The sequence below is a fragment of the Ursus arctos genome, unplaced genomic scaffold, assembly GCF_023065955.2.
Source record: "Ursus arctos isolate Adak ecotype North America unplaced genomic scaffold, UrsArc2.0 scaffold_32, whole genome shotgun sequence".
Classification (NCBI taxonomy): domain Eukaryota; kingdom Metazoa; phylum Chordata; class Mammalia; order Carnivora; family Ursidae; genus Ursus; species Ursus arctos.
The window spans coordinates 29,806,552-29,948,485 of record NW_026623008.1 but is presented as its reverse complement, the minus strand read 5'-3'; the positions used below and the strand labels follow the sequence as shown (position 1 = coordinate 29,948,485).

Below are 141,934 nucleotides of genomic sequence, written 5' to 3'. Positions count from 1 at the left end.
ATCTGACTATCCAAAGAACCATCTCGAAGCCCAGCCTGTCTACCCACCCTCAGGGCCCCACACACACCATGATGGCCAGGAGCAGATTCTGGAATTCGTTTCGGAAGCCCAAGGTGTAAGTGCAAAACAAGGCGAAGTTCCCCTCCACCAGCTGGGGGATGGGCAGGGTAGGGGGAAGGAAATGCAAGGAAAGAAGTGATGTCAGGGCCCAGGCTTCCCCCTGCTCCCAGGACCTCTGCTCACCCCGCCCCCTCCCATCTGTCCCTCAGGCTTCGTCACATCCCGAGTCCTTGTTTTACCCCACCCCTCTTGCACCCACCCTGCTCCCAAGGCTGAGCGTGTCAGGCCTGCCACTCACCATAAAAGCCAGGGAGGTGAAGAGGAAGCCAGCAATAAGCTTGACGTATGGGCCATGACTCATGACCAGCCGGAGGCCCCGAAAAAAGGACATCGGCTCAGCCTGCTGAGTCTCATAGGGTTCTGGGGGCCAGAGGAGACAGTGAGGAAGGAGCAGAGGCCCCTCCCAAAGCCTGAGGCCCAGACAGAGGGACAAAGTCAAGCGGTGCTGGGGCCTAGACCGCTCCCCAGGGACCCCTCACCTCTCTGCTCCCTCACACCCAGGGTCAGGATGACAGCGCAGATGACATAGATGGAGGCAATGACCCCAGCCGCCAGCAGGTATGCATTTTGCTACAAAGGAGATAAAGGCGACAGAGAGACAGTCAGTCTGACCTCATCCCAACCCTCAGCAGCTCCACTCCATGACCAGTCCCTTCTCTGGGGCCTCATTGCCTCCACCTGTGAAATGGGAGCATCATCCCGGGCCGGCTGCTGCTTCCCACGGCTAGGCAAAGTCTAGACGAAAGGAATGTGAAGAAGCCAGCTATGGAGGGTGAGAGCCCACAGTTCAAATCTCCCCAAATCTAGTTTCTGTAAATCACTAGTTCTGGGACCCTGGCCAAATTATTTAGCCTCTCTGTGTGTCAGTTTTCCTATCTGAAAAGTGGGCATATTAACAGTTTCTAGGTCAAATGCCCAACACTTAATCAACATTGATGATGTTGAGGATGAGTGCAAACCACCCCCATTGTGCTTCGTCTCCCCAAATCTCTGCACGGCCAAGGGCCTCACCGTTTCTCTGAGTGAGGTGGTGCTCTGTGTCCGATTGGCACCTTCCATGGCCCGCGCAGAGTCACTGGGGTCCTGAAGGCAAGGCGTATCTGCTTGGCCCACGATTTGCCCCTGGATCGCTGTGCCCAGCACTGTGCCCAGCACCTCCACGGTCATCCCTGAACAGTAAAAAGGTCCTTTGGAGGGGCCTCGTGGCTTGCCGGCCTCCAGGGAGGTCAGGTGGATAGAGGCCCAGTTCTAGCCCCAGGTAATGGCAGTTGCTCCAGAAGGGTAGATATACGGTGGTGGGGCAGATGGCACCTTGGCCTACACTTATGGCCTTGCTCTGTGTGACCTCTGGCTCATCCCTGCACCTCTCCGTTCCCACCAGAGCACTAAGGGGATCAAGTTATTTTTGAGATGGTTTTACACCCACTCCCAGCAAGGGAAGAAATGTGGCAGGAGGGTCAGGGAACAATTGCCCCATGGTTGCGGGTGGAGGGATCAGTGGGCCGGAGAGAGACTTACGATACGCAGTGGCAGAATCCCGCTCACTCTGCTCTGTGCTGATGAACATCGTGAGAGCTGAGTAGGGAACGTGGAAACACTGGCATGGAAGAGAGGCCCTCGGCCAGTCAGACGATGGACAAACAGATGTGGCTTCTGGCACCAACCCTACGGGCCCCGGGGACTGCCCTCATTCCTCCCCCCAGACACCCAGGGGAGGTGCCCACACTCACCGTGACCAGTGTTTCAAACAGGCAATAGAAAAGCAGGTACCACAGGGCCTGGCCCTGTGGGAAGTCAGGCACGAACCAGATGAGGAAGTAAGCAATGATGGCCAGGGGTGTGGAGAAGATGATCCTGGGGAAGGGGAGGGTCTGAGTAGGGGCTGGATGCCAAAACCCCAGCATCTGGGGTCAGCCAGGACTGCTCTGTAGTCCCACAGGGTGCCTGCCGGGAAGGAAATTCCTCCCCCTGAATCCACCCACCCCAGGGTCTCTGGGAAGAGGCTGATGGCCAAGCCCGGAAGCACAGACAGCAACAGGGCCCCTGGACTGGAATCCTGAGCACGGAGCATGAGGTCAAAATGCGGAGTCTTGCCTAGTCTCCCCAGTGGAAAGGGCTCTAGAGGCAGGGGCTTCCTATGGGCTGGGGGAACTGCAAATGGCAGCGAAACCTCGGGTGGAAGGGCAGGGAGGCAGGAAGAAGGAGCAACCCCAGCACTGGTGCTCTTACATGTGCACACACGCCCCTCATGAGCGCACAACTACACACACCGTGGCCACATGCACACATGGGTGGAGGGGGCCAACTCCAGGCCTAGTGAAATCACTCTAAGGGAGGGTAAATGTCTGCCTTCCCGCTGGTGCATCCCACACCATTGCAAAAGTGGTTAGACCTCAGGATGGACTGACCTCATGTTATCAGTACAAAAAGGCAACAGAGAGCAGGGACTAAGAGAAAGGCTTTTGGAGCCATTCTTCAGGAATCCAATTCTGGCTCTGCCAATAACTATAAATAACTTGGTCTTGAGCAAGTGATTTAACTTCTCTGAGGCTCGTTTTCTCATCCGTAAAAAGAGAATGGTAATAGACCTAATGACATTCAGCATTTACTCAAGAAATAGTCAAGTGCTGACCACGGGCTAAGCACTATTCTTATGACTTAGGATGGGTCAGTGAATGAAACAGACGAAAGTTATTACCCCAGTGGAACTTGTATTCTAGTTGGCAAATGAAAAAGAAACATAATGTAAAAGTTATATATGTATTATTCAGCCTTAAAAAGGAACGAAAGTCTGACACATGCTACAACCCAGATGAAGCTTGAAGGCGTGACGCTAAGTGAAATAAGCCAGTCACAAAAGGACAAGTATTGTCCGATCCCGCCTACAATAGTAGTCAAATTCCGAGACAGAAAGTAGAATGGTGGTTGCCGGGCGCTGTGGGGAGGGAGGTATGGGGAGTTATTTTTTCTGCGTACAGAGTTTCAGTTCGGGGAGATGAAAAAGGTCTGGAGATGAATGGTGGCGATGGTTGCACAGCGAGAGTATATTTGATGACGCTAAATTGTACAGTTAAAAATGGTTAAAATTGGGGGTGGAGGGCGTCTGGGTGGCTCAGTCAGTTAAGTGTCTGCTTTTGGCTCAGGTCATGATCCTGGGGTCCTGGGATTGAGCCCTGCGTTGGGCTCCCTGCTCAGTGGGGAGCCTGCTTCTTTCTCTCCCTCTGCTGCTCCCCACCCCCACTCATGCTCTCTCTCTCTCTCTTTTTGGCTCTATCTCAAGTAAGATCTTTTTTAAAAATAAAAATAAAAAAATAAATAGTTAAAATGACAAAATTTATATCATGTATATTTTACCACAGTTTAAAAAAATTCTATAACATTAGAAGGTGATTAAGGGCTACAGAAAAAAGAAAGCAGGCTAAAGGGATTAGGAGAAGGGGGCTGCAACTGCTGGCAGAGTAGACAGGGGAGCCCTCACTGAGAGGCTCACATCTGTGCCGAGACTTGACTGAGAGGAGCCAGTTGGCCTTGCAGCTGTCTGAGGCAAAAGTGTGCCGGGCAAGAACGGCCAGCACGGAGGTGCTCAGGCAGGTCTGAGGAGTAGCAAGGAGGCCACTGGGGCTGGAGTGGAGGGAGCAGAGGAGATGGGATTCGGAGACGCGGTTGGAGGACACGGAGTACCAGGTCAGGTAAGGCCTTGCAGGCCACTGGCAGGACTTGGGTTCTACTTCATAGAGTGGAAGTAGTTTTGAGACTTTAATAGGTTGATATTAAAATGTAGAGCAGTGCTTGGGACATAGTAAGTGCTTGCTGTGACTATCACACCAGGAAAGCTCAGCAGGAGAGCACAGGTCCACGGCCAGGGAATCAGACCTCAGGCTCAGCCCTGCTGCATTCCCCCCCACCACGTGACCCTGTGGATACCCGGCCTCTCACCAGGTGGCCTTGGGAACTCCAGGGAAAGTGTCTGGCAAAGTCTTCCTGGTCTGAAGGGTGTATTTAAATGCTGGCTGAGGGCAGGGGCTGCTCTAAGGCTTGGAAGGATAGTGGGCCACGGGGCTGATAAACCTGAAAGGCCCAGCCTCTTCCCCCACTAAAAGAAGGTGCCAGGTCCCAGGCCGGAGGGACCTAGGTCCTTACTGTGGTAAGGACAGGAAGGGGGTCCCGTACCCTACACGGCAGCCCCTCAGCCCGTGAGTGATCCAGTGTGCACCCAGACACAGGGGTGGAGGTACCATTCAGGAGGAAGCACCAGGAATTACCACCCAGACAGGTGAGGACATGTACGCAGACACCGTGTTAAGTCAAAAAGCAGCCTGAAGGGCCCTGAGCAACTTCACCAAGCGGGCTGCCACACCTGCCCAGCGTGAGGCCCTCAGATCCTACTTCCCACAGGGAGGGCCTCCTCTGCTCTCCCTCTCTGCCCTCCTCCCTCCCGCCCGAATCCACGGAATCCACGTGTCTCCTCAAAGAACAAGGGCTTCCTTCCGTCAGCCTTCGTCAAACACTCCTCTCCTCTCCGCTGAGAAACCGAATGTGACTGGAAGTAACCCGGCTGCTGCCGCCACCGCAAAGGGCTGTCCAGGGTAGCTGCCTCCCATTGGCTGTGCCTCATGAGGCGATGTGGCAGCAAAGCCCCACCTCCCACCGGCTGCCAGGGCCTCAGGTCCGGGGCCCAGCCTTGGGGCTGGCTCCTACCTGGGCAGCCTGTCCAGGTAAGGCAGGTTCTCCTGCCTTCCTGCTGCCGGCCCCCTCCCCCTCTTCCCTACGTCCCCCCCCCCCCCCCCCCGCGTGAAGCCTGGATCAAAGGCCCCAATTTGGGCCTCAGCCAGAGGCTGGCGTGACTGTGATGGGAGGGGGGCCTCGTGGGAAAGGAAGTTGTGGGGGTGGGGTGGGGGCTGTGGGAAGAGCTTTGAAGGCCGGAGACCAGGTATGGGCACCCCTGGGGCAGGAAGGCGCCCACTTGAGCCTGGATGGGCTGGAGATGAAAGGGGTATGTCCACCGCCTCCCCCCACCAAGCAGGATGTCCTGGAGGGAACCAGAGCTCCAGCCTGTCAGCCTGTCCCATGTGTCTCCCGTTGCCGTCTGATCTATGGTGCTACCTCCCCCAGCCTTGCCCTATAGCCTGAGGCTGAGTGGTGTAGGCTCTGTATCAAGGGAAAATGTAGTTGACATCATCCAAGCGGCCAGAGGTTATGGGTCTGCTATCCCATTCTGGGTAGTGCCCTCCACCCTTACCCCACCAGGAGCTACTCCGAAGGGTGCCAAATTATATATTACTTCATATGTGCCAAGCACTGTTCTAAGTACTTCACATACAAAAAATAGGTGAAAAAACCCAAGTGATAGGCATAAATATTATCTCTGTTTTGCAGATGAAGAAACTTGAGGCTCAGAGATGTTAAGCGACTTGCCCAAGGTTGCACAGCTGGGGGTGGTGAAACTGAGGCAGAATGGTTTCAGAGTGTAACCTCTCAACCGCTATGCAGCACCATCTCGGCCACTATGGTAAATGACTGAGTGGGAGAAGTTAGAATTCCAGTCTCACCGAAGGGAATGGACCTCAGGGGGCAAGGGCGCCTGGAGGAAAGGAAGCTGCTCAGTCTAGCAATTTGGCCAGCCCGGGAATGAACTGGCAGGGCATCCCAGCGCCCACGCCTGGGGCAGCTGAGGCCTCATCCAGGGTTTTGGCACTTGGGGTTTTTTCGTCATTTCTTCTCCTCACCCCACAGTCTGTGACAAGCCAGATGGAAGGATCGAGGGTTAGTAGACGTGCCGGATGCCCTGCCTTCTGCCACCTCGAAGGAGTCTCTTCTACTCACCAGGGCATGAGGCGGCCCAGGCGGGTCCAGGAAGATTTGCTAATGCAGAAGCCCACCAGGGGGTCTGTGAAGGCATCCCAAGCTCGGCCCACAAACAGGATGATGGAGGCAGAGAAAGGGTTCACCTGGAATGGGACACAGGTAGAAGATGACCCCTTCGTCCTTCTACTCACCTCAACCCTCACTGGTAGGCCAAAGCAGGGGCTCCCTCCCCATCTCAGCCAGACCCTTGGCATTGTGCACTGCTCTCACCCGGGCCTTAAGCATCTTCACTTGCCTGTTAATGGCCATAGTAACAGTTCTCTGAGAGCAGTCAGTAGCAGCATGTGCCTTAGAAATTTTCCCAGATCTGCTCCCTTATGTCCTCCCTTCCACTGCCCTTGAAAACACTCCCACCCATTAGAATGAATCCAGAATCCTTTCCTTGCTTCACTCTCGCAGCCCTGAGCTCCAGCCACCTGTCAGAATGAGCATTTGCTGGGTGACCACGATGGACCTCAATTTCCCCATCTGTATAATGGGAGTTATGACCCCTGTCTTATAGAACCAGAGTTAAAATCCCTGTCTTGTAGGTCAAGTTCTATCTTGGATGTGGAAAAAGGAATCTTTAGATGCTTTTAGAAAGTGGCCTGTCACTATCCAGTCAAGCTATTCCCTTCTCCACAAACCTTTTAGACCGGAAGAGAGAGCTTCTCTGAAAGAGAAGACTCTTCCTTATATCCATCAAAGCTCTACTATTGCTCCAGGGAGCAGGGAAGCTAGTGGTCTCTCCCACACTGTAGCTTCCCCAGTCTGACTTTCCCTACCCTCCCACTCCTGACAATAGTTCTACACCTGGATTGCACATTCCTCATATTTACACCCCACTTAGGACCCAGGCCATGGGATTTGCTCCAAAACTAGCTGCTTGAATGAAGTTATTTGTCCTTTCTGGGGCTCAGTGTTCCCCACCTAGAAATGGATACAACTAAGATGCTTTGCTTGCAGAGTCAGATGCTACGTAGAAAAGATAGCCGGTGCAGTGTGTGGGCCCCAAGAGCCATGGTTGCTGAGTTTCCCATTCTCCCATCCAGGCAAGGTGAATTCTCAGGATGCCAGGCTCCTGGCCAAAGCTTCTTAAAACAGAGCGGAGCCCTGCTTCACCCCCTAAGTATCTCTCCCAAAGACCCTGTGCACTTGCTTCACCCCCTAATATCTCTCCCAAACACCCTGTGCACTGGGCACCTTACCTGAGCCCAGCCCTTGGGGGCCCCTCTGCCCACTGACATGCCTCTGCTTCTTAGGTGAAGGTGAGATAGGCCTTATCTATAAGCCTGGCAACATCTAGCAACCCCTGAGCTGTGCCAGCTGACTGTTGTCCAAATGGGGACATCGTGTGCCATTCTCTTCTTAGAAGAGCGTCACTAGCAGGTTTCATTCTCCCTCATGCCATCGCCTACCCCTCCAGGCTCTGTTGCTCTTGCCAGGCAAGGAGAAGTTGCCTGACCTTGTCAGCTGAGACTCCTGGAGCGGATAGATTCCCCTGCTGGATACTTTCCAAAGCCTTCTTATTTCTCATCCACTGCTGACTCTGAGAGGCAGCAAAATAAGGATTCCAGTCCCATTTCACAGATGGGACAGTCCCTAGTCCTTCCCACCTCAGGATGCTGGAGGAGCCCTGGAAGGCTCAGCCCACTTACCTGAGCCACATCCAACAGGTAGATCTGCAGGAAGAACCCCAGGGCACAGCCTGTCACCTGGTAGGGGGCACCCCCAACTGCATAGCAAAGCTTGTTGCAAATGGACAACTGTTGTTTCTTCTTGGGTTCCTTCTGGGAAGAAGAAGAAAGGATGAAAAAAAGACCCAAGATCCTGGCCTCCATCCTAGAACGTTCCAGAGGCAGGACCATCCTTCCAGCCAACTCTGCCAGGAGGAACAAGTCGGCCTTGCCCTGTTCCCACCCAGGGAGAGCTCACTTCCCACAAGAAAAAAAAAAAAAAAAAAAGTATTCTCTATCTTAGGAACCTGGAAAAGGGGAATCCATACTGTGGAAGTTGTCCCTAAGCCATCCCATCCCCAGATTCTGAGTTAATTTAGCAGCCCACTATCACTAAAAGACTCGCCCTAAGGTCTCAGCCATGCTCTTTTCAAGTCAGAAGGGGAGCATGCTCCAGCAGTGGACCTGTCCCCACCCAGCACCAACCGCCACAACCTGAAAATCCTCTTGCTGCCAAGAGCCACCTAAGCCCAGCCCCTGCTCCCGCCCTAGTTCAGAGGCCAGGACCCACCTGCCTACTGGATGAGGACTCTAGAGAGCTGTGGGGGCCCAGCCCAGCTGGCTATGGGCACAGCTGTTCCTTCATCTGTCCCCGAGCCACCCTGTAGGCAGCTAGAGCTTCAGGCCAGCCCAGGAGCTGTCCTACTCTCCCTCTTGCTATCCCCCATCTCCAGCTCCTAGGGAACCTTGGAGAGGGGGAGGAAAGGCGTCTCCTCTCGGTGCCAGGGCCCTATCTGGGTGGGGCACTAGGAAGATTGAGGTTGCCCGGGGAAAGTGGAGATTACTCAGATGGAGTAGCAGCGTAACCGCTCACCCTGGCTCCTTGCAGGGACTGGTTAATAAAACTTAAAGGAAAAGGCAGTCACCTCCCAGGCAGATATCTGTTGCCTGGGATCCACTCCCCCTGGAGCCTCCCGATTTCTTTCGGTTCTTCAGTCAGGTCCAAGAGCTCTGGGGATGGGGTCGAAGGTCAAGAGGCGCAAAGCACCGCGAGCGCCGACGCCCACACTCAAACAAACGCCTCGGAAGTAGCTCGTTCTTATGAATGAACTTGAGCGGCCCTCACCGTAGAGCTGAGGCGCAAGCGTGGGCCTATGGGGGTGGGGAGTAGGGGGCTGAGAGTTGGGGAACTAACGGGGTTTCCCCCAGATCTCTGGGGTCAGCCTGGCTTCCCACGCGGCAAACCTAAGCCACTCGTCACAGAAAAAACGGGAACCCGCACAGCAGAGCCGGGCACCACGTGAAGCTCTAGTAGCGCCGCTCCGCGGAGATGCGGGGCGGGAGGTGAGCAAAAGGGGGCGCCGGTGCCTACTTCTCCATCGGCCCCCGTCCCCGGGGCGCCCCCGGCCCTCCCCTGCAGCGGGGCCCTCCTGTCCCCGGCTAGCCCAGGACGTCCCGGAACCAAGCGTCTCCCTCGACGTCACCATCTCAGCTCTCCCTCACACCCCCTCCCCAGCCCTCCGCCCGGGGGGAGCCGGGCCCTCACCTTCACCTGGGCCGGCCGTTCGGCGGCTGGGAGGATGCCGGCGGGCAGCAGCCCCGCCGCGGAGCCGCTCTCGGCGCCCTCTCCTTTGGCCATGACCCGCGGGCCACGCCGCCTGGGACCGGGGCGCCGGGACGCTCCTCTGCTGCGCGGGCCTCCGCTCCCGCCCGGGCTCCCGTCGTGACCGCCGCCGCCACGGCCGCCGCGCGCGCTCCGAAACCCGGCCGGCGGGCGAGGCTCACAGTGCCCAGCACGCCCCCTCGCGCCTCTTAAAGGCTCGGCCCCGCCCTCTCGGGTCCAATCCCGGAGCCGGCTGCCCGGGCCTCAGCCAATCCCCGCGCCCGCCGGGCCGCCCTCCCGCCAGTCGAGGCCGCCCCGCAGCTCCGCCACAGAGAGCCACGTTCTCAAAAGCCGGCATCCGGCTGGCTGCGCGTGCTCTTCGTAACCCCGGGGGAAGACCGGGCACCCACCTGACACGCACGAGGAAACTGAGGCCTGAGGCTGGAAGGGAGCTGCCCGAGGTCCCCCAGAGTGAGTTCTCCCTGGGTCTGGCCTGCAGCCCACGACTTCTGACCCCCACGCCTGGGAGACGCCGGCGGCTGGGAAGCCCAGCGCCGGGTTGAAATAGGGAGTCAGGTCGAGTCTCCCTCGCCCCCAAACCTGGATGGAGGAGGTAGTGCTGCCACTTTCAGGATCGATGTCCCTCTTTCATCCCGCAAGACTGACCATTCCCTCTTTCCAACGTTGGTTTCTCTGGGGCTCTGTGCCATGGGGGGAAAGATGAGGCCGCGACGCAGCCGCTGCGCCTGCTGGCTGGGGGCTCGCGAGTCGTGGGGGAGGGGACAGGACCACAACCACTAGTCCACAGTGATAATAACAGTGGCCTTTTATGGAGAGCTTCCTCCATGCTTGACATGATCTCCTTCAGTCCGCTCGGCAACGATGTGAGCGTGGGACATCATCCCCATCTTATAGCTGAGGAAATAAATGCAAACGCAGAGGAGTGAACCAGCTGTTATGTGGCAGAGCCAGGCCTGGCAGGTTTTGCCCCTTTCCAGAGCCTTCTCTCTTAACAGCCCTGCTCTGTTCCTCTCAGCAAAAATTACCAGAAGGCTAACTGGGATATGTGTGTCTCCCCAACAAAAAGCCCTGGGAGATACAGAGTTGCGGTGGCACTCTGGGTTGAAACAATCAAGGAAAGATTTGAAAAAGAGAGGACTGAGTAATCTGGTCCTTGAAAGAAGATGGACATTTGCCTGGAACAGACCCCGGACACAGATCCAGAAAACATGCTTTTCTGCCACCTTGGGGTCCCTTTGGCCCACATTGCCCCAGGCTTCCCAGACACTCCAGAGGCCAGGTGGGGGCCCATTTGCTTTCCTTAGTGAAGGGGCTGCTGGGATTCTCCAAGGCCACTCACCCGTTCCTGTGATTGCTGAGCTCCCGGCTCCTTGTTTCTTTCTTTGTTAAGACCCCTGATTGCAGGAGAGATGAGGTCTGGCTACCCCACGATGGCCACAGCAAGCTTCCTCATATGCCGTAGCAGCTCCCACCGTGGCACACAGCTCGTGGTCACTGCTGAGCAGAGAGAGCCAAAACGAGGCAGCTGAATACTGTGAAGAGGGCACAGACTGGCCCCCATGGCTCCACCACATGCTGTGTGACCCTCTTCTGTCCCTTCCCTTCTCTGGGCCTGAGTCAGCTGCGGTGGGCTCTGTGATCCCTCCAGCCCTAAACTCTTCACTCCTGTAGCGTCACGCCGTATCACAAGTGATTTCGATCCCCCCACCCCCGACCGTGAACACCAGGATGACAAGAACCATGTCTCTTTCACTGCTGTCCGCATGAACTAGCTGGGACCTGACTCACAGTAGGAACTTCATAAATGTGTGTTCAGTGATGCGTGCTCTGTCTTCCTCCGGTACAAGCACAGGAGGGGCCCATTTGGAAAAGCCCCAGGCTCCTCCATTTACTAGCTGTGTGGCTGGTCCTGAGCAGCTCACTTACCCTCCCCATATGTAAAGTGGAGATATTAACGGTGACTACCTGGTAGGGTTGCTTTGGGTACGAAACAAGAAAACACACAGGAAGTGTTTAGCACAAGTACCTGGGAGCTGAAGCTGGGCTGGTCCCCCTCCTGGCCTGATTCCAGCCTGTCAGTGTAGCAATGCAAGATTCCAGATATGGCCTGACCACGCCAGCACAATAGGCCTATTATTTCCCCCAGTCTGGACGCGACACACTGTTAATGCAGGCTAAGACTGCTGGGCTCCAGAGCCTTTCTCTCCCATGATTAGTTCCCATCAGGTTGTGAGCAACTAAATCATTCAGATCCTTTTCACCAGAGCTGGGGTCAAGTGAGGTCTCTCCCCATCCTCTGCTTTGTGTGAATGTCTTGAAGCTCACAGAAGGACAATGTCATCTTGCTTATTCCAGCCTGGAGAAATTGTTTTGAATGCTGTTCTGTTGCTCACTGTTTTCTTTCCCTAAGTTTAGATCCAGGCTGCTCCTTGCAACTTCGACTCCACCATCCCTACTGTCGATGGGAACAGAGCCCCATAACATACCTCCAGAGACACTCATTCACCAGCAATAGAAGCAGAGCACTGCTAATACAAAAACTCCCAATTATTGAGCACCCACAGTATGCCAGGCAAGCACAGGGCTAAGTGCTTTGTACATGCCATCTCATTTACTCCTCACAATGCCACTGGGGAGGGTAGTTTATATTCACCCCCCCCCCATTTTAGAGGTGATGCAGCCGAGGCTTAGAGAGGGGAAGCAGTGACTAATTTTATAAACCCAGAGTGAGGCCCCTTTTTCTGACGATGAGTGTGGTTATAGACTTGTCACTGAGAGATGTCTTCCAGTTCTGACCACGTGTCTCCATTGGCCCTCTTGGCCACTCTCCTTCCTTCCCCTTTACCCCCACACCACCAGGCCTGGAGTCCAAGGGGCTGTGCTGAGGCCCTAGTCCACGATGGACAGAGGGCTCTGTTAGCCTCAGGAGCCTGGAGCAGAGACCTGGGCCATGCTTCATAGCAACATTCTTTCCCTCTAGGACAGCAGTGAAGACAGGGGCTTCTCCCTGCAGGGCAGACAGACAGCTCCCCCCTCTGGTAGGACTACCCTCCCAGCCATCCTTGACCCCTTCTGAGTCTAACCCGACCTCACAGCCTAGAGCAAATGAACTTCAGAGCACACGCCCCCCCTTGTTGCCCTCCAACTGTCTGTCCCCTCATGGGCACCATGTCCAGCCTGGGAGCCTTCTTCATATGCTCTAGCATAGTCCCCTGAGGGGGAGGCAAGCAGGTCCCCAGAGCTTTTTGGGAGGCAGAGCAACAGAGTTAAGTGCAAAGATCCCAGAGACAGGTTACCTGGCTTCATATTTCTACCATTACGGTCTACTCTTGGGTAAATTACTAAATCTCTGAGCCTCACTTTCCCCAACTGTCTGAAGGGGATAATAATTGTACCTATCTTATAGGGTTGGCATGAAGATTAAGTGGGGTGCTTAAAAGAGTGCTTGGCACAGAGTGAGCACTTGAAAAGGATGGTGATGATGATGGTGATTAACCTTATTAATACCCTTGGCAAAACCTCACCAAGTAAGGCCACTTAAGTCAGAGGGGGGAAATTTTGATGTTAATAGACACGGGCTAGATTTATGGCTGGTTACATAAGGTGGTATTTCTAGCACAACTGGATGCTGTCAGGGCATGATTTCCAGGCAGAGCGGTTGAAGTGTTGGTGCTAAGTGAAGGAGTTGTCAAGTGTGATAACTTGTAGTTTGTTATCCAATGGAAGCTCTCTTCCATGCCTAACTGGCAGACTCACCACCCTGACTTTTGGAAAAAAGAAATCAGCCCATACTTTAAAATATACTTAGCTCAGAAGCCACTAGTAAGTTTACCTTCTGGGTGGTGGGTGCTCTGAGGCCAGGGAATGGTTAGAGGTAAGGACTGGGCAGGCCCTGGAGCAAGCATTTCCTGGAACAGCTGCTGTGATGGGGATGCCCCAGCCTGCTCACCATGTAGCCCCTATTGTTTGTCCTGTGGGGAGGAGGCAGGGCAGAAAGTAGGAAGGAGGGACTCTTGATGGTCCCAAGAGAGGCTCTTTGGGGAGGAAGTATCTGAGGGCCCTTGAAGTCACCAGGGAGGCTGCTAGTTCCTGCCTGGAGGTGGGTTGGGCAATTGTAGGACAGGAGAGGCCCCAAGACTGATCCATCTGACCATAAGAGGCTACAGACCACTCCACAAGGAGGCCCCCTATCCCCTATCCTGGGCTTTGGGATTAGGCTAGGTGATGGCTCTGACTTCTGAGCCTCAGCTGTCAGGACGTGAGGGGCATGAAGAGTGCCCAGAGATTCCCTGAGACACCTGCTGTCTCCCCAAACCAACCAGCCAGTATCCCTGTATCTTCCCATCCTGGACTCCCCCACGTTCAAGATTCTTCCCAGAAGAGAGAGAACTCCCTACTCTCTAGGAAGACTCTGCTGAGGAGAGGTAAGAATGATGATAGAATAGAAGAAGCTGAGTAGGCCAGAGAGCCCTTCTGAGCTGGGTGGCTCAGAGAGCTACACCATCTGAGGCCATGGTGTAGTTCAGAGTCAGCCCCAATGGTTGGACCAACCTACCAGGTAGCCTCAGAATCCACAAGGTCAGGCAAAGCGCTCTCTGAGCAGGAGCTTAGAGTCTGGCCTCAGAAGAAGGGGTCAGGGCTGAAGCCTGAGCAATGCGTCTCCCTTCGTACGCTGGCCAGCCCTCTGCCCTGGCTCTCCATATGCTCACACCACGTCCCTGCACAGAGGCCCTGCCTTGGTTTGCTGGCCTTGACCCTCTCCGAGTAAGATTTTCAGAGTAAGTGTCTTGCTGGGCTAAGGCCAGCACGGCAGGAGCAGAGCCTGCCTTGGGAAGCCTGAAGTCCCTGCCCTCTAGACTTCCTTTTACCCATCTGCCCAAAAAAAGCAGGTTGGACAACCTAGCACCAAGTAATGGCTGCTTCTGCTTCCTCTGTGGCATGTGGAGAACTGGCTGGAGAACTGGTAACCCATGATCCCATGCTGATAAGGAGCAAGAGAACAGCATAGTTGGGGCCCTTCAAGAGTGTGGCCTGGAGTCAGTCTTGTCAGGGTTTGAATATAGTTCTGTCTCTAGCTAGTTCCATGACTCTAGGCAGGTCACTTCTCTGAACTTCATTCATTTGATCTGTAATAATAGCTCACAGAGTTATCCTGAGGATCAGGTGAGATGATGTGTGTATGCAAAACAAACCTTACCGTTGGCTCTTAGCATATGCTCATTTCTTTCCTTGGTCCATTCCCTCTGATTGGCAGGATATCTTTGCTTAAGAGGCAGTGGGAAAACATTTCTGTTCTGGGTTTAAAAACTTAAAATATGGTCCGGTTTCCGCTAGCGGCGCTGGGATCCCGGGCAGCGTGCTGCTCCAGCTCCTGTTCCCGCGCTGCAGCGCAGCATCTCTGGGCGCCTCCGTTGGAAGGGTATTTGTAGAGAAATGCCGGTCACTAGGATGCTGCAGCAGGTCGCGGGCCAGATGCTGGGGAGACCGGCCTGTGGCTGCTGGACAGCTGGCCCTCCGCTCCGGTTTCTGGGCACCTCTCCTCGGCAGATTCCAGCAGATGCCAACTTCCACTCTGCCTCTTTCTCTGGAACAGACCAGCCACGCGTCCTAATTACAGGGGGTCTTGGCCAGCTTGGAGTGGGGCTTGCTAACTTTTTGAGGAAACGATTTGGGAAGGACAACGTGATTTTGTCTGACATAAGGAAACCCCCCGATCACATCTTCCACAGTGGTCCGTTTATTTATTCGGACATTCTGGATTACAAGAATCTTCGGGAGATCGTGGTAAACAACCGCGTCACCTGGTTGTTTCATTATAGTGCTTTGCTCAGTGCGGTTGGGGAGGCAAACGTGTCCTTGGCCAGAGCCGTAAATATCACCGGATTGCATAACGTCTTGGATGTTGCAGCAGAACACAGTTTGCGATTGTTTGTGCCTAGCACGATCGGAGCTTTTGGACCTACTTCTCCCCGGAATCCAACTCCTGATCTCTGTGTTCAGAGGCCCAGGACGATCTACGGGGTGTCCAAGGTCCATGCGGAGCTCATGGGAGAATATTATCATTACCGGTACGGGTTGGATTTCCGATGCTTGAGATATCCTGGAATCATTTCAGCGGACTCCCAGCCTGGAGGAGGAACAACTGACTATGCGGTCCAGATCTTCCACGATGCCCTAAAGAATGGGAAATTTGAGTGCAACCTGAAACCCAGCACGAGGCTCCCAATGATGTATATCGATGACTGCCTCAGGGCCACTCTGGAAGTCATGGAGGCCCCAGCAGATTCCCTCTCCATGAGGACCTATAACGTCAATGCCATGAGCTTCACCCCTGAGGACCTGGCCCAGGAGGTTCTCAAGCACGTACCAGAATTCCAGATCATGTACAACGTGGATTCTGTTCGACAGGCCATAGCGGATAGTTGGCCGATGAACTTTGATGACAGCAATGCTCGGAAGGACTGGGGGTGGAAACACGATTTTGATCTTCCAGAGTTGGTGACAACCATGTTGAACTTCCACGGTTCTGATACTAGAGTTGCCCAAGCTAACTGAGGGAGTCGGAAGGGAGAGCTCATGTATCCTGGACCACTGTCAAGGGAAAACCGTAATGACCCCAAGGTTATAGACCCCAAGGAACCTAGATTATCTGGAATGGAAGGACGAATTGGATGAGATTTTGGCAGCTTATATTGAACTGCCAGATTGGGGAATCAAGTTGGCTTTTGCATTTCCAAAATGCTGTAGGTTTGGTGGTAGGACTTCTAAACCTTTGCTGTTTGCCTAAACTTGCCCAAACACACATACCACAGAATGAAGACTTCCAGTCAGAATAGTTGCCATTTCCTTAATTCAGATGAATTGACCATTTTGGGGAAGGTGGATGTATGTGATGTTTGTCTTCAATTAAATTTAATTTAAATATCAAAAAAAAAAAACTTAAAATATGAGGTAAAAAAATGTTTAAATGTTTATTATACTAGAATTAAAAATATAAATAAATAAAAAATTTTTAAAAACTTAAAGGGCTGCCTGGTTGGCTCAGTCAGTGGAGTGTGCAACTCTTGATCTCAGGGTTGTAAGTTCCAGCCCCACCTTGGGTGCAGAGATTGCTTAAAAACAAAATCTTAGGGGCGCCTGGGTGGCGCAGTCGTTAAGCGTCTGCCTTTGGCTCAGGGCGTGATCCCAGGGTCCTGGGATCAAGCCCCACATCAGGCTCCTCTGCTGGGAGCCTGCTTCTCCCTCTCCCACTCCCCTGTTTGTGTTCCCTCTCTCACTGGCTGTCTCTCTCTCTCTCTCTCTCTCTGTCAAATAAATAAATAAAATCTTAAAAAAAAAAAAACCAAAATCTTAAACATAATAATAAATAGGGGCACCTGGGTAGGCTCCGTAGGTTAAGCATCTGACTTCAACTTGGGTGGTGATCTCGGGGTTCTGGGATCGAGGCCTGGGTCAGTTGGGCTCTCCACTTATTGGGGGAGGGGGAGGTCTGCTTATCCCTTTCCTTCTGGTCCTCCTCCCAGTCATGCACTCTCTTTCTCTAATAAATAAATAAAGTCTTTTTAAAAATTAGAATTTAAAAATTTTTTAAAAACAAAAATAAATAAAATCTTAAAACATGAGGGCCTTAAATTTTTTTTAAAGACTTATTTATTTGAGAGATAGAAAGAGAGTAAACGGGGGGAGGAGCAGAGGGAGAGGGAAAAAGAATCTCCAGCAGACTCTTTGCTGAGTGCAGAGCCAATCTCAGGACTCGATCCCAGGACCCTGAGATCATGACCTGAACAGAAACCAAAAGTCAGACGCTTAACCAACCTAGCCACCCAGGTACCCCCAATTTTTTTTAAAGATTTTATTTATTTATTTATTTATTTATTTATTTATTTAGAGAGCATGCTCACACACGATCAAGGGGAGGAGCAGAGGGAGAGGGACAAGCAGACTCTGTGCTAGCATGGAGCCCAACACGGGGCTTGATCCCGTGACCCCGAGGTCATGACCCAAGCCAAAATCAAGAGTTGGTCACTCAACTGACTGAGACTGCCAGGTGCTCCAGGGCCTTAAATTTTTTTTTTTTTAATTTAGGAGCACCTGGCTGGGTCAGTTGGTAGACTTGGTCTCTCAGTCGTGAGTTCAAGCCCCATGTGTGGTGTAGTGTTTACTTAAAATTTAAAAAAAATAATTTTTTTAAAAAATAAAAGCTACTTGGAGGAGGCATAAAGGTAGCCTTGTCAGTGGTTCACTGAGCCTACTCCGGGCGCACCCAGCAACACATGGATGATCTTGTCCTTTGAGGTAATCACAACTAATCACGAAAACAAACATACACAGACTAAGTTGCGCAATGTGGCAAAGGCCTAATGGACATCTCTCAGAGTGCACAGACTTGAGAATACCAGATTCTGTTTGAGAGATGGAAGTCTGGGAAGGCTTCACAGAGGACGTAATGATGGAGACAAACCCTGAAGGATGAGTAAGAGTTCCTGAGATAGGAAAGGGCACGCTAGGCAAAGGGAACAGCACAGATGGAAGAGTGATGGAGGGTGATGGGTGTAGAAACAATGCGCTGGGGCTGCGCATTTGCTGGATGGGAAATTGAAAAGCCCTGAAGCTGAGAACATGGAAAGAGGCTTTGCGTCCTCGTCCTGAAGGCAGTGGGGAGCCATTACAAGGATTCTGAGCAAAGGAGTATATCTGTACTTTACAGAGATGGCACTGTCACTTGCCCTCTCCTGGACTGTTGTAATGGTGCCCTAACCGGCCTCCTCTAATCCAGGCTTCAATGACAGACAAAAACAAATCCAACCATTTCATCCCCCTGTTTAAAGTTTATTTATTATACGTGTTCAACAAGTATTTGATGAATGAAAGATTGAATGAAGGGGTTAACTGTAATAGGCCCTTCTTCTATGTTTCTAGGTCTGTGGGTCTAAATAAAACACTTTCTGATTTCCATTCTGGAAGAGTAAGACCAGAGAAGGGAAGAGACTTGCTCAAAGTCACCCAGTGAGTCAACAGCAGTGGGACTGCTTCCCATCCCACTGGGATTCCGAGGGGTAGTCCTTGCAGAGAAAGCCCCAGGCCCTGTTTTGCCTGGTATCTGAGTCCCCAGGATGGACCTTCCAGACCAGGGCCTCCTAGCCCACAGAACACTCCCCCATCACCACACAAACACCAGCTCTTTTTCCCCTCCTGCCAGGAGTAGCGTTGAAATCTGGAATTCCTCGTCCTCACCTTGCAGCCTCGATCTCTCCCTTTGGGACTGCTGCTAGGAGGAACATCAGTGGTCTGCTAGGTTGGGTGTGGGGTTCTAGGCCCCCTGTAACTATTAGGCTGGGCTCTGCATCCTAGAGCTAATGGGTCTGTGTTAGTTCTAGGCTTTGGGTGCTTCTGAGCTGGACTCTGGGCTGCTCTGTGCTCTAGACTTTGGGCTTAGCTTTAGTCTGAATTCTGTGCTCTGAGCTTCAGACCCTCTGGATCTGGGTTCTAGGCTGTGAACTGGTTACAGGCCCAGGACTTCGTTCTAAATTCTGAGATCTGGTCTTTGGCTCTGGCTGGGCTTTGGGTCTGAACTGAGGAACTGAATTATGTTGTGGGCTCTGTGGTCTGAGTTCTGGGTTCTGGGCATTAGTGCTGCGTTTGGAGCTGGACTTTGGATCTGGGCTGGGCTTGTTTGGGCTCTGGGTTCCAGGCTTTGAGCTGGACTTTGGGGCTGGGCTGGGCTGTATTCTAAACCCTAGGCAGTAAACTATGATCTCTCCTCTGAACTCCAGGCTCTGAGCTTATGCTGGGTGGGAGCAAGAGGCCACCGAAGGGAAAGTAGCAAATTCTTAAGCCTCTCTGCTCGCCCCACTCCTTTCTGGAGACTTCCAGCTTTGCTCCCTCCTCCTAATAGACAGGGCCAAGGTGAAGGTGGTAGTAGCCTTCCTTGAGCTTTCCAAGGACTTCCCCGGCCATCAGTAAGAAATGAGGTGAAGGGTAGGGCCGGTGGCATGTGGAAGTGTCCTCACCTGGCCACGAGGCATCCTTCTTGCTATCAAGGACCTTCCCACAGAGCAAAGAGCAGTGATGATACAGAGGCACAGCTCACAGCCTGGCTTCCCGTGGGAAAGCAGGCCAACACAGACCCTGGGACTGACGGAGGGGCTCCCACCGCCCACCTTTCCTACCTCATTCCCGAGACCTCACCGCACCCTCTGTTCCAGCCAGGAGTCAGTCCCCAGAAGAGGTCATTCCCAGGGCTCACCCTAAACCACTACTCAAAGCCCTGACCCTTACCGTGACTGCGTTGTCCCTCACAATGGACTGCTCTACGTTTTATCCCCCTTCAGGGAAGGTCCTCTTCCTCCCATGTCTGCTCCAGAGCCTTCCACCCTGCGGGACTCCTCCCTAGCCCCTCTGCTGGATATGCTCTCTCCATGAGGCTGCCATGAAGGCAAAGCCTGCCTCCATGTGACAGACTTCACTGAAGGGGCAGGAATTCCTGTGGGTAGAAGAAATCATTTTAAATTATGCATGTTGTATGACTGCCCAAGGGAAAAACAACCAAAACCTGTTAACAGGATGTCCCCTTGTGAGTACACTCCGTTCCTAACTTTATTCTCTTGTCTCAGGTCTTCCTTCCCTTACACCCACTGAAAGAGACCGACCACCTTTTCGGTTCTCCCCTGGGCAAAATCTCCATCAGGCTCTGTTCAGGAAACCTCACCCCCTAAGCCACATGGGATAGGATCAACAGGATAAGAAACACTTAACAGAACACTTCCCAGAGTCTGAGTTATTCGGTCTAAAAGAATATTACAGCAGGAACATGGAGGGGCACAGGCAAATAGCCTTCACTAACCAGCCCAGGATGGGCTTGGAAATTTTGACTTTCGGTGTCCTGTCTCTTTGACATTTTCCCGCCAGTGAGAAGTGACGAGCTATGCCTCCTCCTCGTTGTTCAGATTTGGCCTTTTGGGGTGAGTGGGAATGGCAGGAGAGTGGTTAAATCAAGTGGTTAGATCAAATACTTTCACACTCCTACAAAACGCCTACAAGTGTTTATTCTCAGCAACAACGTGGTCTAAATCCATGTTGAGGAGGAGAGACACTTTCCTACGAGCCCCACGATCTGGTCCCTGCCCACGTGGAGGTGACTCAGATTATGTTTTAGAGCAGCCTCAGACCCTCTGGGCACCTTATCTTGCTTCAGGCCGTGAGCCGGCATCACACTGGGCCTGGCAAGGAGCGTCAACGTATGCTGGGCCCTCTTAGATAACGTAACGCCCTTGTAAGAGCTTTGAAAAGATTACTTTCTTTGGTTTGGGCCAGATAAAAGTCGTGGGAGGTGGAGGGCTAGAATTCTCCCCACACCTGAGAGGAGCAATCCAGAAGTGTGGGGCATTGGGTTTCCCAGTATATGCTCACTCTTTACCTCTCAGACCCAGTCCCCCACACTGACCACTGCACCCTCCCTTAGAGCTCTGTTTGTCCAGCCTGGGAAAGCCTCTATCTGAAACACACAGGGCATGCTCAGTTCATGACACATTTCATGTCTGTTCATTCTGTCTCCCCAGCCAGCTTGGAAACCCCAGGGTACAGGGATGAGGACCGGATACCTTCATTCAAATGACCAGTCTCTGAAACCTGATTTGGTGTCAGGCAGAGTCCTTGAGGAGTTCAGAGTCTAGAGAGAGATCAACAGATAAATAATTCAGTACAGTAAAAGACTGATAAAAAAAAAAAAAGAAACCCAACTATGTGACAGGTAAGCAGAGGAGTGATAGGGCCACGGCTGCCACGTTGCACAACTCCAGGGGTCTGTATGACGGGTCCCCTGCCGGACTTATGCAACGAGACAGCTCTGGTCATGTGCAAGCCCAGAGGAGGCATCTGACCCAGCGTAGGAGGTCTCAGCAGGTCCCTTAAGGAGAGGAGCTATTAGCTGAGGCTTGAAGGGCAAGTTTGCCAGGCAGATGGGGAGTAAAGAGCACTTCAGGCAGAGCAAACAGCATGTGTGACGCCAAACGGGGTGAAGGCACACGGTAAGTGTTAGGAAATTTCAGGAACTACATTTTGGCCGCAGCACTGGGCACATGTGGAGGGATGCCTAGAGCTTGTTTGTTGAGTGAGTTAATGAATCAAGAAAGACTATAATTACAAAAATCGTAATCACCCCATTTGTTAACCGCTCGCTCTATGGCAAGCACTGTGCTCGGCGGTTTGCATGAGTTCTCTAATTTTAACTTCACAACAACCCCACGAGGTAAGTTCCTTCTTAACCTGCCATCTGCGAATAAGGAGACTGAGGCCCAGAGAAGTTAGTGAACTAGCTCAAGGTCAGAGAGCTAGTGAATGGCAGAGCCGGGATGGAAACCCAGATGTCCTGGACTCTAGAACCCTGAGCCCTCAACCACTGCTTCCCACCACACTAGCGCCCTTAACTTTGGGTGGACGTGGCCTCGCCACAGGCCCAGGTGGGCTTTTCTCAGCCTCATTCTAGGGCTTCTCCTCCTCAAGGTGACCTTCGATGTTAGTGCTCTGAGGACCTCTTCCTTTAACGCTCTCTTCTCTTTATCCCCCCCCACCCTGTCAGTGACCACGTTTATGCTTGTAACTCCCAGATCTGTAGCTTCACACAATCCGGATGCCTGCATGTGTATTTCACACAGTTGGTAATACAACTGACAGTTTTTGGTTTATTACGCACCATGCTTGATCGATGACATGGACCCTGCCCTCGTGAGCTCACAGTCAGGTGAGCAGATAAAACTAGGCAATTGGAAGGGAGTGTGTTGGCAGAGAGAGTCGATACCAGGAAAGTGTATCAGTTAGGCCTGGGTTTGGCTGTGGGTGACGAGAATCGCAAATCACAGCCACATCACCTGGAAATAACCAGTCCGGAGCTGGTACGGTGGCTCCATGATCATCAGAGCCCGGTGCTTTCTGTTTTATTGCTCAGTCGTCTTCTGCCATCCTTACCACGATGCTTCTTTCTCATTGGCCGGCATAGCTGCTCAAGCAGTAGTCATCACGTCTGCATTCCAGTCGGCTGGAAGGAGGAAGGTGTGAAGAACAGCACACTCTCCCTTTAACAAACAATTCCTGTAAGTCGCCCAAAATACTTCGGCTCCTAAGCTGTTGACGAGCACTTAGTCACAGAGTCACACCTAGCTGTAAGGAATTCCGCGAAACGTGATTTTTTACTCCAGGCCAGCTGTGTGCCCAGCTGAAAATCAGGGTTTTATGACTAAGGGCAAGCAGAATAATGGAAAGTAGTTACAGCCTCAGAAAGTACCCCGAGGAGCTGACACTCAACTTGAATTTTGAGGGATCAATCTGAGTTAGCCTGGTGGAGTAGCACGGTTTAGGCAGTGGGCTGCGGAGTGCACTCTTGGAAATGCAAATGGTTCAAGGTGTCCCGCATGGAGGGCATCTTGGGGCGTAATGGAAGAGACAGACAAGATCACGTTATCTAAGGAGTCATTTTGAGGGGGGAGTCATGGCCCATTCTGAGGAAAGAGACACATCTGGAGGTGGGGCAGGGAGAAGCCAACCTGTGTTAAAATTAGGTTTCTCCAGAGAGTAACAGCCTAGGCGTGGCTTGGCTTTGGAAGTCCCTTAACTTTCCTCCCGGGGCCTGGAGTTCCAAGACACCTTGACTTGCAACTGCAACACACCACGCCACAAGCACATCCATCCCTACACCTTCACTCACCTACACGTCACACCCAGACCCCCCACTGATGTTGGTTCCTGTGTTTGGGGAGGGTGGGGGGCAGGGTTCTCTTATCCTTAGGAACCTGCACCTTGTGAACTTTGAAGGACAGAGATTCGGCAGGAAGGCTCCGGAAGTACTGGAGTGAGGCTACAGTACTGAGGTAATCATTTCGGAGCTGTTAGTGGCCACAAGGCCATTGGCCTCACGAGCCTCCACTGCTGGTCAAAGGCAGGACATTGCCCACATGAACTACCAGCTGCGGCGTCCTCCCCAGACACATCACCAGGACTTCCAAAGGTTGTGTTTATTTCCCTGGTTTTTTTTTCCCCCCAGACATCAGGGCAAGATAGTGGGGTGTGGAACATCTGGCTCTCTAGAGAATAGACCCAACCCCCTTGACTCTGCCCCTACCGCCCTTCTCTGCTCTTACAGCAAGTAGACAATGACCTTCCGGGCCACCTCAGAGAGTTCAGCAGGGCATTCTAAGTACGCGAACACCTCCCCTAACAGAGCTCTCCAGTTCCCACTCTGCCCCTGTTCCCATTCACACAAGACACACACGGCAAATACAGACACACCAACACACACTGCTCAGACCACGGACCCAGATCTGCGTCCGCCGCTCCGCGTAGTTATTCACACACAAAAGTCACACACACACACTACATATGTGCTGCATGTAGACACAGCCCTCCAGCTGCCTGCATCACTTACAGCGCACGCCCACTGCACACAGATGTATACCTGTGACGTAGGCATTCGAACACGCCCACACACCACGCCACAAACACACCCACCCTACACCTTCACTCACCTATCTACACATCACACCCAGACCCCCACTGATGCTGGGTCCTGTGTTTGAGGTACAGGGCCCCCCAGGTTCCCTTATCCATAGGAACCTTGATGGACAGAACTCAGGAGGCAGTCAGAGGGGAGATGGAAGCACCCCTACCTCCGCAACCCAAATACATATACTCAGTCCACAGCGAAGAAGGAAGACCAGCCTTTCCCCCAGTACCCTATGGACCCATGTTTACCCCTGACGTCAGAGACACGGAGTTCTGGACAGGGAATCCAGTATGGTGCCCTGGCTCTGCCCCCACTGCCCAAGATGCCCTGGGGACAGCAGTCCCAGCCAGAAGCCTGGAAGCAAGGCTGTGCCAGGCCTACCAATGTCATAGTGGCAGGACAGCCCTTATGCAATGGGCACCATGGAATGTGCAAGACGCCTACAGGAGCTGACCCAGTGGACCTGGGGAAACAGTGGAGAGGAAAGGCCCTGGGGGTTATTGACATCCACTCGGTGTCAGGCGCCCTGTCCAGACCTCCACGACGTTGTCTCTTATCATTCGCCCATCATCTGTTGTCCCACTTTATAGACAAGAGAATCAGGGCCCATGTTGGTACTCGAAGGCTCACAGCCAGTAAGTGCTAGGGTCTGGCCTCGAACCTGAGATTGTATGTCCCTACAGCACCAGGGCCCCAAGGTGGGGCTGGGACACCACAGCCAGGCAGCTCTAGGGCAGGAGTAATCCCAGAAGCAGATGGGCCACACGGGGCTCTGTTCCGGTCTTTTCCCAGTCTCTCTCCCTCCTTCTCACTGGAGGTACAGATACCCCTGCTTTACAAAAGTTTGCATTAAACACAGTTTTGTGGGGCACCCGGGTGGCTCAGTTGTTCGGTGTCTGCCTTCAGCTCAGGTCATGATCCCAGGGTCCTGGGATCGAGCCCCGCATCGGGCTCCCTGCTCAGGGGGGAGCCTGCTTCTCCCTCTCCCTCTGCCCCTGCTTGTGTTCCCTCTCTTGCTGTCCCTCTCTCTGTGTCAAATAAATAAATAAAAATCTTTAAAAATAAATAAATAAATAAATAAATAAACAAACACCATTTTGCTTTTACGAAAGACCTACGTAAGTACCTGTTTCTGTTAACCGAAGAAATCCGAAGAGGATTTTCACTTTTATAAAAGATGGCGAATGGCAAAAAGAGCGCTCGGTGTTTGTTTTGCATCAAGCTGTCCCAGAAGCAGCGAGTCCCCCTGGCAGCCAGAGTGGCCCCTACAATCTCCTTCCCTGGGAGCTATGCTCAGCAGCTCAGCATCACTCCACCAGAGATGTGAACTGTGTCTGTAAGCACCTGTGCTTTCTCACCATTTATTTTGTACCTACGTTAGCAAGATGTGTCCTAAAGTAAGCATATCAGAAAAGCCTAACAGACGCTTTGCTTTTCGGGGGGGGGGGGGGGGTCTGGGAATGCTGAAGAATTTTTCCATATCAATTAATGGCAATCGCTTCTTTATGCCATCTCAGCTTACGAAAGATTTCATAGGAATGCAGGGGAAACCTGTAACCGAGGTGGGAGACTTCAGCCCAGGAAAGTGGAGCTGGGGATTGGGAAGGTAGGAAACACCGGGCAGCTGGCTGGTTGGCTCAGACGGTAGAGCACGTGGCTCTTGCGGGGCTGTGAGTTTGAGCCCCACGTTGGGAGTAGAGTTTATTTTTAAAAAAATAAAAAATAAATTTTTAAAAAGGGCAGGTAGGAAACAGATGAATGCGTTGTGAGTTTGGACCCAATGCCATAGACTAAGCCCATATTAGTCCTGGATATTGAGCCAAAGCTGGTGCTAGGGCTGGAGCTGGGGCTACAGCTTGAAGCAGGTCAGAGCTAGAATCAGAGATGGTCTGAGCCAGGGGGCTGGGCCTGGACTGCTGCTGTCACTGGAGTGAGTCCAGGCCAGGCCCGAGCCAGAGCGGAGGGATGAGAGATGGAGGCTTACAGAATCTCCACGCTGTGTCAGGTACCATGCTGGGCCCCGAGGGAGGGATGTGCAGAAGCTCACGCCACTCAGTAGGAGAGTGACAGGGACACACAGAACTTCAATCCAAGGCACACCAGCCTTTGGCTAAAGGACCCTCCACGCAGCCAGGCTTTCAAGGGCGGCCAGCACTTCAGTCACAAGAGATGGATGAGGGAGACCGCGGCAGGCCAAGCTGGCATTGGGAACAGAGGCCCAGAGGCGAGAAAAAGCCCAGCCCCCGGCCTGTTCAGGGGAGGGTGAGCCAGCATCCTATGTCGCCGGGACAGGCCAGGGAACAGCGAGCGTGAGCCCGGAAAGGCTAGTGACCGGAGCCCAGAGGCCCTGATGACCTGCTGGGGAGTTTGTGCCTTATCTAGAGGACAACGGGACATCATCGGTAGGTTCTAAGGACAACGACCAGGTCAGACTTGTGTTTGAGAAGAGCCCTTTGGCTGCTGGTATGGGCGAGGGCCTCGAGGTGGGAATGGGAGAGCTGGAAGGCGGGGAGACCAAGGAGGAAGCTTGATGTCATAGCCAGGGCAGGAGGTGGTGAGGCCCAAGCTGGACGGTCACTGCAGGACTGGAGAGAAGGGGACAGAGGCTAGGTCTGCAGAGGGGGTATGACTGACAGGATTTGGTGATCACTTTTTGATTGAGTGTGAGGGAGAGGGTGAGACCTAGGAGGACACCCAGGGCAGAGCTCAAGTGTCGGGGAGGTTGAGAGGCCATTGCGGTGGTGGGGTCACCCCAGGAGGAACTATAGGGACAGAGCCTGTGCTCCAACCTGTCCTCCCAACTTGGCCTCTCACCAACTGCCTGTCCCTGGCCTGTTATTTATGCCTCCTGAGCCTCAGTTTTTCTCTTCTGTAGAATGGGGAAATTTTTATGTCCTTCATAGAGTTTTTATGAAGATTAGACAAAACACGTATGACGGTATCCAGCACAGTTCATTTTTCAAAGCTCAGCCATGCCCCAGCTCGGATCTCTGGCTCCCAAGAAAGATCGCCAGGCTCTATCAGTGACAATCGCAATACCTCCTGGTCACAAGGGGTGACTTAGCCCCACCTGCAAGTATCCTGCCACGTGGCAGGCAGCTCCGGGTACCTCCACTCTCCCAATCGCCGTGCAGCTGAAAAGAATGTCCTGGGTGCCCTGTTTGCTTCTTCTCCAGCCAGTGGGGCCCAGCTGCGCTCCTCCTCTGAGCTCCTCTTCCCAGTAGTGTCCCAGAGGCCCACCAAGTGAGCCTGGGGAAAGGAAGGAACTTCTGGAGGACACTCAGATGTCCTGAACCAGATTGGGGTCTTGCCCCACCTTGCCCTCTACTGGGCTACAGCAGGCTCCGGTCAGACTCCCTCCTCCCCAACTATTCCTCAGCCCACCTGTGCTGGGAGGGCTTGGGGAGGGGTCTGCTCCTGCGGGACAGAGGCAAGGGCCATCTGCAGAGGCACCTGGACCCTGTACAGTCTCCCAGGCTCCCCTTCTTTTCCTTTAACATCCTTCTTTTTTTTTTAAAGATTTTATTTATTTATTCGACAGAGATAGAGACAGCCAGTGAGAGAGGGAACACAAGCAGGGGGAGTGAGAGAGGAAGAAGCAGGCTCCCAGAGGAGGAGCCTGATGTGGGGCTTGATCCCATAACGCCAGGATCACGCCCTGAGCCGAAGGCAGACGCTTAACCGCTGTGCCACCCAGGCGCCCCTCCTTTAACATCCTTCTAATCAGGGCGCCTGGGTGGCTCACCAGTGAAGTGTCTGCCTTGGGCTCAGGTCATGAGCTCTGTGTCGGGCTCCCTGCTGAGCAGAGAGCCTGCTTCTCTCTCTCTCCCTCTGCTGCTCCCCGCACCCCCCTCACCCCCTTGTGCTCACTCGAGTATGCTCTCTCTCTCCCTTTATCTCAAATAAATAAAATCTTAAACAAAACAAAACATCCTCTAATCCCTTAAACGTCCTTAATCCGTTAATGTTAACAGGTCCTCAGGGGCCATCCTGGGCCTCCGGCTCCCCCCACATACCCACAGGCCTCCCGTGTCACCAACAGGGCATCCTAAGGCCAGCTCTTTCTCCTGAGCACCAGACCCCCTATATCCCACTGTTCTAATGACGGACCCAGACTCTCGGGCCCTACGTGGCTAAAACAAACTCATTCTCCTCCTCTGGGCCCTCAGGTCAGTGAATGGGTCTTCCGGCCGCCCATTCTCCCACCCGTTCTCCCAGGCCGAGACTCCTCTTTTGCCTCTGCATTCCACTTCCTATCAGCTCTACTCTAAATACCTATCACCTGTCTGCTCCGCCTCTGCATCTTGGCCCCGCCTCCTCTAAGGTGTGCACATGTTACACACCATCGCCTCTGGCCTCTAGCCCAGCTGGGAAAACTCAAAGGCCCACAGAACTTTTCCTCGATTCAGGGGACTCAAATGGCATAAACTGCCTCATTCTGACATGTTTGAGAAATCTGTTAGAAGACCATCTTCCAGAAGGCAACACTTTAAAATCAGACAATCAATAATCATACCTTAAATACAATATCTGCCTTTCAAAATAAACTTGTCTTGCAGATCTTTGCAACAGGGGGATTGCCCAAGAGATTTTTTTTTTCTGGTACAATAATTAACACCACTTTGCAAAAGGCATACAAAAATACAGTCTAAAAAAATGAAACTGCCTCTAGCATAATACAATAACAGCTTATGAAACACAAGCTTCCAAAGGGGGGGGGGGAGGAAGAAAGAAACACAAGCTTCCCAGACCTTCAGTCTTTTTAAAAGAAGCCAAAATCTGAGTTGTAGATAAAATCTTAAATGTTAGCAATCAGTTTTTTAAAAATTTTAAAACCAGGGTTCAGCCTCCAGTATGCAACTTTGTGTCCCTCTAAGTGTGTCCTCCACACTGTTCTTGAAATGATCTTTTGCAATAATAAAAATTATTTTTTAAGAAAATCCTACACTTGGGCACCTAGCTGGCTCAGTCAGAAGAGTATGTAACTCTTGATCTCTGGGTTGTGAGTTCAAGCCTCGCGTTGGGTGTGCAGATTACTTAAAAATAAAACCTTAAAAAAAAAAAAATCCTACACTTAATGAATGCTTACCATTCCCAGACTGGTTCCAAATGCTTCACATGCAACTCATTTAATCCAGCCCTCCACACGCTGAGGCCCAGAGGGGTCAAGTAATTTGCTCAAGTTACACAGCTAGTGAGTGAAGGAGCCAGGATTCCAACCCAGCCGTCTGAGCACAGAGCCACGAACGGGGAGGGTCCTTGGGATCACGGACTGGTTTTGCTCTCCAGCTCCTGCCACGGCTTAATAATTGATGGATGCGTGTATAAATGAATGAACGTGCAGCTCTAGTCCCCTCGGCCCAGTTACTACCTGCCTGACTGCCGGCGGGCCTGCCCCAGCAGCCGACGCCAGGAACGCGCGCCGGGGGGCCCCAGGCGGGCCAGCGGGGAGCGGGGCTCGCACAATGCAGGTGCCGGCCGCTCCCTCCCTTCCGCCGCTTTGAGGCTCCAGAGCAGCCCGGCCGCCGCTTCCTGCGCACAGCCCCCGGCCTTAGACGTCCGGCTGCCGGCCCTCCCGCCCCCGAAGCGCCAGCCTGGAGTTGGGTGGGAGGGGGGAACGAGGAGGCGCCCCTGCCCGACACTGGGGGGGCTGGTTTCCAGTCCCCCTGCCCACTTCCTGGCTGTGCGCTTGGGGCAAGTCGGCCAGCGGTACCAGCACGGATTTGTTGCCTCCTGGCCCTGCGCTTCCTGCCCTCCCTCCTTGACACAGAGCATCAAGGTGGTCAGGCACTCAGAGCCTTTTTTTTTTTTTTCAGAGCCAATTTAAATTCAGCTCCCACCCCATCCCTCTGCAAGTCTGAAAATAACAATAGCTTTTACATCATGGAACACCTCCGAGGTGACTGAATCACTGGCTGAGAGCTTTGCATGGATAATCTCATGTAATCTTCTAACAGCCAAGCATGTTGATTATTCTTCTTTCTATTTCACAAATTAGGAGACTGAAGACCAGATGGGTTAAGTGCGGTTCTCAGGTCAGGTGGCTAGGGGGTGGCAGAGCCCAGATCTGTCTACTCTAGCATATTGAGACCTGGCTTGGCGTTGCCCTGTTCTGCCCAGCTGCTCCAACATTTCCGCCCAGGGACTTGCACCAGTCCGGGGGGTACAGACCAGGGTGGGTGCTTCCCTGGCCTTCATGAAGCTCCCCTTCTGATGGGGAATGCTTTCTAGTGCTGGATGATCTAGAAACTCACGTCATTTCTATGCAGACAGGAAGGCATGCCTGAACACTTACACACAAACAGGTTTTAGGCAGCGCGAACAGCTTGCACAAAGCCTGGGCTGACACTGGGTGAGCTCCTCTGGGCCAAGCCACCGAGACAACAACAAGGCTTTCCGCCGCTGTACCCCCTCAACAAGCCTCTGCCTGCTGAAATTGGGTGCTGCATCCATGGGGACATCGCTGAGCGTGTCTGTGTTAGCAAGACCACCGGAAAAGCCCATCTCCTCCCCACAAGACCCGATGTGGGAGAGGCTGAGGCAGTGATGTCCTGGTAAATATTTGGCAACTGGCACGGGATGGGGAGGGGGAGCCCCGATTTGTAGCATTTGCAGGTTTCGTGGAGCAAATATCCCACCACGGCCAACTTCGAGCTACCCCATTTGAAACTGGACAGCAGCACACCATTGCACAGTACTTCCACCGTAGCAGATCTAATAGAGAGGTAATCGTAAAATAAGTAAGGAAAGATGAGTTTGGAGTCTTTACTACCTTTGTTCTTAACATACTTTGTCAATTTATAGAATTTAATTTTTAATGACCGTGTTTTACAACCCGCTTGCCCGATTCCTGAAAATGCAACAGTTGGGTCTCCTGGAGCTGATCCGTGCTGGTCCAGTGGAACACCGTGCCAAGGTCACCCAGGTCCCCAGGCTCGCAGCTCCGGGCTGGCCTCCAGCCTCAGGGCGCCTACGCACAGGATTCTCCATCTCTAGCCTGGGTTTCCCTCTAGTGGACAGAAGAGTCATTCCAGGTGATTCTCTCGCTCCACCTGTGTCCAGAGCTCAGCGCCCAGAGGGTGTGGATGAGGCTGGTTATCCCTCGTGGGAAAAGTTTCTTAATGAGGGTCCGTATGGTTTCAAAATCGTCCTCAGGCACTAGGCACTTGGCATTCCTCCTCTATGAGGGGCAGTGCCAGGGGCCTCTGGCTTCAGCCATTATCACAATCTCTAGAGCTTCTCAAAAGTTCCGTCTCATCCCCCAGGTGGCAGCTCAGGCTGGCTACGCTGGCCCTTCAAGGTTGGGACACACCTTCCATCAGGTCTATCTCTAAGGAGACAAACTGCTTTTCCTCCTTGCACTAGGATTAAGCTTTCACACGACTCATAGCCCACTGGGGAAACACTGATGGGGACCTTTCATATGTGTTGGACACATGAGAAAATGGAGTTTCTTCCATGTAGAGCTGGGGCTCAGGACCCCCTCTCTTGCATTTAACGCTTGGACTTGCTTCTTCCAAAAGTGATCTTTCCAAAGATAGATATGTCTGTCACTCTTCCACTCACAAATCTCCTGTAATTCTTCATTGCTCATTATCTTCAGCCCACGCTCCTTAGACAGGCACTCAAGGCCTTGGCTGAGACCCCATCCATATTGTTTACCTTAAATTGCCAAAGAAGGAAACAGAAGAAAACTGGCATTTTAAAAATTCTCCTCTGGGGGACGCCTGGGTGGCACAGCGGTTAAGCGTCTGCCTTCGGCTCAGGGCGTGATCCCGGCGTTCTGGGATCGAGCCCCACATCAGGCTCCTCTGCTATGAGCCTGCTTCTTCCTCTCCCACTCCCCCTGCTTGTGTTCCCTCTCTTGCTGGCTGTCTCTATCCTGTCGAATAAATAAATAAAATTAAAAAAAAAATTCTCCTTTGGGCTACACACTTTGCTAAACACAGCAAATACAGGTTTCTCCTGCTATCTGAAGGTAGAGAGTTCCTATGAAATCTTTCGGAAGCCAAACAAGCATAAAGCGAAACCCGCATTCTGAAAGTTTACATGATGCTCTTGGCTTTTATGAAAAGACTTATATTAGTACAGTAGAGGCTTTTTTTTTTTTTTTTTTTAATGAAATCCTCGGGGCACCTGAACGGCTCAGTCGGTTAAGCATCTGCCTTTGGCTCAGGTCATGGTCCCAGGGTCCTGGGATCAAGCCCTGCATCGGGCTCCCTGCTCAACGGGGAGCCTGCTTCTCCCTCTCTTCCCTGCTCCTGCTCTCTCGCTGTCTTTCTCCCTCCAATAAATAAATAAAATCTTAAAAATCAAAACAAAATCTCCCGAACCTTTTTCTCACTGCACTCAAAACAAGGCTACATTCCTTAGGGTTCTAAGAAAAGGACTGCTTTTCAGTGAAACTCGAGCAGAGGTAATAGAACCAGAGACAAGGGATAAGAAACCAGATTTTTATCTGATTAAATTCTTCTGGTGTTGGTGCCAGAGTCCTTCCTCTCCCTTCCTTCCCCTTCCTTCTCCCCAACTCTCCCTTCTCATCCTCTCTCACCTTTATCTCCTTAACTTCCACTGGAATTCTAGACATCTTTAAGGCTCAGATCAAATTTCCTTTCTCCAGAAAACCCTCTCAGAGCATCTGGCTCAGGAATCTGCCTAATGAAAGTGAGAGTTGTTGCAGTTTGAAAGGAAGAGGAGATTTCTGGCTAAACATGAGAATTGATCACATGTGTTTATCTCGACTCAGCCCTGAAACTTCACTAAAATGGCAGTAAGTGGATTGGGGGAAAAATATAAACTCACAAGGGAAGGGAATGAATAACTGTTTAATGGTCACAGGGTTTCCTTTGGAGGTGATGAAAATGTTGTAGAATTAGTGGTGATGGTTGCACGTACAAAAAAAGAAAGAAACAAATGGGACAACCTGGACTCCTGCCTCACACCATATACAAAAATTAACTCAAATGGATCAAAGACCTAAATGTAAGAGCTAAAACTATAAAACTCTTGGAAGAAAACAGGAGTAAATCTATATGACCTTGGATTTAGCAATGGATTCTTAGATATGATGCCAAAAAAGCACAGCAACAAAAGAGAAAATAGATTAATTTCATCAAATTAAAAACTTTTGTGCTTTAAGGGACACTGTGAAGAAAGTGAAAAGATAATTCACAGAATGGGAGAAAATATTTTTAAATCATGTATCTGAGAAGGGTCTCAAATCCAAGACTATATAAAGACCTCTTAAAACTCAAAAAGACCAATGACCTGATTTAAAAATGGGCAAAGGTGAGTTGCCTGCGAGGCTCATTCGGTTGTTAAGTGTCCAGCTCTTGATTTCAGCTCAGGTCACGATCTCAGGGTTATGAGATCAAGCCCCGAGTTGGGCTCTGTGCTGGGTGTGGAGTCTGCTTGAAATTATTTCTCTCCTTGTGTCCCCCATTCCCTGCTCTCTCTCTCTCTCTCTCTCAAAAAAAAAAAAAAAAAAAAAAAAAAAAAAAGAATGGGCAAAGGATTTGAGTAGACATTCTGGAAAGAAGGTATACTAATGGCCAATAAACCCATGAAAAGATACTCAATATTATTAGTTGTTAGAGGAATGCAAATCAAAACCACAGTGAAAGACCACTTCACACCCACAAGTTGGCTTTAATAATAATAACTGAAAATAACAAGTGTTGGCAAGGATGTGGAAAAAACTGTCATCTTTATACATTACCCATAGGAATATAAAATGGTGCAGCCACTATGGAAAACAGTTTGGCAGTTCCTCAAAAAGTTAAATATAAACTTGCCATATGACCCAACAATTCCACTACTGGAATATACCCAAGAGGTGCGCCTGGGCGGCTCAGACAGTTAAGTATCCAACTCTTGGTTTTGACTCAGGTCATGATCTCAGGGTCGTGGGATCGAGCCCTGCCTTGGGTTCTGTGGTCAGCGGGAAGTCTGCTTGAGATTTTCTCCCTCTCCCTCTGCTCCCCGCCCCTCACTCACATGTGCACTCTCTCTCTCAAAATAAATAAATAAATAAATAAATAAATAAATAAATAAATACAGCTTTTTTAAAAAAAAAGAAATAAAAAAATATGTAATAGTCAGGGGCGCCTGGGTGGCACAGCGGTTAGGCATCTGCCTTTGGCTCAGGGCATGATCCCAGCGTTATGGGATTGAGCCCCACATCAGGCTCCTCCGCTGGGAGCCTGCTTCTTCCTCTCCCACTCCCCCTGCTTGTGTTCCCTCTCTCGCTGGCTGTCTCCATCTCTGTAGAATAAATAAATAAATAAAATCTTAAAAAAAAATATGTAATAGTCAAAAAAATTTTTAAATCAACAGAAGGATTGGAAGTTGAGGAAAACTCCCAAAAAGTCAATTGAAACACACAGAGATAGAAATGAGAGAGAAGATAAAAAAGGATAGCAGGAGTTTCAGAAAGAGAGAAGAAAAAAATGGAGGGGGGGATTTTTTCAAAAATATAATTACAGGGACGCCTGGGTGGCTCAGTCATTAAGCGTCTGCCTTCGGCTCAGGTCACAATCCCAGGGTCTTGGGATTGAGCCCTGCACTGGGCTCCCTGCTGAGCGGGAGGCCTGCTTCTCCCTCTCCCACCCCTCCTGCTTGTGTTCCCTCTGTCACTGGGTCTCTCTCTATCAGATAAATAAAACTTCTAAAAAATACATATATATATAATATATAAAAAAAATATATATATATAATTATAGGAAATATATATATATATATATTACAGAGTGAATGGGTTTCCAGATTAAAAAGCTTAGGGCAAAGAATGCAAAAGGACCTTGCAATGCAATTCTGACACTAACTGTCCAGAGTTAGGCGAAACTTCACAGGTTAAGGGCACAGTCCTCCATTAAGACTGCCCTCACTTCAGACACCAGCTGCAAGCTCAGGGTTTCCCAGGCCACCAACACTTATAACCAACTGGCTACAAATTCATGGGTTCCCACTACCCCTTTAAACGATAATTCACTAGAACCACTCACAGATCTCAGGAAAATGCTATACTAATGGTTACAGATTTATTATGGCCAAAAGGATACAAATCAGGACGAGCAAAAAGAAGAGACACACAAGGCAAGGTCTTGGAGAGTCCCCAACATGAAACTTCCAGTGTCTTCGCCCTGTGGAGTCAGAATGCATCACCCTCCCAATACATGTATGGGTAATAACATATACAGAGCACTGTCAACCAGGAAAGTTCACCTGAACTTCAGTGTGTAGTTTTTATTGGGCTTTCGTAAGGTAACCAGGACTGATTGAATCTTCGTTCATGTCAATCTCCAGCCCCCTTTGGCCCCTTCCCAGAGGTCAGACTGGTATCACATGACCCAAAGCCCCAACCCTCTAATTACATGGTTGGCCTTTCTTGCTTGGTCAGTCCCTGTCTTGGGTCTCTTAACTACCTGGCTATCCAGTTTATCTAATTTAACATATCCTAAACTATCTAGAGGCCCACCATGAGTAAACCATTAGCATGAACTATCAGCAACCATTATGAATAATAAACAAAGTCCTATTGCTTGGCAAATTCCAAGGATATAGAGTCTACCTCCCAGGGACTGGAGACAAGTACTAATCAAATTATTTATTATACAACAGACCCACACCAAGGCATGTCAATGAAAAAATTCAGAATGTCAGAGACAAAGAACGTACCCTAAAAGCTTCCAGAGAGAGAAACAGGTCACAAAGACTCGTATTTCAAATGATATCAACCTTGGGTGCCTGGCCGGCTCAGCCAGAAGAGCATGTGACTCTTGATCTTGACTTTGTGAGTTTGAGCCCCACACTGGGTATAGAAATTACTTAAAAATAATAAATTTCAAATAATATCAACCTCCATGGCAACATTGGTTGCTAAGAAACAGGAGAGCAATACCTTTAAATTTTTGAGGGGAAATTATTTCTAATCTGGTATTCTATACCCAACCATACTATGAACCAAAGATGAAGAGACAATAAGGACAATTTCAGAAATGCAAAGTCTCAAAAATTTTACTTCCCAAGGACCTTTTCTCAGGCAGCTGCAGAAGGGTGTGCTCCAACAATGTGAGGAAGTAAACCAAGAAAGAAAGAGCAATGAGTTCCAGAAAATAAGGGAGCCAACACAGACTAGAGGCAAAGGGAATTTCCAGGATGATGGTGAAGGGAAGTTGCTGAATAATGATTGTGAAGTAGGCGTAGACTCGACCAAGAAATTTAGATTGGAGAGGAACCTGGATGCACCAGGCGGTTAAACGTCCGTCTTCAGCTCAGGTCATGACCCCAGGGTCCCGGGGCGGAGCCTACGTCGGGCTCTCTGCTCAGCGGGGAGCCAGCCTCTCCCTCTCCCTCTGCCTGCTGCTCTGCCTACTTGTGCGTGCTCTCTCTCTCTCAAATAAATAAATAAAATCCTCAAAAAAAAAAAAAAAGAAATTCAGATTAGAACAGGAAGATAAAGGGCTCCAAGGGATATGTTTCCAAGAAAAAAATGGAACTGATAGATTGATTACTTGATGGGTTTGACCACACGAAGTGATCTTTGTAACTCAGATGGGAGAGCGTAGGGTTAAATTCATCATATACAAATAGAAACCTATACAAAAGTAAAACAAAACAAAACAAAACAATCTAACTCTGAAGAAAAATTGTGCAAGAAGGGAAATGTAGTCAGAGTTCTCCATAGTCATATAGTCAAACTACTGTAAATACTTAATATTTAAAAATCTAACTGGGAGAATACGGGAAGGCGAAGTATGTGGCAGAGGGAAGGGAAATATAAGAGCTACGTCTCCTGTTGTAGAATGTCAATAGGAATTTAAAAATCAGGAAAAATAAGGGCGCTTGGATGGCTCAGTCGTTAAGCGTCTGCCTTCGGCTCAGGGCATGATCCTGGGGTCCTGGAATCGAGCCCCACATCAGGCTCCTCTGCTATGAGCCTGCTTCTTCCTCTCCCACTCCCCCTGCTTGTGTTCCCTCTCTCGCTGGCTGTCTCTCTCTCTGTCAAATAAATAAATAAAATCTTTTTTAAAAAATCAGGAAAAATAGATTATATTGGTCAAAATATGGAAGTACATATTAGGGACAAAAAACAGCTGAAAGAGTAGTTGCCCTTGGGGACTGAGAATCAGGGGTGGTGAGGGCAGGGCAGAAGACTGCCTTTTTTTTTTTTAAACCTTGTCATACACTTACTTGATTTTTAAATCCATGTACACGTATTATTTTGATTTAAAATGTTTTAAGAAAAATAAAGAAAGTGAAAAATTGAGTATTCCTAGGGTAGCATTTGTTATCTTGGGGAATTCATATCACCATCCTGGGTCCAGATAGCACCTCAGAAAACAAAGCTGTTAGCCCTAAAAGCAGCAGCATCTCTATGGAACAGACACACATTAACCAGGCTCATGAGACTGATATTTCAAATCAGATGCCAATTCATTAATTTATAAGGGGAAGCAGGGCTCTGAAGCAGACTAGATCTTCTTGTTCACTGATGAGTGCATTCTCTCCCTCTGGGCGGATCTACCTAGGGGATAGAGTGATTTTCAGCAGGTTGTTTGATGATCAAAAGCACAAGTGAGGTGGCCGTGAATTGGGTGGTTTCAAAGAATGAGGCCTCCATCTCCCTTGTTCCTGGACCAGCATCTTTGTCCCCAGACAGCACGAGGATAGACACTTTGGTAATTGCCTTGACAACTCTTCCTGCTCTCTGCTTCATTGGCCATCTAGCCTCCTCCTGTCACCTTCTTTCTTTATTGCTTTCATGCCTTTATTCAGGAGGTGCCTGGGGGGCTCAGCGGGTTAAGCATCTGCCTCTAGCTCAGGTCATGATCTTGGGGTCCAGGGATCGAGCCCGTATCAGCCCCTTATCGGGCTACCTGCTCAGTGGGGAGTCTGCTTCTCCCTCTCCCTGTGCCCCACCCCTAACACTGCTTGCTCTCTCTTTCTCCAATAAATAAATAAAATCTTAAAAAAAAAAAAAAAACTTTATTCAGGTTACAGTCTAGACCAGGCCTGACAATTATTCTGTCTCCATCAGGGAGGTGGGCACATCTCTACAACATCAGAGGCTTATGTCCAGTCAAACAGGCAACACATTTACAAAGCACCCATGATGTGCTAGGCTCTGCTCTAAGCCCTGGAGTTACAAGTGGCCAACAAGACTGACATTTGTCTCTGCCCTCATTAAGCTTACAGTCTGGTAAGGAAGACAAACATTAAACAGTGTACAGCTTTTGGCCATTGTGAAGCCGGAAAGGTAAGGTTCTAGCCCAGCCGGGGTCATCGGATCTCACGGCCCTCCTCCCCTTCGACCTTTCCCCAAAGCCCCTCAATAAAATGGTTTGATTCCTCCCCCACCCCCAAAAAAGTGTGCAAAGTGAAGGAGCAGCCCAACTCTCAGAGACAATTTCCTTTATCCTAGTTCTTGAGGTGGGGTCACCAAGAGGTGACCCCACATATCACCTATTACAATGAATCCTGGGGAAGGGCTGTTGAGTAAGGACTTTCATCTAGATAAAGAAAGAACACCCATCTTCCAAGCATAGATCCCAACCTCCTGTGTCTTCTATATCCCAAACCCCTCCAATAAACTTATTTTATTTATTTATTTTTTTAAAGATTTTATTTATTTATTTGAGAGAGAGCAAAAGTGATCACAGAGAGAGAGGGATCACAGAGGGAGAGAGAGAAGCAGACTCGCCGCTGAACAGAGAGCCCGATATGGGGCTTGATCCCAGGACCCTGAGATCATGACCTGAGCCGAAGGCAGACGTTCAACCGACTTAGTCACCCAGGTGCCCCAAGTTATTCTATGCTTAAATTTGTCTAGAGTTGGTTTCTGTCATGTAGAACCAAGAATCCTGACTGGTACAGCAACCATCCCAGACATCTGTGGACCAGAGAGCAAGTTGCCAAAAGGCACTTCCAAACCCTCTGCCTTAGGACTGCAACCAAACCTGGAACCTTTCTGATCCGCACCTTTCGAAGTTCAGTACAAAGCAGGGCACACAGGCTGTCTCAATAAAATCTGTTTGGCTGAGTCACTTACTAAGTCCACAAGTATCTGCCAGAAACTGTTCTAGATACTGAGGTTATAAAGCTAGTAAGAACTAGTTGCTGCCTTCAAACATGTCCCCCCTACATTTTAGACCCAATATATTCAAAACCGAGGGTGCCTTCTTCCCTGCCTTTTCTCCCAACCCATACATCAACTCACACTTTGTGTATGCTCCAGCCACAATGAACTGCTTGCACTTCTCACTTCCCTCTGCTGGAATGTCAACAGTGAGTACTTTGGTGTTCTTAGACCACAGGAGTGGGAGGAAAAGAGACAGCAGGCAATTTGGCTGCTGATTGTAGACAGCGACCAGACCTTGAATGCCACATAGAACGTTCTAGATGTATTGGCTGCTAACCGAAATTACTTTACTTGGTCTAAATAGAATGTCCGTATAGTTTCGCCTTTCTTTTCCCACTGAAGGCACAGAAGATGGATGACATTTCAAAGGGCTTATATGTCCATCATTTTAGCCATAGATGCAACTGCAAGCAATGGTCCCATTTTACAGATAAGCAAACAGAGGCTTCAAGTGACTTGGCTCCACTGCTAGCAAACAGCAAAGCAAAGGCTTGAATGAAGTTTCTTGACGCCAAATCCCCATTTTCTTTCCTCTAGTACTACAGCTCCTACAGCGATGTTTTGTGTGTGATGCGAGGGAAAGGAGATTCACCCCAGACCTAGATCCCGGGAAAAAATTCTCCTCGTTACCACCGGTGCCCTTGGCCTAGTACCTTCCCTACTCTATCTTTTCAAAGAAATCTCACAATACTCCTGTAAGGTAAGGATTACCATCCCTTTATTTTATAGATGAAACTGAAGCTCAGAAACGTTAAGTTTCATGCTCCAAAGTCCGGAATCTTCCTACCTCGCTTCTCTGAGGTCCAGATTTGGACCACCGCGGTAAAGAAACTGGCCAACAGGTGATAAAGAGGATACCCGGGACCAGTCCCACTTCAGGGCCGAGGGCCGCCAGGTGGCGCGGTGGAGGTGCGCCAGTCCCCCCACCTACACCCGGACCTCGGGGCAAAAGCACCTGAAATAAGCCCGCCAAGCGGGCTCGAGGGGCGGAGCAGGGAGTAACCGTATTCCCTAGTCCACAGCCGGCAAGGAGTGCGGCTTTAGTTTGCGTGCTGGGGACCGCCCAAGCCTAGCTGAAGAGTCACGCCTCCACTAGACGACCCTCAAACTGTGTCAGCTCGCTGCCTGCCCTGCAAGACCCACCGTGCAATTCATTGGAGGGGGGGGGTCCAGGGAATACAGTAGGGCGCGAGAGAGCCTCCAGGAGGGGTGGGGCGGAGACTGCACCGCCCCCACCTGTCGGCCGCGGGTCGGGGGCGGGTCGGGGGCGGGGCCTGTCCCGTAGGGTCCGCCCCCGGCCCCAGAGCCCGGGGCGCGCGACGAGATATAAGGCAGCCGGAAACAATGCGCCTGCATCTCGCGCTCCCGCGCCGATCCCGGGAGCGTCCGGGCTGCCGTGCGCGAGCGAGGGCGGGGGCGCGCGCGAGGGGGGGCGCGCTCTTGAGTGCGGGCCGCGCGCTCAGCGGCGCGCATGTGCCTGTGTGCGGGCTGCCGGGCTGCCCCGAGCCGGCGGGGAGCCGGTCCGCTCCAGGTGGCGGGCTGCCGGAGCGAGGTGAGGCTACGGGCGGCCGGGGGGCGGGCTGCAGGCTGCCTCCTGGGCACCACGCGCCCCCGCCCGTCCCGGCCGGACCCTGGGAGCTGCGCTCCGGGCGGCGCTGGCAAAGTTTGCTTTGAACTCGCTCCCCGCAGCCGAGTCCGCGCGCTGTGAGCCGCTTCCCTGGGCACGCCGACCCAGGGCCGGGCTTCCCGGGACGCGAGGGAAGGGCGCGGGCTGCCAGCCGGGAGGTTGGGGAGGGACGAGAGCCTGGCAGCCGGCTGTGCTGGGGGACCCGGGGACGCCTCCTTCCCCGGCCCGCACCCCATCAGCCAGTCCCCTTCCCTCCCGCAGGGAGCGGACATGGACTTCGACTCGTACCAGCACTATTTCTACGACTATGACTGCGGGGAAGATTTCTACCGCTCCACGGCGCCCAGTGAGGACATCTGGAAGAAATTCGAGCTGGTGCCGTCGCCCCCCACGTCGCCGCCCTGGGGCTCAGGTCCAGGCGCCGGGGACTCAGCCCCTGGAATTGGTCCCCCGGAGCCTTGGCCCGGAGGGGGCGCCGGGGAAGAGGCGGAATCCCGGGGCCATTCGAAAGCTTGGGGCAGGAACTACGCCTCCATCATCCGTCGCGACTGCATGTGGAGTGGTTTCTCCGCCCGGGAACGACTAGAGAGAGCGGTGAGCGACCGGCTCGCCACCGGCGCACCCCGGGGGAACCCGCCCAAGGCGCCCGCCGCCCCAGACTGCGCTCCCAGCCTCGAAGCCGGCAACCCGGCTCCCGCTGCCCCCGGTCCGCTGGGCGAGCCCAAGACCCAGGCCTGCTCGGGGTCCGAGAGCCCAAGCGACTCGGGTAAGGACCAGCGCCGGGCCATCCAAGAGGGGGGCACCCCAAGGGTGGCCAAAACTCTGCCGCTGTCTGAGGTCTGGCATTGGGTCTTTGCAAGCCCTTCGGCCACCTCCCCCTTCCTCTGGCTGAAGCTGCCGGTGTAGCCCCCAGCGGTGTCTGTCTGGCACGTGGGTGTGTTAGTAAACAGTTTGAAGAAGTGGCGTGGGAGCCAGCGTCCTTTTGATGATGATTGGAGCCCCGGGGGACAAGGGAGACAGGGTGAAGCTTAGCGCTTAGAGAGGACAATACTAGGATTGGACTGTAGGGGATTTCTGTCCTCCGGAGGCTGGAAGGGGTCCCTTAAGGGTCACTCCAGGCTTGAAGTTTTTTGTTGCTGCCACTTTCCCTGGGGAAACTCACACTCCCCTAGGGAGAGAGGAAGCTGAGGAGCCTTTTGTGCAAAGCCACAGCCTTCACCCTTAAAAAAAAAATCTAGTTTCCTCTCTGCTTTACTTTAAAATGCCAATAATGCTCTCCCCTGGGCCCCTCCCACCCTTTACCATTTGTGCCCTACACAATCACCCACCAGACAGGCAGCAGAGCAATGAACACTCCCCATTAACAGATGGAAAAACTGAGGCTTAGAAAAAGGAAATCATTAGAACTGAGCCCCATCTTCTTTTGCCCAACCCTCCATTGCAACCAGGCACTTCCTTGATGTTTCCAGGGTCGTCTTGGTAGCTTATCCAGGAAGGGCTACCCCTTGTTTTGTTGGTTTGGCCTGAGTTGGAACGGTGCTCCTCTAGTTCCCTCCTAATTTCACCTGTGGGCTTTGTGCAAGCTGCTTCCTTGCATTCAACAAATGTTCGCTGGCCCCTGCTGGGTACCAAGCTCTGAGCTAGGTGCTGGGGTCACAGATGTGGAACTCCAGCCTCCTCCCCTCCCCTTGGATGCAAATTTAAACCTCACTAAGGGCAGACTTAGCATCCTGTACCACCAAACTACGACATTCTTAGCCTAGCCTCTTTGACCTCTACCCATGAGAAAGACTGGAGACGGCGCTTTTATAGAGTGCCAACTGAGTAGCATCAGGTAAAGCAGGACCTAGAAAACTCGCCATAGCTTTCAAAGAATAACTTTTGCATGACCGATTGAGAAGGAGCTGGGGAGTGGGTATGGAAGTTGTTACACACTTGAGGGGAAAAATAAGGATAACAAGAAATTAAAAGTCAATTTTTTTTTCTTTTTGGTCCACCGTGTTAAGGTCATTTTTAACCTGCTTGCTTTCAACACCAAGAGCTCGTGTTTGTTTAATGGCTGGAATGGGAGTTTTGAGATCAAGAAACCAATAAAGATGTATCTTTACAAAAGCTGATGGAGTGGTAGAGTGGAAAGAGCATTGTCTGGGGAGTTTGGAGATCTTAGTTTGAGATCCAGAACATTACAGAGGTGATATGTGGACTTGGCTGATAGTGGATCTCAGTTTCTCCTTCTGCACACGAGAGGGTTGGACTTGATTGTCCAGCTGAGGCCATTTCCTGGTCTGGGTAGAGTTAGAGCATCTCTGAAAAGAATGGTGTCTTACATTATTTCTTCCTTAGGCAGAACCTTACCAGCTATGAGGTTTAACACTGAAATATTAAAGGTTTGGGATGTGGGGAAGCCTCCTGAATCATTTTCTGACTTGCCCTTTAACCTGAACCTGTTTGCAAGCTCCTGGTTCACTCACAGGCCACATGGCCCAGAACAAAATGCAACAGATTGCAAACAATAAGGGGGGGGTGGTGGGGAGAGTGACTGACGGCAAGGCTCAGCCAATAAGGGCTAGGGGCTGGGTAAAATAGCATTCCAAACACAGCTTAGCCAGCCAATCACAGGCCTTGTGGCCAGGAGGGCTGAATGGTCAGGTTTTATTAATGGAGAAATAATGCGATTGTCCACACAATGGAAGCCTTCCTGACAAAGGGGCTCAAGCATCCTGATATTTAAAAGAGGCCGAGAACTGAGCCCTTCTGTTGTCAGGCTGAAATGCACTAAGGTGGCCTTCTATGTGGGGGCTGCAAAATGCGTGAAGCAGGAAGGCTTTCCCCCATTTGCACCTCTCCGTGGTTGGGTAGCCTGAGACCTTTCAGCCAGGGAATGACGGGGGCATTTCCAGGCGTCTCTAGGTCCCTGGGTGTTTTGGCCCTTTTATTGGGATATTCTGTTGCTGTTCAGTTCCTTGTCCCCCCTGCACAGGTCGCTTGGAAATGGTCGCTTGTACCTTTGTGAAGTTCCAGCAGCTTTTGCCGACATGCGATTACAAATCCAGCCCCCTTCTGGTCCAGGGAAGGGGGTGGGGCAGGCGACCTATAAATGATGGATGACTAGAAACCCATTGAAACCAGGAGCAAAATGCTCCTGAGGGAAACCCGCTCCCTCCCCTCTGTGGGTGAGGAGGGATGGGTTGTAGCCCTCCCTTCTCTGAATCTTCAGCTGAAAGGGATGGCAGAATAGAGAGGTGGGGGAATAATAGGATTTATAACTAGTGAAAAGTAACAATTCCCCAAGTGCAGACTGTGCTGGGCAAGAACAAAGGGCAGCTCTGCCCACAGACCCCTCATTTACAATTCTGATGGGGCAGGAAAGAGCCCGACTGGGGAAGATCTTTATAGCTAAACTTTGTCCCAGGCCGATAGCTCTTTCTCTCCATCCCCTCCGTGGGGGAGGGGAGCGCCTGGGCAGACTGGGGGCTGTTGGCTTGGGTCTGCCTTTTGTTCTTATCTAAGCCTTGCTGTGCAAAAGGAAATTGGAGAATATTTTCCTTCTTGCTTATTTCCCCTGCTTTCCTTCACGCTGCCCTTACCCCCTTACAAATGAACAGTTGTCTTTCTCCTCACTTCAATCTGTTTATATCTAAATGGGGAAAATGTCAGCTACTTTCCCAAGCCCCAGCGTAGGGTGTGTGTGTGTGTGTGTGTGTGTGTGTGTGTGTGTGTGTGTGTTTCTCATGGGGTGTGTTTCTTCTCTGGATCTCTCTTCCTGGACAGAGGGTGAAGAAATTGATGTCGTGACAGTGGAGAAGAGACAGTCCCTGGGTGTACGGAAGCCAGTCACCATCACAGTGCGGGCAGACCCTTTGGACCCCTGCATGAAACACTTCCACATCTCCATCCATCAGCAACAGCACAACTACGCTGCCCGTTTTCCTCCAGAAAGCTGTTCGCAAGGAGGGGCTCCAGAGAGAGGTCCCCACGAAGAGGCTCTGGAGAGGGACGCCCCAGAGGAAAAGGAAGAAGAGGCAGACGAGGAGATTGTGAGTCCCCCACCTGTAGAAAGTGAGGCTCCCCAGTCCTGCCACCCCAAACCTGTCAGTTCTGACACCGAGGACGTGACCAAGAGGAAGAACCACAACTTCCTGGAGCGCAAACGGCGGAATGACCTCCGTTCTAGATTCTTGGCCCTGAGGGACCAGGTACCCACCCTGGCCAGCTGCTCCAAGGCCCCCAAAGTGGTGATCCTGAGCAAGGCCTTGGAGTACTTGCAAGCCCTCGTGGGGGCCGAGAAGAGGATGGCCACGGAGAAAAGGCAGCTCCGATGCCGGCAGCAGCAGCTGCAGAAGAGAATTGCGTACCTCAGCGGCTACTAGGTGACCAAAAAGCCTGACTGCTCTGCCTTACAGAGGCCTGAGTTTATTTTTTCACCTTCCTTCTCCCCTTCGTAATTTGCACATCTTGGTTACAGTGGGACAGTCCGAGTGCATTCCAGAATGCAGTGCGGCCGGTGCACACACTCTAAGGGCTTGCATTCTCGCAAACCTTGAAACCCAGCTCTCCCTCTTCCCTGACTCACAGGAGCACTGGGTCTTCTCCGGCGCCTTGGCTTCTCAGGCAGGCAGCGGACTGAGGAGACCTGGGGTCTGCCTAGCTCACTGGCTCGGGAGAAAAGCCTGACAGATGCTATGCAACAGGTGGTGGACGTTGTTGGGGGGCTCCCGCCTGCATGAAATCTCACACTCCGGCTGAGCTTGAGGCTGGGAAAGGATGCTCCCACTGGTGTCTCTGGGGTGACGCTAGGACAGCTGGGCCCGGACGCTCTCCCTGAGGCTCTTCTTTCCAGGAGACACACGAGCTGTCTTGGGTGAAGACAGGCTCACAGACTTGATCAACATGGACCATTACCTCACTGTCAGACACTTTACGGTAGCTGAGGAGTTGGAAACCTTTAATATATATATAAATATATATAATGATATTAGCCAACACCCCTCCTCCCACTCTAAATGCTGCGACCTTGAGAACATTTAAAGAGCTTGGCCTCTCGATTCTTTGTCTCAAAGCCCTCTGGGCCCTTTCCTCTGAGGGAGAAAGCATTCTGTCCCCACAAGGGACTTTTTTGTTTCCTTCTGCCTGCACCCCTTTCCCACAGGTCAGAAATATTTCCCCAAGACGCTGGGAAATGGGTCCTAGCCTGCGGCCTGGGGAGGGCTTGGAGTCCTGGCTGTGAAGGGGGTTATCTGCCCAGGTGTTTTCCGTCTTGGAATCTTTTTCTCAAGGCAGATGTCAGGCATCTCCGGAGGGAGAACTCTACCACTTCCTCTTTCCCACTTCCCTCTCCTCTCCATCCCTGACTGGTAAGTTTGAAGTTCTACTAGAACCATGCAAACTGTCCTAGTGCAACTCCAAGGAGCTTGATTGCTGGCTCTACAGCCACCCTGGGGCCCCTTGCCAGCCTGACATGAGTCAGATCTCTTTCCTAGCGTCTGGGCCTTACTGAAGTTCTTGCTCAGAGAGCTGCTGGGACTCATCCAGCGCTCCAGAAGGTGGACTAGTTTCCTGGTGGGTTTTAAAGGAGCTTCCAGGAGCTCTGCTTAGCCGACCATGGATTTTGCCCCAGGTGAACTTGGTACCTCTGAGTGGATTCCAGGTGCAGCCTCCAGTCTAGAAAGGCATCCAACCCAACAGGTGTCCTGTGGGCAAACTCAGGAGCCCCTAAGCCTGGCCTGGAAGAAAGAGCAACCCCTTCAGAACCCTGCCCAGGGCAGCAGGTGCCTACTGGCTGTGGTTTTGAAAGTGGGGGAGGGGAGGGTGGTAGAACACTCTCTGTGGCTCTGGAAACCCAGCTGCTACTTCGAAACTTATTATGCACAATGGTCTGTTTCTGAGGTCACTTCCTGGCCTCAGAGAACCCAGTGGAAGTTTGGGAAAAAAACCTCTCTCCCTTCTGGAGTATGGTTTTCGGGAGCCAACTGATTCTGGAACTGTCTTTGGAGAACAGGTGGGATGTAGGTTACAGATGTATCATCACCTGAATAGCTTGTGTTTTATAAGCTGCTGTTGGGTATTAGGCTGGGAGCAGTGGTTTATTTGTTTTTCGTTTTTTTAATACTGTATTTTTGTATGCCTTTTGCAAAGTGGTGTTCATTGTTTTTGTACAAGAAAAAAAAAAAAAAAACTCTTGGGCAATTCTCCTGTTGCAAGAGTCTGACTTATTTTGAAAGGCAAGTTTACCTGAAGTTTTGTATTTAGTTGTAATTATTGATTGTCTGATTTTAAACTGTTGCCTTCTGGGACTTCTGCTAATAAAAGATTTCTCAAACATGTCAGCGTGGGGGCACCTTATGCCAATCAAGTCCCCCTGAGCCAAGGAAAATGATTTCAGGGTAACCGCCCGTCATGCAGAAGGTTGCATTTCTCTAACCATGTTGCTAACCAGGTCATTCCACTTTGGGTTCCTGAAATGCCATTTCAGACATGTCTAGACAATGTCAGTTCAGTACTTGGTGTACTTGGTGAACGTGAAAGTCTCTTGTAAGCTGCAAGGAGTGCTGAAGTTGTACTTTAGGAGGTCTGGAACCCCGGTTCTGCTACCTAACTTGTTCTGTGCCTTTTAGCTTTACTTCTGTCGGCCTTAGTCTCCCTATCTGTAAAATGGGGATAAATACTACTGCACAGGGAGTTGGCAGATATTAATGAAGTAGTAGACTTTAAGCTTCTCCCTTTCTTTCTTTCTTTCTTTCTTTCTTTCTTCTTTCGATTTATTTATTGGGGTGGGGAGGGGAAGAGGGAGAGAGAAACTCAAGCAGACTCCTCACTGAGCACCGAGCCTGACATGGGGCTCGATCTCAGGGCCCTGAGATCATGTATGACCTGAGCCGAAACCAAGATGCAGATGCTTAACCCCCTGCACTGCCCAGGCGCCCCTAAACCCCTTTCTAAAGTATAAAGCCTTATATTCTTAAGGGTGGTACCGTTCTTACTTTGGTGATCTGATGACTTTGCAGGATGTCTTAAAAATTCTCTAAGATTTTGTGACGTAATGTAATATTTTTTTTCTTTCTCCCTCAATGAAAGAAAATGAAGGCTCCCCTTCCCTCCCACCATTCTCATAAACTTGCCATAAATGCAAGAAGGGATAATTGAACAATCGCCATTCCTGATAGAACACTGCCTATGGCAACACGCTGCTCCCTCTTACATATGACACCACAACCAACTACTTGCCCGGGCCAGGGAGGAGGGAGACTGAGGTTCTAAGAGTGAAAACAGAACTGCCCAAAGTTACTGGGATAGTAAGTAAATGAGTTGGGATTGAAACCTGCTTTGCCTATCTCCACAGCCTGAGGTCTTAATCACTGTGTCACAGTTTGTTTTGTTAGCATGGGGTGTGTGGGGAGGTAAACATGGAATTCGATCACTTAACTGCTTGTTGGAATTGTCTCTCCTTGGGGCCATTGTGCCTGCCACTTATTGGGATGAAGCGGAGCCAGTGTTCCCTGACCAGTCACTGTGCCGCATTTGTGGGCTGGGTGGCTTAGTCTTGCCCCAGAGAGGCCCCTCCTGGGACTGGGAAAGGCCAACAGTTGCTGTTTGGAAAGGCCATGAGCATCATGGTGGAGGGAGGCCACTTTGCCTCACCCAGTCCTTCCTTACAGCTCAGACCTGGTTGGTATTGCCTGCCTGCTCTCCCTCTCTCGCGTGGAACCAGAGTAGAGTAAAAAAGCTACGCTAAATTCCTCGCATTTGCAAAGTGACCCTCATCACACTGTGTAATAATGCAACCTCTGCCACCGAGTACCGGAGCCCAGGGTGGATTCTTGCTCAAGGCCACAGAAGAAAATCAGAATCCCAAACCCAGTCTCCTGTCAGGTAAACTTTCCACTCCATCCTCATTGCCTCTAAGTCACCAAACCTAGTTTGTAAGCAGCAGTTTGATAAAAACAGGCTTGCATTGTTGGGACTCTCTTCTTAAAACTCCAGTTCCCTCTTTCAGTTCTAGTCACTCTGCTCCCAGCATACTCATCCTGCTTCTTTGATGCCATTTATCGAGAGAGTAATTTGTAGGACTCCTCTCCCTTTCCCAGTCTTGAAAGAATTCATGGGCCCTTGGTAAAATAGTAGGGACTCCTAGGTACGGGGACTGGTGTTAGTTGTTTTACATACCTTAATTCTCACAATAACCGAGAGAACAGGGCGGCATCAGCCCCATTTCACAGATGAGCAGACTGAAGCTCACACACCGTGAGATCATTTGTCCAAGCGCACACAGCCAGCGCCAGCTCTGTCTCCAAGCTTCAGCTCCTCTGAGTCCAGCTCTGCTGCGAAAGGAGTGGGAATAAAGCCATCTCCTGGGGGGAAGGGAGGGTGTTTCTGGAATGTGAAGTATTTTAAGCTCCTTCCTAGCTCATTTCTACAGACTCCTACCTCTATCTTTGTCTGAAAATAGCCAGGAGTTTATTCCTGGATTTCGGAGAACAATTTCTACAAATTAGGTTTGACTCTGAATAGTACACCTAAGGGACTACACACCCAACTCCAGGACACGCACGTGGACAATAAGGGGCAGCTGAGAAGCCACACTTGGTGTAAAAAAGAAAGGTCACCCTCCTTGTTAGACAATAAAAGGCTAACACGTGTGCTAATTCCCGCCCCTGTAGGAAGCTATTTTGGGGGGACTGAGACAGGTTGAACTATCTTAGATAGTTAGCTGAATTTGTCTAAAGTGCTCCCCCGGGGGGGGGTAGGCTATTCCAGAATATTCACTTTAGAAGGAGGCCGGGAGGATGGGGACGGCTTTGTTGCTCTGGAAGGTGATAGGAGGGAGTGAGAAAGAGGTTCCTTTCTGAGGATAAGATAGCCAGTTGGAAGATGATTGATGAGTGGGTGACTGGGGAGGGGTGGAGGGGAGGTGTCTAAATGTGTCGGCTGTGTGCATGTCTACTTTAAGCCCAGTGGGCAGCTCTCGCTCATGTCTTTCTTTGGAACTGCTGCCAAAGGGATCCACCGTATTAACGTTACTGTTCTTGGGGCCAGGAAATGTAAATATGTTCTTAAAGTCTCTCATCAGGTGAGTTATTAAATAATTAAACTCAGTGCCGGGGCCCAGTAGGTGCCCAGGAAGTGTTGGATCGCCTTTACACTTGTAGGAAGCAGTACAGCTACGTGGTCTCCCACGCCCAACAGCTCTTTGTTCCAATCTGGCGCGGCATTTCCCAGCCGCACCTTGGCCAGCACCTTGGGCAAATGATTACCTTCTCGGCGAAACAGGTCGAAATAATAGCACCCACTTCATGGGGTTGTTGTGAGCAGTAGTAAGTACTCAGTAAATGATTAGTGTTTTCAAACCGGGTAGCAAGCCACACCTAGGATACAGATGAGTCATATTTGAAAAGCGGTGGAAGGGGTTGGTAAAATGAGGAGTCTTCCCAGAAGGAGTACTTAAAGTAATCTGGAGTGTGCAGACTGATGCCTCAAGAGGCAAGAAGTCATCAGGGAAAGAGTGGCCAGGCTTTGGGGAGCCTGAGCTAGGCCCAGGGGCAACATCAGGCACAGACCCGAGCTTCCGGCGGGTCCCCAGCAGCCCAGCACCCGCGGCAGGCAGGAGCCGTGAGTCCGTGCTGCCGGGGCACCTACGGGCCCCCCCTGTGTCCTTCCTGGGCGCTGCGGTATCTTTGAGCTGAGCAGGACTCCACCGACCCCACTTCGCCAGGGAACCCCTCGAATGCCTATTTTGTTCAGGCAGCAACTCTCACACCTATCCCCCCGCACCTACCTGACGGGGTAGGCCAGAGGCGGGAATCTGCTCGGCCGACAAGCAAGCAGGAAGGTGGAATCCTGAGGCCACGCTTGGAAGAGTATTGGAAAGAGGAGTTGGAGTCAGGTCCCGCGGAGATGAAGAAAGGAAAAAAAAAACCCGCCACAGAAAGTGGTGGGGGTGACACAGTACGATGGCGAAGAACGGGGATTTGGAGTTACTGCCTGTGCGGTGTGGGGCAAATCCCCTAACCTCCCTGAGTCCTAGAAGTTTCCTTCTTCACTGAAATGGATATAATATTAATACCTACCACACGGGACTGTTGTGAAGAGTCAACAGGCAATTATATGTAAAACACTTAGAACAGTGTCCGCCGCAGAGTGAGAGCAGTGATCTGTGAAGCTAGGCTCCTTGTGGAAGTTCATGAGCGTGTGAACACGATCACAAGATAAGGCGGTGCATGTCTCAGACGAGGGCTCCGAGCCTCAGAAGGGGAAGAGAGCACTTTGTTCGGAGTCATCAGGAAAGTTCTTAGCGGAGATACTGTGACTAGAACTGGAACTGGAAGTCCCTGCAGCATGGAGCCGAGTGAAGAGGAGGAAGGTGTTCTAGGCTGAGAGAATAGTTTGGGGGCAAGAGGGGATTGGGAAGGTTGTATGGAGTCTGGGGAATGGGGAAGAATCTGGTTTGATGTGCTGGCTGGGCGGTCACATTTTTACAAAACAAGAGGAGTTGCATGGGATTTCTACTTTTTGATAGCAAACATCCTCAGCGATTCTCTGAAATAGGGAAGTCGGGGAAAGAAACTGATTGTGGTTTGGGACACCATGAGGCTTGAGGTGATGGGGTCACACAAGACAGAGCACCCAACAGGAAGTTGAGGATGTGATACTGAAGCTTTAGGAAGGGGTTTGCAGTGAAGGTCCGGATTTGAGACTCATCAGGATATAACCATGATGAAGGCCCGACCTGCCAAGCCGTGAGAAAAAGAAGGGGCCAGAGACACAGAGGAGAGCGCTTGAAAGAGCCACAAGCTCAGGACTGGAAAGGAGCTCTTCATGGCTCTGCATGTTTTCCCTTTTGCACTTCCCCCACTCTGATCTTATAGCCTTCGGGGCTTCGCTATGGGTGTGCAGGCCCTCTTAGACAGCTGAGAAGACCAGAAGCGAGCTCCCTCTGAGAACATTCTGGTGAGCTCTGGAGAAAACCCTATAACTTAACTTTAGGTATAGCATAAACCCTACATCATGGTGAGCTCCACTCTCTTGTGAGGGGAACCTCACCTGTTTTGAGCAATTCTTAGCTCCCAAATTTGAATCGACAGTTCGTCAATGGAAACAGCAACCATGGAAAGTATTGTGATTACTCACAGGCACTCTACTGGGTTGTACTTTGTCCCCCACCAGCATGTCTATCCAGAACCCATGATTGTGACCTTGTTTGGAAATAGGGTGTCTGCAAATGTAATCAAGTTAAGATGATGTCATAGTATGGGGTGCCTGGGTGGCTCAGTCATTAAGCGTCTGCCTTCGGCTCAGGTCATGATCCCAGGGTCCTGGGATCGAACCCCGCGTCGGGTTCCCTGCTCAGCGGGAAGCCTGCTTCTCCCTCTCCCACTCCCCTGCTTGTGGTCCCTCTCTTGCTGTCTCTCTCTCTGTCAAATAAATAAATAAAATCTTAAAAAAAAGAAGATGATGTCATAGTGGATTAAGGTGGGCTCTAATTCAATGACTGGCATCTTAGGAGGGAGAAATGTGGACAGAGACACACAGAGAAGATGGTCATATGAAGACAGAGGCAGGACTGGAGTCATGCTGCCACAAACCAAGGAATGCCAGCAACCGCTAGAAGCTAGAAGAGGCAAAGAAGAATTCTTCCCTAGGGCAAGGCTTGGGACCATGGCCCTGCCAACCCCTTGATTTTGGGCTTCTGGGGTCCAGAACTGTGAGAGAATAAATTTCTGTTGTTTTAAGCCCCACAGTTTGTGGTAATGTGTGATGGCAGCCCTAGGAGACCAATACAGGCACCAAGTTTATCATGAAATAATCCCACAGGATATATATTTTATTTGGGGTACCTAATTAGTACAGGGGTCAGGCTGCAAAGGCACCTAGGGTTTCATAAAAAGCTAATGTTTGTCTTCAACTCAACTTTCTTCTCTTGCCTTGCAGACAGAGGCTTCAGACCTCCCATGGCATGTTCCTCCTTCTGCCCTATCACAGCATCCTCTAGACTTCCAAGTTGAACATTTGAGCTTTCTGGGTGCTTCACTTCGAGTGGCCCTTCCACTCTAATGGCTTCACCTTTAACCTTCTCCCTGTGTCGCTTCTTTCTTTCTAAAAAAAAATTTAAATAAATTATTTAAAATACACAGAGGACTGGAAATAATATAATGAACACTAGTGGGTCAGATATCCCCTCTACCTCTCTGCATTTCCTCCTTTCTCCTTTTCTGCCATGTTCCCACGCCCATCCCACCCCATGCACTGCTGTCAATTTTCTAAAGAAGGTGAGGCAGGTGCAGAGGCTGCCAAGCCTGACTGTACATCTGTCCTACAGACAGACACTGTACACACATGCACTGGGAATAATAATTAGGTGGCTGGCTGTGGACTTTCAGAAGGGGAGGCTAAGAATTATTACCCTCCAAGTAATTCGAGTATCCCTAGTTTCTTATTCTTACATTTTAGGTACGTTCTGGACTGAAGCCATTCCAGCATTTTTGCCTTTTCAACTGGAATTTCTTTACCCCAAATAATCTGTAAGCAGTGGAGTATGGCAAATGGGCTTCTGCATCTTCCACCTCTAGATATACAGTACACTTTAAGTGAAAGATCCCCTTTCCTCTTGAGTTATCTTCCAGAATATATTGAGCTACTTCCCATCTGGCCTCAGAGAAGGGGGTGGGGGTCATGGCCAATACTTGGTCATGACTACAGATAGCTTTTCTTTTCTTTTTTTAGTTAATTAATTTATTTTAGAGAGAGAGAGAGAGGGAGGGAGGGAGGCACAGAGGGAGAGGGAGAGAGAGAATCTCCAGCAGACTCCCTGCTGAGCAAGGAGCCCAACACGGGGCTTGATCCCACAACCCTGAGATCATGACCTGAGCCAAAATCAAATGCCAGTCACTCAACTGACTGAGCCACCCAGGCACCCCCAGATAGCTTTCTTGGCTCCCTTTTGTCACCCTTTGTCTTCTTATTACCGTGCAAAGCTTCCCATTAGAGGATTTTATATTGTCTCTAAAATAAATTCTTACTAATTCTTGGTCATAGACTTCAATTTCCCAATTTTCCCTTGAACTTAAACACTCCAGTGAGGATTTTGAGTTACAGATTATCTTGAAGGAACTATTCTTAGTATAATTTGGAGTTCAGAAGATCATTAGGGAGACAAACAGAGTTACAAACGAAATAGCCTAAAGGTATTTTAAAAATATGTTCCTATTCTCTTTTGGTAGGACTGGTAGAATTAACACAAATGGAAATGGTATGATGTTTTTCTCACTTCTCCTGATTTGTTTTGGACTATGGGCTCCATTCTGATTTAGGAGTCTTTCCTGCTCAGCATTTCAGTGATAATTCTCCCCATGGTCTATAGGATCCCTGTTCTCTTTGTTTCTATAGCAACAGTCCCGTGTTGCTTGGCTAGAAGCAATTTTCTGCTGCTGTGGTGAAGCCCCATTTTTTCATTCCTTTCTCCCCAGTTGCCTTGGTAACCAGCTTCTCCCTCTTTGGGTCTCTCAGTGGTAAATTCCACTCCCTTCTTTTTTTCTCTCTCTAGTAACAGTCACCTGGTCATGACTTGGACAGTGCCTTCCCATCTGTGAGTGAGCACACTCTGTCATGGTCAGATTGTCATCATGAAATTAGCCTCCCTTTTGCTTTATTTGCATCATTTCTCCTGCCTGCCATCTTTCTAGTGGTTGTCATGGTAACCGTACCCTCTGAAAGTCTCCAGGCAAAGGCTCTACAGTTAACAACCATCATGTGAGAGTGTCTGCCAATATACGGCCACACATCTCGATTTTAAAACCAGCCCCAGGCGGGTACCACAAATTGAAGAGAACAGGCTTTTGATCAAAGCAGACTGGATTGAGAAAAGGAGGTATAGGGTACCCTGGATTCTGATGTTCTCCAAACAATATATGTGGCTACAAGGTTTAGGCTGGGTCTCCAAGAGTGGCCATTATGCCAGCAGTGATCCAAGCGATTGAGAAATGTATTGGCAGTTACTCCAGGCAGGCCTATCATATGGTCTAAACTTCCAGGAGTAATTCGTCTGGCCCAAGGGATCCTGGTGATATGACCTGAGAGCTAGGCAGAGCCAAGTAATCTCAGGGAGAAAAAAATTAACCCTTAAATTGGCTAACAGGGGGTTAGTAGAATATATATTTAGGTACTTTTACAAAGTACTGAAAATTTCTCTGCTTTTAGGCTGCTGCTCTTACCTCCTTAGTAAGGCAGATGGGGTGTTACCATTATAATAATACAAAGTGTTCAACGAATGGTGGTTGTTCTGTGCTGGGGTATTGCAGCAGGCACTTTTTGGATATAACTTCATTTTATCCTTATGACAATCCTGTGAGGTATTTCATGATAAAATTGAGGCTAAGAGGTAGTTAATTCTGTGAGGTCAGGCAGCAGCTGAAAAGTAGCAGAGCTGGATTTGAACCCAGGTCTCTCTGATTTCAAAGCTAGCTCTCTCTTTTTCTTTCTTTCTTTCTTTCTTTCTTTCTTTCTTTCTTTCTTTCTTTCTTTCTCTCTCTCTCTTTCTTTCCTTCCTTTCCTTTCCTTTCCTCCTTTTTCTTTCCTTTTTTTTTTAAGATTTTATTTTATTTATCTGAGACAGAGAACGTGAGTAGGGGGAGAGGGCCAGAGGAAGAGGAAGAGAAAGAGGAAGAGTGAGAAGCAGATGCCTCACTGAGCAGGGAGCCCATCGTGGAACTCAATCTCGGGACCCCAGGATCATGACCTGAGCCGATGGCAGACACTTAGCCGACTGAGCCACCGAGGCACCCCAAAGCCTGTTCTTAAAGGTTGTGGGGTGTCCTGAATTTCCGTCCTGTGATCTGCACTTTAATCTGAGGGTTACTACTCCTTTATCCTTTCCACCTTCCTTACTTTTCCTCTTCATATTTTGTGGGTTGTTAACTTGCTTTTCTCTGTGCTCAACCCATTTCTTGTATCCTTTCACCAAAGAGATGGAAAATTTTGTCCTGCAAATTTTGTCCTTCTGATTGTGTCTAGGTTTGCGTTTTGGGATAACAACATTAGAGCAGCCGCCCTTGCCCGAGAACCGGGCAGATCTGATCCTGGAGAACACCACACGTCTAGCTCACTGGCTCGAGCACTAGATAGCAAACCATTCTCCTCTCCATTTAACAATTATTGAGTGTCTGTTCCGTATCAGGCATTGTGCTAGGCCCTGGAGATAAAGCAATGACCTAGGCAGAATCTGTTCCTTGCCTTTTTGGAACTAACAGCCTGGAATGGAAGACAGACAATACACAAGAAATCAGTATATATATATATATATATATATATATATTTTTTTTTTTTTTAAAGATTTTATTTATTTATGTGACAGAGAGACAGCCAGCGAGAGAGGGAACACAGCAGGCGAGTGGGAGAGGAAGAAGTAGGCTCCCAGCAGAGGAGCCCGATGTGGGACTCGATCCCGAACGCCGGGATCACGCCCTGAGCCGAAGGCAGACGCTTTAACGACTGCGCTACCCAGGCGCCCCAAGAAATCAGTATATATTTTTATACTATAATTAGTGTTATGAAGAAAAGAACTAGGTGCCGTGAAAGAAAGAATAACGGGGATAGACTTGAGATAGGACTACCATCCCACATTTAAGAGAGGAGATGGTTTTTTTAAAAAAAATCAGTCTTTTTAATAAATTGATAATCAGTTGTTAAAACAACAAAAAGGAGAGAGGAGATGGTTGAGGCTCTGACACCAGCTATTTGATGGCCGTCACGTCGGGAGCTTCTCAAGCTTGGAAACCGCGGCCTCGCCCCTCCCACCCCTCTTCTCTTCCTCTTCATGGAGCCGTAGTTATGCGCAGGCGCTCTGACGGTTGCCATGGGGACAGCTGCTCCCGCGCAAGCGCAGATTTCTTCAAGATGGCGGCGGCGGCGGCTGCACGAGCAGTTTCTGCGGGCTCCCGGCTACGGGGCCTGCCACGGACACTGCCTCTTGTAGTGATTCTTGGGGCCACGGGCACCGGCAAATCCACCCTGGCGTTGCAGTTAGGCCAACGGCTCGGTGGCGAAATCGTCAGCGCTGACTCCATGCAGGTATGACAGTACGGCTGGCCCCGGGCCTGCAAAACCCAGAGGCCGCCTGCGGGCCTCTGGCTGAGTGAATGCCCTGTCGCATGGTGGTCGTGGGTGAACCCCGAGACTTGTGCGGCGGAGTGGGTAGGTGAAGGGAACCCATAATTACCAGATGCCCACCGTGTGCCAGACATCGTGTCGGGCGATTGATTCAGTTTCCTCATCTCATTTGCTTCTCACAACGTTGCGGTTGGTAGATACTATCTCCATTGACGCTTGGGGGAATGCACCTAGGGAGATGAAACGGCTTTCTCCGTGTCACATAGGAATAAGTGCAGGAGATGGCATTTGAACCTGCAGGGTTGACAGGCGTCCAGTAAATACCCGTTGAATGAAAATTATTGCAGAGCTTTTGCTGTTTAGAGTACTCAGGGACAACGGTATAAATCGGTTATCGTCTGAGTAACTCCTGAGGGAGTGGAACAGGGTGGGTATTCAGGACACCTGCATTCTAGTTCCGAATCTGCCATCCGCCACGTGAGCTTAATGTATCTGTAAAGCGGAAAAAATGCCATCTACCTCACAGGGCTGTGGTGCTTAGTAAGTGAGAGCGTGAGTTTTAGAATGAAGAGCAAAGTCCTGAAGAAGGCCAGGGCCAGGCACCTGGTAAATGTTTAAGTTGAGATTTTTAACTCCCTACTGGCTGATGGGAGTCAGGAGGCTTTGTCCTCTTCCTTGAGTTAGAAGGAAGCTGAGGAGTGTAATACACGCGGCACCTGGGTGCGTTTGGGCTCGGGTTGAGAGTGGGTGACATTTTGGGTAAATCTCTAATGGAGGAATTATAAACGCTATTTATTGAAGATAATTTGCAGTTAATGAGTTTTTACAGAGTAAATGAGGTGCTTGATGTGACATGCCTGGCACCTACCTGATGGGTACTCAGCAAGGAAGGGCATTCCTCGTTCCCGCTGCACCCCATACACCTCCAGGCGTGGTTTCTACCTTTATTCATTTGGAGGGACATGACCATCAACACACATGAAATGATTAGGATAATTCAACAAATGTTGGTTTGCCACCTCTGTTTTGTGTCAGCTTTGAGAGACAGACTTTACCTCAAATCCCAGCCCTGTCATTTCTAAGATATATGACTTCAGCCTGACCTCTTTGTGCCTTTATTTCTTCTGTAAAATAGGAAAAAGGATATGAATAACACAACATTAATTATGATGATTGATGTGATAAAGTATGTAAAGCACTTAATGTATGGTGCATAGTGCTAAAAATGCTATTTTCTACAAGGCTCTTTTGGAGTGAGAAAATCATAATCCCTGTCTTCAGGGAGTTTTAGTCCAGCTAAACATGAAACAAAACAGAAAGTGTTTGAACTGTGAAATTAATGATGCTTTGCAAAGTGGATGTGGTAGGGAGGAGAGAAACTATAAGTGTTAGATTTTATACTAAACCATACAATTTCTGAGAAGGGAGAAATCAGTGAAGACTGGTATAGTTAGTCTTGGAGAGCTCTCTGAAAAGGGACTTGAAGGGTGAAGGTTGGATAGATAAGAAAGAAGAAAAGGCATGTTAAAGGAAGGAACGTGCATGAAGATTTAGAAAGTGAACTGGGCATAGTGTGTGGACAGTGAGAGGAGGGGGTTCATTAGGTATTGTAGATACTGTGGATGGCATGGGGGATAAGTAACATGATGCGGGCAGTGTGGAAGAAGCATTCATTTGTGAAGAGTACGCATGATGAATTGGATTTGGGAGTGGGTGTTAGGAATGCAGGGGAAAGGAAAGATGTAACTTTTTTTAAAGATACATTTATTAGAGAGAGAGAGTGTGCTTGAGCAAGCTGGGGGAGGAGCAGAGAGGGAGAGAATCTCAAGCAGATTCCTCTCAGTGTGGAGCTCACTGTGGGGCTCCATCCCAGGACCCTGAGATGAAATCAAGAGTCGGACACTTGACTGACTGAACCACTCAGGTGCCCCAAGATGTAACGTTTTGAAGGTATTATCACATAAAGATGATTTGGTCACTGGTTGCTGAAAGAAGAATAATGCATATGTGACTCAGGATTCAGGTCTGTATGCCTAAGAGAGTATAGTGAGCCTGGAAGTCAGGAAGATTTGTCAGGGCACAGTGGGAGTGGCAGCGGGACATCCAAGGGGAAAGTCTGCTGGGTGGGTGGAGAGTGCAGCAGATACGACCCCACTTCAGGACTCTCGTGCTTACTGCCTCTGCCTGGTGGCACTTGTTCCTCTATTTAACCTCTATTGGCTCGCTTTCTCTCTTCATTCACGTCTTTACTCAGATGTCAAGCTAAGCCTTCTCTGAGCATCCCAATTAAAATAACACACCACCTGTTCCCCATCTTTCTTACATAGCAAATATAGTCCTTGTCAGGGGAATGTTCTCAGTAAATCATCTTAATTTTACATCTTTTTTTTTTTTTAGATTTTATTCATTTATTTGACAGAGAGCATGCGAGCATGAGCGAGGGAAGAGGGAGAGGGTGAAGCCAACTCCTCGCTGAGCAGGAGGCCTGACTTGGGGCTCGATCCCAGGAACCTGGGACCATGACCTGAGCCAGAGGCAGACACTTAACTGACTGAGACACCCAGGCACCCCAATTTTACATCTATTTTTAAGTAAGTTAGTGGGTTCTGGCCATGAGTGTTGTATATAGCTCTGTAATAGCTATTATCCATTTCTCAGAAGTGTTTCTTTACTCATAGCTGTGTACCATAAGGTTGAGGTTGCCAGAGGTCTTGTTGGGTGTAAAATAGGTCATGTCAGTGTGACACTGTGCCTCGTATAGTGCTGATGGTATGGTAGACCCTTAATATTTGATGAAATATTTGTTGACTTGCCTTATTAAAATGGCACATCTTGATTCATTCAGATTTTTCCTGTGGTTGTATAAGTGACTAGAATATGAGACTTAAATTTTTTTCATCCCAGGGATGCCTTGAGGATTAATGTATGGGAACACTTTGAAGATTATTGAGCTTTCTGTACTGGCTGTATGCTGTGTTGAGTTTCGATTATACCATGGATATTTTTAACATTTCCTGTTGGTCCCCTTTGGAAAACTCTGACCTTTGATTTTACTTTTCAATACAAATAATGACATAAAGTATCTCTGCCCCATTTATGTGGCTGTACACAGTTCTTCCTTTCTACCTTTGCTTACATGCCCCTGTTACCTACTTCACTTGTTTTTTATCCAGTGGAGGGAGATGGTGCTTTTCAGTGGCTTGAGGTCGACTCAAAATTTTTGGTAAACATATGAACAAAATGACATTTAAAAAAAGAATTGAAGTATAGTTGACACACATGTTACATTATTTCAAGTGTACAAAATGACATTCTTAAAAAGAATGACATTCTTAATGTTGGATTACCAGCTCCTTGAAAGAGCATTTTCAATTTCGAATAAATACACTGGCAGAATGATAATGATAACTTAAATTTGTATAGCAAATTTGCTTATAAAATACTTACAGATGCTTTTTATGCTCACAATAATCTTGTAAGGTAGATCCTGTCATTTCACAGGTAAGGAAACAGGCTTTGCTGTAAGGTCTTCCAGTAAGTAGCAAACCTGGAGTTGAGCATAGGTGTTTACTTTCATTGCCCGCTGCCTTTTCCATACAAAGCCCTCCCCTTTAGATGAGGCGGGAGCAGTGGTACTCGGTCATTAGAGAGTATTTGTTGTGTGCCACTCTTCTTTTCCCAGGAGTGTGCTACATTTTGATCAGGATATAAAATGTATTTTAGGATTCATATTGTGAATCACAGTGTGAATTCATAGTGATGTCTGTCAGATGGAGTGTTGAGCTTAGTGGTGGCCACATGATGCGTTGCTTAGGAGGATAAAAACTTGCTGCAACTAAGAGATATAGTTTAATGTCAATAATTTAATGATACCTGGAGAGAATGTTTACTGAAACAAAGGGGAAACTTGGCCTTGTGGAAAGCCTAGCCGGAGCAGTAAACTTTGTCGTACAGCCACACAGACCAAAGGGTGACCAAATGTAAAGTGTGATAATTAGAAAGTTCTTTCAAGGTTCCAAGTTGATCTTTTATTTTTTTTAAATTTTTATTTATTTTATTTATTTTTTTTTAGATTTTATTTATTTATTTGACAGAGAGACAGCCAGCAAGAGAGGGAACACGAGCAGGGGGAGTGGGAGAGGAAGAAGCAGGCTCCCAGCGGAGGAGCCTGATGCGGGGCTCGATCCCAGAACACTGGGATCACGCCCTGAGCCGAAGGCAGACGCTTAACGACTGAGCCCCCGAGGCGCACCCCAAGGTGATCTTTTTAAAAAACAAATATTTGCATTTTAATAATCCCTTTTGGAATCATGTCCAGAATTTTGCATTTCATAAGTGTACTAGTAATTCAAAAAGGATTGCAAAACACGGTCTTAAAATTTAAATTGTCTTGCACCTCATACTTATTTTGTCATCCCTTTGTCCAACCATAACAGTAGGGCGATCCCTGTTGGGCAGTTCCCGTCCAGGGAAAGTGATTGTTTTTGTAAACATTGAATAAGTAAGTGCTTTAAGTATTGAGGTAGCTTCTTTGAGGGAAAATAACACTGGAGTGTTAAGGCTAATATATCTAGGGTGATAGTATGGTCCTGGAGCCTGATAGATAATGACTTGCCTCTGTAGCCATGTAGCATCCGAAGGGCCTGCCTGGCTTCTTGCTTCCCATTCTCACGCACTTAATTTGTTGAGTGGAACGTCATAAACACTGTCTGAGGAATTACTTCCTTAGGGACTGCTGCTGGGCTCTACTTTGGACTTATGCACGGCAGGTGTGACAAAAGTGAGAAACAACATTTGTGCTTAATTTCCTGAGTTTTCCAAACCCCAGTTTCACAAATTACAGAAACTAAATATTGTTAGTCAGCATTAAGAGTCTACATTTAAGGAGGGACAGGTAATGCAATCCCTGTTTTCCAGGATGGAAAAACTGAGGCCCAGACTAGAGATCGCACTGCAAGACACGGGTACACCTGGGAATTGGATCTGGGTCTTCTGACTCCTCTGTGGTGTCTGATATATTGCAGGAAGATGATACTGAAGGTCTTCTTTTCAGTCTGAGTCTTCTTCTTGGCATGTAAATTCAAGGTACAATGCCTCGCCTTCAGTCACTGGATGCAACATTGTACTGAGAAACATGAAGGCACTTGCCAAGAGATGTACAGTGACCGCCTGGAAATACAGACTGCCAACTCTATGCCAAGGGAAAAATAAACAAAGTGTTCTATTTGGGTTTATAGAGAGGAAGCATCTCTCAGGCCTTAGTTCTTCAAGTCCTGTAGAGAAGCAGTGGTCATACATAGGAGCGCAGTTCCCTTGTGTCTGTCTAAACCTACGGGAGGAGAAGCAAACGATTTTTGGCAGTCTGACTAGTGAGCAGGCCGTGTGTCATCTAATAGATGCGGAGCTCTGCGTCCTTTGCCTGCTTCGGGACATAATTTAGGAGCAGTATTTTTTTTTTTTGTCAAACCAAAGGACTGTTTGTCTATGATAGTGCCCAAGGGAGATCTGGGATGAGAAGAGGGTATGAAAGGAGAGATGGGAGAGTGGATCACAGTGGCTCAGTAGGACATGAAATAAAAGTCACAAAAACCTGTGAACCAGGAGACGTGGGAGCTTTCTGGAGGCTATTTGCCACGACTGACAGAGGCGATGTTTAAAAAAAAAAAAAAAAAAGACTAAGCCTGATGAGGCTAAGAAGGAAATCTCAAAATTTTTGACTCATCTAAAAAATCCGTATGAGTTTTTAGATGCTTTAGATCACCTCCATTGTGACTGAGTTTAGTTTTCTTTGCGTACAGTATTAAACCTCGGTGGGTTGTTCATATACTGTATATTCACTTTTTTTTTTTTAAAGATTTTATTTTTATTTTTTTGAAGAGATAGAGACAGCCAGCGAGAGAGGGAACACAAGCAGGGGAAGTGGGAGAGGAAGAAGCAGGCTCCTAGCGGAGGAGCCTGATGTGGGGCTAGATCCCAGAACGCCGGGATCACGCCCTGAGCCGAAGGCAGACGCTTAACGACTGCGCCACCCAGGCGCCCCTGTATATTCACTTTTTTGCAGCTATGGGAAGAACTCCAGAATCAAACATCCTATATTATTAAGGAAAGAGAAGTTACTACTGGCCAAATGAGAAAGAGTAGGAGAGCACAGATGGGACTTGCAGGTTCTGATTTGTGAGGAGGAAGTGCTCCCCTGATGCTTCAGTGCCTGGGGCAGGGTGTTGAAGCAGCTCTTCTTCAAAAGGAATATATATGCAAGGGGTAAACGTTATTTGGGGTATACAGGGACTCACCTCTGTGATTTGTAAGTGCTTGTATGTGGCTTAACTAAGTTGGTTTTGGTTTCTTGGGTAGTTTGAATTCTTCAGATAAGTTGGAATCAGACTGGGGTCCTGTTTGCCTCCTTGCTTACCTTTGGGTCCCTGGTTCCGAGCTAGAGCTTCACCACTGCTCCTTATTGTGGCATCCGGAGCTCAAGGTCTTACCACAATAGCATGAATCATCATCATCATCATCACAACATAGAAAACAATAATAGTGTATATGCCAGGTACTGTTCTAAAAGTTTGACATATATTATCTCATTTAATCTCACCACAGCCTTGTGAGGTAGGCACTATTATTATCTCAGAAAATTACCTACAGAAAATTACTTTCTTGAACCCTTATCTCTGTACTATTCTACGTTTTTTCTTCCACCTCTTCTTATCCATTCATCCTGTATCCCATTCTTTTTTTTTTTTTTTTAATATTTTATCCATTATGTTAGAGAGCATGCAAGCGAGAGAACACAAGCAAGGGAGGGCAGCAGAGGGAGAGGGAGAGGCAGACTTCCCACTGAGCAGGGATCCTGACATGGGGCTCGATCTCAGGACCCCGAGATCATGACCTGAGCTGAAGGCAGCTGCCTAACCAACTGAGCCACCCAGGTGCCCCCTGCATCCCATTCTTTTCCTCTCTACCACTGTATACATTTTATCAGGCGGAGGAGGAAGACTTCCTGACAAAAGAACAGCATGAGCAAAGTTAAGGAAGAATAAAAGTGTATAGTGTGTTTTCAAAGAGTGACCAGCAATTATCTGGCATAGAGGATACTTGAGGGACAGTAGTAGGAGGTGAAAATAAAAATATAGGGCCCTGTGAATAAATTGTAGAGGCCCTTGAAAGGAATACCAGGAAGTGTGGGGTTTTAAACATGGAAGTGACAGTAATTCTGCTTCATTGGGTAACTCTGATGGCTAAGTGGAGAGTGATTTAGAGAGGGATAAACAGCTCAGGATTCGGTTACATTAACCTGGGTGAGAGGTACTGGTGTTGAACTGTGGCTGGGGAGAAGAGTTAACCATTTTGGCATTTTGGAGACAGAATCCGTAGGATTTTGGTTATTGAACTGGAAGTATTACGAGAAAAAATGATGGAGAACAAAGCCTTTTCATATTTAGAAAAAAAGAGATGTTCTTCCTGAAAAAAAAAAAAATCCAGATGAACACAGAAAAGTGCAAAGGAAATATCGCTGTAGTCTTAGCATCCAGAGGTAACCATTTTAACATGTTGGTGCACATCCTTTCAGATATTCGTGTGTGTATTTATGCACATGTGTTTATGTGGTTTTTGCCCCCAATTTTATTGTGGTAAAATACCCATCAAATTTACCACCTTAACATTTTTTTCTTAAAGTAAACTCTACGCCCAGTGTTGGGCTTGAACTCAGACCCTGAGATCAGAAGTCACGTGCTGTACCGACCGAACCAGCCAGGCACCTCCATCTTAACCATTTTTAAGTGTACAGCTCAGTGGTATTAAATACATTTATAATGTTGTGTACCATCATCACCATCTATCTCCACAACTCTTTTTTGTCTTGTAAAACTGAAACTCTATACTCATTAAACAATACCTCCTTCCTCCTTTCTTCCAGCCCTTGGTAACCACCATTCTACTTTCTGTCTATGATTTTGACTGCTTTTAAGTACCTCACGTAAATGGAATCAAAAGTATCTGTCTCTTTTGTGACTGGCTTATTTCGCTTAGCGTGATGTCCTCAAGGTTCATCTATGTGTATATGTTTTTACATAAATTGACTCATACATTTCATATTCTTCTGTATCCTGCTTGCCCCTCCCTCCCTTAACAATATGTTATGGATATCTTTATGTGTTAATGTATGTAATTGTACATCAGTGGTCTTAATCTGGGGTCATTTTGCCCCCCAGAGGACATTTGCAATTTCTGGAGACATTTTTGTTTGTAACAACTGGGGAGGTGGGTTCCTGACATCTAGTGCCGCTAAAGATCCTACTATGCGTAAAACAGCTCCTCGCAACAAAGAATTATCTGCCCCAGAATATCAGTATATTGTACCGAGGTTAAGAAGCTCTGTTCTACATTATTGTTGTTTGTTAGATTTTGAAGTAATTATAGATTTACATAAGAGTTTCAAAGATAGTACAGAGAGTCCCTTTACCCATCTTCTCCTAAAATTAGCATATTACGTCATCTTGACACATTTGCCAAAATTAAGAAATTGACATAGGTGCAGTACTGTTCTCTGTAGACTTTATTTGGATTTCATCAGTTTTTCTACTAATAATCTTTCTTCTATTTTTGGGATCCTATCCAGTGTCCCACATTGCCTTTAGTCATGTCTCCTTCGGCTCCTCCAATCTGTAACAGTTTCTCAGGTTCTTGCAGTCTGTGACTTTGATACTTTTGAAGGGTACTACTGGTCAGCTATTCTGTAGAATGCTTCTCAATTTGGGTTTGTCTGATGGTTTCTCATGATTACACTAGCATTATAGATTTGGGGAAAGCATGCCGCAGAGGTAAAGTACCCTTCTCATTACATCATATCAGGGTATGTTGGCAACATGACTTAATTCTGGTGATGTTAACCTTGATCATTTGGTTTGGGATGTGTCTGCCAGATTTCACCACTGTGAAGTCCATTTCTATACTCTTATTTGTTAGAAACGGGTTGCTAAGTTCAGCCCATATTGAAGGGGAGGGGATTTAAGCTCTACCTCCTGGAGGGAGGGATAGCAGAGAATGTGTTAACATACATTAAAAGCACCACAATAATTAATAAATATTTAAGGGGAGATACTTTGAGATTTCTTTAAGTTTCACTCACTAATTTTAGCATTTATCAGTTGATCATTCTTGCTGCAATTACTATAATTTCCTTTATTCCTTCTTTTATGAATTGTAATTTTTCTGGAATGATTTGTCCTTTCTCTCCTATTTGTTAACTTCATTTACTTACATCCTTATGGATATTTATTTTATTCTTGGGTTATACCCCAATACTATGTTATTTATTGCTCAGATTATTCCAACTTTGGTTATTGGGTGCTCTTTCACATTGACTCTTGTGTCCTTTGGCATGCCCCCGTATTTGTTTAGCACTTCCTTTCTGGCAGTACAAGATATTCCCAGCTAGTATTTGTCCAGCCCCACCCCAAGAATCAGCCATTTATCCAGGGAGCCCTGGTTCCTTTTATTGATGAATGGTTTTTTGTTTGTTTATTTTATTTTATTTTGGGCTTTGGTGAGTGGGATTTAGAAACCAAAATCTGGTTGCTGCATGTGCTTGTTGCTACTGGGATATCATTACTTCTTGTCCCTTCAGTGGACAAAGCGAGGAAACATACGTATGTACACTATTCCACTTACACACAAATATCTATGTTTATGTCTGTATCTGCATATATATGAAAATAAACATGGGTTTATACCAATATCTCTGACTCTACTCTTCATTCTAGTGTACCTTTCCTTGCCTATCTGTGACTTCTTTCTCAGAGAATAAGAAATTTGGTTCTCATTGTCTACAATATATTTACCAATTTGTGCAATCTGTATAGTAGTTTCACTAGTTACTTATGTGAGAAACAAATTTACCAATTAGGTATAATGTTTTGTGTGCAGTTCTTTTTGTTCATTTTAGCCTTATAGTATCCAGTCATAACAATGTTTTACACACTTAGGTAAGCTCCTTTTCCCCTTCCACTGCCCTTCGGTGAGGTTATGCTATACATTTGTAATACAGGTAGATTCATTTGTTGCGGTCTGCATCCTATCCTTGGTTCCCCAGACATTCTGGTTATTTTTTTTTTAAGAATTGCAGACAGTAAAGTGCATTCTTTGTTGAGTACAGTTTTATGGGTTTTGACAAATACAGTCAGGTATCCACCTTTACAGTACCATACTGAACAGTTCTATCACTCTAAAAATTGCCTTGCATGGCCTCTGTAGTCAGCTTTTCTACCTACCTCAGCTTTCGACAACCACTGATTTGTTTTCCATCCCCATGGTTTTGCCTTTTCCAGAATGTAATGTACCTGGAGTCATACAATATGCAACCTTTGGGGTCTGACTTTTTCACTTAGCAGAGTATATTTTATTATTTATTATTTTTAAAATTATTTTTATTTATTATTATTATTTTTAAAGATTTTATTTATTTATTTGACACAGAGAGCATAAGCAGGGGGAGCCACAGGCAGAGGGAGAGGGAGAAGCAGGCTCCCTGCTCAGCAGGGAGCCTGATGTGGGGCTCCATCCCAGGACCTTGGGATCATGACCTGAGCCAAAGGCAGACACCCAACTGACTGAGCCACCCAGGCACCCCACAAAGTACATTTTAAATTCTCCCATGATGTTGCATGAGTCCATTACTCTTTATTGGTGAGTGTCATTCCATTGTATGGATGTACCCTAGTATGTTCATTCACCTCTGAGAGGACATCTGGGTTTCCAGTTTTAGCACTTACTTTGTGCTATTGTAGACATTCATGTGCTGATGGTTTAACTTTAAAAACTATAAAGTTTTTTCCAAAATGGCTATGCCATTTTGCATTCCGACCAGCAGTGAATGGGAATTTCTGTTCTTCTGTAGTCTCTCCAGGATTTGGTATTGTCTTTTTTTTTTTTTAATTTTAGCAATTCTAATAGGTGTGTACTGGTATCTCGGTGATCAGTGTATATTTCCCTAAAGGCTAATGATGTTGAGCATCTTTTCATATGCTTATTTGCCATCTTTGTATCTTTGAAGTGTCTGTCAGATCTTTTGGGTGTGTGTTTGTCTTATTGACTTATAAGAGTTCTTTATATGTCTTGGGTACAAATCCTTTATCAGATATGTTATTTGCAAATATTTTCTCCTGCTTTGTGGCTTATTTTTTCTTTTTCTTTTTTTTTTTTTTTTTAAAGATTTTATTTATTTGACAGAGATAGAGACAGCCAGCGAGAGAAGGAACACAAGCAGGGGGAGTGGGAGAGGAAGAAGCAGGCTCATAGCGGACGAGCCCGATGTGGGGCTCCATCCCACAACGCCGGGATCACGCCCTGAGCCGAAGGCAGACGCTTAACCACTGTGCCACCCAGGCGCCCCTGTGGCTTATTTTTTCATTTTCTTCACCTTGTCTTTCACAGAACAAAAGTTTTAAATTTTCATGAAGTCCAATTTATCTTTTTTTTAAAAAAATGGATTGTGTCTTTGATTTCCTGTCCTAAAATGGCCAAACCCAAGGTCATGCAGATTTTCTCACCATTTTTTTTAAAAGACGTTTTATCTAAAAAAGAAAAGTTTTATAGTTTTGCATTTTACATTTAGGTCTGTGAACTATTTTGAATAAATATTTGTATAAAGTGTGAGATACTGTGGATGTCCAGTAGTGCCAGCATTGTTTTTGAAAGGCTATCCTTTCTCCATTAAATTGCCTTTGTACTTTTGTCAAAAGCCAGTTTATATTTGTGCAGGTCTATTTCTGGGCTGCATTCTGTTCCATTGATCTGTGTGTTTATTCTTTTGCCAATATTGCATTGTCTTGATTACTGTGGCTTTATAATAAGTCTTGAAATTGGATAGTGTAAGCCCTCCAACTTTCTACTTTGTTGTTTTTAATCTCTGTGTAGTCTATTTTATCCGTGTATTGTAATTAGCTAGGTTTCTACTGAAGGACATTTAGAGGGTTTGTTTGTTTGTTTGATTTTTGGTTTTTTTGCTATAATAAATGATGCTGAGATGAACATCTTCACACACACATCTTTTTGGACTGTGTGATTCTCTGTTCAGGATAAATTCCTAGAATGGGAATACTGGATGAGAAGATGCACACATTACCTTTTTTTTTCCCCTTCTTCCAATTTCCTAAGATTATTAGAGGTTATACTTACATTATTTTTCTTATTGAGGTGAAATTCACATAACATCAGCCATTTTAAAGTGAATGATTCAGGGACATCTGGATGGCTTAATCAGTAGAGCATGTGACTCTTGATCTCAGGGTTGTAAGGTTGAGCCTCACTTCAGGTGTAGAGATTATTTAAAAATAAAACGATTCAGTGGCATTTAGTGTATTCATGGTGGTGTACGACCACCACTTCTATCTAGTTCCAGAATATTTCCACCGCCCCAAAAGAAAACCCCATACCCATTAAGCATCTATTCTGCATTTCCATAAGCAGTTACTCCCACATTTTTCCTTCCCCCACCAAGCCCCTGGCAACCACCAGTCTGCTTTCTGTCTCTAGAGATTTTACCTATTTTGGATATTTCATATCAATGGGATCATATAATCTGTGACCTTTGTGTCGGGCTTCTCTCACTTACACTTGTAGCATGTGTTGGTACTTTATTCCTTTTTACGGTTGAATGATTTTCCATCCTATGTATAGATCACAATTTGTCCCATCTGTTGATGGGCATTAGTACCTTAGGTTGTTATGAATAATGCTGTGAACATGTATGCGTACATCTATTTGTTTATCTGTTTTCACTTATTTTGGGTATATGTGTAGGAGTAGAATTGCTGGGTCATGTGGTAATTCTGTGTCTAACTTTTTGAGGAATTGCCAAACTGTTTTACGCAACGGCTATACTATTTTACATTCCCACCAGCAATGTATAAGGGTACCAGTTTCTCTACCTCTTCTCCAATATGTTATCCCCCCCCCCTTTTTTAAAGCCATCCTACTGTGTGTAAAAGTGGTATCGCTTTGTAGTTTTGATTTACATTTTCCTAGCGGCCATTTGTATATCTTCTTTGGAGAAATACCTATTTAGGTCCTGTGCTCATTTTTATTTTTAAAAAGATTTAAAAGATTTTATTTATTTGAGAGAGAGCATGAGCGCGGGTGCCCATGCCCGCACACTCACATGCTGACACGCACAAGCAGGGGAGGGGGCAGAGAGACAAGCAGACTCCCCGCTGAGCAGGGATTCCCAGGACCCAGAGATTAACCAGCTGAGCCACCCAGGCGCCCCATCCTGTGCTCAATTATAAATTGGGTTGGTTGTCTTTTTGTTGCTGAGTAGGTGCACATTGCATTTTGATATATATTGCCAGACTGCTTTCAAGAACGTTTGTGCCAGTGATAATGTCTGTTTTCCTTCACTCTTGCAATTCTGTGTATTACCTCTTTTCATTGTTGTTAGTTTGGTAAAGGAGAAATGGATTTCATGTTAATTTCATTTTGTAGTTTAATTTTCTTTTCAAGGGTGCATTGGCCATTTGTGTTTTTCTTTTTTGAATGTCTTGCTTATACCTGTTTTGTGTCCACTTCTATATAATGGTTTTCGTTTTCGTGTTTATTGATTTGTAAGAGGTTTTGTGTATTTTAAGTTTTAATCCTTTGTGCAGTCTCATGTGTTATAAGTATTTTTTCAGTAGGTCATTTGTCTTTTGTATGATTTTTTTTGGTCATAAATATTTTATTTTTTGTTATTTTTGTAATCTTTTTCTTTTAAAGATTTTATTTATTTATTTATCAGAGAGGGGCAGAGCACAAGCAGGGGGACAGGCAGGCAGAGGGAAGAGCAGGCTCCCAGATGGGCAAGGACCCCCTTGCGTGACTGCATCCCAGCACTCTGGGATCATGACCTGAGCTGAAGCAGATGCTTAATGAACTGAGCCACCCAGGCGTCCCATCATAAATGTTTTAAGTTTGTATATTCTTGTACACTTATTAGGACTACAAGTTGGTTTTAACATTCTTTTAGAAAGAGAATGTTCTAGGGTTGCCTGGCTGGCTCAGTCTGTAGAGAGTGCAACTTTTGATCTCGGGATTGTGAGTTCGAGTCCCATGTTGGTCATAGAGCTTGTTTTTAAAAAGTGAGAGAGTTATAATAGATTTATAATTTATTGAACTGTTGGAACTTAGCGATGTGAATAAAAAATGCTGTTGATGCTCTAGGGTGAATGAAGGTATATCCAAGACGCCCTTGCCTTCACTGTGCCTGTTGTTCTTCCCTTGCAATCCCCTATGTAATTGCAGAGGAAATATGGGATTCTACATTGTCCGAGCTGGTATTTTTGGTTAGCTACCCAGCTATCCAATCAGTTTCCTTACTCTCCTTTTTTGTTTACATCTTGCTAGTGCCTTGCACAATACTTGTAGCAGTGGTTCTCACTCTCAGGTGCACATTGCAATTACCTGGAGAGCATTAAAAACACTGATGCCCAGGCTTATAGTATTCAGTAAGTGTCTGTTGATTAGAATTAGATGATTTGCCTAACTCTTTAGGTGCCCATATTCTTTCCTAATTTACAGCTTTACTCTGAGGTCTTCATTTAGTCTCTTTAGCCTGGTAGGCAGTTTTATTTACTGGGAAAACTGGGTTTTAGTCCCAGCTTTGCCATTAACTCACTATATCTATAACCTGGGACAAGCCCAGAGAGGGCTTTAGTTTCCTCTTTGGCTATGTTAGGGAGGGGAACTGATTAGATTAGATCAGGGATAGGCAGCCTGTTTCTGTTAAGGCCCAGATACTCAGTATTTTAGGCTTTGTGGGTCATACAGTGTCTGTCTGTCACAGTGTCTAAAGCTCCTTTTAGCTCTGGCATTTTGTGGTTCTCTTCTTTCAAACCCTGGCCAGAGGTCTCACCCAGAAAAACCGAGGAAAATCTTGTTTAACCACCACCAGTTAAATATAGATAATATCAAGCAGTTATATAGTGCTTACCATTTGCCTGCCACTATTCTAAATATTTTACCTATATTAACTCTGATCTTCAGAATAACCCAGTGAGGAGTGTAGGTGCTATTATAATTCCCATTTTATAGATTAGGAAACCTGAGGCAAAGAAAAATTAGATACTTAAATAACCTGCAACATGAACCTAGGCATTCTGGCTCCATTATACTCTACTGTCTCTCCCTAACTTAGACACAGACCTCCAAATAATATATACTCTATCATAGGGATCTTAAAATAAGATAACACTGAAACCCTCAAAGGTGGGCCAATCTTGAGGCTGTAAAAGTGACCACGGAGAGAAACTTTATTATTAATTTTATTTTCTCAAAAGACCCCTTTTGTTTCTGTCCCAGCATTATAGTCACATGGCATTGTCTTTGTGTATATTTTTAGCTTTTTGTCACATTTACTCTTCAGAACCGTGAAGGGGTTCAGTGTATGGAAGCGGTTTTCTCCTCAGTTTCTGGAATTTAATTTCACCTTAGTAAGAATTCATTACTTCAAGCATACAAACAGACCAGAGTCAAATGGAGATAAAAATTCCACTGCTAAGAGGCAGCAGAAACAGCTTGTGTTATAGGCAGAGCATCCAGGCTTTAGTTGTGTCTCTGCTGCCAGTCAGTGTATATGTCCAGGAAAGCTCTCTGAGCCTCCATATTCTCAAGTATAAAATTTCAAGTGATCGGACTGGGTGCATGATCTCTGAATTTCCTTATATCCGTGCTTCGCCAGGGTTTGCAGGTGAACCTCTAAGCAGCCATGACAGAGGCTCTCCATTGCGCTTTTTCATGCTTTAACTTAAATGTATGTGCCAGTTTTGCATTCTCTGCCCTGATCTGTCTATATTTATTTAGATATAAAAATGTTTCAGATTCTTTTTACCATTTAGTAAGATTGATGCTCTCAAAAAATGCATAGTATACTTATTATGTATGCACTTCTTGGTTTGAGAAGCATGGCCTTGTATTAAGGTTCCAGTCCCATTTCCTTTTTTTTTTTAAAGATTTTATTTTTATTTATTTTCATTTATTTATTTATTTTTTTAAAAAAGATTTTATTTATTTATTTGACAGAGAGAGAGACAGCCAGCGAGAGAGGGAACACAAGCAGGGGGAGTGGGAGAGGAAGAAGCAGGCTCTCAGAGGAGGAGCCCGATGCGGGCTCGATCCCAGAACGCCAGGATCACGCCCTGAGCCGAAGGCAGACGCTTAACGACTGAGCCACCCAGGTGCCCCTAAAGATTTTGTTTTTAAGTAATCTCTACACCCTACATGGGGCTTGAACTTACCACCCTGAGATCCAGAGTCACATGTTCCACCAACTGAGCCAGCCAGGCACACCCCCCTTTTCTCTTAAGTAGGGATAGCCGTTGGAAGAATAAAAGTCAGGACTGCACTGCAATTTCCAAACCACTCCTCTCACCAGGCTGACTGAACACGTCAGGTACGAGTTCTACTTTCTGAGCATCGTAATCTGTCTGATTTAGTCTGCATGTCTGCAGTTGAACTTCTGCCAAACAAAGCTAAAAGGAGTAGTTGCCTGCCATGATGTTCCTGCGGCTAACTCATTTTTTCTTAATAAAGTGTAAAATTTTTAAAAAGTCATCCTTTTATTAAGAAAGAAAAGTTAGGCAAGAGATTGATCTTTTCCCTACTTTTCCACATCTCTTCGGTTGAATAATCAAATTCAAATTGAAATCCCTTTAATAAAAAAGGAAAATCAGCTTTCTGGAGAGTGCCAATATCCTTAAAAAAAAAAATTTTTCCTTTTACCCTTCTATGCCATGATTCTTTTCGTCTGAAGTTTGGACTATTAGAATTAAAGGGGATGTTAGAAATGAGGAACTTGAGGTTCCAGGAAAGAAAGCTGACTTCCCAGAGTCAGAGAGCTGATTTGTATGTAACAGAGATTAGCAACATGATGGGAAAAGAACACTATGAAGTCAGAAGACGTGGATTCAAAATTTTCCTCTGCCACTAATTTGCTGTGTGACTTTGGACAGGTTACCTAACGTGTGTAAGTTTTCATTTCCTCATTGGTAAAATGGAGGCCAACATAACTTCATAGGGTGTGGAATTTTTAACATAGGATTTAGCCCTCTACCTCAGGCACAGAGTATTTACTGAGTACACTCCATGTGTCATTAGGTACTGTGTTACGTGTTGGGGCTAGCGATAAAATACCCAGTTTCTTCCCTTGGAACTTGTAGTCTAATGGAGATAAAACTTATTGTATAAGACTCTAAATTACTTCTGTGATAGAGGTAAATGCAGGGTACCGTGAGGCTACAGAGGACACACATGGGGTAGGAATGAGGAGTGATCTCTAGGCAGGCTTTCATCAGGGGGTGATGCTAAAGAGTTTGGGGCTGGATGAGATCAGATTTTCATTTTAGAAAGCTCCCCGGCTGCAGTGTGGACATAAATTGGAGGGATTATACTGTGAAGGTAGGAAGATCAGTGAGGAAGCTGATGGAATGAATAGTCTAGTTGGGAAATCATGAAGCCTTCATTTGGTGTAATGGCAGTGAAGTGATGATGAAGTGGTGATGGTGAGCTTTGAGATCATTTTAGGGACTAGTGTGGATAAAGTTGAGGGATTGGAAATGTGGGGAGAGAGAGGGATACAGAGATACTAGGATCACTTGGAGGTTTTTGGTTTGATTATCTCATGGTTCACTCAAGTATGGCTGGGAAGATAAGGTGTTCAGTTTTGGTTATATCAGGTTACAGGTGTCTGGGGTGATGATGATGACTCTGATAAGGATGATAGCAAACATTTATTGACTGCTTCCTATAGAGCAGGCCCTTTTCCATACGCTTTGCATGTATTAATTATTTAATTCTCACCATAGTCCTTTGAGGTTAGGTTTAAGATGATCCTCACTTTATAAATAAGAAATATGAGGGGCGCCTGGGTGGCTCAGTCGTTAAGTGTCTGCCTTCGGCTCAGGACGTGATCTCAGAGTCCTGGGATCGAGCCCCGCATCAGGCCGCCTGCTCCACTGGCAGCCTGCTTCTTCCTCTTCCACTCCCCCTGCTTGTGTTCCCTCTCTCTCTGGTTGAGAAATATGAGGCACAGAGAGGTTAAATAACTTCCTCAAGGTTACGTAGCTAATAAGTAGTGGAGCCAGGACTTGAATCCAGGCAACCTGGCTCCAGAGTCCTCACTGTTAACAACTTCACTATATTAAATGCCTCTCATTGATGATGAAAATGTCCACTAGGCAGTTAAATATACAGGTCTGGCATCAAGAGAGAACTAGATTGCAGATAGGAATTTTGGGAGTTAGCACAAAAATGGTTATAGAAGCCATGAGTGTCAGACAGTTTGTAGTATAGAAATGGCAGGTAGATGCCATAGAGATGGCCATTTCTCAATATTGTCACCATGACAGATACTGCTAATAGATTAGTGGTTGGCTTCAGTAGGGAAACTGAAGAAGGGCCAGTGAGATAGGAGGAAAAACTGGAGAGATTGCTGCCATTGAAACTCCAAAGGAGAATGAATTATGGAGAGAGACGAGTAGTATCAGATTGTTGGTTTTTCTATTAAACGTGTTTTGAAAGCTTAGTAGAAAAGTGTTAATATTTGACAGGGTTCATTAGTGATCTCAGAGAATGAAATATCCATGGAGCAGTGGGGAGCGGCCAGCAGAGAAGGTAGGTGATTGTGTTGATTCATAATCTGTGATTGTGCTTTTCAAAGCAGATGTAATCCATAGAGGCAAGAAAGTGATTGAAGGACTTCAGGATCTAATTTGGATTGGGAAAGAAATGAAGTCAAAAGGGGGAAAAAAAGAAGAACAAATAAGGGGGGCCAGCTTTTCCTCGTGCTTGTAGACAGCAGTGTTGGGCAGTCTTAGCCAGCCTGCACTCAGAGCTCCATGATCTTCCCAGTGCCCAGGATCTTGCTGATCAACACGCTCAGTAGGACCACCCTACAGCCTGACAACCATAAAGGGATGGAGCCTTACACGAGTGGATCTTTAGTTGTACACTTAAAGATTTGGGGGAGTTTCTCCAAGGTAGAATTTCTTTGGATCAGAGTTTCTCAGCCTCAGGACTGTTGACATTTTTGGGCCAGATAATTTTTTGTTGTGTGTGGGGGTGGGTGGGTGGGGGGCGTTGTCCTTGCATTGTAGGATTGTTTAGCAGCGTCCCTGACCTCTAACCACTAGATACCAGCAGTACCTCCACTCCTGCAGTTGTGACAGCCAACAATGTTTCTAGGTATTGCCAAATGTCCCCTGGTGGACAATTCACTTCTGGCTGATAACACAGCTCTCCATTCTGCTGGTTTTCCGCTAGGTCTCTGTTGTAAATTTCACTCCCTTTCATTAGCGCCTCTGGGCACTTTAGCTCTGTTGGTTTGGAGAGTTCGGGTTATTGCAGTTTTGTGGCCTTTTCCCAAAACATTTTCAATCTGGAGATGAACTCTCAGTAGAGGTGAGACAGAAGCGTATTTCCTTCTAATACCCAGTTAAATACCTAGAACATTAAATGCTTCATGGTTATGAAATTTAAAGAAGATGGTTACAGTCAAACTTTATTGTCTCAAACTTTTATATCATTTATCTCTGTAGTACAGTTATTTGTATCTGTGTCTTTTGCTAGCCTGAACTTCTAGAGGACAGGGACCCTTTTTAAATCTTTTTTGCATGCCTAACGTCTTGCAGGGTACCTGGCACATAGTAGACTCTCAGTAAATATTTGCTGAGATAACTCAGTTATGTTGATAATTTGCTAAGTAGGTTAAACCTGTAATTTTTCAAAGTATTCAGTTATCAGACCTCACAAAGAGGTCAGAGTTCCCTTAGTATTGACGAAATCTGATTTGTGCGGAGAGAAGCATTTTATCCAGTCGCTTCTGTGTACGCAGATCACAGGTGTCCTCTAGGAGAGTAGGAGGTGGACCAGAGTGACATGCTGCCTTTAGAAGATAAAACAGATCCTTCAGGCTCTTCCTAGCACCAAGGGCTGACTGTTTTATAAGTGGAGTCACACTGAAACTGTAATTGAAGCTGGAAAATATAAGGCGATCAGCTACAAACCTAACTTACTCGGGTAGGATGATGTTTTCTGGACAGGTAATAAAATAAGCCCAGTTGTGGGATTTACAATGCAAATATCTGTATGGACCAAATGTGACCTTTACAAAATTGATTCGTTTCTAAATTTGTTTAGATATTTATCCTTAGTGCAAATGTAAAATGTGTTCTGTTTTTGCTTTTTGGCTGGGTGGTATGACTTTAGTTGATAAATAATGTTTGTCATAAAATGCATAATTCATGGGGCTCCTGACTGGCTCAGTTGGGTGGAGTGTGCTACTCTTGTTCTTGGGGATATAGGTTCAAGCCCCATATTGGGTGTAGAGTTACTTAAAAATAAAATCTTAAAAAATGCATAAAAATTCATAACTGTACAGTTCAGTAAGTTATCAAAAAAGTGAAAATACCTGTGTAATCAAAACTCAGTTCAAGAAATAGAACATTACCAGTCCTCTCAATAATTTTGAAAGTTATGATATGATCCAATAATTCCATTTCCATTTCAATTCCTATATATTGAAAAGAATTGCAGAATACAAGGGGTGCCTGGGTGGCTCAGTCTGCTGAGCGTCTGCCTTCGGCTCAGGTCATGATCGCAGCAACCTGGGATCAAGTTCCGTATTGGGTTCCCTGCTCAGGAGCGTAGTCTGCTTCTCCCTCTCCCTCTGCTGCTCCCCCTGCTTGTGCGTTCTTACTCTCTCTCAAATAAATAAAATCTCTTAAAAAAATGAAAAAGAAAAAGAATTAAAAAATTCAACACATTTTTCAAAATTTCATTTCTTTGCTAATAATCACTGGTTTCTCATTGTACCAAAAATGTCTTCCAAGTCTTCTGTTATGGTAAAATATACATGGCATAAAATTTACTATTTTACCATACATTAAGCACATTCACATTTTTCTGCGGTCATCATCACCCTCCGTCTCCAGAACTTTTTTCTTCTTCCCACACTGAAATTCTGTACCTGTTTTATACTAATTCCCCATTCTTCTCTGTCCCTGCCCCTGGCAACCACTCTTCTACTTTCTGCCTTTGAATTTGGCTACTTTAGTTGTGTCATGTTGTTACTGGGTTATTTCTCTTAGCATAATGTCTTCAATGTTCCTCCATGTTATAGTATGTGTCAGAATTCCCTTCCTTTTTAAGGCTGAATAATATTCCATTATATGTATACAGTGCATTTCGTTTATCCATTCGTTCATGCTGGACACGGATTGCTCCCACCTTTTGGCTTCTGTGAATAATGCTGCTGTAAACATGGGTGCATAAATATCTGTTCAACTCCCTGCTTTCAGTTCTTTTCGGTATGTACCCAGAAGTGGAGTTGCTGGATCATATGGTAATTCTATTTTTTATATTTTGATGGGGCTTGAACTCACAACCTTGAGATCAAAAGTCACATGCTCTGCAGACTGAGCTAGCCAGGCACCCCTCTATTTTTTGTTTGATGAATCGTCATACAGTTTTCCATCCATAGCTGCATCATTTTATATTCCCACTAGCAATGCACAAGGGTTCTAATGTCTCTACGTCTTCACCAATGTTCGTTATTTTCTGTTTTTTTGACAATAGCCATCTCAGTGGGTGTGAAGTGCATCCAAATTTTTTAAAAGAAACTTTTTGTTAGAGAAAGTTTCCAACATACAAAAAAGCAGAATACCAGTTGAACTGCTATGTGTCTCACCTCACTTCAGTAGTTAGGAACACTTAGCCAACTTATTTCAGTTAGTCTGCCCTTCCTACCCGATTATTGGAATGCAGATCTCAGTCTTCATATACTTTCTTTTTTTTCCCTATGATTAAAAGCAGAAAATAAGCATAAATTTTTAAAAAAAGATTTATTTATTTCTTTGAGAGAATGTGAGAGCAGAGAAAGAGGCAGAGGGAGGAGAGAGAGAATCCTCAATCAGACTCCCCGCTGAGCACAGAGCCCAACGCGGGGCTTGATCCCAGGATCCTGAGATCATGACCTGAGCCAAAATCAGGAGTCGGTTACTCAACGAGCTGAGCCACCCAGGTGCCCTATAAACATAAAATTTTAATGTTATGAATGTAATTGCAAATTTTACTTGCATCATTGTTCTGCCTTTCATTCAGTGATCATAATCCTTTTTTTTTTTTCTGAAGTAATCTCTGCACCCAGCATGGGGCTTGAACTCACCATCCCAAGATCAAGAGTCAGAGAAAGACAATCATCATATGGTTTCACTTATATGTGGAACATAAGAAATAGTGCAGAGGACCACAGGGGAAGGGAGGGAAAACTAAATGGGAAGAAATCAGGGAGGAAGACAAACCATGGGAACAAACTGAGGGTTACAGAAGGGGGAAGGGGGGGGATGGAGTAAGTGGGTGATGGGCATTAAGGAGGTCACATGATGTGATGAGCACTGAGTGTTCTTTGCAACTAATTAATCAATGAACACTACATCAAAACCTAATGATGTACTATATGTTGGTTAATTGAATTAAAAAAGAATCAGATGCTCTACCCATTGAGCCAGCCAGGTGCCCCAGTGATTATAATTCTTGTATCATTATTAACAAATATCTTTTCAGCATCGTTCTTGCTCTCATGCAGTGCAGATATAGATGTATTTTACATATGCTCTTCATCTACCCTTGCTTTCTTGCTTGTTAAGAATTTATTCATGGGGATGCCTGGGTGGCTCAGTTGGTTAAGCATCTGCCTTCGGCTCAGGTCTTGATCCCAGGGTGCAGGGATCGAGTACGGCATCAGGCTTCTTGCTCAGTGGGGAGCCTGCTTCTCCCTCTGCCTGCTGCTCCCCCTGTTTGTGCTCTCTCTCCCTCTGACAAATAAATAAATAAAATCTTTTAAAAAAATTTATTCATGGGTAAAATGAAAAAATACATAGTAGCTGTGATCACAAGTTGCAGTCATTCGTAAGCTCAACTGTAATAGCACATGAGTAAACTGTTGAAAGAAGTCATATTAGAATGGAAGACTGAAGTATTTCTTTTAACAAAAGATATACTTTCATTCATATGTACCTCAATATATTGCATACCTCAAAGTTAAGGACTCCTTTTTTTAAAAAACATAACCATAAAACCATATGATTCCTAAAAATAAACAATCCTTTTATCGTCAAACATCTAGTTAGTATCACCCGTATCTTTATGCCCAGTTTCTTTTAATCCGGTGGTACAGGAAATGAAAAGTTGGCAGATCACTCAAAGATGACAATTTACACTGGTAACCAAGATGTAGTACTTTTGTGTGTATTACAGCTTTTAGTTTGTTAACTATGTGAGCAAGATGTCTACTTCCCTTAAACCATTAAAACTCTTTTCTTCTTTCTGGTATTTATTGGCATTTGTATATACCATAAACAGTACAGTAAGCCACTTCCTTTAATAAGGTGAGCCTTGTTCTGGGGCTCCCTTCTGTTTGATTTATGTCGATGTGTTTATTTAAACTTAACCATTTTTAGGAGTTCTAGAAGAGACACATAAAGGCAGGACTCAGGACGAAATTTTATCTACAAAGTTATCTATGTATCTGATAGAATTCACTGGTAGAGATGTTTACATTTTGGCTTTTTTTGGAGGTGGGGGATGGTAATTGTGCATTTGCAACTATGCTTTTCCTTTTTTTTTTTTTTTTAATTTAAGATTCTATTTATTTGAGAGAGAGAGATTGAAAGAACGAATGGGAGGAGGGGCAGAGGGCGGAGCAGACTCCCTGTGGAGCAGGGAACCTGACATGGGACTCCATCCCAGGGTCCTGGGATCATGACCTGAGCTGAAGGCAGACACTGGACCAACTGAGCCACCCATGCACTCAGAACACACAATTATTAACTCCTTTCCCTCCTTCAGTTTTCTTAATTTGTGCAGGAGACTGCATTGTGCATTATATGCTGCAGCACTTTATAATGTCAGAAGGATGTCTTGTTCAAGATACACAAAAAGGAACACCCTATGATTGAAGATTCCATCAGTATTCAGGTGTAAGAAGGCAAGTCTGTTGTCAGGCACAGATTAAAGGAGTTAAAGGCAGAGCTGGTTCTTTCCCTATGGCTCTTTATATTTCTTCTGTGGACTATTTTACCAATTAACAATTTTCTTTTACTTGAAGATAGCTTATATGCTTGTTGGGTAAATAACCTCAGTAGTTAAAAGCACAGAAGCTTCAGAGTGATAATGACACTAAACTTATTTCCCATTCTCCTGGCGTTGTGATAGTCCTAGTGATTGTAATATAGGTAGTTATACAGTGACCCTGTAGAGCGTATGCAGTGTGTTAGGCAAAAACTAAGTGCTTTACATGTATTAACTCACTTAATCCCCATAACAACCCCATGAGATAGATACTGTTATCCTCGTTTTACTGATGAGGGATTGAGGCAGAGGGAGGTTAGTAACTGACTACTCCACAAGTACAAATAACTGGTAAGCGGCAGAGCTAGGAATTGATCTGAGGCAGCCTGGCGCCAGCGTCCTTCCTCCTAACCATTATACTGTACTGTGCTTAATCGACACTCATGTAAGTAAAGGGAAATGTGAGATAAAAAATGCTTTTAACATCTTTGTGGGCTCTATGGAACTTATTATTTGTTCATTCAATGCTCCCTGTAGAATCAGTGATTACAGAGGGAACATTTAATCTCAAAGCATTCATCCCTATTTTCAAAGTAGTATTTTCAGATCTGTTCTCCATCTGAGACCTTGCATTTAGAAAAAGTACATTTGAACTTTTTAGTTGAATTGGCAGATCAAGAGCTTACAGACAGGATATTGCCTTTGAGTATTTAGACTGTATGTGCTGACCCCCTGAAGCAGTAATTTGGTTAGATCACAATGTTTCCATTAGAGTACAGCAGTATTAGGGGGTCTGACTTCAAAGTGTGTATGTGTGTGTTTTATATGTATCTTTGTAAATAGGCCACTTCTCTACAAATGGAGCCAAGATTTTAAAACTCTTTCAGAGCCATTTAAATCCAAGAAATATCTAAGCATTTGAAGTAGAACTATGAACAATGCAAAATGTTACCTTTCTGGAGACTTATGATAATTAAAATAAAACAACCTGCCCATTTTTAAATACTGAAAGAACCTCCAGTTAATCTTGCAGAATGAGTTCTCACTTGAGCATTGATTTACATACACTTTTTATCTTGAAGTCTAAGCTAATAGCCACTATTTGATAAGAAAACCAGTGTTCCATTTTCTTCTGCTTCCTTTGTCTTAGGTTTTTGTCTATCTGCTGTGCTCTGAACATGTACGCTTAGAACACATCTATGCTGGTGCTTTGGGTCAGTCACGTGTTTGGCTGGAGGGCAAGGGTGCCTTTTATGGAGGCAGGTGACTTTCTCATGCTAATTTTCTTTCCCCTAGGTTTATGAAGGCCTAGACATCATCACCAACAAGGTTTCTGCCCAAGAGCAGAGAATGTGCCAGCACCACATGCTCAGCTTTGTGGATCCTCTGGTGACAAATTACACAGTTGTGGACTTCAGGAACAAGGCAACTGCTCTGATATCCTTAGGAAAGACAGCAGCTAGGCTTGGTGGGTGCAGGCCAGTCCAAGCCAAGAAGGAAGTTTTCTTTTCAGTGACAATTTCTTCTAAGCAGGGGTACCCAGACTTAACAACCAAGAGGTAGCACCCCCATCAGAACTATATGGATCAAGAGATACAATACTCTTGCGTCTGAGTCTTGTCAGACTGCATCATCAGCCATCTCTTGGGTGTTTATTAGAAATGCTGAATTTGGGCCTCACTCCAGGACTGCTGAATCAGAATCTACATTTCACAAGAGTTCCAGGTGATTCATTGCATATTAAAATTTGAGAAGCTGTTTTAGTGGAGAGAACACTGATTTAGGAATTAGAAAATCTGTGTTCTAGTCCCAGAATTGCCTCTGTTGACCAAGTGAATTTTATTGGGTAGAGCGTTTACCTGACTCAGCTTCAGTTTCCCACCCTTTGTTGTATGGGGATACAAAATCAATTTATAAATATAATGGAGTTATAGTTAGAATTTAATAGGAATTGTTGGGTGAGGGAGGACTGCAAAACAATAGAAAATTTTTCTTCTGTGATCAGTGATCTTTAATTGATTGATTGATTAAGTAGGCCCTACACCCAGTATGGAGCCCAACCATGGAGGTTAAACTCACAACCCTGAGGTCAAGACCTGAGCTGAGATCAAGTCGGACACTTAACCGACTAAGCCACCCAGGTGCCTCTTGGTTATTTTTTTAAATTTTAATTCCAGTATAGTTAGCATATAGTGTTATATTAGTTTCAACACCAATACATTTTGAAAAAAAGAATAATATAAGGGGGATTGTCCTTACATTTTAATTGTCCAGACTTCCAGATGGGGTGCCTGGCTGGCTCACTTGGTAGAGAATGCCAGTCTTGATCTCTGGGTTGTGGGTTCAAGCCCCACATTGGGTATAGAGATTGCTTTAGAAAAAAAAAATTTGGACTGCCAGATATTAAAACATAAGGAAAATTCATAATAATTATAATGGTATGGAAATTACACTAGACAAATTTATGACACAGAATAGAAAACTCAGATACAAATTAAAATGGATGTATATATTTACCTTATGATCAAGGTGGCATTTAAAACAATAGAGAAGTAATGCAGTAGTTAGTATTCCTGGGACAGCTAATGTTTTTGGAAAAAAATAAAATCACGACCTCATTATATATAAGTTGCAGATGGATTTCAGAATTAAATATATGTATTTTTGAAACTTTAAAACAAATAGGATAATATATAATTGAATAGTTATGTGATTTTAGAGTAGGGAAGGACTTTGTAGATACCTAGTTTCTAAAAAAGTTATTTTAATGGGTTTTTTTAACTCAATTTTTCCTTTATTTTACTGTGTTAAATATTCACAAAATTTACCACTTAACCATTTTTTAAGTGTACAGTTCAGTTGTATTGAATACATTCACAGTGTGGTGCAACCGTCATCACCATCCATCCCCATAACCTTCTGTTTTGTTTTGTTTTTTTTAACGATTTATTTATTTGAGAGAGGGAGAGAGAGCACGAGTAGGAGGGGCAGAGGGAGAGGGAGAAAGAATCCCAGGTAGACTCCCTGCCCTATAAGGGGCTTGATCCCAGGACCATGAGATCATGACCTAAGCTGAAACCAAGGGTCGGATGCTCAACTGACTGTACACCCAGGCACCTCCCACCTTTTTAAAGGAAAATAGCTAACTTTGAGTATGTACAAATTAACAATTTGTGTCGGCAAGAATGTGTACCAACCAGAACTAAGTATCCACCATGGAGTAACCTTGCCACAAGTGTAACTGGAGATAGGTGGTAGATCTCATTCATGGCAGCATTGCTCTTAATGGCAAAAACATAAACACCTAAATTCTTACAGAAGAATGTATAAAATTTGCTTTGTTCATATAAGTACTTTTTCAGCAGTGAAAATGGATAAATTGTAGCTATACATGGCAATCGATGTGGAAGAATCTCAGAAACAATGTAAAATGTGAGAAATTCTAGACATTCATGCCATACACATTCATACCATTTATTATAAAAGTTAAAAAGCAAGCAAAACTAATCAATATATCTTTTAGGTCGTTACATATACATAAGGAATAACGTAAAGAAAAGCAAGGGAATGATAACAAGAAAAAACAAACAATTCAGGATAGCAAATCTCAGGTTTCCTGACAGAAAGGGGAAGTAGGGGGTTGGGGTGGGAATGAATACACAGGAAACTTCAAAGGAATTGATAATACTCCTTTTCTTACATTGGGTTCATGAGTATATGTTTGTTATTAGGCTTCATAATTTATGTATGTTCTTTTGTATGTATTGAATATTTTATAATTTTTAAAAAATTAGCCCACTATAAATAAAATTAAAAAAACTACGAACCAGAGGAAAAAATATTTGTAACATACGAAAGGCAAATGGTTAATATCCTTAATATATAAAGAAGGCATATGAATCAATATGAAAAATACTTAAAGGGCCTGAGTAGTAATTCACAAAGGAAGAAATATAAATGATGGTAAACATGAAAAAGGGTTTACCCTTGCTGTTAAGGCCATGCAAATCAAAATAATGAGATCATATTTTTTTGCCTATCAAATAGGCAGAGATTAAAATGCAGATAATTCTTGCCCTACCTGCTTTACGAGACAGTTGTATCAGATGAGATAATGTATATGAAAGCCCTTGGCAAATTAAAACATATCACCAAATTATGTTGTTGCTTTAAGACAGTTCGGTTGTTAGAAAGAGCTGATAGAAAATGGAGTTTTCAGAGGGCAGTAGGGATGACTTAATCACATCACCTACAGGATTGGAGATTTCTGAGTTTAGGTAAGAACCTAAAATCAGAATGTCAGAACTGAAAGAACCTTAAGAAGTAGCCAGTTAACCTTCTTGATTTGACAAGCTAAATAAGGTATTAGATACGGAGGCCCAGAGAGAAGGGTTTTGCCCAGGATCACAGTTGTTTCATGGCTTGGGCAAACAAGTTAAATCTTTTCCCAACAAATATCTCCTATCCCATCTCCTTCCCTCTTTTCCACTCTCTCTCTTTTTGGCATTTCACCATTTTCCCCTTCCCTTTTTACTTTCCTTGCTCCCTTTCCCTTTTGTCAATCATAGTATATATTTGAATTTCTATTACAATTACTGTAATTGTATGCTCCCTATACTTAATAGGGCGAGTATAGTATTTCTCTTTTTAAAAAGCAAATAGAGAGGGCTGCTCAGTTAAGTGTCAGCCTTTGGCTTGGGTCACGGTCCTGCAATCCCGGGATGGAGCCCTGCATTGAGCTCTCTGCTCAGCAAGGAGTCTGCTTCTCCCTCTGCCCCTCACCCTGCTCATGCTGTCTCTCACTCTCTCTTTCAAATAAATAAATAAAATCTTAAAAAAAAATACAGAAACAATGTTTCTTCTTTAAGATCCTTGATTGGTAACAGCTTTCTTCCCACCCCACCCCAACCTCTTGGGGTTAGTGGGCTTCTGGTAGAAAAGAGGTCATCTATCTCTGTGCCCACAGACAGGCTGGCAAGGGGAAGAAATGTGTAAATGAGTCTTTGTCTAGGTTGAAAGTCTCTTTTTATCAATTATCCTCAGAAGCAAAGCCCTTCATAAAGCAGATAATTATCTGTTCAACAGGGATTCTAAAGAGAAGAATTCAAAGTAGCAGGCATATAAAAACAATAGTGGCTCAAGTAAATTCAGTGCTTACTCAATTGAAAGCCAATATTTCAGGCATCATGGTAGGGGATTTATATGCCTTGTCACATTTAATGCCCCTTAGAATTCGGGAGAATTTTACAGGTGAGAAAACTGAAGCTCAGGCTGAATAACTTGTCAGAGTTGGAGCTGGTAATTGAAATCTATTTGTCTTTGGAACTGCTGCTTCTCGGTTTATCTGGCGGAGTCTCAAGTGGGGCTGAAATTGCGGTACTACCACATGATGGTGGGGACTGACTGAGTCTAAGAACCATGGTGTAGAGAAACCAGCTTGTATTTTATTTTAGAAGGCAGTCACACAATGGACGTCACCTTGGAGGCTTCCTGAGCAGCTGACACTTGGTTCTCTGAGAGCCCTTGGGCTTGTGCTTGTTAAACTGATTTGGAATACCAGGCAAGTTTTGAATTTTAGCAGCAAGGCCTAGAAATTTCTAGAACTGGGAGGAACTACCATCATGCATCTGTATCTGGTTTATGCAAGTCCCTCCAGAACTAAGAGGAAATGCTTCTGAGAACTCATGGGAAACAGTGAAGACTGATATCAGTTCATCTTGGTTTCCACCCTTTCTCCTCTGGTCTCTAGACAAGTAAATGAGTGTGGTTTCTTGCTAATACCTCCTTCCCAAGTGAGTCAGGATGCTTTTCTTGCTATTAAATATTGTGATGTCTTTCTTAACGTTCACATTGAAGATATATTTGCCCGAGACAAAATTCCTATTGTCGTGGGAGGAACCAATTATTACATTGAGTCTCTGCTCTGGAAAGTTCTTGTCAATACTAAGGTATGTTTAGTTCACTTATAAGTCACTGAGGAAATGGGTTCCTTTTTCTCGCTAGCTAATTTTAGTGGGAGGAAGGTTGACTCTTGTCTATTTCTTAAACTCATCAACTGTAATTTTCTTACTTAATATTCTCAAGCAAATGCCACCTCCATATGTGAAGTGTGCTCCTCCAGGGTGGCCTGAGGGCAGGGGACGTGTGTGGGAAAAATGCTCCTCTCTGAATTAATTAGCATCTCCATGTAAGTTAACAGTACATCAGTCTGACTCAGCATTTCTTGGCTGTAACAGTCTGTACATCAGTGAGATGTCCAACACTAACCTTTCTTATGGAGATGCTATTGCAATAGGGTGATACTTCGCACACTGTAATGTGTGGGCAATCCTGGTCCCCCCGGGTCGCTTGCTGAGAAGACTGGACTCCTGGATATGTTAATACAGATGTGTTAGCCCTGGTTCCTGTTTGTACTTCTGACAAGGAAGCAGGTACCTGAGTACTTCCCTGGGCAGTAAGTCCTTTGTGTGCTGTGGGCTCACAACACTACCACAGTGTATTGGAATTTTCTGTGGTCTGTCTCTCACTATATGGCAAGACCTTCTGATTTCTCTCCGTTCTGTATTCCTGACTCCTAGCAAAGTGCCTGGCATATACACTGTCACAATGCTTGTTGAACTGTGGAATTAAATTTATTCTAAACCTTCTTTTAATAGCCTCAGGAGATGGGCACTGAGAGAGTGATTGACCGGAAAGTAGAGCTTGAAAAGGAGGATCGCCATGCACTCCACAAACGCCTGAGCCAAGTGGACCCAGAAATGGCTTCCAGGCTGCACCCACATGACAAACGCAAAGTGGCCAGGTGAAAAAGCCTCTGGAGTTGGGCAGTCAATTCTTCAGTGTGCCTGGGTCATGAGAGGGGTTTGGTAATAGCAGTTGGTGGAGATTGGTGTGTTCCCAGCTCACAGGTCGCGAGGCCCTGACGTACTGCCTCAGTCCAGCTCCCTCAATAAATAATTGCACCCAACTTTGTTGTTAATTTAGAATGTATAATACAATAGAGTTTCCCCTAGGGCCTAGGTAATTGTGCTTCGTTTTCTATTTGATCTTTGCTTGTATAACAGTTTTCATATAAATGTTTTCTGGCATGCAGTTGGTTTACATTGTGATTTGAGTTTCATAATTGATGGCGCAATGCTGAGTTCTGCCCCAGCAGCTTTCCCAGTGAGAGGTAGATTTTATAAACTGTCTCATAGACCAGCTCGCCTTTGCTTATGGAGGCTTTCTTGAAGGGAAGAGAGAGGTGGTGAATGAACTCATAAGGTCACGTTTTCTTAGGTTGTTTTGAAATTGCAGCCTCGTGTGTTAGGTTTAATTTTCTGTAGTGTTGGGAGTGATACTGTATCTGGCAGGTTAGAAGATCTAATGAAAGATGGTTGATTACACAGATTAAATATTATAGCACCATCTGGTATTGGTAGGGATTATGAAGTATTCCACTCAAATGAAATGTTCTAGATCAGTGTTTCTTAATCCTTTTTCATTATCTCCCACCATCCCACACACACCCAGAGCCTTTTTAGAATTTTTTTTTTTTTCTTAATTGTGCCTCCCTCCCTCCCTGTCCTCCATGAAGTTTAGTACTAAAGGATAATATTTCTTTGGGTATGGTTGCCCCTTGGAGTGTCACACACCATTGTAATGTCTAAGTTTTTCTGCCCCCCTTGAGAGCAGTGTCACCTTGGGTGATAATGCACATTCTAGATAAATGAAATTTATACTTTCAGTATCCAAACATTTTATTTTAAAACATTTTAATAGAGATCTTTCAAAAATTTTTGGAAAACAGGAACATTAAGATGAACATTCATTTTTATGTTGTTTTATGACAGTTCTAGAGCTTGGTCTTTATTATCCTCTCTATTTATTAATGAGTTCTTTCTTTCCACCTCTCCTCATTTTGCTACATCTAAACTAGTGATAAATTAAGAATTGTGTCTTAGTAAGAGTCAGTTGCTTCTAAGCAAGAGCTCTAGAGTCTCGTCTTTAGAGAGGACTGGAGGACTTTGTTCATCTTTTATTTTTTTTTAAGGTTTTTATTTATTCATTTGAGAGAGAAAGAGAGAGCACAAGCAAGGGGTGGGGGTGGAGGGGCTGAGGGAGAAGTAGACTCCCCACGGAACAGGGAGCCCGATGCAGGGCTTGATCCCAGGACTCCGGGATCATGACCTGAGCTGAAAGCAGACACTTAACCAGCTGAGCCACCCAGGCGTTCCTCATCTTTCTTTTAGTTTGTGACTGTATCCTAACCTCCAGATGATTGGGATTACCTATTACACGATTTTCCCTCACAGGTCCTCTTTGAGTGACCAATGGTATGGAAAGACAGGGGGTCTCTACTCTTGTGTTAGGGTGTAGAATTGGGTCAGGGAGAGAAAGATCACTTTCAAGCTGCTAAGTTGCAGTCACCCAGAGTGGGGGAGTGTAGATTTGAGAGTTACATTACCTAGAGCTGCATAACTAATAGAGGCGGACAGAGCAGAGAGTGGCCGAAGAGTAAGTATGTGAGTTCTTTCTTTAGTGGTCTTTGTGCTAGTAGAGTACCAAATCAGCCAGAAGTGTTCTTCGTTAATTCTAGACGTATGTAAAAAAAAAGTTGATGAGCTGGGTGTACGACATACTTTTGTACTGTGGGAAAGGCGTTCCGGCGAGACTGGACTTGCTGGCTTGTACCAGTCTCCCAGACAGCTCTTTTACTGCTCACCTGAAGGTGAGTGAGCCCCATGCTGTTTCTGTGGAAGAAGCCTGCTGTTTCTGAACCTGAGTTCAGAAAAACTAATGTATGTGTAGAAGAATAGTATTATTCTTACTTTACCTAAATTTTTCTTTGGGACTGTTGTCTGAGTAGCTGTAGGATTGGAGTAACCCCAGACCTTCATGGCTTCGGGAGCTTATGCAGTGAAATTGAGAAAGAGGTGTTCTATAATAGCCTCTCTCCTTGTTTCATTTGAGAATCAATCTTTTCTAATGGTTTTTATGGGTGTCCCCCCCGCCCCGGCCCCTTTAAATGACTTAGGAGCTTGCAAGTGTTTGAAGAAACGGGAATCACTCATAGTGAATTTCTTCATCGTCAACATGCAGAGGAAGGTGGTGGTCCCCTTGGAGGCCCTCTGAAGTTCCCTAACCTTTGCATCCTCTGGCTTCATGCTGACCAGACAGGTAAAAGCCCTTTGATGCCTTAGAGTCCAACTGAGATAGAGCTCATATATGTATGTGTAAATATATAAATAAAATGCCCAGAACCACAAATGGCTCATAATAAGCACTTAACAAGTGTTAGTTGTTAATTTTATAATCACCATTATTCATTAACTTAGTAAGGCATAGTGCCCTTCCGCTAGGTATCTGTCTGGAAAGGGAAGAAGGGTGGCCCTGGCACTAGGATAAGATACCAAGGGTGGGATAAGAGGAGATGGGTGGGATGGGTAAGAGACTGCTATCCAGGGAAGGTCTGAAGAGAAAGAGAAGGAAGGCTCTGTGGAAGGAGGTCTGCCTCCCTGGACTGGCTGGGTGGAGGCTGCATCACTGATTATTCTAGAAGTAGCAGGCCTAAGAAATGGGTATGATAGTTAGTTAGCTAGCCTGATTATGTTTTTGTGGGTTTTTTTGTAAAGTATGATAATGCCCTGTGATAGTACTAACTTCTTCAACCAGCTAACGTTCAGTAAGGATTCAGTGAAGTGCCAAGTATGCTGCATAGTTACTTGGATTTCAGAGATGAATGTGAAACCATGCCTGGTTTTTAGGAGCTCCCAGTCTAGTGGGACAGCAAACAAAGATAGATACTACATTGTGATAAATGCTGGGCTAGAAAGTGCTGTGAGGCCATAGAGAAGGAATACTCATTTTTTAAGGGTAACCTATGAGCTAGGTGTGTATGTGAAAGGCAGTATTGTGTAGCGATTAGGAACATGGTCTCTGAGCCAAACTGTCTGAATTCAGATTCCTGGTCCACCGTCTTCTAGCTATGCGTGTTTCAAGGCAAGTTAGTTAACCTTCCTGTGCCACAATTTTCTCTTCTGTAAAGTGGAATTAATGATAATAATAGTAATAATACATACATGTATTGAGGATTAGATGAATTACAACATACAGAGTGCTTGGAATGTGCATAACATGTGGTGAGTCCTTAATAAATACAAACTGTTTAGGAAGATAGGATAAAAGGTTACCGTTACTGCAGGCTGAGAAGTAGCAATGGCAGATATTGTAGAGCATGGTTGAAATGGTGAAAATTTGCTGTTAAATTAATCTCAGGTGCAAGTTTATAGAAAAAGGTAATTTTTTAAATGAAATTTTTGTAAATAAAAACATGTATTGCAGTTTGGCATAAATAATGGAATCTGATTCATAATAAAGCTGACCACCACCTTTGGTCATAATAAAATTTGACCACCGCATCTGAGTGGTTATGACCACTGACTTTGCTCCTTTGTCTGGCTCAGTAGTTCAAGATGTACCTAGGATGGCTTTGGATTAAAGTTCCTTGTTCCTGTCCAGGAACACTAAGAGTAACAAATATAATGGAAAAAAGTAAGAAGGGTAACCCAGGGTCTCTCAGCTGCCTCTAAAGTAAACAGTGAATATACATTCCATAATAAAATATTTGTCCTTTCTAATAGCTGTAATCGCATGCTTTCTCTGTATATAATAAGACATGTGCTTCATTTTGGCTGTTTTTATTGAAGTGCAGTTTTAAGTATGACCAATATAAAATGAATTATTCTGTGATCTTTGGCCTTTGAACCCTTTCTCCCGTTTGAACAAATGTTCTTCTTGTGGCAGCCCGTCCGTTCATCATGTAAGTATCAGTGGGCACCTGCAACAGGCTTGCTGGTTGACGGGCTGCTGTGATTGCAGTTCTAGATGAGCGCTTGGATAAGAGGGTGGATGACATGCTTGCTGCTGGGCTCTTGGATGAACTAAGAGATTTTCACAGGCGCTATAATCAGAAGAAGGTTGCAGAAAATAGGTGAGGATTTGGCCATTTCTTTGACCTACTCTCCCTCCCTTGCTTATAGTCAAAAGACCATAAATGTAATTCTGGCTTGCGATCTACTTGTTTATTAGCCTTTGTCCTTGGCTTTGGCAAGGCTTGTTGGAAGGAGGTCTGGTGTTCTTGCTACAGTTGCACTTTTCTAATCTGGCAGACATTCCCAGGAGTTAATTTTCAGGGGAACTAACCAGGGAGCTGGTGGGGGGTGGTGGAGGAAGGAGTTTAGAGAGGCAGTAACTGCTCAGGATCTCAGTTTCTCATCTGTGGGATGAAATGGCTCAGCTAGATCCTCTCTAAGCCCCCTGCTAGCTCTCAGATGCACTGGCTCATCTGCTGATGCTCTCCTGTTCCCAGCCAGGACTATCAGCATGGTATCTTCCAATCCATTGGCTTCAAGGAATTTCACGAGTACCTGGTCACTGAGGGAAAATGCACACCAGAGACTAGTAACCAGCTCCTAAAGAAAGGTGTGAATTCCTGCATGTAACCTAGCCTTGGACATCCTTGGGTGGCAGAGTACCCCGCTGGTATGGTTTGAGAAAGAGCTGAGGCCAGAAGAGTCCCAAATGGCCTTCAACTCAGAATTGAGATTTTTGTCTAACAAGTGTACTCCCGTGTGCTGCTGTGGTTGATTTTCTCTTCTGCTGGGCTGGGAGGGCTTGCCTTTCGGCTGGGTCAGAACTTAGAGGTTCTTAGATCTACCTTGTCTTTCAGGTATTGAGTCTCTGAAACAAGTGACTAAGAGATATGCCCGGAAGCAAAACCGATGGGTTAAAAACCGTTTTTTGAGCAGTAAGTCTCGTGTTTTTCCTTATCCCCTGGTCTGTTTCCAGTAGAATATAGATGTCCTTAGCTCACCCAGAAAAGGAACTTTAGTGTCTGGACCTGTCCTAAGCTTTGGGGACCTGATCTGGGAGAGGGTCTACTATATAAATGACTATGCAGGAATGCTTCTTTGTAATGTCTCAGAAAACAAAGGAAATCTTTCCAGTGAGGAGTTGAACACAAGAGTGCCGGCTGTAGGAGCATAATAGCAACATCTCCGCACAGTCGGCGCTCCAGGTTGACTTGAGCTTCAGAGTTTGTACCTCAAGTGCAGTCAGATTTCTGTAGGGAGGCTTTCCTAATTAAAATGGTTCTCTGGCGTCTGGCTGGCTTGGTTGGAAGAGCATGTATCTCTTGATCTTGGGGGTTGTGAGTTTGGGCCCCGAGTTGGGTGTAGAGATTAGTAAAAAAAAAGAAAGAGAGAAAATGGTTCTTAGGCCAGATGAGCAGTGTAAAGAGTCAAACCTTCACCAGCTCTCCCAGCATTGCCTTCACATTCAGGTTCTCGGTGCTTCCGAGTGCTGCAGCTTTGCCTTTAATTGAACAGCACTTTTAAGGAACAGGGAAGGATATTCTCCTTCATTTGACCTTGTTCTGTGTCTTTGACACTAAATTTGGTGCTCTACATATATTACTGACCCTGCGAGGTAGATGTTACTCTTTTATTTTTGCAGATAAGGTAATGGAGCCTTCAAGAAGTTAAATATCTTGCCCAAAATCTGCCAGCTGAATAAGCAGTATTGAATGCAGGTCTGACCCCCCCCCCCCCCACATACACTGTACTTTAGAGCACTCTTCTTGTTTCCGGTAGCTATAACTTTAGCTAGACAGCATTGGAATTGGGCCTCAGGTAAGAAATTGTGTGGTTATGAGCTAAAAAGAGATTAACTTAAAGGAGATTGAGCGAAACACCCAACTTTATCTTATAGGCACCTTTTAAATACACTTCTGAATCATCCCCTGCTTGCCTTTTGCCATTAGACTTCTGCTTTCAGTTATAGATAAGGACAGCTGAGGCCTCCACGCTGCTCTTCAGGGTCTCTGAACAGAAATACCTCCGTCCACGTTGTTGACCACCGATTGCTGAAGTTCTCTCTTCCACACCCGCTCTCTGCCAGGCCTCTCTGGGGTAGTTCTGGCACCAAGGGGCTCTTTATACTTCCTTCTGCTTACCCTCCTTCCTCTGCATGTCCTGTCGGGAGAATTCTTCGCTTCAGCTAAAATCGAAATTGAATTGCATCTACTGAAATTCACTACTACAGATTTCTAATGCAGCTTCTCTTCTCTCCAGGACTGACAGTTAGTCTGTAACAAAAGATGTTTTTTGTAATGATTTGAAACTTCCTCCTGTGGTAAAGCCACAGTAACTCCCCCATCTCTGAGTCGGGAGGGATTGACGGCACCGCGCATCATCTGCATTCCTCATTCGTGTGTACGCCGGCTCGGTCCTGGTGCTAGAGTGAAAGGCACAGCTGCCTTGTAAACCAGGAGCTGTGTGTGATTGGCCCGGGCTAGTCTGCTGGGACATGGTTCTGGCAAGAAGCCAGAGGGACTTCCCCGCCCCAACTTGGCCTTGGACCCAAGCCAGAAATAGCAGCTGGGAGCCGAGAACTTGTTGAAAGGTGCTTAGACAGGGCACAGAAGCTCAACAAAGGACTCAGAGGGGAAAGGAAAATATAGAGTGGCCTGGAAACAGGTGCAGAGCTTAGCCAAGGCCAGGTGTGCTGTGGGTGCTGCCTGCACCCTCCCAGTCTCACCTTTCCGTGTGGTGGCAGGTGCAGCCCAGTCCATTTTATGAAGAATCTTACTTGTGGTTGGCACAATCAAAAGGCCAGCACCTGCCAGCCGTTGGCATCCTAAGGACTTTGATGTTTTTGTCCATGGGGAGATGCTCTTTGCCTTTAGGCAACTGACTTGACCTAGCTGTGGAAGGCAATTTAGTGTGTCCATAGGGGAAGCTACCAGCAGAGACTTAACAGGATTGGCTCCAGTGGACAGAATGCCTGGAGCTGTACTCTAGGCTATCCCCAGTTGCCTTTCCATTCAGAAGTATTTACCAAAGGATGTTTCTTGAATACTCCTCTAGATCACTTTCCTAAAAGAAGGGGCTTAACTAGTTCAGTTTCCAGGCTTCTTTCTAGTTCTCAGATATAGTGGCTCACTGATTGATATTCTTCTGTTCCCAGTCCCTGATTATCTGTATGGTATCAGCAAGTTTCATGAATGCCTTACTGCTGAAGGGGCATATACAAACCTGAGACTAGTGTCTGCTCCTAAAGAAAGCTGTGAACTCTCTTGGCACAAGAGCAACGTCACTGCAACATGAGAGGCAACTTAGAACAGGCATTTACTTCAAGCTGTTAGTTTATTTACTCCTATGTATGCCATCTTCATATTGTGGCCCATGTAGTAGTCACTAGAGCCGTTACTCTGTTCTGTTTTTCTGACTGATCTGGAAGATGCTGTCTCTAGAAGTCTCTGGATTATACAGCTAGACTTGTTGGCTACAGATCAGTGAACCTTCTAGGTCATTCTTGGATTGTATGTAGTTGTTTGGTTCATGTTTCTGGTTAGAATGAATGGCATGATCAGAATGTTTATTCTTTTGACCCCATATATTTCCTTGGAGGCTTTTGGAGTCCTGGGAGCAGAATTGATTGGGTCTTGGAGGCTGACTTCTCACACTTCTCTTTGTCATCATTAGGACCTGGTCCCAGTGTCCCCCCAGTATACGGCTTAGACGTATCTGATGTCTCGAAGTGGGAAGAGTCTGTTCTTGAACCTGCTCTTGAGATCGTGCAAAGTTTCGTCCAGGTGATTATTAATCACAGTACTGCATATTGTTTGGCTTTCAGAGAGCTTTCCTTAGCTGGCACCTTTGTTGGTGGGGAACCAAGTTTTTTTTTCCGTGGAATAGAGCAGGAGAGCTGGCTGCTTTTAGATCCCTGGAGGCTGTGTTTCTACTTTCACATTTAGAAAGGTTGTTGCTAAAATCTGTCCGTAGTCCACCTGTTCTCTGGGATAAGAAAAAGGAACCTTGGGAAAATCCCACTCCCCTTAATATCAGAGAATGAGACCCAAATCTCTTTGAGTCGATTGCTTCTCTCCCATCCCCCCACCCCCCGTTTTTTCAGGGCCACAAGCCTGCAGCTGCTCCAGTAAAGATGCCGTGCAGTGAAACGGAGAACAAGAGAAGTTATCACATGTGTGACCTCTGTGATCGAATCATCATTGGGGACCGTGAATGGGCAGGTAGAGTCTGGGGAAGGGCACAGAGAAATCTGTAAGGGTGGCTCACAGTGACTTTGTGATATTTAAGGTTTTTCGTAGGCTGAATGCTGGAGTCTGCTTATTTGTAAAGGGATGGCCAGATTCCTCTAAGAGCCCCTAAGTACTCAAATTTCATGGAGACTTTCCCATTTTGGAGAGTTATCTTTGTATTCTGAATTTCAAAGGAAGATCATATGTGCTCCAACTTCAGCTAGAGTAGATATTTCATACCGAGAGGTCTGCAGTTAACTTTCCCGAGCTCCTTTGACTTTTCCTGATCCTACCTTCTAGGAGTTTCTTGGTCTTTCATGTTTAGAACTCAGTGCAGGTGAGGTGGGAAACCAGTCAACTCACCCAGGAGACCAAAGAAGCAGAAACAGCTGGGAGGGTAGGAGGAAGTGCAATTACTCCTCCCGAGTACATTCTTTGAAAATGGGGTCTCTTTGGTGATTTATAAGGTAATATATTGAAATGGTGGTGATTCCTAAAACTGTGATGAAAAGTGTTAAGCTGTGAAAGCAGGGGCATCAGTAGGTTAAGTGTCCGACTCTTGGTTTCAGCTCAGGACATGATCTCAGTGTTGTGGGAAGGAGCCCCTCACCGAGCCCCGCACTTGTTTGGGAGTCTGGGAATTCTCTCCTCTGTCACCACTACCCGCCACCCCCGCGCATGTGCACATACTCTTTCAAATAAATAAATCTTAAAAAAAAAAAAAAAGCAGCTGTGAAAGCAAGACTGTCAGACTCATATAAAGAAGTTGGCCAAAGGGCGATGTTTTCTTTAAAGGTACTCCTGACCAACAGCATGAGCCCTGACCTAAGGCTCTCTTCCCCTGTTTCAGAGCCCGGATCTGCCTCTGCCACAGAGCCACACTGAGCTCCCCTGTCAGATTCTTGTATCCCTCTAGTCAAAGCCCATAAAGGGCCAGGGCCTCCCAAGTCTTGAGTTTACACTGGGTTTGGAAACTTGTTTAAGGCTCACTCCTTTTGAGCACAGCAGGGCTTGTAGGGACCCAGTGGCTGGAATCCTGTTCAGAGTACTGCCTTGCATGGGATTCTCCTAGAAATAGAGTTTTCTCCCCATACCAACCAATAGAAGGATTAGTTCTGTTAACTGGTAACACTGGCAAAATGAACTTCATTGTCAGAGACTGGGGATGGCTGTGATTTGCCCAAGCAGCAGAAGAAGCCTCGATTGTCGTTGGTTTATAATGATGAAAGGGGAAGAGAAAGAGAGTGTCTGATTGTTTTTTTCTAAAGGAAACTTAGTGGTTCGATTTGTCGAATGTCCTTCAGGGTTAGCCTTAAAGAAACAACATTTGTGAGCCTTTGTGAGCTTAGCTTGTGTGAGCCCTTCTATAGTGCCATCTGTCAAGTCCTTGCTCCCATCTCCTGCTGCCATGGAGAGCCAGGCCAGAAGCCTTTTTTTGCCTTAGGCTCTAGCTGGAGAATAAAGCTGACTTTTTTCCCCCAAGTAAAATTTTCTTTGACTTCTAACCTCTTCCGTACTTGTTTTTTGCTTTGAAACCCTTAAAATGATGTTTTTAATAGATATCAAAGATCATTTAATCTAGTTATCTATCTCTTTAGAGGCTTTCAAAGAAAATTTCCTTGTAAAAGAATAAGTAAAAAGAAGCTAGTATGAGTTAGTCAGAGGGTGGGAACAGTCTTTGGGGTGAGAGGTCAGAAATTGGTTTCAGGCAACAGTGGCCTTTCAGCTTTACTGCTTCTGTGGACCCTCAAAAAGGATCGACAGAGAAGAATGCTTCCTGTTATCTCCCTGGAGCATTGTGTGCTTGGAGAATGTGAACCTCGTGGCTTAGTCATTCACATGGCCTGTCTAACCCAGGCAGAGGGACGTCAGATCAGGAGGAGCAACCTGTGTGAGCAGGGAAGAAGTGCAAGGACAGCTCTAGGTCTGATGTGGGACAGAGCATCTGTCCTGCAGTACAGACAAGGATGTGGATTTGTTCCTTTTTAGCTGAATGAGTTGAAAGGTAATCTATGTGTAACAAGAAGCCCCGTACTGGAAAATCGAGTCTAGAGCCCTGATTCTGGAAAATTTGGTCTTTTTTCGAGCTGTAGATGAGCCGAAGAACTTACATGCGGTGTGTCCTTGGACAAAATCTAAGTCCTCGGTGAACTTCAGTTTCCTCGGGCATAAAATGAGCTGAATAATACTGTCCTGGGAGATGGCTGTGAGGATTAGTGATGTAAAGTGCCCAGCAGGGTACACTTAATGCATGGTAGCTTGCTGGCCATGAAACTTTGCCTTCCCTTAAAAATGGTAAGCAGCTACACCAGTACATGTTGATCCTGTTATTATTAAAGAAAAGGATTGTACAGTTAATATTGTGTGCTTCTAGGATTGATTCTAGAAAGTTCTAATGAGTTGTTTTTGTTTTGTTTTGTCTTAGCACATATAAAATCCAAATCCCACTTGCACCAACTGAAGAAGAGAAGAAGATTGGACTTGGATGCTGTTGCTACCATGGAAAGTCAGAGTGTTTCTCCAGACCGTGACAAAGAGCTTAAAGAGAAAGGATCCCCAGGGCAGAATGAGAAAGAGCTGAAATCTGGTGTTTAAAGAGACATGTCCAGTAGCCTTTGCACAGGTAGGGACCCAGTTCAGGAGGGACGGTTATGTCTGTGTCCCCGTCTGGACTGAGGAGTGCTATGCAGAAAGCCGCCACTGTTTTCTTTCTTCAGTGGTGTAGTTTTGAAGTCTTGTGTTCTCTGTCATGGAAACAGCAGGGCTTGTTACCTCCTTGTTTGGCTGATGTACCCAGTGGTAATGATGATTTTGGGAAGGAATTTTTTTTCTTTTAACCTTAAAGGTTCTATTTTTGAAAGAGGCACAGTTTGTACTTTTTAATACTTGAGGATCTTTTTGGTAATGAATACCTGAATTTCCTATATCCCTTAAAAAAGAAGTTTTATGTCCCTGGTCTGGCTAAAAATATCTCATTTCCAGATTTTATAAAAGATGACTAAAGTACTGTGAGCCATAAATCAGGAGTTCTGGATTTGCGTGAATGGCAGGGCCCCAGTGAGATGATTAAGTGAGTTCAGCCAGTTCTTGGAATTCCACTGAGGAGAGAAGGAGGTGGTCATGACGTGACACTTGAAAACTAAAGACTGACATTTGTTGAGCTCCTCCTGTGTGATAATTACTATCACTGCTGTCTTTCTATTGAGTTAGGAGTCTATATTTTTATTAAAAGTTAAATAAAAAGTTTCCAAGAGTCTCTTTAGTCCTTAAAAAAATATAAATTCCATGTCTAGTTTATACACAGTAGGCTCTGTTATCAACATACATGATAGCTTTGGGGCACCTGGGTGGCTCAGTCAGTTAAGCATCCTACTCTTGATCTCAGCTCAGGTCTTGATCTCAGGGTCGTGAGTTCAGGTTCTGCGTTGGGCTCCACCCTGGGCTTGGAGCCTACTTAGAAAAAACACGCACACAAAACCAAACCAAACCATGATAGTCTTTTCTCAAACTTGACATTCTTCACATGGTCATACTGTCTATTCATTATTTAGCAAGTGTTTATTGAGCACTTATTATGTTCCTGGAAGACATAGAGGGTTCTTGGAGATGTGTGATTTCCAGCAATGTTGAGTATATGTATGTATGTATTTAGCATAAAATTAAGCATTTTTATGTTTACCGTTCAGCAGCATTAATTATGTTCATAGTGCTATGTAACTATCACCTGTATTTCCACAACTTTTTCATCACCCCAAATGGGGTGTATCCATTAAGCCATAACCTCACTCAAGTAATACATTATTTGTTCAGAATCTACGAGATGAGAGGCTAGAGGGAGTACAGAGATAAAATGAGATGTTGTTCTTGTTCTCAGGGAGTTTTGTTCATACTGTACAAACAGCCAGTCTAGGGAAGAGAATACCTAAAGGCCTAAGAGGTGTGTAGAATTGTTCTTTGGAGGGGAGGGAAGGATGCGGGGGGGGGGGGGAGGACCATGGAAGAAGGAGCATTTCTGCTGGACTTTAAAAAGTAGTTCTTGGTTAGCTGTGTGTAGGAGGAGAGGGTAAAGAACTATCGGTCTTGGCTGACCTTGTTAAACAGTGCTGCATTCCATACCTTACCTTTTTCTTCTTTTTCCTTCTAACGTTTTTTAAAAGTTTTATTTTTTCACTAAATTTGTTTATATAGTTCAAAAATCAAAATGACATCAAAAGACATTCATTGAGGGGCACCTGGGTGGCTCTCTCTCTCTTTCTGAAATAAATCTTTATTTTTTTTTAAAGATTTTCTGTATTTGAGAGAGAGAGCATGAACAGGGGGTGGCGGGGGGGGGGCAGAGGGAGAAGCAGACTCCCACCCAGCAAGGAGCCTGATGTGGAGCTCCATCCCAGGACCCTGAGAGATCGTGTCCTGAGCAGAAGGCTGATGCCCAACCAACCAACCAACCAACCAAACAAACAAACAAAAGATATACTTGGAGAAATCTCCTTCCATCTCTATCCCCTTCTCCCCAAATGGTTACTTATTCGTTTTTTATATCTCTCTCAAGAGTTTTTTAATGCAAAAATGAACAAGTAGAAATATATATTGTTTCCCCCCTTACCGAAAAGATAGCGTTTAGCACATACTGTCTTCATCTGTCACCTCACCTGTTAGCAGCATCTGGGTGTGCGTGCGTTTCTCCCACCACCTCTGTCGGGTCTCTTGTTTGGGGCCTTAACCATCTACCTAGGTTTCCGCAGTTAACCCCAGCGGGTTCACTTACCTTGTATACTGAACTTCATTCAGATGCTAGGGTTTAGGCCAAAACCTGTCTCTGACGATTTCTTAAGCTATGGCCGGTGTATTCATTCAGCCAGCAGATACCTCAGAACTTACCATGTGCTTGGTGCTTTGCTAGATTCAGAGGATACAGTGGTGATCCTGAAAGTCCACACTGATTAAATAATTACAGAATTATAGCTGTAATAAAGCTGCAAAGAAATCACACTTGCTGTAAGGACAAATAATCCGAGGACCTGCCCCCTGCCCCCTTGGTGTGTGGGAGTGTGTGCATGTGTTGGGGGAAGGCACGTGACATGGCACAGCATGAGGCTAGGGCAGGAGTTTGGAGCCAGGTCTGCAGATATGGTACCATGTGACCTGGAAAGCTGGGGTTCTCGACATGACTTCAGGGGCTTCTCCTCCCTCCTTCCCTACTCTGTGGGATATCTTGGACCCCTTGAGTTTTATTGAGCTTTACCCATTTTTAACGACTTCGAATTTCAAGAAGAAATTTTTCTAACTCAAAGAAGAAGTTATCTTTGTATCTACCCCATGTTGTTCTTTACATGAAACATAATATAGTTTTCCCGGTCAGTTTTATATGAGCTACTCCAGGAGCTGACAGAGCAGAAAGTCCCATCTTCCCACCGGAAGTGGCATGAATACTTAACTGTGAGTCCAACAGGACCAAGCGCTCTCTATACTTTCTCTTCTCACGTAGTCCTGTGAGGGAGACGCTGTTCTCTTCCCACTCACCAGCGGGCAGAGGGCCTCAGCCCAACCGGTGAGCAGCAGCGCGGGGCTTGAGGCACCGTTCAGCTGGCTGTAATTTTAGGAGGAGCCTTAGTCTCTGAAATGCTCTTCACTCAAGTCACTAAATATATTGTAAAGCTTTAAAAAAAGTTTCAGTGGAGAAGCAGGAAAAACTAGTTTTAATAATCCTACCTCAAAAAGCCTTTAATCCTTTCATCTGAGATACCTGGGGCCGCAGCTTCTCATTGAACTCACTGCTATCTCTATGGCCATTGGAAATAGGAATTTCCTGAAAGAAAGAAATCCAAGTGCTCATATTTACGAAGTACCTACGAAGTTGAAGGCACTGTGGTTGTGCCCACTGCCCCTGTTCTCAGACACTGTAAATTCAACAAGGTGGAACTCCTTCACCATCAGCAGGGAGCCTGCGGAGGAGGAACACCCGCTAGGAGTCAGCTTGGTGCCCGGTCCGATGCGCTGCCCTGAGGCAGATTCCCCCTTCTCTGCCGGCTGCCTTCTGAGTGCCCTTGCTGTTGCGTGTAGGGAAGGAAAGTCGTTCTTCCTAGTGACTGTCATGAATGTAGAGATGAAAGGAGCCTTAGCACCTTCTTGTGCAGATGGGGACACTGAGGCCCAATACATGGATGTCCCATAGCCATAAAGCAGGTTGTGGCAAAGCCAGGACAAACCTCCGCTTCCCTCTGTTACTACTACTAAATATCTCATTCCAGATCTCATTTGAGAGCTGGAAAGGACCACGGAGACCAGCTCTGGGCTATTTGTTCAGCCTGGAGGGAGGATGAAGAGTGCCATTTTGTACCATCTGGCCTCAGCTAATCCACAGACAAGCAGAGCCCTTTGGTCCAGGTGCTCAGAGTCTCCAGTACACAGCAGTGCTCTCTAAATGGCTTTGGTAATTAATTCCAGCACTCAGCAAGGTATTTGATCCATCTACCTCTGTCAGTAAAAAAAAATTTTGCCCCAGTTTTATTGAGTTAAAGTCGACATAGGAAGTAAACAATCTTTACTAGGCTTTACATTTCTTGTATTTCAGGCAATGCTGTTTGTAAGTGGGTGGGAAATATTTCAACTCAAAATCTAGAGAGCTGGGTTCTTAGTCTTTAAAATATTTTGCTTGATTTTTAGGGCTAAGCAGGAAAACAGTTCATCTATACTCTAGGTACATGGTTTGATCCTTTGTAACCTCAGTAACTGTCTTCTTAGTCTCAGTTCCTATGGAGAGGTTTTTCTGCTTAAAACACAACATTAAAAACACCAACAACAACAACAAAAAAAAACACTAGAAGGCAAGCTTTTTATGAATGCAGTAACTTGTCTGTATATCCCCAGCATCTCGAAAATCAAATATTTGTTGAAACAATTACATGAAAGCATAACAGCTAAGTGGGTCTCTGCATAAATGATCTGCTTTAATCATTAAATAACCTTAACCAGTATGAAGAAATCTTGAGATGGTAGCCACAGGAAGGAATTTCATTATTTATCACCTGCTTGGGCAGTTAGGGCTATTTTCTAAAAAGATGGTACCTGGTCACTTGTAAAGCTATTCCGAATACGTACGAGAGGAAGCTGCATGGTTGTATGAGGGTAAAAGACTAAGCTGCTATAACAAAGAGGCCCGACAGTGCAGTGGCTTAAGGAGCAACGAAATTTGTTTCTTTCTCACATAACAACTCTTGAGGGGGAGTTAACATTTCCGAAGTGAGCGGTCCAGGTCAGTGGGTCAGCTGTGCTCCAAGCAGTCATTCAGGGACATGAGTACCTTATATCACGTTGCTTTTCCATCCTCTGGGGGCATTGTCATTTTATCATCTGCATCAGTGAAGCTGGGTCATCACTGGTTCCAGCCAGTGGGAAGGGGACACAGAGCACAGAGGAGACACCCGGAGCCTTAAGGCCTGGACCCTGCCGTGGCACACATACCTTGCACTTTTCTTTGGCAAGAACTTAGTCATATGGCCGTCCACACGTACCTGCAAAGGAGGCTGAGAAATGTCGTCAAGCCATGTGCCAAGAAAAAATGGGAGAACAGACTTTGGTGGGCAACTTGCAGTCTCCACTAAATACTTGTAGCGTGGAAAGAGCACCGGACTCCAGGCTGGTGTAACTAATTAGCTCTGATATCTTGCTAGGGGCAAATCTATTTCCCCATCTGTGAAGTCAATGAGCTGTAGGAGCTGACTGCTGAAATATTTCAAAAATTAAAGCTGAACAAAATCTTGGCTGGTGAGATTTTTAAAGATGGGTATTAAAAACGATCATAAGGAACGCGAGACCGCGGGAGCCATGGGGCCAATGGCTAGTGTTCTAAAGATGGTGGGGAGGAATGATAGGTATTTTGGTGGCATTGTGGAATCACTGAACGGAGGGCTGTAACTACCTACCTGCAGACTTCTGTTTATGTGAAAACAAAAACAAAAAACAAACCCGAACTGCTATTTGTACTTGCAACCTAACACTTTCCTATCTAGTATACTGTCTCTGTGGCCTTGGGAAAATTGCTCAAGCGGCCTCAGTTTCCTTATATTATAAAATGGAGTTATTGTCTCCATTCCAGGGTACATCGTAAGGATTAAATGAGGTCCTTCTGAAAACAGCATAGTTGTTGCCATTTACTGGCAATGCAGTGCCCAGTAAATGGTGGGTATAAATTGGGTTTATTTGCTTCGTTGTGGAAAAATTGTTAATGCCATTGAAGTATTGGTTTATGGTGTACTGTCAGTTCCCAGAAGTTATCAGGTCAAGCTCTGACTTAAAACTGATTAGTTTGGTGGTCCACAGTGCTAATGGCCAAAAGCAGGGCCTCACACATTATCTACCACCTATATTTGCTTTTTTTTTTTTAATTAAAAAAAAAATTTTTTTTAAGTAAACTCTGTACCCAACGTGGAGCTTGAACTCACGACCTTGAGATCAAGAGTCGAATGCTCCACCGAATGAACCACCCAGGACCCCTCTTGTTTGTTTTTTTGTTTTGTTTTGTTTTTAAGATTTTATTTATTTATTTGACAGAGAGAGACAGCCAGCGAGAGAGGGAACACAAGCAGGGGGAGTGGGAGAGGAAGAAGCAGGCTCCCAGCAGAGGAACCTGACATGGGGCTTAATCCCAGGACTCCGGGATCATGCCCTGAGCCGAAGGCAGACGCTTAACGACTGCGCCACCCAGGCGCCCCAGGACCCCTCTTGTTTTTTAATGCATATGATTTCTTCATGGTTTAGCTCATTTACTTAAACTGTGTTCTTCATCTGAAATGCTTTCTGCTACTTTTTACCTAGTGAACTCCTTCCTATATATCCTTAAAGGTCCAAATCTGATGTCCTCTCCTTGGACAAAGCTTTGTTGGCACCCCTAAGGAGGCTTAGTGTCTCCTTCCTATGTGTTCCTCTAGCAGTTTTTTGTTTTGTTTTTTTAAAGTAATTTCTGGCCAGTGTGGGACTTGAACTCATGACCCTGAGATCAAGTCTCACACTGGGCCAGCCAGGTGCCCCTGCACAGCAGTTTGTAAGTAACATCAGGTTGTACTTACATAGCAGTATGTGCCAGACAGGTTTTAAGTACTTTACATATAATAACTCCTTTAGTCCTCAGAACAGTTCTCTGTGATAATACCATCATTGTTGTTATCAGCCCTATTTTTCAACTGAGGAAACTGAGTAGAAAAGTTGATTTTCCTGAGCACAAGCTGGGGTTTGAAACTGGCGGGTGACTCCAAAGTCTGTGTTCTTACCCACCGTGTTCTTTTGCCTGTTATCCTGCTATAGCACATACCCCCTGTACCTATCTCTGGCTCAGTTGGAGAGGAAATTCTGTCAAGATGTCGGTCCCATTTTGAGACAAATGTAGGACATACACGGGGCCCCCAACAGATACTGAGGCTCGTTCCTGCAAGGCATGACTCTGTCTAAACACAAACGTGGCTGCTTTTCACCGAGTGCTTGCCGTGTGTCAGGCAGGCCCTGCGTGTGAAGCACATGCATACCTTATGATGATTCCTTTAAACGGACGGACAAGGTAACGTACTATCCCTGTTTTCTAAGCAGGCGTGTATATTCAGAGTGCTTACCAGTGCCTGGCACATAGTCGACGCACAGTTATTTGCTGAGTACTGGAAAGAAAGAGAGGGCAGGAGGTTTTGTCCATTGTTAACCGCTTTATCCCTGGCACCTGCTGGGGGCCTGCGGCTTGCAAGCACTCACTAAATATTTGTTGAGCTAGGATTTGAAGCCAGTTTGGGCAGACTCTGTGCTCTGACCCATGCTCTAACCGTTACTCTACTTCATTAAGGGCATTCCTTTAGGGCTTCTTAACTGTACGAAGTATTTATATCCCAACTGCTTGTAAGAAGGAATCAAGAAAAGAGAAAGCAAAAAAGATGCCCGAAGAATGAACCCTTCCACTGAGATGTTTATTTTAGTTGAGACTCATGGTTACCAATGAAATAAGTCAAACTGAGGCACCTGGGTGGCTCAGTCGGCTAAGCGTCCGACTCTTGATCTCCGCTCAGGTCTTGATCTCCGCTCAGGTCTTGATCTCAGGGTCGTGAGATGGAGCGTGACATTGGGTCACACAGTGTGGAGCCTACTTAAAAAAAAAAAAAAAAAAAAAGCCAAACTCTAACTGAATCAAAAAGTTGAGTTTATGAGAGGGTTACTTAGGTGCCTCACCAGATTCAAGGACAGAAAAGGCCCAGGCATAACCCGTCCTACCTAATCTGACGCTGTGTAGACCCCTCTCTCTTCTCTCATTGCAAACAGGCTTTTTCTACATGGTGGGAGACAAGGCTGCGAGTAGCAGCTTTACCTCTTAGAGCTTTTGCGTCAGAGAGGGAGTGCTGATTCTTTCTCTAAAGTTCAAAAGTGCCGGGATATCTTTCGCCCACTAGGATGGCTCCTATCAAAAACCAGGAAATAATAGATGTTGACGAGGATGTGGAGAAATTGAAACCCTTGTGCAGTGTTGGTGGGAATGCAAAGTGGTATAGCTGCCGTGGAAAACAGTATGGTGGTCCCTCAAGAAATCAAACATAGAATTGCCGAATGACCCAGCAATTCCACTTGTGGGTCTGTACCCAAAAGAACTGAAAGCAGGGTCTTGAAGAGATTTTTGTACACCCATGTTCATAGTAGCGTTATTCACAGTAGCCGAAAAATAGAAATAACCCTCAAGTGTCCGTGGACAGATAAATGGATATGCAAAATGTGAACTATACATACAATGGAATATTATTCAGCCTTAAGGAAGGAAGTTCTGACACATGGTCCAATATGGATGAACCTTGAGGATATTATGCTAAATAAAATAAGCCAGTCACAAAAAGGACAAGTAGTGTATGATGCCACTTATATGAGGGATCTAAAGTAGTCAAATTCATAGAGATAGAAAGGAGAATGGTGGTGGCCAAGGCCTGGAGAGCAGAGGAAATGGGGAGTTGTTTAATGGGTATAGAGTTTCAAGTTTGTAAGACGAAGTTTTGGAGATAAGTTGTGCAACAGTGTGAAATGCTCAACACTACTGAACTATGCACTTGAAAATGGTTTAAGATCATAGATTTTAGGGGCGCCTTGGTGGCTTAGTCGGTTAAGTGTCCGACTCTTGGTTTCAGCTCAGGTCGTGATCTCTGGGTCCTGGGGTCAAGCCCTGTGTAGGGCTCCACACTCAGCAGGGAATCTGCTTGAGATTCTCTCTCTCCCCCTCCCTCTGCGCCTTCCCCTACTCACTCTCTCTCAAATAAAGTCTTATAAAAAAATCACAGATTTTATGTTATGTATATTTTACCACAGTTTGAAGAAGAAGAACCCCAGGAAAGGGACTCGTTAGCCTCGATTGGTTCTGGTGCTTATCCTGAGGCCCGTCAATCCATCAGGCTAGGGGTGGGATTTTGAAAGAATAGGGCAGTTCCCATGGGAACCAATGGATGGCCTGGAGGTGGAGTGACTCCCAGAAGCAGGGTGTGTGAGCTGGGAGGGGAGGGCAGCTAGACAGATGAGCAGTGGGTCTCCACCGCTGAGTACCTGCCTTCTACTCAACAAGACACTTGTCTTTCTCGCAGCAAGGGTGATTTGTGCTAACACCACCGGGGTAGCACTTGCCATCATATTCATCATCAGACATGTCATAGTCACTGGTCAGTCCTTAAATATTTATAGCTTAGGACCGTTCTAACAAAGTTACATAGCTCCTTCGTCCTTGCCAAAAACCTTTCAAGTAGGCTCTGCAAATGAGGAAACAGACTGCTACTCTTGAAGTGACTTAATGGAGAGTTGGGGTCAGCTCAATTGTAAGGGACTAAAAGCCAATTTGAATTAATTTAGGTATAAAGACAGACCTGTTGGCTCATGGGATCTAGGACACATTGAACAACCGAGCCCCTCTGAAGTGCGGGTGGGATGCAGTTGGGCATGGGGCTCAGCTGCCATCAGGGACTCCACACAACCAGCACTGGTCTCCGCCCCTTCCTCTTCTCTGCCTGCTGACTTGGCCTTTTTCTCCAGGCAAACAAGTTTTCCTCAAACGGTTACTAGAAGCTTCCACACCTCACCTCTTATAGCTTTGCACCCCCCCCCCCCCCCCGGCAAAGAAGTACACCTGATTTGCAAGCTTAAAAATCCCAAGGAAGGAGAAAGGAGTAGTAGAGCTGAATTCTGTTCTTCCCCCGGGATTAAGCAGGAGAGCCGGTCACCTAAGAATATGGCTACTCCCCGTAGAAATATATGACTAGTGGGGCTCCTGGCTGGCTGGGTCGGTAAAGCACATGGCTCCTGATCTCAGGGTTGTAAGCTTGCTCCCCATTGTTGGGTGTAGAGATTACTTAATAAAATCTTAAAAAAAAAAAAAAAGAACTGTCTGATTAGAAAAAATGGGGCTGTGGGAAAAACAGTTTTTAAGAAGAGGGTGGGCGTGGGATTGATGCTGAAAGATCAAACAATAGGTGTCCCCCACTGAGACTCAGGGCCAGCAAGTGGCATATTAGGGGATGTCCAGGTCTGAATATAGTCATTGGCACAGCTAACTACTGAGTACGTCCCACACAAAAGGAAGGCCTAGCTATGCGAGGCCCCAGGACAGTGCATTCTCAGGTGTGAGGCTGGATCAGCCTCGGAGTCACCGGATGGGGGTGAGGAGCTACCTGAAGCGGGACACAAAACCGTTTAGCCTACGCCTTCTGCCTGAGCTTCCCTGTTAATATCGGGGGTTGCGGGATAGACCTTTATATAACTTGTTTTTGTGGGTTCAGAAATGCCTCTGTGTCCTCCTAGATGTGCCTAATGAGGTGGAATGGCATGAAAACCAGTAGTTTCTTGCCAGCAGATGGAAGGGCCAGCCCACCCTCTCCAAACTTCCACAGAATCTTCACATGCTTTTAGAAACTGCCTTCTCGATACTGACACTCATGCTTTCAATTGTTTTAGATGTCAGCATGCGCAGAATTCAACTGTACATCTGGCAGAGTTGTTTTCAAACTAGCTTTGGCTATGGATCCTTTTTTTTTCCCCCAAGTAAAACCTTACCAAAACTCCTAACACATAATACAGATCGAAGCAGAGTGGCTTGGGTCTTGGTGGGTCATAGGGGCCTCTGGACGCTCCGATTCACGTCTCTTACCGTATGGAACACACTTTGAAAGTCACTGATCTAGATGAGCCATTTTATTTTGCAGATGGAGAAATTCAGGCCCGGAAAGGTTAAGTGGGTCACCCACAAGAGCACCCACAGGAGCAGAGCTGACTGGTGCCCTGGTCTACTAGCTCAGGAGTTGGGCTCTTTACCGTGTCATGCTGCTTCCAGCTATTCAGAGAGAGCACTCCGACGAAGTAGTGGCGTTTTCCTTGAGGTGTCCGACACTGTCTTGAGGTGCAGGAACTAACACGAAGGCAAGTAGAGGACTTTGAGAGCCTAGTCTAGTAAACAGATAAGAGCTTTATAATTAGGAACTTCTGTTTGTTAATTTATTCAACAGACTTAATGAGTGCTTACTATTCGCCATTCCAGGTGCTAGAGATATGTCAGTGAACAAGACGATTCCTGTCTGCAGAGAGTTCGAGTCTTCCGTGCTGTTTCAGGGGATGTGATAAATACTGTTACAGAGATGTTCAGGAAACACATGATTGCACCTGACCCGGTTCGGAGGCATCTGGGAAGGCTTTCTGAGGAAATGGCATCTAAGAAAACACCAGAAAAAGGAATGGGAGTGAGCCAGGTAGGGGAGTGTTAGGAAAAAAAGGCTGGAGAATTCTGCAGGAACCAGGTTACAGAAGGCCCTGTAAACCTTTAACCCCAAGATAAAAACATCACATGTGTTGACTGGAGAGATGACTCTGGTGCAATTTGGAGAATGAATTGGCTGGAAACAGCCAAGAGGCAGGGAGATGGTAAAGTAGGGCACGTAGAATTCATAGGACTTGATGGTTGGTTAAATATGGGTGGTGAAGGAGAGGGAAGGGGTCAAGAGGAAGGCTTTCTCACCCAAGCGGTTGATTGATGGTGGTTCCTTTGGCCGAGATGGAGAGCACCGGAGGAAAAGTAGGATTGGGCCCAGGGCAGAGGATGACTTCACTTTGGGACTTGAGATGGAAGTGTCTGCAGAGAACCCTAAATGGAAAGTAGTGAGGAACTGGATATTCAGGTTGAGCCCAGGGAGCATTCTGGGCTGGAGATAGAGATCTCAAAGTCATCAGGTTTGGTGGTATTTGAAGCTGTGGAAGATGAGGTCACTGGGTGTGTAGTGAGAAGAGAAAGGTCTAGAACAGAGTTTGCAGAACAGTTGACAGTTGAGGAAGGGGTGCTTGTATCAGAAATGGAGGCGTAGTGAGAGAGCAGGGAAACCAGAGGCTGGGGTCATGGACCGAGTGGAAAGAGCTTTGAGAAGGGAGTAGTCAGCAGGGAAGAATGTGTAGAGAAGCCATGTCTGATAAGAAATAAGACGCATTCTGTGGCTTTTAGTGATGAGGACATCGTGGTAACCTTGATAAGAGAAGGCTCAGCCGATGGGTAGAACACAGAAGCCACATCTCCATGGTTTGAAGAGTGAATGGGAGGAGAGCGGCCAGCCATAGTGACAGCGGTCCACTCCTTAAGTAATGAATGGAAGGAAAAGGTGGCTGCTAGAGGTTTAAGGTTGAAGAAAGTTGTTTTCCTTTATTGCTGAGAGACTTTTACATGCTTAAGATCTTAGGATTGTGAGTTCCAACCCCATACTGGGGGTAGAGATGCCTTAAAAAAAAAAAAAATTGGGGGCGCCTGGATGGCACAGTGGTTAAGCGTCTGCCTTCGGCTCAGGGCGTGATCCCGGTGTTACGGGATTGAGCCCCACATCAGGCTCCTCTGCTATGGGCCTGCTTCTTCTTCTCCCACTCCCCCTGCTTGTGTTCCCTCTCTCGCTGGCTGTCTCTATCTCCGTCGAATAAATAAATAAAATCTTTAAAAAAAAAATCGTAAGTAAGTAAGTAAATAAACAACAACAAAAAATTGATTTGGGGGAATGTCTGCACCAATACAACAGAGCTCCTCTTGATGCTCTCTGCAGCTGGAGATAGGTGCCCCACTTGGCCAGTTCGTCTGGGACTTCCCTGGTGTCACCATCAAAAGCCCCATGTCCTGGGAAGCACCTCACTCTGGGCAAACCAGGATGCCCCATAACAATAAAAAAGAACCGTTCTGTGGTTGTAGAGCATGACCTGTCATCTCTCCAAAGACGTAGAGGAACTGCCTACCTTAGAAAAAGACCTGTTGTAAGGAACAGAAGAAAAGGTAAGGTAGCCAGTACTTGATTGATACTCCAGTCGGCTTCCAAAAGAAAAGTACACCATGAGCTTAGAAACGGATCCTACAAATGGAATAATCTGAGATAAGGAAGGAGGAGGAGATTACAACTGTGGCTCTTGAATTAAAAACTGCATGCAAGCAATGCATGCCAGGTTGAGCACAGTAGGTCTACAAAATACAGAACATGGACTTCAGATGATCTCCGAGAACACAGACGAAACTGATGAAGGTGGGAAAATAAAAGACGAGATCCAGAGGGCAGAACAATGAAAGATGAATTTTAAGAATTCAAATGAATGTAAAAAATTTTTTTTAATTTAAACAATTTTTAAATTTTAAAAATTTAAAAATAAAATACATTTTACAATATTTCAAAAATAAAAATTAAAAAAAATTCCAGTGAATGGACTAATGATTAATAAAGAATAAAATAAATGAAAACACACTGAGTGCTTATTCTGTACAAGCACTTTGTAAGCCCTTCACATGTGTGAACACTTCTCAACACCACGGGTACTATTATCCTTCCCATCTTGCATACGGGGAGACTGATGCCCAGGTAGGCTCAACCCCTTGTGCAAGTGTACAGGGCTAGCAAGTGAGGGAGGGAGCTGTGAACCCAGGCAGTCCAGCTTCAAAGCCTTCACTCTGAAGTGCGGAGCCGCATGCCTACGAGGCAGAGCATTGACCAAATGATTCAGGGTTTTTTGGTGTCTCTTGAATGTCGGCTGAGTTCTACTACTGGGAAATTATCAAAGACCAAGACAGAGTAGAACCCTGCTCAAACAGAGCTTGCATTCTACTATCCCGAGAAGAAAATATACTGGTAAAAAATTAAGAGAATGTGAAGTATTAAGTCCTATGAAGAAAAAACTGAAAACCAAGGTAGAGAGTCACTAATTATGTGTGTGTTGAGGTACGTATTTCTACTTTAGGTGGGATGACCAGGGAAGACCCTCTTGAAGAGAGGACATCACCTGAGTCGAGAATAATACAGAGTCAGCGGTGGAGCAAGAGGAAACAGCAAGTGCAAAGGGCCTGCGGTGGGATTGCATTTGGCATATTCACAGACTAGCAAGAAGGCCATTGTACCTGTAGCAGAGTGAGTGGGACCTGTGTAAAAGAGAAATAGCTGGTGCTAGATCAGGTAAGGCCTGATGGGCCATGGTAGGGATTTGGGATTTTATTCTAATTGAAACTGAAGGAATTAAAGAGGGTTCTTTGTTGTTCTTGTGTTTTAGGTTATGGGTTTGGCTTGTCTGTTTTTAGCAGGGGAAGAATATAGCCTGATGTGCATGTTAGAAGGTTAGTCTGGCTGCTATGCGGAGAATAGACTGTAGTGATAAGGATGTGGAATGAGGAAACAGGAAAAAGTTTAACTGGATGTTCTGGCTGGAAGCAGGGCCTAGAGCTCCGAAGTTTTTGGTACGTTAATGGTTAATGCTAGCTGTTTCTCTGCCCTGGGGCATCCCCTCCCGATTTATGTAATCGCATTCACTAACTTACAAGGAGCTGAAGGATCCTCTGGTGGGAAAGAAGATCAGAGACCCCAACACCCTTAGCCGGCAGCAATAGGCCAGTGGAGGACCCCAGGCTGGGCCAGTCAGACGCCTGAGAATGTCAAACCGCAACTCCGTCTTTGCTGGGTACCCTTGAACACGGAAATGTAATGTTTGCGCACATACTCCAAATAAATATTTGTTGTATGAATGGGTGCATGGCCAAAAAGATCTGCAGAGAAGGAGAAAGGATGCAGGTGTACGAGGGGAGAGAAGTTCCTGCTGACTCCCTGGTTCCTGGTTTGGTTTCTGGTTTCTCATTCTCCCGAGGCCTAAGGTGCTTCCTTGGGTTCCTGGGAACCTCATTTCCTTAATAAAACGGAGGTTTTATTTTTGCCTCCATGGATTTCTTTTATGTGCAACTCAAGGGCCCCCCACCCCCCCACCGCAGTCCAGGCTGAGCATGTCGTTTAAGCCCTTGTCCTTCATGGGTGCCTTGGTCGCATTTGTGGCTAGCGTGCTCCCCCGTGTCTCACGGCCTCACCCGCTCAGGGCTTGGTCTCCTATTTCTGTTTTTTCTAGTTTTATGGGCCTGTAATATTATCTTAAGCTAATTGAATTTGCTTTTATTTTATTCACTGGTAAGACTCAACATTTTCCTGAGAAAACTTCATATTCATATTATTTGCAAATAAGGCCTTTCTGACTGAACACCAGTGTTATACTTAATAGAGTTATTCAGTTATTCGGATACTAAATGTGTATCTCAGTGTTTGTTTTTGGCCTACGTAGTTTCCCTTTCCTTTTCATAGTCCACAGAGGACAAAATACAAATTAATCCATTCATCAAGCATCCTCTGAATTCCCACCGTGCAGGTATATACATAAGGTGAGCATGTTGGGGGGCCCCACCCTTCTTTTGCCCACCCTCTAGAAGCTGGTTCCCGGCCCTCCCCTCTCAGGCCGCAGCCCCTCCCCAATGATCTCATCTGCTCTCAGGCCTTAGCTCACACCCGTTCTGCAGGGTGAGCAGGCTTTTTTTTTTTTTTTTTTTTTTTTTAACTGATACGTGATTTCTACCCCATGCACTTTGTATTCAGTGTTTGAATGTTTAGTTTGACCCATGGGAAGCTCCACCGAGATATTTCTGTCACTGTTGGGAACACGTTGGTGCCGTCCACAGGTAAACCTCGAGTTATACCGGCCTATTCACTAAACTGCATCTTCAAATGGACAGTGCGACAGGGAGCCCTCCAGGAGCCAGTAACTTACGCTCACCCAGCAGCAGCCCAGAGAGCGGACCTGCTTGGACCTTTGCCCCGTGGCTGCCCTGCAAGGCCCCGGCGGCCGTGAAGACACACGCGGCACCTCTTTGGAAGAGTCCGTTTGGCTTCTCCCATCTGGAGTCAGTCTTCCACCCCGTCCAAACTGGGGTGTGAGGAGGATGTGTGGACAGGTGTGTCAGCGCTCAGCAGCTGCATTTAGGAGAGACTTTCTTCTTCTTCTCCTTTTTCTTTTAATTTGTCAGAGAGAGAGCACAAGCAGGGGTTGCGACAGGCAGAGGGAGAAGCAGACTCCCCGCTCAGCAGGGTGCCCGACTCAGGGCTTGATTCCAGGACCCCAAGATCATGACCTGAGCCAAAGGCAGACGCTTCACCAAATGAGCCACCCAGGCATCTCTAGGAGTGACTTTCAACCTCATGCCACAGGGTCTGAGCTGGAAAAGGAAACCCACCTCTGTGGCTGCAAGGGTCTCCCAATAAGTGTCAGACCAGTGCACACAGATGGCTTTCAGCTCTGCCCGAGGCTTCAGACCTTCCTTCTGGATGTCTCCCCTGGGCGTCCCATGGGCACTTTAAACATACATTCCAGACTGAACATGCCACTTTTCCTCCACTATTCCCCAAACTGCCCTTTCCTTGCTAGTCTGGATTCTGACTGTAATGCTCTCGCCACCAGCACCATTACCCAAGCCAAATCCTGGCTCTCATCCTCCACCCTTTCTGTGACCCTTCCCTTTCCTTCTTTTGGAACTGTGGAGCAAGGCATCAGGGCCCCCAGTGACTGCTGAGCTCAACGCAAACGGGCAATGCAAACAGGCTCATGAAACGACACACCTCTAAATAGCCATAGGCCCTCACTGACCAGTTATAGCCAGGCGCGGTTCCTAAGATCACCAAAAAGGGGAAAATTCCCTATGTCCCCATACTCCCTCACTCCGCCCTGTGACTGTGGCCCCTCACCACCGCCTCGGAGCAGACAGTCTGTCCTCTGCTGGCCTGCGCACTGCTTCCTTGCAGTGTATTCAATACACTTCTCTCTTGTTCTGCGTGGGGTGAGTTATATCACCATCTGCGCCGCCGGCCTCCATCCGATCAGGGCACCCCACATTTGGTGGCCTCCCCATCCAATTGGGACACCCCTCAGTAACTACCTGGTCGCCAGGTGTTAACATCTGTATTTATTTCCTTCTGCTGATCAATAACTACAAACTTAGTGGCTGAAAACAACACACATTTATTATGACAGTTTGAAATGAGTTTTAATGAGACTAAAATCAAGGTGTCAGCTGGGCCGATTCCTTCTAGAGCTTCTGAAGGAAAATCCGTTCCTTGCCTCAGCCTCTAGAGACCACCCACGTTCCTTGGCTTAGAGCCGCACCACCTCGGGCTCTGCCCTCCTCTCACATTGCCCTCTCTCCGCTCCTCTGACCTCTCCTTCTCTAATAGGGACCCTAGAGATGTACGTAGGGCCCACCCAGGTAACCAAGATAATCCAAATAAGGTGATATTCACAGGCTCCAGGCATTAGGAAGTGGATGTCTTAACACCATCCCACCCACCCGACATTCCTGGAACCCATGTGTTCCAACTGTCAGTCTTCAGAGCACATTGTCTCATCTAGGTTGTTAAAACCACCTCCTAGTTGGTGGGCTCTTGATGCATGACCCCAATTGTGCAGTGGGTTCTCTGCTTCTGGTCCTGCCCCCCTCCAATCCATTATGCTTCATTTTTTAAAAATGACATTTATTTATTTATTTATTTATTTATTTATTTATTTATTTAAGAGAGAGAGAGAGAGAGAGAGAGAAAGAGCAGGTGAGCCAGGGGACAAGCGGGGGGGAAGATCATAGGGAGAGGGACAAGTAGACTCCACGCTGAGCGCGGAGCCTGAAGTGGGGCTCGATCTCATGGCCCTGAGGTCATGACCTGAGCCGAAATCAAGAGTCAGACACTCAACCAACTAAGCCACCCAGACGCCCCTAATCCATTATGCTTCTGATTGCATCTTGTTTGTCTCTCTCTTGGTTGAAAGTTTCTACGGACTCCCCTCTCCTCTCAGGATAGTCTCGGCTCCTGAGATGGTATACCAGGTCTTCTGTGGTCCTTCTTCTGCTCACTTTTTCAGCCAAGTCTCCTACAAGCCATTACAAAGCTACTTGGAGTTGCTCAAGACAGAACGGTGTGGATTACAGAACTTCTGAAGCCGCACTCCTCAGGCACGGGGGTCCCAGCTTTGCCACTTGCCAAACACGAACTCTTTGGCCAGTAACTTAACTGCTCTGGACCTCCGTTTCATCTTTTTAAAACTTTGACCTTCAAAAATTATTGTGATGATTAAATTGATTACATTAATTAAATTACTTAAAGTACTTATTAGAGGGGCACCTGGTTGGCTCCGTTAGAAGAGCAGGCAACTCTTGATCTTGGGGTTGTAAGTTCGAGCCCTATGTTGGGTGTAGAGATTAATTTAAAATAAAAAATATATATTTTGGGGTGGGTGAGATTTTATTTATTTATTTATTTGAGAGTGTACAAGCAGGGGGAGGGGCAGAGGGGGAGGGAGAGAGAAAATCCTCAAGCAGACTCCCAGCTGAGTGCAGAGCCAGATGTGGGGCTTGATCCCACAACTCTAAGATCATGACCTTAGTCGAAATCAAGAGTTGGACACTCAACCAACTGAGCCACCCAGGCGCCCCTAAAATAAAATCTTTAAATAAATAAATAAATAAATAAATAAATAAATAAATAAATAAATAAAGTACTTATTAGAACAGTGCTTGGCATACAGTTAGGGTTTCCTCCATCATTCCATGTTCTCAGTCCTATTGATGCTGTCTGGAATGCTCTCCCCATGACCCTGTTTCCCTGGAAATTCTTACCCACCCCTTCAAGGCTCCCCTCAGGATCACCTCCCAGGCACAGGCCTCCCTGCTGCCTCCTCCCACCACATGCTGGCACTCTGGGAGCTCTGCGTCCTGAACCAGAGGCCCTATCACGTATTTACAATCATTTCATGACGTGTGTAAGACGGAACATCCTGAAATACTATTTGTGTTTTTCTTTTGCACACTTCCTCGTATGGGACCCTCCCGCACTCAGTCAGAGGCATTCCCATCATCTTCAAGAATTAGTCCTTATAACAAGAAGGCCAGGAGAGAGGAAAAGATTACGTTTAGCTGTTCAACTTCCAAAGTACGCTTCACCGTGGACACCCACACGAGCAGTTTTGGAAGCCTAGCAGTGGGCTTTCTGGAGAGGACAGATTTTGAGAATCTCTCTGTGTGCGCCTCGGTCATGGACTAAACGAGCAAAGCGCCCAGCCCATCCTGCTCACGGGAAGGCTGGAAAGGGGTCACCTAGGCATCGAGTGGGGACAGGAGTTGGACTTGGAGATCAGAGAGGGGCAGAGTCAGCACCAGCCGACTGCCCAGCAGCAGAGCCAGGTGGCATGTTGGCAGCCGAGCCCACACAGTACCGGTCCGTGGCCCCCGTCCGTGGCCCCCGTCTGTGGCCCCCGTCCGTGGCCCCTGTGTCAGCACTGCCGTCACCTGTGCGGAGCGGTACAGTCACCGTTCTGCTCCTTGCTTGCTGGTGAAGTCCTCTTGTCAGCCGCCTGCTGTTGCCCTTACGTTACTCAGCAGAAAAGGTGCCTACCCAGGCTGTGCCCCATGTGAGCCATTTCCTGAGGGCACCCACTTTTCATAACAGCTCAGGAACCTTGGAAGCCTCATCACACAAAAAGCAGAACCTCCCTCTCTTTCTTTCTCTCTCTCTCTGTTTTTAGTAAGCTCTACATCCGGTGCCGGGCTTGAACTCACAACCACAAGATCTAGAGTTGCATGCCCTACTGACTGAGTCAGCCAGGTGCCCAGAAGGGTAGGGTCTTACACTGAGAATCAATGGTGTGGGAAAGAAAGTCCCCAGCACCTGAACGTGGGAGGAGCTGGACAATGAGGCCGACCTGATTCATGTGGTGACTCCGTGCCTCTGGGACGTAGACCGAGCCTCTGGGAGGGCAGCAAGCATTGCTGGATTCCTCTCTCTGTCCCTAACACATGGCTGGTGCTTAGCAGATTTTTTTTTTTTTTTAAGATTTTATTTGGGGCGTCTGGGTGGCTCAGTCGATTAAGCGTCTGCCTTCCACTCAGGTCATGATCTCAGGCTCCTTGCTCAGCAGGGAGTCTGCTTCTCCCTCTCCCTCGGCGATCTCTCTTGCTTTCCCTCTCTGTCAAATAAATAAATAAAATCTTTATTTATTTATTTGAGAGAGAGCACGAGAGAGCATTAGCAGGGGAAGAGGGAGAAGCAGGCTCCCTGCTGAGCAGAAAGCCTGACGTGGGACTCGATCCCAGGACCTTGAGATCATGACCTAAGCCGAAGGCAGACACTTAACTGACTGTGCACCTTGATTGATATTTATTACATTGAAAGAATGAATGAAAATCACCGTCTAGTGAGGGAGACAGATACATAAACAAATAATTATAATACAGCCCGAGTTCTGTGATAACGGACTGCAGAAGGCACTGAGTGAACAGAAGGGGGAAGGGTCCAGAGACGTAGGAGCTGTTCTGAGGCAACAGCGGGACTGGTGCACAAGTCTTGTGACCCTCACTCCGGAGCACCGCTGGAGAGATGCTTGTAGGAACATCTGCCCACAGGACGGCTGGGGGCTCAGACGGTTAAGTGTCTGCCTTTGGCTTAGGTCATGATCCAGGGTCCTGGGATCGAGTCCTGAATTGGGCTTCTTGCTCAGTGGGGAGCCTGCTTCTCCCTTTGCCTGCTGCTCCCCCTGCTTGTGCTCCCTTCCACCCTCCCTCTCTCTCTCTGACAAATACATAACATCTTAAAAGAAAAAAAAAAGAATGTCTGCCCAGCCCATGCTGCTGTGTCTGGGCACTAGACTGCCCACAGGACTGGGTCCCTGGCAGTGCCCTTGGCCATAGTTGATGGACTCTTGGTACATGACCCAAATAGGGCAATGGGTTCTCCCTCCCATGATTTTGCTGTTGGGATTCAGAGATGCCAGTCCGTTTCTGCTGGGCTCCTGACCTGGAGACGGAGAGCTGGCCGTGTTTGGCCATGTGTTCAGAGAAGTGGACAGAGGTGAGGCTCAGAGAGAGAGAGAGCCAGCTTCCTGGCTGCTCAATGACTTTTAAGATCCTGATTCTTATTACTGTTGAGGCCTGGTTGTCCCCTACCCTTTGGTTCCATGTGACACCTCTGAAGACTTGTATTAAATTCTTCTCTTGCTTAAGCTTGCTTGAGTGGTTTCTGTTCTGTGCAACCAAGCGTCTTGACTAACATTATCCTCATTGATGTCACACCATGATCACAGCAAATACCTTACAGTGCTTACAAGGCCCGGACTCTATTCTGAGACCTTGCGTGTAACAACTTGTTAAAGCCTCATAACATTCCCGTGAGGTAGGTGCAACGATCACCCTTTGTTTTTAGATGAAGAAACTAAGGCACAGAGAGGTTCCGTAACTTGCCATGTCATACGGCTAGTAAGTGGTGGGGTTCAAATCCAGACCGAGCCTACATCCAATGTGGCAGTTTTACCATATTTTGTCAAGCAGAAGTTTGTATTTTTGTGTTTTTAGCCCATTGTCCTAGAAGAATGTAGTTCTACATGCCAAACACATGAGAAGCCCTGGGTGAGTCCCTTTTTCTGAAATGAGGCTGGGTGGGCGGGGAGGCCGGCCCCCTCTGTCGGCCCCACCGGTCCTGCCTCTCGCTTGCCGGGCCTGGCAGAGGAAGTGCGGGAAGGAGCCGCCGAGCCAGGTACAGGGCTTGGCGGCAAAGCTGCTTGTGGGGCGGGAGGCCAGAGCCGCGCCCTGGCACCTGGCAGGCGGCCCAGCCTCACCGTTGAGAAAATACCTGGAACAAAGGAGTTCTCCCGCCACGACTGGCCGCCTCTCCTTGTGCCCACAGCTCCTCCGCTAAGGAACCTGACCTCCAGGCCAGGCCGGGTCAGGTCATTACACAGCCTCAGGAGGCTGCAGAGAGGCGTCAGGGCCCGGCCTGGAGCACCTCCCTAGCTGCCCCCGGGTTGGGGGGTGGGTGTCTCAGAGGCTTCCAGGTTGATTTCCACCCAGGGGCTCTGCTGGGCTGCCCGAACTTTCCCGTACAGCCACCCTTCCCCTTGGTGTCCAGGGCAGGTGGCTTCAGAGCGCTGGGCCTGGAATCCCCCAGCCTGGACGTCCGTCTCATAGCAATGGCTTGTCAGGTGCCGAGTGGACGGATGTGGTCTGGGCGAAATCAGGGGCCCCGTAAGGAAGTTTGGGCATTATCAATAGCAGGCATTTGGGGGAGTAGATCTGGACTAGAGGCCTGGGAGGATGAAACGCAAAGACTGAGACCGCAAGGGTAGTAGTGTGGTTCTCCTTGGACACCTTGTTTTTAAGTAAAATCTATATCCACCAGGGGGCTCGAACTCACAGCCCCGAGATCGAGAGTCTCATGCCCTACAGACTGAGGCCACCAAGCGCCTCCTCCTTGGACGCCTCTCGAGCGAAGCACTAGCTGCTCCTCAGAGGTGAGCGCTGGCCTCCCGAAGGGGTGGCCAGCCTGTGACCAGTTCCTTCTCCTTCCTTCCCCCCGTCTCATGAGCAAGACCAGAGGGGCATGGATCTGGACGAGAGAGCCCCGGCCCAACTCCCAGCCCCAGGCCAGCCGTAAGCCTCCCCACTAACCCTAGGCTTTAGTGACTGCTGTTGTCAGGGCCCCTTCCAGCCCATGTGCTGCCTTGTGATGACTCAGAAGAGACGGTTTCCTGCAGGGGCCACCTCCGTCCTCCAAGGCCGCCGGCCGTGCTAAGTGCAGCTGGGCTTCAGCGCGCTTGCTTCGCGTCTCTAGAAGCTGGAGCAGACCCAACCTTTGCTGCCGTTCGTGGGGGCGGTGCCTGTACCGCGCCCCTGGACCCCGGATTCCCGGGTGAAATCCTCCCCCCGGTCGGGATCGTCCGTGGGCTGGGCAGCAGGCGGCCATTCCAGAGGCGGCTTCTCTTCATGAGCACGAACCCACTTTAGGCAACAGGGAGGGACTCAGGAGGGGTTCCCTAGAAGTAGCTCTCTGTAACCACACGGCGGGAGGCTTCTTCCCAGGCAGAACCGGCTGGCCTTGGGGTAGCCCCTGGATGAGGGAGCTGTGGGTATGACCTTGAGGCTATCCTGAGGGCAGAATGCTGTCCAGCACATGCTCTGCCCCCAGTGTGGCTCTGTGCGGACGGTTAGCAAGCCCTTGTCAGGCAAAGGTGGCCGGAGCTGCACCCTCCAGCCCGGCTTTCTGTCCCCCGGGCCCACACTCAGTGCCCAGACGCAGGGAGCCTGAAGGCTCTGGGCCCAGGGCACAGCCCCCGTGCCCATCACAGGACCAGGCTCACCGAGCATCCTACACACTCAGTCAGATGAACGAATGAGCAGTAGTCCAAAGAAAGAGGCCCTTCCGAGGCAAGTGTGGGCGCCAGGGCCCAGAGTCCCAGGATCCCCCACTCTGGACCCTGGGCGCCTCACTTCCTCTTCTGTAGAACAGGCATCAGAGACACCTGCTTCCCTTGGTTGCCAGGCAACCTGCTATTCATGATGAAATAGGAACACACAGCATTCACTTCTTGCGAACTTCCTCTGGGTTAAGTGCTTTGCATGAATCCTCCCAACAGTCTTGCGAGGGAGGCGAGGGAGGCGAGGGAGGCGCTCCCCCCATGTTACAAGGAACTCAGGGATGACTCCGTGATGATGAGACTTGCTCAGAAAAGGGCAGCTGTATCCGTTCTGTGCGGGACCACGGGTGTCTGTGGAGTTCACAGCTGGGGTCAGAGCCCCGGCCACCGTCCAGAATCCAGGCCCAGCGTGTCTCCCTCCAGGGGCTGAGGGTCACCTGAGTCTAGGCCAGGGGTCCCAGCTGCTGGGAGGCTGGAGTCTTGGGTTCCGGTGCACTTCTGCTCCTGATCGGCTCTGCACCCCCGAGTGGGTCCCTACCCTTCCCTGGCCTCAGTTTCTCCCACTGTAAAGGGAGAAAGAGGGGTCAGATCCCTTGATCACCAAGGTCTCTGCCCACAAAGGAAGGCAAAGGAAGTTCAGGGAAACAGGGAGCCTGTGTCTGAATTCTTGGCTTCTCTCTGCCCCCTGGTGGAAGCCAGCAGCCTAGCACCCAGGAGAAAAACTTCTGGGTGACCCCCTCCAGGGAGTCCAGCCCCAGGAGCCCCAGTCCCCATCTGCTAAAGGGGGATAATAAGAGTACCTACCTCTTTGGAGTGCTGTGAGGATGCAAACAGATAATACAAGAGAAGTGTTTGGACAGAGGCGAGGGCTGGCAGGGCTGCGGGCAGAGTGGCGGACCAGGGTCCTGGAGCCAGTATGGAAAGTGGGGGGAGCTGATGAAGGGGGAGGCCCTTAGCAGTCCTCCAGGCCACTCAGGGAAACTGAGATCAAGATCAGGGGAAATAAATTTCTTAGGGTTATACTGAGCATTCAGTAATTCAACACATTTTTTTTTAAAGATTTTTATTTATTTATTTTGACAGAGACAGATAGCCAGTGAGAGAGAACACAAGCAGGGGGAGTGGGAGAGGAGGAAGCAGGCTCATAGCAGAGGAGCCTGATGTGGGGCTTGATCCCGGAACGCCGGGATCACGCCCTGAGCCGAAGGCAGACGCTTAACGACTGCGCTACCCAGGCGCCCCAATTCAACACATTTCTAAAAATATTTTGTTTATTTGAGAGAGAGCATGAGCTAGAGAAAGAGAGAGAGCAGGAGAGAGAGAGAGAGAGAGAGCAGCAGAGAAAGAGAGAGCAGGAACAAGAAAGAGAGAGGCACAAGTGGGGGGTTGCAGAGGGGCAGAGAGAAGCAGACACCCCCCAAGCAGGGAGCCCGTCGTGGGGCTCGATCCCAGAATCCCAGGATCATGACCTGAGCTGATGGAAGATGCTTAACTGACTGAGCCACCCAGGCGCCCCAACTCATTTTTATTCTATTCAATGTTTCGGCTAAATAATATATTCACAACATCCAAGAAACCATATATGGAATGATAAGTGTTCGATTTTATTAGTTTCTTATGTATCTTTTTCATGTGACTAATAAAACCAAATATAAATATGCATTCTTACTCATTCACACCCCCTTTTTACTCAAAGAAGGGCATACAGTATTCTGCATTTCATGTTTTACTTAACAGTGTGTTTTGTGGCTTAATCAATCCGGAGAGAATTCCTTGTTCTTTTTTTCTTCAGCCGTCTAGTATTCCATAGTGGGGACGTGCCACTGTTTGTTTATTTAGCCGGTTCCTTCCTTATTAAGGGGCACTGGGGTTTTTGCTATCACAAACAATACTGTAAATGAATAATCTTCCCTTCTCAGGGCTGATGATTAGGCAGGGGTATCAAGGGCGTGGTTGTCTCGGTTATTAAAATATTGAAATACTTTCCTAGTGTTTGGTAAACAGTACAATTGCAACAGTAACAATCGATAAACATAATTAAGGATATGAATTCTGTTATCAATTCTGAAGTTCAAGCTATGGCTGTGGGACGTCAGGACTCATTCAGCGGACCACCTGCCATACATGCGTCTAGATTGTTAGAAACCCGAGGGCCAGCTGGGACTTCCGCCTAAGCCAGAGGAGCCCTGTGACTGCGTGACTGCGTGACCGTACTAAGCATTCTTTACAGAGCACCCAGTGTCTTAGAAGAGTCACCGGTGGGGCGCCTGGGTGGCGCAGTCGTTAAGCGTCTGCCTTCAGCTCAGGGCGTGATCCCGGCGTTCTGGGATCGAGTCCCACATCGGACTCCTCAGCTGGGAGCCTGCTTCTTCCTCTCCCACTCCCCCTGCTCGTGTTCCCTCTCTGGCTGGCTGTCTCTCTCTGTCAAATAAATAAATAAAATCCCTAAAAAAAAAAAAAAGAAGAGTCACCGGTTTATCATTGTCCCCTAGTTATCTGGTTGCTACTGCTCATAGATATTGTTTCCACTGGGCTTTTTATTGGTTTGTTTTCATTCTTGTTAAGTAGGATGAATGCAGTGTTTGATGTTTGAAAATTTAAGATTTGTAGCAAAATATTAGAAATAAACAGAGATGAGAAAATTTGGTGTTCGTAAGGTTTCTTTTAACTGTCTTAAACATGAATCTTCCTTTCCTGGGAGGAAGAAGAAAGGAAAAAATAATAATCAGTCACAGCCTGGAATATTCTTTTATTACTGTGCAAAAATCTGAAGACAGTAGAATATTGACTAGCGTGTGAGATCAGTACAGGGTGCCTGGGTGGCTCAGTCATTAAACGTCTGCCTTCGGCTCAGGTCATGATCTCAGGGTCCTGGGACTGAGTCCTGCATTGGGCTCCCTGCTCAGCGGGGAGTCTCCTTCTCCCTCTGCCTCTGCTGCTCCCCCTGCTCATGCTCTCTCTCTGACAAATAAATAAATATATATTTTTTAAAGGCTGCCTTCTCCTTCAAAAAAAAAAAAAAGAATAAGAATCAATACAACATAAGACAAATAATTTGTATTTCTAGAATAAAAAACTAATTTACAGACTTGTACTTCAGGTTATGATGAACTGGGTAATTTTAATCAACCGTATTCCTGAGGACAACTAAAAAAGTTGAACAAAATCACTTAAAAATCCTACTTAACAGCCGTGACGGGTTTTAAATGTGTCCCTTTAGTCACCAATACTCCTCTTTTCAAGAGGTAGAGCCCAATTCCCCTTCCCTAGCATGTGAATTGGACCTCATGACTCATTTCTGATGAAGAGAATGAAGTGGAGGTGACAGCAAGCAGCTGGATCATTAAAGAGATTGTGGTTTCCTCCTTGCTCTCTCTCTCCTGGATTACTCAGTCTGGGAGAAGCCAACTGCCATGTCACGAGGACACCTAAGCACATGGAGAGGTCTGCAAGGTGAAGATGCTGAGGCCTCCCACCAACAAGCAGCACTGTCTTGCCAGGTGTGAGTGCACCATCTTGCAGGTGGGTCCTCCAGCCCCAGTCAAGCTTTCAGATGAACACAGTCCCAGCTGACAGCTTTACTGCAACCTGTGAAGCCAGAACCACCCAGCAAAGCCACTTCTGGATCCTGACTCTCAGAAACTGTGCAAGATAATAAATGCTTATTATTTTCAGATGCTAGGTTTAGTAGTAATTTGTTATTCAGCAATAGGTAACTCACATAAAGGCGGTGGAGTGCTCACAAGTTAGTGAAGAATTACCAACTGGGCCAGGACCCTTAAAGGCTCAGGGAGGTGAGCCTTATGTTTGGTGCTGAAAGAGGCAGCTGGGAGGCTCACTAATACTTCCATGAACTAGCAGGGCAAGTGGGACAGGATTTGGAGTCAAAGACCATCAAGGAGAGTTCCTTAGTGAAATCCTCTGGCTTTGAGTTAGAGCCCCGAGAGGCTAAACTCTAGGCGTAAGTAAGGATGAATGGGGAGTAGATAGATCTTCACAGAGAACGCACCATAGCTCCGTACCATCCCAATCCCTGAAATTGTGTTAAGGTGATCCCAGGTTGCAAGTCCCTGGGTGCTGAGTAGAAGCAAAAGTAAGTCCTCTCTGGACTTACTTTTGGAGGAAGATAATACTACGCTCAGCCTGAAATCGTTTCTACAAAGAACTTTGCAAATACAATGCCCAGCACATTCATGCAACAAGTACGTGAACAGTTGACATGAACGAAACCAAACAAGTAGAATCAATAAGCAAGAAAAATGAACCCTCAGAGGCTTTAGATATTGGAATTATAGACACAGATGTTCAAATAGCTTCCTACATTAAAAAATATGAAAGGAGGGGGGGCCTGGGTGGCGCAGTCGGTTAAGCAACTGACTCTTGGTTTCAGCTCAGGCTGTGATCTTGGGGTCCTGGGCTTGAGCCTGTGTAGGACTCCATGCTGAGTACGGAGTCTACTTGGGACTCTCTCTCCCTCAGCCCTTCTCCCTGCACTCTCTCTCAAATAAATAAATAAATCTTAAAAAAAAAAAAGGCAAGCTTGAAATTCAGCGGAGAACTGAAAACTATAAAAAGAACCAAAAGGGAGGCGCCTGCGTGGCTCAGTGGGTTGAGCGACCGACTCGGTTTCAGCTCGGGTTGTGATCTTGGAGTCGGGAGATTGAGTACCCCTGTCAGGCTCTGTGCTCGGGGTGGAGTCTCCTTGGGATCCTTTCTCCCTCTCCCTCTGCCCCTCCCTTCAACCCCCCCCCCCAGCTCATACACATGATCTTTCTCTCTCTCTAAATAAGTAAATAAAATCTTAAAAAAAAAAAAAAAGAACCTAAAGGAAAGTGGTATGGGTTGAGTTGTGTTCTCCAAAAGGATATGTTGAAGTCCTAACCCCTGAGCACTCAGAATGGGACCTTATTTGGAAATAGGGTCACTGTAGATAGAATTAGTTAAGTTCAGATGAGGTCATACTGGAGTAGCATGGGCCCAGAGTCCAGTACGACTGGCATCCTTAAACAAGAGGAGGTGAAGACATACCAGAAGAGAAGGCCATGTGATGACCGAGGCAGAGATCGGAGTGATGCATCTACAAGCCAAGACACACCAAGGATGGCCATGCAGAAACCAGAAGTCTCCAGAACTGTGAGCGAGTACATTTCTGCTGTTCTAAGCCACCCAGTTTGTGATACCCTGTTTCTGCAGCCCTAAGAGATGAATCCAGAGAGCATAGAGTTGAAAGATACAATAACTGGAAGTAAAAACTCAGTGGATGAGAATTGGTGAACCAGAAGACTGGTCAGAAAAAAGTACCCAGAACGAAGCCCGGAGAGACAAAAGGATGGCGAACACAAAACAGGTAGTAAAAGTCTGTCAAGAAAGAACTCTAACCTCCTAGAGGGCAGCAGGTAGTCAACCTGCCACAAGTCCATAGGTGCTGAACATCGACAACAGGCCCTGACAGCTGTGAGCAGCACAGCCAACGGCAGGAACAGCAGCACGGGGGTGTCTGTTCCCTTGCCTCCAAGTCCCATGGGGGTGACATGATGGAAATGGCACATGAAATGAGTTGTGCCCCAGCCACAGCTGAGGAACCCAGAGCCAAGGGCCTAGCACTTTTTATTTTTTTATTTTTTATTTTTATTTTTATTTAAGTAGGCTCCATGCCTTGTGTGGAGCCCAATGCAGGGCTTGAACTCATGACCCTGAGATCAAGACCTGACTAAGATCAAGAGTTGGCCGCTTAACTGACTGAGCCAACCAGGTGTCCTAAGAGCATGGCACTTTTTTTTTTTAAGATTTTATTTATTTATTTGTCAGAAAGAGAGAGAGAGAGCGCACACACACCAAGTAGGGGGAATGGCTGGCAGAGGGAGAAGCAGGCTCCTCACTGAGCAGGGAGACCAGTGCAGGACTCGATCCCAGGACCCTGGGATCATGGCCTGAGCCGAAGGCAGACACTTAACTGACTAAGCCACCCAGGCTTCCCAGGCCCGGCACTTGTTGCAGCAAGCAGCAAACCAGCCCCCTCCTCTGGAGAGTGGACAGGCGCATGCAGTCACCCGTGGTCTCCTTGACCTGCCTCGTCACCTTCGTGTGAGGCTACAGGGACTACCCCGTATCAGGTAGTTTAGTTTAGTTTAGCTCAAGAAGGATAAAAGGGGCTCTCGAGGCCCGTGGCGGCCTGCCTTTCCAACAATCCACCCTGCACCCTCCATGTTCATAAGTGAATTCAAATTTTCTCATGACTACGCCATCCTGTCAGAAACGCAGATTGGGCATACTGACTGGGCCCGGGAACAAATCCGTTCAGTCTGACTCATACAACACTTGATTAGGCTGTTGCGAACAGAATCCCAACCAGCAGCATGAGGCAGTGTTGACCTCGGTCACGCACCTCAGGATCTCTGACTCAGCCAAGTGAATGAGTCCCAGGGGGGCACTGGTAGGAATGACTTCAGACGACCCTTTAGCTTCCTTTCTTGTGTTGTGGATGGACGCGGTGCTTGAACTGTGCTCTTCATCCAAATAGAACAGAAGGTGCTGACGACCCTGCGTGCTCCTCCCTGTTCGTTCAGGATGTAGTCTAACGCCGGACCCTTACCTGTTACAGCCACGCGAGAGAGTTGACACCGACCCGCTAACCTGGGCCTTGTGCCATCTCTCTGGCTGTGGTAGCTAGAGTAGAAGGTAGGTTTCTGATCGTTGGGTCTGCAGCATGGTCTCTGTTGGGAGACACCAAGACTCACACAGCTCTGTGGAACCAGGAGTCAGTGTCTGCTCCAGGCAGGACTGCCCTCTTCACCTGGGGACTCGACAAGGGAAACATGGCCCAAGGGGCAGTGTCATTGTCAATAATCACAGAAGATGATAGGTAAGCCGGAAAGCAACCCCCATCTCTAATGGAAATTCCACGGCCCACCCTTCCCCCCCAAACATGTCCCGTGGGGTGACACGTGGGCCAATATGGAAGCTATACAGGCAGTGGGCTCCCCCACAGCTGATCCTCTGTGACTAGCTACGGTAACTGCACAGCGTCAGGGAATAAGGAACCTTGAAGTCTGACATCCTCGGCAAGGACGGCAGAAGCCGAGGGCCCATGGCAGACTGCCTTTCCAACGGAGAGAGATTCCGTGAGAGGGTTTAACCCACGCGTGTTTGTATTCCCAGGGTGGAGAGCAGGAATGGGGCAGAAGCAATATTTTGGAGAGAATGGTCAATAATTTCCCCAAACTGATAAAAATCGTCAAGACACAGTTAAACATCAAGCCACATTGAGGAAGGCTTACAGACTCTGCGTTACCTTGCTGCCATCACAGTAGGCCACAGACGGGGGCTTACGACAGGAGACCGGAAGTCCAGGACCATGGTGTCGGCAGGGCTGGTTTCCCCCGAGGCCTCGCCTCGTGGCCTTGCAGATGCTACCTTCTGGCTGTGTCCTCACACGGCCTTTTCTGCCCACCTGCGAGCATCCCCGGTAGCCCTCTTCAGTCATATTGGATGACAGCCCCAGCCTAATCACCTCATTTGACTTTAATCGCCTCCTTAAAGGTCCTGTTTTCAAACAGAGTCACATCGGGGTTTAGGACTTTAACATAAGAATTTGTTGGAGGGACACATTCATTCCATAACAAACTCCAAACACTATGAAAAGAAATCACTGGGGCGTCTGGGTGGCTCAGTTGGTTAATTGGTCGACTCCTGATTTCAGCACGTGGTGATCTCCGCTCGGGTCATGATCTCAGGGTCTTGGGGTCAAGCCCCCGTGGGGTTCTGTGCTCAGTGGGGGGTCAGCTTGGGATTCTCTCTCTCCCTTCCCCTCTGCCCTTCCCCTGCGCATGCTCTCTCGCTCCAAAATAAATAAATAAATCTTTAAAAAAAAAAAGAAAAAAGGAAAGAAAAGAAAAGCACTTGGGGCACCTGGCTGGCTCAGTTGCAAGACCATGCAATTCTTGGTCTTGGGGTTGTGAGTTCGAGCCCCACATTGAGTGTAGAGATTATTTAAAAATAAAATATTTAAAAAATAAATAAATACAAAGAAAAGCACACTTATGCACATCAGGGTAAAGCAACTAAAAACCAAAGACATTATCTATTATTAATTATCTGTCTGTCTATTCCTTCCTACATCCTTGATATTCCATCAGAGGGATATATATATATATATATATATATATATATATATATATATCAAAAGACAAACCAAAAAACAAAAGATATAATATATATCTTCCAAAGAGAGAGAGAGAGAAACAGAGAGAGAGACTGGGAAAGATAGGCAAATGGATAATCTGGGTGAAGGGTATATGGGTGGTCTCTGTCCAATTTTCACAACTTTTGTGCAAGTTTGAAGTTAATTCAGACGAAAATGTTTATAAAAAACAAAATGAAAGGATCAGAAAAGATCTATCATGCCAATATCACCCAAAGAAATCTGTTATGATAATTAATATCAGAAAAAAAATTTAAGGCAAAAAAATAGTATTAGTGATAAAAAGGGACTCTTCAGAGTAAAAAATTCAATTCACCAGAAAGATAAATAATTCTTTTTTTTTTTAAAGATTTTATTTATTTATTTGACAGAGATAGAGACAGCCAGCAAGAGAGGGAACACAAGCAGGGGGAGGGGGAGAGGAAGAAGCAGGCTCATAGCGGAGGAGCCTGATGTGGGGCTCGATCCCATAACGCCGGGATCACGCCCTGAGCCGAAGGCAGACGCTTAACCGCTGTGCCACCCAGGCGCCCCAAGATAAATAATTCTAAATTTATATTCTCTGATAACATAACCTCAAAATATTTATAGCAAACATTGGCAGAACGTGAACAAGAAATAGACAAATTTAAAATTACAGTGAAAAATTTTGACATACTTCTCAGCAATGGATAGAATGAAGCAGACAAGAAATAAGAAAAAATGTTCTTTCGAGAGTACAAGTCACACTAGGATGGTCGATTTGATGGACATGGCATTGGAAGAGTTTAATGGCAAATCACGGCTCAGACAAGGTCATCATTTAGCTAGTGACGACTGCATTGTACAAACGATAGGCCAACAGTGTCTAAAAACCAACGTCGCGTGGGATTTGCGCATCACTAGAATAATCTGGTAAGTAGATTAGCACCCACAATTTGCATCTCGTTAGACGGTCATGTAAGTATAATTTAGATAAATTAGAGAATACAAGGAATACTTTAAATTTATTATATAATTATTATAAAATTATTGACATGCATACACATACCTATACATTTTAATGATCATACCCAGTTATGTATTTGGAATATCACCTTTGCACATATGTCATTTCTTAGTACAGAGATATATCTATATAATAAGTTCTCAGAAGAGGAATTGCTGGGTCAGAGTGTGCATTTGAAATTTTGGTCGATGTTGTCAAATTGCCCTCCATACGGACTGCACTATGTTTGTACTCCCATCAGCAAGTTACGAGTGCCTGTTTCCTCACAGCCTCACCATCAGTCTGTGTTGTCAAACTTTAATTTTTGGGCGCCTGGGCGGCTCAGGTCATGATCCCAGGGTCCTGCTCAGTGGGGAGCCTGCTTCTCCCTCTCCCCCTGCCCCTTCTCCCTGCTCATGCTCTTTCTCTCTCTATAAAATAAATAAAATCTTTTTAAAAAATCTTTTTAACTGTTTGCTCTTTTGATAGGTGAGAAAAGCTAGCTTTTTAGCTCCGTGTAATTTAAATTTGTACTTTTATCATAATGAGTAAAATTGGTATATTTCAATACACGCAGTGGTTATTTTCATCTTCTGTTTTGTGAATTATATATTGATGAGGACCGTGTGAAGCAATTTTTTGTTTGTTTGTTTTTACTCTTCAGAGCCATGGGCAGGTGTCGAAGTGTTACTTGTTGGGAACAAACATAAGCAGAGTTGCATTTTATTATTTTTAAGTAATCTTTACACCAAGCATGGGGCTGGAACTTACAACTGTGAGATCAAGAGTCGCACGGTGTGCCAGAGTCACATGGTCCGCCGACCAACCGAGCAAATCCCACAGATTTGCATTTTCAAACAAGCACCCCCGCAACTACTTCCTGATTTTTCTCCCCTACCCTGGCTCACTTCTCTCCAATGAATAGCGTGAGGTTCCTGAGAAGGGTGGATTTCCGAGCACAGGAGTGTCCTCGGACAGGAGGGGAGGGAGGGAGGATTAGGCGGCTGTGTGATAGCTTCCGTTTTCTCCGTCAGGGAGAACATTAGGTCATCTGCGGAGAGGGAAGGGGTAGAAGGGAAGACAGACGTCTGAGAACACTGTATCTAAACAACCAAACACAGAAGTGCTGACCAGCGCTGAGGTTGGTGACTGTGAATTTATGGGGTCACCTATGCCGCGTGGTTTATGCTCTTCAGCGATGCTTGCCGCCTGGATGCAGGCAGGAAGGAGATGGATGGTTGGGCTCATCCAGAGGTTGCGGTTTTGATAGGTAAGTGCTAAGGGGTGGTGGAAGGCGGTGGAGTTCAGGATGTTTGCGAGGAAGTGTTCAAAACGATGGAACATGACATTGACGTTGGTTGAAGTGCAAAATGAAGGCCGAAACGAGTCGGTGGATAGGGAGAAGCTGGAGTGTTCAGTGGATCGGAGGCCTTGAGGAGGTCCAAGAAGAGGAGGGGCTTGACTGGTGGAGCAAGCAAATTGGGAGGACATGAGTCTGTGGGCTACAGTGATCCTGGGCTTTGACAGGGTGCACGGGGTCGTCATGGACATCAGGGGTGTAGTGAAGTGCAGAAGGAGGTCACTGGGGGTGAGGAGATGAGGAACGAGAAGTCATGGACGGAGAGCAGAGTCATGGACGGTGGTCCTGTGTCTTTCTCTGCAGGCAGGAACTTCTCAGAGGATCTTGGTGATTTCACATTGTGTTTAGGTTGCAATCTTTTACAGAAACCATTCGTTTCAAGCCGTTACCAGGGAACATGGGTGGAGCATTTACAAAAACAGAGTATGTGTTTTAAGGTCATAAAGGAAGTCTCAACAAATTCTAAAGGATTAATGTCATACAGTCTATGTTTCTCAACCAAGATTCAGTGAGATTACAAATTATAATAGGCTTATATGTTTGGTAACTATTGTATTGACAACTTTTGGCAGAAAAGGAAATCACAAAGAAATCGGAGAGGTATTTAGCTCGAATAATAATGACAAAAACCACACGGCAAAGTTTGTGAGACACAGCTAAAGCTTCACTTAGAGGCAAATTTGTATCTTAAAGATACTTATTAGGAAACAGTACATGGATAAACATAAACAACCCCCCAAGAGACATGAAATCATATATCCACACAAACGCTTGTAAACAAATGTTCATAGCAACAGCTGCTTACAACAGCCCCCAGATGGAAGCAATACAAATTCTCAACAACTGGTGAATGGATGAACAAAATGTGGTATGTCCATACAAGGGAATATTATTCGGCAAAAAAAAAAAAAAAAAAAAAGAGCAAAGCACTGTTACACGCTACAATACAGATGAATCTCAAAAACATTATGTTAAGTGAGTAAAAGAAACCAGACACAAAATATTTTGTATTGTATGATTGCATTTTTGTGAAGTGTCCAGAAAAGGCAAATCTATGAAGAAAGAAAGTAAATTATTGGTTGCCTAGGGCTGGGAGTGGAATTAAGGATAAACTGCAAATGGGTATGACGTCGCTTACTCTTGGCGGTGATGGAAATATTCTAAAATTATATTGTGGTGATGGTTACACATTCAATTGTACACTTGAAACAGGTGAATTTTATGGTGTGGAAATTATACCTCAATCAAATGTTAAAATAAACAGAGCAAGCATTCAATTTAAGATGGTGAAAAGAGAGCAATGAAGCAAACATCTAAAAACGGGAAGGAAGGGGGCCCCTGGCTGGCTCCTTCGGAGGAGCACGCGACTCTTGATCTCTGGGTTGTGAGTTAGAGCCCCACGTTGGGTGTAGAGATTACTTAAATAAAAAAAATTAAAAAAAAAACAACAGGAAGGAAGGGAACAATAAAAATATCAAAAACCAAGGAAAGAAAACAAACAAAAGAAGGAAAAATAAATTTGGTATTTTGAAAAAATAAATAAAATATATTAAATAAAAAATATAAAAATATGTAAATGTATGTAATAAAATATATGTAAAATGATATCCAGAGGTGGATTAATTATCACAGTGAATTCACTTACAGCTTAAGTAAGTAACTTCGGTTTCCAATAACAAACAAGTCTTATAAGCTTGTAGTCATTGCGTGCTTCACTGATGACAGGACTTGCCATCTCAGTTGTAGGATCTGGCTCCTGTTGATTGACGAGGGTGTACTTGCGTCCGTCCAAACACTTCTCGTGTATTATCTCTTTGCATCCTCACAGCACTCCAAAGAGGTAGGTACTCTTATTATCCCCCTTTAGCAGATGGGGACTGGGGCTGCTGGGGCTGGACTCCCCGAAGGGGGTCACCCAGGAAGTTTTTCCCCTGGGTGCTAGGCTGCTGGCTTCCACCAGGGGGCAGAGAGAAGCCAAGAATTCAGACACAGGCTCCCTGTTTCCCTGAACTTCCTTTGCCTTCCTTTGTGGGCAGAGACCTTGGTGATCAAGGGATCTGACCCCCTCTTTCTCCCTTCACAGTGGGAGAAACTGAGGCCAGGGAAGGATAGGGACCCACGCGGGGGTGCAGAGCCGATCAGGAGCAGAAGTGCACCGGAGCCCAAGACTCCAGCCTCCCAGCTGCTTGGACCCCTGGCCTAGATTCAGGTGACCCTCAGCACCTGGGGGGAGACACGCTGGGCCTGGATTCTGGACGGTGGCCGGGGCTCTGACCCCAGCTGTGAACTCCACAGACACCCGTGGCCCCGCACAGAACGGATACAGCTGCCCTTTCCTGAGCAAGTCTCATCATCACGGAGTCATCCCCGAGTTCCTTGTAACATGGGGGGAGCGCCTCCCTCGCCTCCCTCGCGAGACTGTTGGGAGGATTCATGCAAAGCACTTAACCCAGAGGAAGTTCGCAAGAAGTGAATGCTGTGTGTTCCTATTTCATCATGAATAGCAGGTTGCCTGGCAACCAAGGGAAGCAGGTGTCTCTGATGCCTGTTCTACAGAAGAGGAAGTGAGGCGCCCAGGGTCCAGAGCGGGGGATCCTGGGGCCCTGGGCCCTGCGGTGAACAGGGGCAGCTTCAGGCCGTCTGGGCTCTCTCGGTAGGTACATTCATGACCCCAACTTGTGCACGAGAAGTCAGAGGTTGAGAGACGGTGAGTGTCCCAGGGCTGGTGTGGAGCTTTGATAGGAACGCCTGTCTGTGGGATTCCAGAGCCTGTGTTCTAAACTGCCACTTGCCCTCGACCACGACCCTCTGCTGTGGGAGCCTATGATCATCAGCACAGGCATTCGGTCATGAGCGTGTGTCTGTGGGCCTTGTCCTTGGACTGTGAGATGCCAGGGGTAGTCTATACCCACCCCCTGCACTCTGCTAGCTTCATTCAAGAGTGTGGTTTGGGTAAAAATGTCTAGATATTACTTTTGGCCACTTTTAAAATTGTGGTACAATATACATAACATGAAAATTACCATTTTAATGATTTGTAGGCGTACAGTTCCGTGGCATTACGTACGTTCACACTGTTGTGCAACCATCACCACCATCCGTCTCCCGAACTTTGTCATCATCCCAAAATGAAACTCTGTGTCTCTTAAAGAATAACTCTTCACCCACCCCCCCAGCCCCGCACAGCCACCCTTCCACTTTCTGTCTCTGACTTTACGCCAGGTATCTCGTTTAAGTGGAATCATACAATCTTTGTCCTTTTCTTTCTGGCTTCTTTCACTCAGCATAAATGTCCCCCAGGTTCATCTATGCTGTAGCATGTGTCAGAGTCTCCTTCCTTTTTAAAGCTGAATCATGTTCCGACGTACGTATATTCCACATTTTGTTTCTGCATTCACCTGTTGAGGGATGTTTGGATCGTTTCCAGCTTTCGGCTATTGTGAAGAATGCTGCTATGAACATCGGCGTACAAGTAACTGTTCAACTCCCTGCCTTCGGTTCTTTGGGGCATATGACCGGCCGGACGTTACGGTAATTCCGTGTTTAACTCTTTGAGGAGCCACCATACCGTCCCACGCCATTTGCATTCCCACCGGCAGCACGCCGGGGCTCCGGGTTCTCCACATCCTCACCAACACTGGGGATTTTCTGTTTTGTTTTGTTTGTTTATTTTATAATAGTTTTCTTTTGTTTTGGCTTTTGTTTTTTCAAAATAAACATCCTAATTGATGTAAAGTATCTCACTGTGGCTTTGATGTGCCTTTTCCTAATGATTGGGAATATTGAACATCTTTTTTTTAAAAGACCCATTTAATTAATTTATTCTTTCAAAAAGATTTTATTTATTTATTTGTGAGAGAGAGAAAGAGAGACAGGGAGAGCACAAGCAGGGGGAGTGGCAGGCAGAACAGGCAGAGGGAGAAGCAGGCTCCCCACTGAGCAAGGACCCTGATGCCGGACTGGATCCCAGGACCCTGGGACCACGCCCTGAGCCAAAGGCAGATGCTTAACCGACTGAGCCACCCAGACATCCATTTTATTTATTTATTTATTTATTTATTTATTTATTTATTTATTTTATTTTTTTAAAGATTTTATTTATTTATTCGACAGAGAGAGAGACAGCCAGCGAGAGAGGGAACACAAGCAGGGGGAGTGGGAGAGGAAGAAGCAGGCTCATAGCGGAGGAGCCTGATGTGGGGCTCGATCCTGCATCGCCAGGATCACGCCCTGAGCCGAAGGCAGACGCTTAACCGCTGTGCCACCCAGACATCCATTTTATTTATTTTTTAAAGTAAGCTTTACACACAACATGGCGCTTGCACAGACAGCCCCATGACCAAGAGTTGCCCGCTCTACTGACGGAGCCAGCCAGGTGTCCCTGAACACCTTTTTATGTGCTCGTTGGCCATCTCTACATCTTCTTTGGATCAATATTTACTTAAGTCCTTTGCCCATTTCTAAATTGGTTGTCTGTTTTATTGTCGTTGAGTTGTAAGAGTTCTTTATATATTCTGGATATTATTGGATATATGATTTCCAAATATGTTCTCCCATTCCATAAGTTGTCTTTTTGCTCTATCGATAAGTGTCCTTTGATGCACAGAAGTTTTAAATTTTGAGTCCAAGAGTCCAATTGATCTATTTTTTCTTTTGTTGCCTGTGCTCCTGAACACATCTTGATGACTTTTTTTTTTTTTTAAGATTTTATTTATTCATTTGACAGAGAGAGAGACAGCCAGCGAGAGAGGGAACACAAGAGGGGGAGTGGGAGAGGAAGAAGCAGGCTCCTAGCGGAGGAGCCTGATGTGGGGCTCGATCCCAGAACGCCGGGATCATGCCCTGAACCGAAGGCAGACGCTTAACGACTGAGCCACCCAGGCGCCCCAATGACTTTGCAAACCAGTCCAGCATGGAGGGCCCTCTCTCTCGAGCTCAAGCAGTATTCCATTCCGCAGTCAGAACTGTGAGCCACCCGAAGAAAAGGGATCTCTGCAGACAGTGAGGTTTGTGTGCTTTTCTCAGGCAGCACAAGTTGGAGGAGGCCCTGCTGTTTTCGGGCCAGTTCATGGACGCTCTGCAGGCCTTGGTCGACTGGCTGTACAAGGTGGAGCCGCAGCTGGCCGAGGACCAGCCCGTGCACGGGGACCTCGACCTCGTCATGAACCTCATGGACGCCCATAAGGTGAGGGGCAGGAGCCAGGCCGCCTGGAGCCAGAGCCGGCGGGTCGTCCGCCTCTGCGGGCCTTCTGCTCATGCTCCCCATCCGGGGGAGAAAGGACGTCAAAATGAGCCTGTGTCTCCTCGTCGGAGAGACGGCCGCTCCTCACTCTGTGTACTTAGACTATTACTGGGATTCTGCGTCAGTCACACAGATTTTACCCAGATTGCTTTGATTCCGATTTGGCAGTGTGTAAAGTTCACCTTGAGAGGACCCCCCACCCCACCCCCGCCCATCCGCAGTCCTTTCATCCATGGGGTCACATCCCTCATTTGGGTCACAAATGGGTTTAATTTCAGGTGGAAATTTCAAACATACCCATTTCCACGGTCTCCCAAAATAAATGTGAGAATTTTTGAAGCACTTTGAACCAGCCACTTCAGGATGTAGCGTGGCCTGTCGTGAGCCACATAATGTCCTCCTGTCTCGGCAGGAAGGATGCTGATGACGGGGCACTTTTATCACTATCTCTGTTAATATGCTTTACCTTTTTTTTTTTTTTAAGATTTTATTTTTCTGGGGGCACCTGGGTGGCTCAGTCGGTGAAGCATCTGCCTTCAGCTCAGGTCATGATCCCAGGGTCCTAGGATCGAGCCCCACATCGGGCTCCCTGCTCAGCGGAGAGTCTGTTTCTCCCTCTCTCTGACGCTCCTCCCCACTTGTGCTCACTCTCTCTCTCTCTCTCCGTCTCAAATAAATTAAAAAAATATTTAAAAAAGATTTTTTTCTTTAATCTCTACACCCAACACGAAGCTTGAACTCGTAACCCTGAGATCAAGAGTCCCAGGCACTACCGACTGAGCCGGCCAGGCACCCCAATATTCTTTATCTTGAGACTAGTTTTCCTGATATTACTAAGCCACTCCAGCCTGCTCTTTTATTTGCATAACATTGTTTTTCCATCCATTTACTTTCGACCTGTATTGTTGTATTACAGTGCATCTCTTAGAGAGAGCTTGTCCTTTGCTCTTTTGCTTTTTTCCCCCCTCCCTTAAGTCATCTGACAATCTTTGACTTATAATTGGAGCGTTTAGTCCATTAATAGGAGGTGACCTGACCCACTGGCTGGAGATCCCCCATGAAAAAGGAACCGTGTCATTATGTTGGTTTGTTCTCGGCATGTCAGCACACCTTGGGGACACAATGAGCCGGCTTTCCCAGCCTTCTAGATGCAGCCAACCAGGAAGGTAAGGGAGGCGCACTCTGGGCCTCTTAGCAGTCATTTAATGAGGCAAGATAGTGCGCTTAGCCCCTGGCAGCCTCTGGGTCTGACACAGTCATGACAAAGGAGCTCTGGACAGGATCCTGTGATAGCATTAAACAGGTGCTCAGATCACACAATGCAAAGGTTAAATATGTTGGTGGAACATTGCATAATCTCCATTCCTGTAGTATCTTTCTTATGGAAAACTGTTCTTTCTCTCTCTCTTTTTTTTTTAAAGATTTTATTTATTTGACAGAGCACAGGTGCGGGTGAACAGAAATGTCTGCAACAGGACAGGTGAAGGGACCACAGGTAATCCCACGTGACCGCATCAAAGCGTCCACCATTGGAGGCTAAGTAAGACTATAAAGGGGGAAGAGCAGGGGCGCCTGGGTGGCTCAGTCGTTAAGCGTCTGCCTTCGGCTCAGGGCGTGATCCCGGCGTTCTGGGATCGAGCCCCACATCAGGCTCCTCTGCTGAGAGCCTGCTTCTTCCTCTCCCACTCCCCGTTTGTGTTCCCTCTCTCTCTCTCAAATAAATAAATAAAATCTTTACAAAAAAAAAAAAGAGGGAAGAGCAGCAGGGACTCAGGGGTGCAGGCCGGACCACTGAGTGCACGGCACTTGATCACAGATCACATCCTGCCCTCCTGGTCCCCAAGATGTGGCCTTCAGCCCCCAACCCCCTAACATGGCCAAGTGCATTTGGAAGACGATGGACGAGAGCTAAATAATTCCTTCACTGCAGGACTTGCCAGAGCTTCCTGCCGGTTACAGGAGGGCTCCCCTGGGGGAAGGGAGAAATGTGGTGTGTGACCTTTACCAAAGTCCTTTTTGTAGGAACCCCCTCACGAACCTGGGTTTGGGTAATCCTGCTGTAAGAAACGAAAGGCCATGGAAGGTTTTAAGCCATTACAGAAATCAGATTTTCATTTAGAAATTCATTCTGGGGAATGAGGAGTGTGGGAGGGATGGGGAATGGGAAACAAGAAAACCAGTCGAAAGGAAGCCCGTTAGAGCCATGCAGGGTGGAAAAGACCCTCCATGAACCACACAGGAGGAGGGCATGGAGAGTCTCAGGGGATTCAAGAAACATCAGAAGGTGGAGTCAATAGACTGAACTGCCTTTGGAGGGAGGAACACACATTGGCTCCCAGGTTTCTGGCTTCGACCATGTCTGATCACTTGTTGGGTGTAACTCCCGGTGCTCAGGAGAGGGTCTGTGTAGGATACATTTGGAGTCAGGCATGACCGTGTGACGGCAATGAAGTCTCTGGTGGGTCAGCTCATCATCACCAGGTTCAAAGTCCAAGAGGGAGAACAGGACTGTGGACAGAAGCAGAGGAACATCAGTGTTTAAGAATGGGCAGGGAGGAGTAATTGGAAGGAAAGAAACAGGAGAGCAGTGTCCTGGGAGCCAAGGCAGGAGAGGGTTTCAGGAAGAGAAGAGGTTAGTAATCCCCCTGTGTGCAAATTACAACAGCAGAGAGGTGTATTCACTTGTCCATCAGCAGAGATGTATTGATTCATGTGTTTAACAAGAATAGCTGCTATTGGCAAGGGTGAAAGAAAATGGGCACCCTCATATGATTTGGGTAACAGACAATAAGTAGCAAAAAACTTATAAACCGAGTATGCCCTTTGATCGAAATATTCCATCTCTAGAAACTTATCCTAAGGAAATCATCATGGAGGGTGATGAACAAGATTGTTCATAACAGCATAGCCTGTAATATTAAGAAAGAAACATATTATTCAATAACATAGGACTGGTTAAAAACATTAGGATAGTCTTATGATTAAAAAAATATGAAACCAGTAAAATACTACATGTGAAATAAATAATGGCATGGTGAAATATTGCAATAAATTATGAAATCAATAAATCAAACATGATTGTTTTTTGTACTAAAAATATATAGATGTATATAAGAAAAAGACATACCACATATTAACCAGTATTTCTCTCTGGAATATGGGTTTGGGTGATTTTTGTTCTCTTTTTACCTCTTTACATCTTCAAAAGTTTCTACAATAAGCAAGTTACTTTTTTAGTACTTTGAATAGTGTAATAATAATATTTTAATAATGACGACAGCTAACACTTATTGCCCGCTTGCCATAGGCCAGTCACTGTGCCAAGTGCTCTATCTACAACGCCACCATCGTGACCCCATTCACAGATGAGCAACAGCCTGGGTGGTTCAGAAACTGCCCAAGGTCACAGCGTGGCAGGAGGCTGGGGAAAGCCCTGTCTGACACTACTTTCTCCGAAACCTTCCCCACCTCGGTTCCCTTCCGGTTCCTGAGTTCCAGGATTCCGCTCACATCCCCGCCCCCACGTCCCAGCTCCTTGTCCTCTGTCCTTCCAGGTGCTTTGCCCAGGGTCTCTGAGCACAGCCTTGGTTCTGCCTTCTGTAAAGACTATGATCACGTGACTTATCACCTCCGTTGGGGGGCGAGCCACTCGGGCAGAGACTGGTCGGCTTCATCTCTGGCTCAGGGCAGCGGACGGAGCAGCCCATGGAGGTTGCTGTTGAACTGAGTTGTGGGGTGACACCCTTTGGGATGGCTAAAACCTGATGTTTAGGTTTATGGGAATGTGAGGCCCATTGTTAAAAGAACACAGCTATCTCTGCTCACCCGAAATTGAGAGAAATGATTTCTGCTCTAAGAATCAGGCCCGCACTGGGCTGCTTACAATCTGGCTGGAAGCCCAGTGTTGCACGATACACGACCTGCGGATTACAGGCTAGATCTGAGACTCCAGAGGATGTGGTGTGGACTCCAAGGGGAGTACAGAAGGATGCCCAGAGGACAGTGAGGAAGACGGGAGATTCAGAGTCCCTGAACAAGTCTGACATGGGGATGCCCCCTTGACTGCCCCTGCCTCTGTTACGCAGTCACCGAGCCCTGGGGATGCAGCCTCCTCAATGGCTTTCTCCTCCGCCCTCCCCCCTGTCCTGGAAAAGGATCATGGTCATTGTCCCCCCGCCCTCATTACCGTACCTGCCTCCAACTGTGGGCCTTGACTCTAATCTTCGCCCTCCGATCCATATGCACCCCTGCGGCAGACTCTGTCTTGGGCACTTTCGGTGGCTAAGCTGCAACACCCATAAGGGGCGTATAAGCAGTGTGGAAATTTACCCGTTGGATAAAAGCAGACTAAGCATGGGCTTAAGGCACCAACAAATGACTCTTTGTTTATTAATTTATGTACAGTAGGCTCCACACCCAATGTGGGACTTGGCTCAGGACCCTAGGATTAAGGGGCGCACGCTCTACCGACTGAGCCAGCCAGGTGCCCCAGCAAATGACCGCTCAGATTTAAAATGTGATGTAAAAGTTCTGATATTTTTAATTTGTTTTAAAGATTTATTTACTTGAAAGAAAGAGTGAGTGAGCGAGAGAGAGCATGAGCAGGGGTTAGAGGCAGAGGGAAGGGGAGAAGCAGACCCTCCTGCTGAGCAGGGAGCCTGACTCCAGGCTTGATCACAGGACCCCAGGATCATGACCTGAGCTGACAGCAGACGCTTAACCAACTGAGCCACCCAGGTGGCCCAAAGTTCTGATATTTTTAAAAGATTTTTTTGAACTAATCTCTACACCCAACATGGGGCTTGAACTCACAGCCCGAGATCAAAGAGTCCCACACT

The 141,934-nt window shown here is 46.7% G+C and overlaps 4 protein-coding genes across 12 annotated transcripts in view; 3 read left to right on the top strand and 1 right to left on the bottom strand.

Annotated features, from left to right (window-relative positions):
* Window positions 1-9,398, bottom strand: part of MFSD2A (MFSD2 lysolipid transporter A, lysophospholipid) — a 12,195-nt gene extending 2,797 nt beyond the window's left edge. The window contains exons 1-9 of one of the 4 annotated variants that reach the window (XM_026516575.4): window positions 9,187-9,398; window positions 7,623-7,754; window positions 5,944-6,068; window positions 1,851-1,974; window positions 1,639-1,717; window positions 1,132-1,289; window positions 600-690; window positions 359-480; window positions 68-151 (exon numbers count right to left, since the gene is read on the bottom strand). In XM_026516575.4, coding sequence (XP_026372360.1) covers window positions 68-151; window positions 359-480; window positions 600-690; window positions 1,132-1,289; window positions 1,639-1,717; window positions 1,851-1,974; window positions 5,944-6,068; window positions 7,623-7,754; window positions 9,187-9,279 — 1,008 coding nt within the window. In that variant the 5' untranslated portion in view covers window positions 9,280-9,398. Of the gene's footprint in view, window positions 1-67; window positions 152-358; window positions 481-599; window positions 691-1,131; window positions 1,290-1,638; window positions 1,718-1,850; window positions 1,975-5,943; window positions 6,069-7,622; window positions 7,755-8,566; window positions 9,104-9,186 lie in introns of those variants that run through there. The other 3 variants (XM_044390527.3, XM_057305454.1, XM_048222041.2) reach the window with 3 other exon arrangements.
* Window positions 9,399-9,579: 181 nt separating this feature from the next.
* On the top strand, window positions 9,580-16,202 carry LOC123002003 (L-threonine 3-dehydrogenase, mitochondrial). The gene has a single exon (XM_044390605.3). The coding sequence runs from the start codon at window positions 14,698-14,700 to the stop codon at window positions 15,817-15,819; it is 1,122 nt and encodes a 373-aa protein (XP_044246540.1). The 5' UTR covers window positions 9,580-14,697; the 3' UTR covers window positions 15,820-16,202.
* Window positions 16,203-40,279: 24,077 nt separating this feature from the next.
* MYCL (MYCL proto-oncogene, bHLH transcription factor) lies at window positions 40,280-47,194 on the top strand. Its single transcript, XM_026516576.4, has 3 exons — window positions 40,280-40,449; window positions 40,786-41,290; window positions 44,296-47,194. The coding sequence occupies exons 1-3, from the start codon at window positions 40,369-40,371 to the stop codon at window positions 44,892-44,894; spliced, it is 1,185 nt and encodes a 394-aa protein (XP_026372361.1). The 5' UTR covers window positions 40,280-40,368; the 3' UTR covers window positions 44,895-47,194.
* A 9,215-nt stretch (window positions 47,195-56,409) lies between these two features.
* TRIT1 (tRNA isopentenyltransferase 1) lies at window positions 56,410-113,226 on the top strand. Of its 6 annotated transcripts, XR_008956747.1 has the most exons (14): window positions 56,410-56,583; window positions 82,015-82,157; window positions 86,570-86,666; window positions 87,375-87,520; window positions 89,735-89,877; window positions 91,579-91,690; window positions 92,069-92,181; window positions 92,429-92,506; window positions 95,244-95,353; window positions 95,674-95,791; window positions 98,226-98,423; window positions 108,997-109,210; window positions 109,329-109,536; window positions 112,037-113,226. XR_008956747.1 is itself a non-coding variant. In XM_057305178.1 (11 exons), the coding sequence occupies exons 1-11, from the start codon at window positions 56,410-56,412 to the stop codon at window positions 98,393-98,395; spliced, it is 1,404 nt and encodes a 467-aa protein (XP_057161161.1). In that variant the 3' UTR covers window positions 98,396-99,046. The 6 variants fall into 6 exon arrangements, 3 of the variants coding, with proteins under 3 accessions (XP_057161161.1, XP_026372365.1, XP_057161162.1); XR_008956746.1 differs by lacking the exon at window positions 112,037-113,226 and having other exon boundaries at window positions 109,329-112,024; XM_057305178.1 differs by lacking the exons at window positions 108,997-109,210; window positions 109,329-109,536; window positions 112,037-113,226 and having other exon boundaries at window positions 98,226-99,046.
* The last annotated feature ends 28,708 nt before the right edge of the window (window positions 113,227-141,934 follow it).

Bases quoted from the DNA above. Each gene is read 5' to 3' on its own strand.
- LOC123002003 (XM_044390605.3), top strand. From the start codon at position 14,698: ATGCCGGTCACTAGGATGCTGCAGCAGGTCGCGGGCCAGATGCTGGGG.
- MYCL (XM_026516576.4), top strand. From the start codon at position 40,369: ATGTGCCTGTGTGCGGGCTGCCGGGCTGCCCCGAGCCGGCGGGGAGCC. The intron at 40,450-40,785 runs GTGAGGCTACGG...TCCCTCCCGCAG, and splicing joins TGGCGGGCTGCCGGAGCGAG to GGAGCGGACATGGACTTCGA. The intron at 41,291-44,295 runs GTAAGGACCAGC...CTTCCTGGACAG, and splicing joins CGAGAGCCCAAGCGACTCGG to AGGGTGAAGAAATTGATGTC.
- TRIT1 (XM_057305178.1), top strand. From the start codon at position 56,410: ATGGCGGCGGCGGCGGCTGCACGAGCAGTTTCTGCGGGCTCCCGGCTA. The intron at 82,158-86,569 runs ATCCTTAGGAAA...TAACGTTCACAT, and splicing joins AACAAGGCAACTGCTCTGAT to TGAAGATATATTTGCCCGAG. The intron at 91,691-92,068 runs GTGAGGATTTGG...TCCTGTTCCCAG, and splicing joins AAGAAGGTTGCAGAAAATAG to CCAGGACTATCAGCATGGTA.